Source organism: Lepus europaeus, chromosome 10 (genome assembly GCF_033115175.1).
Source record: "Lepus europaeus isolate LE1 chromosome 10, mLepTim1.pri, whole genome shotgun sequence".
NCBI classification, from domain to species: domain Eukaryota; kingdom Metazoa; phylum Chordata; class Mammalia; order Lagomorpha; family Leporidae; genus Lepus; species Lepus europaeus.
The window spans coordinates 78,092,046-78,232,587 of record NC_084836.1 but is presented as its reverse complement, the minus strand read 5'-3'; the positions used below and the strand labels follow the sequence as shown (position 1 = coordinate 78,232,587).

The following is a 140,542-nucleotide window of genomic DNA, read 5'->3' as shown; positions in this document are numbered from 1 at the left end:
CTCTGCTCTCCTCTTCTCTCCTCTCCTCTGCTCTCCTCTTCTCTCCTCTCCTCTGCTCTCCTCTCCTCTCCTCTCCTTCTCTCTCTGTGTAACTCTGACTTTCAAATAAATAAATAAATCTTTTAAAAAATAAAAAGCAGACTCAGCAGCCAGTGATGCAACCACAGAGACTCCAGGGTCAGATGCCCAGGCCCCAATCCAGCCCTGACACTTAGTGGCCATTGAGCTGTGTCCCAGTCGCGTCCTCCCCTAAGCCTCACTATCCTTCATCCCCACTGGTACTGCCCCCAGCGAGTGGCAAGTGTGTTAAGTGCTCAGGGCCCTGGGACCCTCATGCTTTAACACGTGGGAGTTGTGCTGGGCTGCATCCACAGGTCTGCGTCGGCCAGGAAAACAAGACCCACTCGGGAAGATGAGCTTGACCGTTCGGCCCTGGGAGGCTCACTCCAAACCCTGCCCCCTCTTCCCAATCGTGCACCTTTCCCAGGCACGGCCCACCCCACGATGTTGCCCGTGGTTGGTAAGACCCAGCCTGCATGGCTAAGCCTGGAAGCTTTGACACAGTGGTCACAGAAACAGACGCCTCATCACCCACAAAGCTGGACAGAGGTCAAGAGGAGACGAGCCCAGCCTCTCCTGCTTCCTCCAGCCCTGCCCTCCATCCTGGCTGAGCTCTGTGAGTGCCACTCCCAGCCAGGAGGAAGCAGTGCTGTTTCCACGGCGTGGGCTCCAGGAGACGCCTTTTGTCACCCCATGCCAAGACGAGTGGCCGGGGCCAGGGAGGGAAACAGAGACCACTCTGTGTTCTGAGAGTAACAATGTCACATGGACAGAAAACCCTGCAGCTCCTTCGATATACAGCTGGGTAGACAGCTGTGTTTCTATCCATACCAAAGATGTTGAAGGGATGGGAGAAAGCAAATTACGTGGACATGGGCTTTGCAGTATCTAAAGCTGCTTAGCACACAGCTGACTCATGAAAGGTCTTTGCAGAGCCCCATGATCTGTAAATAGTCCAGCATCTCCACACCCATCCTACAGATGGGAGACCACAGGTGCACAGAAGTGGCCTGGCTAATGCCAGAGCCCAGGCTCAGTCCAGGCTCAGTGGAGGAGCAGGGATTTCTTTAAAAAAATTTTTTTTTAATTTCTATTCATTTGGGGGCCAGCACTGTAGCATAGCTGGTAAAGCCGCCGTCTGCAGTGTTGGCATCCCATGTGGGTGCTGGTTCGAGTCCCAGTTGCTCCACTTTTGATCCAGCTATCTGCTAATGTGCCTGGGAAAGTGGTAGAAGATGGCCCAAGTCCTTGGACCCCTGCACCTATGTGAGAGACCGGAAGGAAGCTCCTGGCTCCTGGCTTCGGATTGGTGCAGCTCCGGCCATTGCGGCCATCTGAGGAGTGAGCAAGCAGATAGAAGATCTCTCTCTCTCTCTCCCTCTGCCTCTGCCTCTCTGTAACTCTGTCTTTCAAATAAATAAATAAATCTTTTTTAAAAAATTCTATTCGTTTGAGGGGGGAGATCTTCTATTCTCTGCTTCATTCTCCAAATGCCACAACAGCAGGGCAAGACCAGGCCAAATCCAGGAGCCCAGAACTCCACCCAGGTCTCCAACATGGGTGGCAAGGGCCCAAACACCTGAGCCATCTTCTGCTGCTTCCCCAGGTGCATTAGCAGGGAGCTGGATTGGAAGTGGAGCAGCCAGGACCTGAACAAGCACTCATTATGGGATGCCAGCAAAGCGACTTAACCCTCTCAGCCACAGCGCCAGCCCTGAAGACATATTCTTATCCTGCATGACTTGCTCTGAAGGGGACACAGCCACCCATCCCCAGGAGAGGGGCCCTGCCTTCATGTTCATCTCACAGGATCAGCTCACAGGTTGCCAAAGCCTTCCTCATCTATGAGCATATATTGTCAATATATATGTCAGTAGTGATGTCTGAAGACCCAAGGGTGGGGAGATACAGGGAACTTGGAGAAAAAGACCAAGACAGTCGATCTGATCCCTGCAAGCTCCCTGAAATGTCCAGAGTCTTAGTTCATTCACTGTCAAGTGGGAACCGTGACACCTGCCTGCCACCCTGGTGCAGAGACATACATGCCCCATGGAGAAAGTCCATTAACTCAACTTCTAGAATGAGCCTTCAATCCACAGCCATTCTTTTCCCATTAAAAGCCTGAAAGGCCACCACAAAACACACCAAGCACCGTAGTAAGGGAAAAGGTTTATTGTCAGTGGTGAGGGATGGGATGGAAGACCCGACAGGCTGGAGAGAGGGCAAGAGAGAAAGAGAAGTGTGTGGGAAACAGGTCTTGTTATAGCCTTGCATGGGTAGGGAAGTGGGAGCAGCAAATCCCGTTAGGGTGGGGGTGGAGTGGATGCTTGTGGTTGGACCATTTGGTCACCTGATTTCTAAGAAGCCAGGCTGGGCTTAGGACCAAAGTTTATTGTACAAGATGTAGGCTGGGCCAGAGCTTAACATGGCACCTGGGGCTTAAGATGGCACCTCAGATAAGACAGCACCATTTCACTAACAATGCCCCTAGGTCTTTCTTGAAGGGAGAAAGGACCATCAACCATGATCACGACTGAGCTCAGCCAACATTTGAGCAAACTCAACTGTTGGTGAGAAGACTCCATGCTTGATGACTGACAAATCCCAAACCCCAGTGGACAGAGAGCCAGCCTCCCATTCACAAGAGCTGCCTGCTCACTCCTGAGTCACACAGGTCAGGCAGGAGGGCCGAGACCTGGGCAAGTCCAGAAAGGGACACTGAACAATCATCAATCCTTTCTGCTGCCAGCTGCTGCCAAGGGGTGGGACACAGCTCTTTACAGCCCACGACTGAGGGTTCTTAAGGCACCTGTGAAGCCATCACAACTTGAGGTAGGTGGAAAATTCACTTGCCAGGCACAACATTTTGGGCCACTGGTGATTTGAGCCAGGAAATGACTCAGCTTCCTTCCAGCTGGGAAGGCGAAAAGACTATTTGCCAGGGTCTGGGGAGCCAGCCAAGTGCACCTTCACACAGTGGCCTCCCCTCATGGGTGAACACGGCCAAGCTGGCCTGGGAGCACCCTCACACCATGTCCTCCCCTGGTGGGTACACACGGCCTAGCTGGCCCAGAGTTGGCTGCAGAGCAGGCAGGGACTTCCAGGTGACTGAGCCTCTCAGGAGCCCAGCACACTGGGTAAAAGCAGACCTAGGACCAAATCCCTATGCATCCTACAGCAAACTGTAAGGGCCTACACCACAGACCAAGGCTGAAGCCTCTCCAGACCTCTTCACAGCCACACTGGAAGCTACAAGACATAAATCAGTTCCTTCTCGATTTCAAAAGTGGGTAATTTCCATCCTAGAATTCTATACCCAGCTGTCTTACTCTACTTGGCCTGCTTTTAAAAAAAGCAGTGGTGGGGCCAGTGTTGTGGTGTAGCAGGAAAAGGTGCCACCTGCGACACCAGTATTCCATAAAGGTGTTGGATCACATCCTGGCTGCTCCTCTTCTGATCCAGCTCCCTTTTAATGTTGCTGGGAAAGCAGCAGAAGACAGCTCATTTGCTTGGGCCCCTGCATCCATGTGGGAGACCCAGAAGAAGCTCCTGGCTCCTGGTTTGTGTTTGACTCAGCCCTGGCCATTGTGGCCTGCTGGTGAGTGAACCAGCAGATGTAAGATCCCTCTCTCTCTCTCTCTCTCTCTCTCTCTCTCTGGATGTGTGTGTGTTTAACTTTATTATTTGTTTAAAGATTTTTATTTATTTATTTGAAAGGCAGAGTTACAGAGAGGCAGAGAGAGAAAGAGAGAGAGAGAGGTTTTCCATCCACTAGTTTACTCCCCAGATGCCCACAGCGGCCGGAGCTGTGCCATTCCGAAGTCAGGAGCCAGGAGCTTCTTCCAAGTCTCCCACGCAGGTGCAGGGACCCAAAGTCTTGGGCCATCTTCCACTGTTTTCCCAGGCTACAGCAGAGCTGGATTGGAAGTGGGGCAGCCAGGACTCAAACCAGTGCCCATATGGGATGCTGGCACCACAGGCTACATCTTTACCTGCTACACCACAGCACCAGCCCCTCTCTGTGCAACTTTTTTTTTTAATCTTAGACTGGGTAACTTGCAAGCCAGACATTTATGGTTCACAGTTCAGGAGGCTGAGAATTCCAAGAGCAAGGCATGCATAGATGTGGTGTCTGGGATGAGCTCACTCTCCACACAGCCATCCCCTCACTGAGTCCTCCGATGGCAGAGGGATGAGTCAGCTGCCTTTCACAAAGACACTAATTTTATCCCCTGAGACCTGATAACTTCCCAGAGGCCCCACCTGTTAATAGCATTGCATTGAGGATCAGGTTCCAACAATGAACTTGGGGGTGGGGGGAGGGGGACAAACATTCAAGCCTTAACCTCAATGAATGAAGCAGGAGAGCAGACCAACACATTCACACGTGTAAGTTCTCAGAAATTCCTTCTCCCTTTTCTCTTTGACAAGAGCCTCCCGGAGTTTGTGTTCCACCAAATCAAGAGAAGGAATCAAAGGCCATGGTGCTCTGGAACCCAAGAGCCAGAGAACTGGACATTTGCGAGGAGAGGGAACCCCGGGTGGAGGGGCTGGGCTGGCACTGGTGATGCACCAGTGGGCCCTGACCTCAGTCTGGATGAGAAGGCCTGGGGAAGGGGCATCCAGCACAGACTTCAGAAACTGAAAGAGCCTCTGGGGCCCAGCGTTGTGGTGCAATGCGTGAAGCTGCCTCCCACAAGACCAGCATGCCGTATCAGAGCACTGGTTCAAGTCCCAGCTCCCTCACTTCTGCTCCCTGGGGTTTATTTGTTTGGTTTTGGTTTTATTTAAGATTTATTTGTTTATTTGAAAGTGAAAGTTACAGAGAAAGAGGGAGAGACAGAGAGGGGTCTTCCATCCACTGGTCCACTCTTGAAATGGTCGCAATGGCCAGAACTGGGGCACACCTCACTGATGGGCAAGGTGGGATGAAGACTGGTGCTAGGGCTGTAATGTGATTTCATTTCATTGATTCCTGCTTGGAAGGTGAGGGCTTGCTCTCTCCTTGTGACCCCTAGGGTCCCAGGCCTTGGTCTGAAAACTGTGAACAGTTTTCTACCCAGATCCCCTGGGTGTGGGAAGTGTGGCCTCATCACAGGCCACGAAGCAGCTGTGGAGGGGCTCACATTAACTCTCAGAGCAGTGGCAGCCCAACCTGCTGTGTTTGCAGGAGCAGCGTCCCTTCTGTGAAACCTACCCACTGCAGGACTGAAATGCTGGATCTCATATGGAAGCACAGGTTCGAGTCCCAGCTGCTCCACTCCCGATAGATCCAGCCCCCTGCTAACTAACACACCCGGGAAAGTAATGGAAGATGGCCCGAGTGCTTAGGCCCTTGCAGCCCAAGTAGGAGACCTGGATGGAGTCCCAGGCTCCTGGCTCCATCTGGCCCATCACCAGTTGTTGTAGCCATTTAGGGGAGTGAACCAATAGATGGAAGATTCTCTCTCTCTCTCTCTCTCTCTTACTCACACATATACATCCTCCCTCCCTCTCTGTCTGTGTCACTCTGCCTTTAAAATAAACAAATCTTTTTTAAAAAATCAGAAGAACAATCTCAGTGTTACCCTAGATTTCAGGAAGGCATCATTTTGTTTCACTGAGTTTTAATTGGTTGTTGGAAAGATGAAATTCAATTTTAAGCGAATTGAACAGTGACAATTCAGTGTTCATTCTAATTCGGTGTCTCTTACATTAATTAGTGAGTTCAAAGGGAATCTTTCAAAATTTTGACAAAATCCTCAACAATTGCTCCCAGTGCCAAGTTAGGTCTGACTCCTGGGCCAGCACCAATAATTCTTCTGTTGGTGGTGAGAATGTTCCAGCAAGATATGCTTAGAGTGGAAATACAATGCTGCTTCCCACATGATGTTCTTCAGCTTTCTGCTAAAGAAAAATAGCCCCTTTCATTTGAACTGGCCGTGAGAACCGTGGGTTAGCCAGAAAATGAGGCTGCACCCGAGAACCTTCTCGCCAGCACCAGCGGCCAGCAAGTTCACCAGCGGTCACTGGGTTCTTTCCCAAGGAAGTGAGGGTTTCAGGTCAGTTGTGGGGTTTCTTGCACTGTGCAAGAAAACGTTTAAAAGAATGTGCATGAAATTTCTCATTTTTAGAAAAATCAGGGGCTTTGGGTCTACAAGACAGCTTGTGAAAGAGATGCAGACACACACAGGTGTGTCCTCACAGGTGTGAGCTGGGCGTGATCTGAAGAAGGCATTAGGAATTGGCTGTGTGGCCGCAGAGGGAGACGAGAGCCAGAAAGATTTGGATCTCCTGAAGACGTATTCGAGATGCACAAAACTGAGCTGAGGTTTTAGCCCTGATTAAGGGGGTGGCTTTGTCCCGGGAAAAAAAAAATTGAGAATAAGAAAACTTTCGTTAGGAAGGATTTGCCCAGGACAGATGCTGAGACCAGGATTTAGGGCAAGTAGGATATTAAGGATAGGGTCCCAGGAAGCAGGGGGGGGAGGGGCAGGGAGGCAAGGACCCCAGGGAAAGCTGCTTCAGGGTGGGGTTAGCACTGTGGGGAGCGAGCTCTGAGGTGGGTGTGTTACCTTCGGCTGCCATGCAGGCCAGCCAGGATTAGCTGGTGTCTGCTGGGGACTTCCAGAGTGGCCAGGAGATAGGAACACTGGCAGCACCTGCACCAAAAAATAACTTGGTGTTTGCCTCTGACTCCTAAGCTCCCTATTCCCAGCCCTATTCCCCGTCCCACCCCCACCCCCCACCTCCGGAATTCTATGTTTTCCTGGCACAGCTTCTTAGAAACCTTGATCGTGCCCTGCAGCTGAACTGATGTCCTGGCCAGGGCATGGGTCTCTAATGGGCTGCTAGCCCCCTTCTCTTTCCCCCCACCTCGTGCCCAGGCCCTCTGTGGGAGGAGAGTCCAGGGTCTTCTGTGAAGAGACAAGCCTCTGCCCACTGCCCCCTGCTCCCCACTTCAGCCCCCACCCCTGGCCCTGACGCTCCCTCTGCCAGCCACAGGGGGTAGAATTGGCCTGTGCAGCACGCACGGGTGGCTGCTTTCAAGGTGGAGCCCACCTGCACAAGGAGGAAGACACCGGCCTCAGCCTCCATACCCCTTCACCCAGGCCTGATGGTGGCTCCAGCCTCCTCCCACCCCCAGCTGGTGGTCCAGGCTCCACAGGCAGCAGTGGGGAAGGGGAGCCAGCTCTTTCTTTGGCCTGGAGCAGGTGAACAGGCTGGGCTTGGGTGGCTGACCTGGGAGTGGGAGGTGACCAACCCATAGACCCCCATGCTGGCCTGAGACCCAAGCCTGGAGGGGGGCAGGGTGGGAGGTGGCTTCTGGAAAGTTCCTTGCCCTGCCCGGCACCTAGGCCGGCTCTTGTCCATGTGGCTAGTTAATGCATCCTTCTCCCCACACCTCCAAGGCCATCCTTGCTCTCTGGCGATTGCTTTGTGGGTGTCCCACACCCTCCGTCTCTCCTGCCCCCCCACTGGTTCCACAGGCCACCTGTCACCTGCACACCTATCGCAAAGGCATTGATCGCCAGCTCCTTGCCTTCTCCAAACTCCAGGAGGATATGCGGAGCCCTTGGGGAGAGGCCTGTCCTTGGCCTAGGGGAGGGATTATCCGTGTCTGTCCATCCATTAGGTTGAGGATTTGTTTAGGGTTCTAAGGAGGTGGCTGTTTAAAAGCAGAAAAGACTTTTATTGAAGACAGGACAGTGTGGGAGAGGGAGCACAGGAGGGGAAAGCCGCAGCCCATCCAGACAGGGAGCAGGGTGGGGGTGGTCCAAGAAGAGATCCAGCCCCCGGGCAGTGGGCAGCAGCCTCTTCATGCTGTTTGTTGGGACGGGGGCCAGGCAGGCAGGAAGAGACCCATGTCCACTACAACAAGGTGGGCTCAAACGGGCAGAAGACCCCCTGATTTACAAGCATAGAGCGTTGTTGTCAGGTGGGTATGTCCAGGGCAAGCAAATGTAAAGAGCCAGAGTCGGCAGACTCATAGCCCATAAAATTCCATCCCAATATCCTCAGGGTTGGGGTTCCATCTGCCAGGCGTGAAGTGAATGATTTCTGTCCCAGCGGCTTAGCAAGGACGCCAGCTCCCCAGCGGGGGACACCAGGCTCCCTGCCCCCACAGCATGCACTCTGCCGGAGGTGGGACTCACCAGGGATGGTGCAGGGCCTTGTCGGGCCAGGGTGAGGGGTCCAGGTGTGTCCTGGGCTCACTTCCCACTAGAATAGACAGTGGGGGCTTCAGCTGAAACTAGAGGAACAGGCCTTTTTGAATAACCCCACTGTTGTAGGTTGGATTGCATCTGCCTGACTTCTTACCTTGAAGTCCTAACCCATAGAATGGGACCTTATTCATAATGTGCAGCTGTGGCTCATTGAGATGGAATTACACAGCAGGTGGGCCCCACTCAACATGCTACTCTCCTTATAAAAAGGGGTGGGCCAGGCATTCTGGCTAAGACTGATTGGGAAGCTCACATCCCCCATGGGAGTGCTTGGATTGAAGTCACAGCTCTGACTCCTGACACCAGCCTCCTGCTAATGCAGACCGACCCTGGGAGACGCCAGTGACAGCTGAGTCCCCCTGGGAGGCACCAGTGATGGCTGAGTTCCCCTGGGAGGCGCCAGTGATGGCTGAGTTCCCGGCTCGTGGCCTCAGCCTTCTGGCCATTGTGGGTATTAAGGAATGAACTGGTAGAGATGATCCCTCTGTCTCTGTCTCTCTGTCTCTATGCTTCTCAAATAAATTTTTTTAAAAAAATTTTTTTACAGGTAGTGCTGTGGCACAGAGGGTTAAAGCCCAGGCCCATAGTGCCAGCATCCTATACGGGCACTGGTTTGAGCACTGGCTGCTCCACTTCCAATCCAGCTCTCTGCTATGGCCTGGGAAAGCAGTGGAGGATGGCTCAAGTGCTTGGGCCCCTGCACCCGTGTGGGAAATCCAGAAAAAGCTCCTGGCTCCTGGCTCTGGATCGGCTCAGCTTGTGGCCATTTGGGGAGTGAACCCGCAGAGGGAGGATCTCTTTCTCTGCCTCTGCCTCTCTAACTCCACCTTTCAAATAAATAAAATAAATCTTTAAAAAATTATTTTTTAATCTCTCACTTCATTCCAATGTATTTGCATATTTCTGGTTGAAATCAAAAACAGAAAGAAAAAGAAAGGCCAGACCTTTCGTGGAAGAGGATCCAGAGTTCCCTCTACTCCCCATCCTCCTCATCTCTAAGGATCGGTCTTTTATTAAAAAAAATAATAATAATAAGATTGGCTTATTTATTTCAAAGGCAGAAAGAAAGAGAGAGAGAAATCTTGCATCTGCTGGTTCACTCCCCAAATGGCTACAACAGCCAGGGTGGGTCCAGGCCAAATCCATGAGCCTCGAACTCCACCTTGGTCTCCCACGTGGGTGCAGGGGCCCAAGCACTTGGGCCATCTTCCACTGCTTTCCCAGGCACATCAGCAGAGAGCTGGATCAGCAGTGGAGCAGCCGGGACTTAAAACTAAGATTCCAATATGGAATGCCAGCATCACAAGCAATGGCTCAACCCACCACACCAGGTCACCTGCCCCAGGAGTAACGAAATTAATTTGGGACTAGCGCTATGGTGTAGCAGGTAAAGCTGTCACCCACAGTGCTGGCATCCCACATGGGCACAGGTTCAATGCCCAGCTGCTGCACTTCTAATCCAGCTTTGCTAATGTGCCTGGGAAAGCATCAGAGGATGGCCTAAGTCCTTGGGACTTTGCACCCGTGTGGGAAACCCAGAAGAAGCTCCTGGCTCCTAGCTTCGGATCAACCCAGCTCCAGCTGTTGCAGCCATTTAGGTAGTGAACCAACAGATGGACGACCTCACTCCCTCCCTGCTTCTGCCTCTGCCTCTGCCTCTCTGAAACTCTGCCTTTCAAATAAATAAATTTTACCCCCAAAAAAGAAATGAACTTAATTCACTAGCTGTTAAATAATAACAGCTAACCTTTGACCACATTAACCTTTAACCTTTCTCCACAACTGTCTTTGTTGTCTCCAGATTTCTCTCTGAAACAGAACTTTCCTTGGTCTGTAGGAAAGAGCCCTTAGAAATCTGTCATGCTTTATGGCTATTTGACAAATTTTATCCTTTTATACAAGGTATAATTAAGTGGAAATTGGGTCTTTGTTGGATACAAATGACACATGCTCATTACAGACGTCAGGGGCAAATGTATTGGCTTTTCCAATGGCAAGTCCATTGGTGGGCTGAGGGGTCACCAGGTGCCTCAGTCCAACCAATGGACGCCCTCAGAGGGCACGCACACTCACACCACATCCAAACACAGCACCATGGCGTGTCCCCACACAGAGGGCCACAGAAAACCCAATCTGGGTTCTCAACTGTTGAAAGAGCAAAAGAGGCTCCTACCTTCCCACCCAACCCCCAAAGAATCAACCTGAACCCCTCAGTTCTGCTGAGCAGACGGCACGACCTTGTGACATGGTCCAACTCCCACCCCATTCAGAAAAGCCCAGCTGTACACGCAGCTCCTTGCAGGCAGCACCCAAGAGTGACTCAGTGCTCCGGAACGGACCTGTGGCCTTTATGCGAGGACGACACAGCTGATGAATCTGCCCGTCACAGTGGACTTTAAACAAGCTGCACAAATGGATCACCTCACACAAGATGAGGGCAGAGAGTGTTGCCATCCCTCTGTAGCCGGGGAAGCCTTGGAGGCTTCATGAGTACCAAGAAAGGCTAGACATTCATCTGATCTCAGAAAATGCCACAGGAGAACGCTGGCTAACAAGGGTCAGGATGCTACATAAAGAGAAAGGAATTGATCGGCCCTCATTAAGTGGATGCTGCAGTGACATTTAGACCACATCAAAGAGAAGGCATTTGTGGAGGGAGCCTCCCACCCACAGCATGCCCGCCAGCCCCCTGGCCAATTCTGGCCCACAAAGAGGCTCCTGACCCTCTCCATCCCCTCTAGCCAAGGACAGGGTCACGTCCAGAGAAGGCTGACCATCTGTGCAGCCTGGACCACGCAGTAATAAGTGCTCCCCCCACCCACCCACTCCCAGCCCTGGCTCTTGCTGGGAAAGCCTTGGATCTCGTGGCTTCCATGAGATGCACCCTCCTGCTCCTGCCTCGAGCCTCTGCCTGCCCATGACCTCTTCTCAGATTTGGAGAGAAGCTGACAAGGAGCCCACTGGAGCTTCCTGAATTGTCTTCCTGTCAGCCTGAAAGCCCCTCTGTGGCTTCCTCCCACCACCACCTCCTGTCATTCTGCAGGCCCTTCCCACTTAGTTCTACAGGCATCAGAGCCACATCTCGGATAGCACCGCTGCCTTTCCCACAAGAGGCCCCTAGACAGCACCAGGTGCATCACAGCCTGGATGCCAGCTCAGAGGCCTCCTTGCCTGGCCTGGGGCCTGAGAAAGGCCACCAACCTTTCCCCACTGTGCCAGGACAGCCTGCCACGTGGGCCTCCCACACGGACCTGACCTCTCCTGCAGGTCCTGCAGCACCTCTGGCCACCTGACCCTGCTGGCACCAGCCTCTTGTTGCACTGTGTGGCTGTTTTTGATCCCCCTGTCCAGGTAGGCAGAGACCAGGCCTCACAAACCTACCTCTCACAGAAGATGAGGCTGCTACACACACACACACAATGCACACACATGCATATATACACATATACATACAGGCAGACACATGCACCCATGCATATATACATGCACACACATGTGTACGCATACACACATGCATATCCATGCACGTACAAACACATGTGCACACATGCATATACAAGTGTGCATACAAACACACACATATGCACCACACATGCAGACACATGCAGCCATGCATATATACATGCACACATATACATACAAACATACACACATGCATATCCGCGCACACACAAATACACACAAGCATATGTGCACAGATGCATACAAATACATACATGCACAAATACATACATGCACATACACACATGCAGACACATGCAGCCATGTATATGTACATACACACGTGTATATGTGCTCATACACATATGCATGTATGTGCACATACAAATACACACAAACATGTGTGCACATGTGCATACATATACAGATGCACACACAAATACACACATGCACACGTGTGCATGCATGCACCCATATATACACACATACATACACATACACACATGCATATCCATGCACAAATACAAGCATATGTGCACACATGCATATATATATATATATACAAATGCACACACACATATATATACACACAAATGCACATGAGCGCACACAATGCCAGCACACCACACCCTCCAAGTCCTTCACGTGAAAAAATCCATGGAATTTTCAAAGAGGGAAAACACAACGCTAACTGGAAAGCGGCTCGTTCAGAAAGGATGTCCCTACCATTATTTGTGAAATGCGCTTTTGTGCCGTCCTGTGTTCCACGGAACGTCTCTGAAATGCAACGCGCTGGCCATGTGAAATGTGCATCCCATTTGCAAGAGTCATGAAGAAGAATGTAAAACACTTCATTTTTACTATTGAGTAAAATTATTTAGTATTATTATCAGCCTATTGAGGTGACATTTTAGATGTCTTGTGTTTAAGAGAATGTATTACTAAAATTGATTTCACCTCTTTTCTTGCTTTGCTCCCCTGTGACGCCAGCATCCCACAAAGACAGGACACCGGTTTACGTCCTGGCTGCCCTGCTTCTGATCCAGCTCCCTGCTAAGGTGCCTGGGAAGGCGGCAGAGGATGGCTCAATTACTTCAGTCCCCACCACCTGAGGGACCCCGTGCGGGTGAGCCAGGGGTGCGCTCCTGTGGCATGTGGTACATCCTCACCCACACACAACCGGGCAGGCAGTGACCAATTCAATCCTAGTCAAACAGAAAATCGTCTCTTGTCACTCAGAGGTATATGTCCTCGATCACTCGGTTACCAAATGCAGTAACAATCGGTTACCAGACTGTCATTTGCAATAATAAGATCTTGGGTGGGCTCCAGTTATAACCATGGGAGGCTTTTAGTTTGTTTTCCACATTTTGGTCACAAAAAGGAAAACTGACATTCAGTGGCTGGGCCCTGACCCCAGGTCAAGGGTCAGGAGGGGAGTGGCATTGGAATGGACATGCACTCTTTTACTCCATCGAACTCTCATCCTCGCGGGCTGTGGGTCCATCCTGGGTTGACTAGAAAGGAGCCTGTCTCTGTTGGGAGTCCATTAGGGCTTCAGTGAAAAATCTAGAACAAGCTGTGTAGACACAGAGGAAAACATCCAGGAGATTCTCCCAGGCGTCTGCTCAGTCAAGGGCCCCTGGGAGCAGCTGCCACGGAGCTCGTGCCAGAAGACGGGGGAGCCTCACCTTCCAGAAGGTTCTTCATCTCTGGCTTCACGGGCTGAGGACATGTAGGCTGCTGCTGACCCCCCTGGCTCCCCCTGAGGACAGACAGCAAGAAGGGAGGAGGACCTGATCTGTGTCTGGCCCGGTCTAAAGGGGACGGGATTTGGGCTGGGAAGGGAGGGCCAGTGACACATGACCTTGAGTGAACAAGAGGTCTCCCAGTTCCAGAAAGTCTTTGGCAAGAGTCAGAGCAGCTCGCTGAGCCCTGCCGAGGGGCCATTGTCTAGCGGAGGAAAACATCTGTCGCTAACCCATCCCACAGCCCAGCCCTCACTACAAACACCCTCCGGGTCTGACACAACTCTCCACCTGCTGTGTTCTGAATTATGGCTGGGAAATGCTCGATGAGAGCTATGATTGCTTCTGCAGCACATTTCTCCTCATGCACCGTGTTCCCAGTTCGCTGTCATCAACCAATAAAACTGGACTGTCGTTTGGCCAGCGTCCAGGCTGTGTGGGTGGGGAGCAGTGGACGAGTGTCCCAGGAGAGAGGCCGCCTGGGGCGGTGCACCAAAGCCATCTCGGACGCCTGATGCTGCGATTGAGAACAATCCTTCAAGCTCCCTCCTGCTCAGCTTGCCAGCCTCCGGCTCTTCCTCCTCCTCCTCCTGTCCTGCACCTGACCTCCACTGGGGATGGTGCAGGGCACCTCGTGGCACCAGCGTTCCTCCCTTAGTTCACATCTGCTTCAGTGCCAGGACGAGAGCTACAGCCGGGGGCCTCCGTGCTGAGCACAGTGCAAAGCAGGGGTCGTTCCTGAACCTCAAAGCAACCACCTGAGTTTTGCAGTGGAGGAACCCGAACACTGAGAGAAGCGGCCCCTGTGCCATGAAAATGCCACTCCTTGCCCCAGGACATGGTCGCTGTGGGAAACCAGGGTCAGGGACACTGTTCTGTGTCCTGGCTGGAATGTTCACCATCCCCTAGCAAACCCCCTCTTCAAGAGGACCACACAGGGCAGTCGCAAATCAGGGCCAGAACACATAGTGTGCGCGGATTCAGGCTCTAACCTCCGCAGTGCCCGCCAGCCTCACCCCTGCCCTGCCACTGCTCCCTCTCACCCAGGAGCCCCAGGGTCAGTCCATGGGCCTTTCTGCTGTCCACTGCCCACTTCCAGAGAGCTCCTCCAGCCTCCTGGCCTCAGGGACCACCCCCATGCCGACTATCCAGACTCCGCGTTTTGTCTCCCCTGGACTCTGCACCTGCGTGTGCACCTGCAGCTCGCAGACCTCACCTGGGTATCAGTGAGCAGTACTAGCTCACCACAGCAAAAAGGACTCCTGGCTCCTCCCCATCCCACCAGCCTGCTCTCCCTACGTGTCTAGCCAGTCGCTAGTCATGGTTCACCTACAGTCCGTGGCAACTCCATCATCACCAAAGCTTGGAGCCACCTGGAATCTCTCTGATGTCCCACATCTGGCACCTTCAAGCAACCCCCACCACATCCACTGTGACCCTTGCCTCTTCCTCATCCTCACCCACCTCGGTCCACACTGTACCTCCTGCCTGATCCCTTGCCTGCGAGTCCACTCCCTTCCCAGCAGCCTGGGTGATTCTCTTAAACCTGAGTCACAGGGCTGACATCCAACCTAGTACTTAAGATGCTCATGTCCCACAATGGAGGATCAGCTCCAGCTCCCAAATCCAGCTTCCTGGGCAACAGTGGTGATGGCTCAAGTGACCGAACCCCTGCCACCCACATGGGAGACCTGGATTGAGTTCCAGACTCAAGTTTTGCAACCAGCCAAGCCCCAACTATTTCCCCAGCATTTGGGAAAATGAATCAGTGGATAGAAGATCTCTCTCTCTCTCTTTCCCCTCTGTGGGAGGCTGGGCCCTCTCCCACAGCCCTCTGGACAGTGTACGTACCGGTTGACCTGACCTTGTGCAGTTCTGGACGGTGTCAGGGAGTCTGGCAGCAATGATAAGAACTTGTACAATAACAGGCAGCGAAGAACATACCAAGGACATGATGAGAAAATACCAAGCAATGCCTGCGACATGGAGAAGCAGCGTGGACAGGAGGATGATTGGACGGTGCCCACGTGATCTAAGAACTGATTGGAATGGCCGGCGCCGTGGCTCAACTGGCTAATCCTCCGCCTCGCGGCGCCGGCACACCAGGTTCTAGTCCCGGTCGGGGCACCGATCCTGTCCCGGTTGCCCCTCTTCCAGGCCAGCTCTCTGCTGTGGCCAGGGAGTGCAGAGGAGGATGGCCCAAGTGCTTGGGCCCTGCACCCCATGGGAGACCAGGAGAAGCACCTGGCTCCTGGCTTCGGATCAGCGTGGTGCGCCGGCCGCAGCGCACTACCGCAGCGGCCATTGGAGGGTGAACCAACGGCAAAAGGAAGATCTTTCTCTCTGTCTCTCTCTCACTGTCCACTCTGCCTGTCAAAAAAAAAAAAAAAAAAAAAGAACTGATTGGTTGAGCAGAATATATATGCCAAGCAAAGGACTGGCTGGGACTTCATTTTCTTTTCTTTTCTCTTTTACTTTTCTATATGCTGTTCTTATTCTTTGTAATAAAGCCCTACTGAAGGGGAATCAACAGCGTTCCTGGTCGTTCTTCTGCAGGCGGGGGAGCGACACCCCTCCTCTCCCATCACTCTGCCTTTCATGTAGACAATCAATAAATATACATTCAGGAAAGAATGCTAAGTTGGGTGCAGACCAACTGTCCCTGTGTGTCTTTAAGCAAAGCCCCAGCAACGTGACAATTTCCTGGAAGTGTGGTTGCCAGCAGCCCCCCCACCCCCCCGCCACTGCACACACAGAGATGGACTTAAGTAAGACTTTTGGGCAGGTGCTGGGATTTACGTGTGTCCCCATGAATTCACGAGTCAGCCCCGTGTGGCAGTGTGGGCAGGTGCAGCCTCGCGGGAGGTGTTTGTGCATGGTGGGCTCTGCCCTAATGAATGGATTCAAGGCCTCCTGGCAAGAGTGAACAAGTTTTCAGTCTCCCAACCTGGAGCAGTGACTACAAGAGCAGGTGCTTGGGAACCAAGTCTGCCTCCTGCATTTTGCCTCTTCCATCATGAGCTGAAACAGACAAGGCCCTCACTAAAAACAGAGCAGATGCAAACAGCATGCTCTTGGACTGCCCAGACCCCAAAACCAAAGACCAAAATAGACTTCTGTTCATTACAGATTGTCCAGTCTCGGGAATCCTGTGATGCGAGCAGAAAGTGGACTGAGACACAGGTAACCACTGAGTGCTGGGAATAGTGGACAAAGGCGCCATCCCTTGACCTCCCAAGGTCAAGGAAAGCCCCCAGCTGCAATGAAGCCAGCATCCCAGCACCGCCATCATTACAGCAGTGGGCAGCCTATGCTATGCTATGCCCCCCGGGATGAGGAGGTCGAATCCATCTTTATTGAATGCCTTTATCTGGACCATGAGCCTGTGGTAACTGGTCTTTCCCAGGACAGTGCAAAACAGAGTGGGGAAAAAAAATCTACCCAGGTAGAAATAACTCCTTCAGCCAGCATCAAACAAAAATGGCTGGGGCAGGAATGAACTGTGGAAGACCAGGGTCAGGGGAGATAAAATGCACCCCACCCCCACACACTTGGAGCAGGAACCAAGCCCGCCCACCAAGCCACCGAAGTGCTGGTTCCAGCGGGAAGGCGCCTCCCAGCCCCGCACGCCGGCTTTCATCTCAGCCGCCATTTGTGTTTTCACTTCTGTTTGACTTTGGCTGGGAGTTAATGAACTGTCTGCTAATCCAGCAACAGAGAACCTCGGAGGAAAACTTTTTCAAAGGGAAGATAAATGGGATTCTAAGAGAAACAGACATATACAAGGGGAGCAGACCCTGCGGAGTCATCCTGGCTGCTTGGCGAATGTCTTCGACTGCTGTGGACAAATATTGATGGCTGAAGGTTTAACGGGGAGATCATGAGCTGACATCCTCGTAAATACTCAGGTGACCATGCACTGACAGCCTAAGCAGAAGTGGGGCTGTCGCCACATGCACACACACGCTAGAATGAAAAGTATTACATACTAGAAGAAAACACAGGAGAAAATTGGGGATTTCTCAGAACACAAAAAGCAATTATCATTTTTTAAAGGTGCCATAATTTAAAAGGTCTGCTCTTCAGAGGATACTGATAGGGGATGGGCATTTGCTGCAGTGATTGACATGCTGCTTGGGACACTACACAGCACATCAGAGCGCCTGCACTGCAGTCCCCACTCTGCTTCTGATCTGGCTTCCTGTTGATGTGCATGGGGGGGGGGGGGGCAGCAGACAATAGCTGAAGCACCTGAGTCCCTGGCACTCATGTGGGAGACCCAGGTGGAGTTCCAAGCTCCTTCCTTCTGCCTAGCCAACCCCAACTGTTGTGGGCATTTGAGGAAAGAACCAGCAGGTAAAAGATTCTCTCTCTCTCTCCTTCTCCCTCTTCCTCTCCCTCTCTCTCTCTCTCTCTCTCTCTCTCTCTCTCTCTCTCTCGTTCTTCTCTTTCTCTCACTGCCTTTCAAATAAAAATAAAGAAAGCTTTTATAAAGACACAGTTAAAAAATTCAAAGACAAACCACAATAGGGAGAAAACATTTGCCAAACACATATCTGATGGAGGACGGCTGGCCAGGCTACGGAACCCGTTCTGAGACTCAACAGTAATGCACAATCCTATTTGAAATCAGCCAAAGGTCTGAATGGGCACTTCCCAAAGAAGTAAACATAGATGCTCGATGTCACTAGTTGTTAGGGAAATGGAAGTTAAAACCACGTATCTCTACATGCCTATTCCAATGGCTCAAAGATTACAGCACATCAACGCTGGAAATGCAAAATGATACAGCTGCTTCGGAAAACAGCTTGGCAGTTTCATATCAAGTCAACCACACCTGTGGCACAGGTGTCTGATCTTTGTCCTTGAGAAATGAAAACATATGTCCACTGCAAACCCGTAGTGAAGCTTTATCCCGGTTTTATCCATGTCTGCCAGAAACTGGAAAAAATCCAATGTCTGTCAGTGAACACAGAAGTGAGCTGGGCTACCTCACACTTCAATATCCCCCTGGGGATTACGCACCAATAAAACCAATGAACTTTATCTGCTTGTGCAATAACAATAAATCTCAAATGCTCTGTGCATTTGAAAGATGTGAGGTGAACACGGCTGCACACTGAGTTCCCATACATGGAATTCTGCAAGAGGAAATCCATAGGGGCGGGAAACACATGGGGCTGCCAGGAGCCAGGAGGCAAGAAGGGATTGGCTAGAAAGAAAAGGAAAAGGAAGCGGGCCAGGGGAAGAGGCACCCTTGGAGGGGACACAGGGTGTGAAGTGTCCCAAGATCGTGGTCACAGAAAACCCTGAGGTGCACCTGCTACCCACCATCCAGGCAGGCGAGCCATATCCAGACCTTAGCCCCAGCTGATTGTTGAATAGCAGTCCCCCCCACCCCTTATCCACAGGGACACACTCTAAGAGCTCCCAGTGGATGATGAAATCATTGGTATCCTGTGATTTTTCCTCTAGACCCTGCAGCATTACCATGTAGAGACAGCCTTAGGGGCCTGCACTGTGGGCATCCCATATGAGCACTGGTTCAAGTCCCAGCTGCCCCACTTCCGATCTGATCCAGCTCTCTGCTATGAGCTGGGAAAGCAGTAGAAGATGGCTCCTTGGGCCCCTTGCACCCACGTGGGAGACCCAGAAGAAGCTCCTGGCTCCGGATTGGCTCCTGGCTTCGGATTGGCATGGCTCCTGGCTTTGGATTGGCGCAGCTCGCCATTGCGGCCATCTGGGGAGTGAACTAACCGATAGAAGACCTCTCTCTCTCTGTCTCTCCCTCTCTGTCTGTAACTCTGCCTCTTAGATAGATACACAGTCTTTCTTTCTTTTTTTTTTTTTTTTTTTTTTGACAGGCAGGCAGAGTGGACAGAGAGAGAGTGGACAGAGAGAGAGAGACCATTGGTTCACCCTCCAATGGCCGCCGTGGCCGGCGCACTGCGCTGATCCGAAGCCAGGAGCCAGGTGCTTCTCCTGGTCTCCCATGGGGTGCAAGACCCAAGCACTTGGGCCATCCTACACTGCCTTCCTGGGCCACAGCTCTGGAAGAGGGGCAAGCGGGACAGAATCCAGCGCCCCGACCGGGGCTAGAACCCAGTGTGCCAGAGCCGCAAGGCAGAGGATTAGCCTACTGAGGCGCGGTGCCGGCTGACACAGTCTTAATGCGTCCTCCCCCTTTTATGTCCTAGTGCCTCCTTGTCAGCACAACCCTTGCAGCTTGTGGCCGTTATTAAATAGAACAGGGTCCCTTGAACACGTGCCCAGTGACCCTTGATCTGACAGCCACCGGGAAGGCCACTAAGTGACCCACAGGCGAGTGGCGAGTACCCCGGGGATACGCGGGACCGTGCAGACAGTATGAGCCTCTCTCTCTCTCCCCAGATCAGCACGCAACTTAAAAAACTTAGCAAGTGCTTCTTTCTGGAATTCTCTATGCACTCTGGTGGTTAACTGCAGGTGGCTGAAACTGCATAAGTGAAACCCCCAGGCAGGAGGGGACTGGTGTACCACCCACCCTTTGTCCATCCCCCCACTGATGGGCAGCTGGGCCGTTTCCAGGTCGGGCCTCACTCTGAGCACTCGGGGACCCAAGATGGACGTAAAGCAGCTTAGCCGCAGGCTCAACATCTTAACAAACCGCTAGGGACGGCGCTGCCCTGCTTTCCCACCAGGGGCCCCGTCCCCCGACACCTGCTGGGCCGGGTCCTCTCTGCGTTAGCCACGCAGCGGGCACGGGCTGAGTTCGGGGTTGCTTTAATGCGGTCCTTCCTGGTGCCCAAGGGTGCTCAGAGCACTTTCAAAGGCCCCTGAGAAGTTGGGGGGGTCCCCCCCGGCGGCGCGTGGAGACCACGGCGGTCCTCCAGCACCTGCTTGGCACCTCCTCCCCCTCCCAGGACCCCGCAAATGGAGGGCTCTCCCGGAGGGGCTCTGGTTTCCGCCGTGAGCCAATGGCTTTGGCCCCTGTTAGAGGTCAGCTCCCAGCGTGCTGCCGGCATGGGTCCTGCGGGAAACCCCGATACAGACGTGGTGGGTATTCGATGTACATCAGCTCCCCGCACGCTGCAGGTATTTACGTCAGCTCCCAGCATGCACGTGGTGGGTACTTCCTGTACGTCAGCTCCCAGCATGCACGTGGTGGGTACTTCCTTTACGACAGCTCCCAGCATGCACGTGGTGGGTACTTCCTGTACGTCAGCTCCCAGCATGCACGTGGTGGGTGCGTGCTGTACGTTAGCTCCTGGCAGGCAGCTGGTATGCGGTGTGTCCTGCACTTCGGCCCCCAGCGTGCATGCGGTGGGTATGTGCTGTACCTCAGCTGCCGTCGTGCAGCCTGTACGTGTGGTACTCATCTCGCACGCGGCCGGTACGCCCGCAACGTTTGCTCCCGCACCCTTGCCAGCTCCCACTTGGACTCCACCCGGAGGGAGATGCAGGTGGGCAGATTCCGAGGGGTTGGGGCGGGTCCGCTGTCCCTGGACAGACCAGAGCCGAGCTGGGTCCCTGGCGAGACCTCGGGGATTGTCCCCTTCAGTGCAAAGCATCGCAGGGCCTGTCCCCTCCAAGCCCCCGCCGTGCCACGAGAGGCGTTTTATCAGAAACCCGGACACGCGCAGGAAGCAGGCTCAGCCCCAGTCGCAGGGGGGCCTGCAGAGCGCCCCCTCCCCAGGGCATGGGCCTCGGAACCAGGAGACCCATGCCCAGGATAAAAACCAGGCGCCTCCTCTCCCGGGCCCCGCCCCTGAGGCTGACAGCCCTGCACCCGTGTGGGCAGGGTGTGCCTGGGACGGTTCACACACCCCCATCTTGGCCTGACTGTCCCCGCACCGTGTGGCCTGGAGCCCACGGCGCTGGTCCCTACATAAAGTCTCAGCGTTCGGGGGTGGCGGGGGGCCGATGCTCGGGGCAGGTGCTGGGAGTGGTGGCACCAACGGGAAGGGCGCCAGGCCTCTGGGGATGTGAGAGCTCGAGCCAGGGCAGGCGGGCCACACCCGGACCTTAAGCCTCAGCTGCACCGGGGCTGTGGGCGGGGCGGGGCGGGGCGGGTTGACTTCCTGAATCAGCCGAGGAAGGGCTGGACCCCGCTCTGCAGGGAAAAGGGAGGGGAGCCAGATGTCACCGCGGTGACAGCAGCCAGAGGCCAGGATGGGGCTGGGGCGCCGGGCGGGAAATTTCTTCCTTCGTGAGCGAGCAGCTCCCGGAGGCACACGCTGCAGGCAGAAATGATGTTAGTCTGCCATGAGGCCCACTTGGTGAGCCCCTGAGAAATGGGATGTGTTTAAGTGCGGTACAGGAGGACTCCAGGGAGTGGGTGTTTAGCCTAGTGGTTAAAACACCCGTGTCAGGGCCAGCGCTGTGGTGTAGCGGGTAAAGCCACCCCTGTAGTGCTGGCATCCCTTGTGGGCACTGGTTCGATGCTCAGCTCTCTGCTGTGGCCTGGGAAAGCAGTAGACGATGGCCCAACTTCTTGGGCCCCTGCACCTTCGTGGGAGACCTGGAAGAAGCTCCTGGCTCCTGGCTTCCTATTGGCACAGCTCTGGCCATTGCACCCATTTGGGGAGTAAACCAGCGGATGGAAGACCTCACTCTCTCTTAACTCTGCCTTTCAAATAAATAAATCTTTAAAAAAGCAAACAAACAAAAAAACCCGCTTGTGTCCCACATCAGAGCACCTGGATTCAGCTCCTGACCCTGGCCTCCTGCTAATGCAGACCCTAGGAGGCCGTACAGATGGTTCAAGTGTTGGTTCCCCTGCCATTGGCCTGGAAGACCTGCATTGGGTTCCAATCTCCTGGCCTTGACCACTGTGGGCAGTTTGGGAGTGAATCAATGGATGAAGCTCTCCCTCTCCCTCCCTCTCTGTCTTTCTCCCTCCCTCCCTGTCTCTCTCTCTCAAATTGAAAAAAAAAAAAAATTGAAAGCAAGAACAGCAGAGATATGGGAAGGGCACGAGGCAGGCCAGCAGTAGCACCTCCACAGACAACACATCCCAGGCCCTAGAAACTACAGCACTACGGGCAGGTGCTCTGTGAGCAGGTGAGCACTCCACGAGAGCTTCGCAGAGAGATCGTCTGACTGGACTTTTGTGAAAAGACGCTGCCTGTGCCAACCGTGCTGGGGACACGCTGCAGGGTGCAGAAAGGGCAGGACCTGTCATGTGGTGTTTTCACGGTGGTGCACGCTGTGTTAATTCTATTTCTCTAAGTCCAAAGCATAGGCCTGATGACTGCTCCCAACGTCTGTCACTCACAGACAGGTATCCATAGCAACAGCCCTCTCTTGGGTGCCCACCGCCTCTCCTTTAGCTGTCATGAAGTGTATAAAGTATACCTCAATTCTACGTGACGCTGAGATTGTAGTTAAGTACACAGCCTACTGAGTTGTAGCCACCCGTGTTAGGCAGAACTTGCAGCCACGAGACGCACACAGCAGCCTCGGGTGCAGGTGCTTCCCCCAGCCACCTTCCCGGCTGGGCCTGGGATGCCACTATCAAGGAGATAGTTCTGGAAATAATCTGATGGGAGAACTTTAGACCCCCTGGCCAGGAGCCCTAGACGTCGGTGCCATGTGAAGGTGCTTGTAATTCCTGTTTCAGGAACGAAAAGAAGAAAGCAAGAACACCATTCCCTGGGTGTTCAGAAGGCCCTGACTCAGCTGAGGCTCTGTCATCACCACCTTGAAATCCTTGAATAGAGGAGAAAGGAGGCACCACTGTTAATACCGCTCACTTGGATGGGCACACGCGCACCTGTTATAGTATTCCCTGGGCTTTTTTGTCTGTCTCTTTGTCTCTTTCTCCACACACAGTCAGAAACACATACTTTTTTTTTTTTTTTTTTTGACAGGCAGAGTGGACAGAGAGAGAGAGAGAGAGACAGAGAGAAAGGTCTTCCTTTTACCATTGGTTCACCCTCCAATGGCTGCCGCGGCCGGCGCACTGCGGCGGGCGCACCGCGCTGATCCGAAGCCAGGAGCCAGGTGCTTCTCCTGGTCTCCCATGGTGTGCAGGGCCCAAGCACTTGGGCCATCCTCCACTGCACTCCCGGGCCATAGCAGAGAGCTGGCCTGGAAGAGGGGCAACCGGGACAGAATCCGGCGCCCCGACCGGGACTAGAACCCGGTGTGCCGGCGCCGCTAGGTGGAGGATTAGCCTGTTGAGCCACAGCGCCGGCCCAGAAACACATACTTACAAGCAGATGTATCAGTATTTGAGAGGGGCTTCAAAAACTTTATGGAAATGGAATTCAAATATAAGTTTATTTTGTCACAAAAATTTTGGCATCCATGCAGATTGTTCATAATGCATATTTTGATGGTGTTTTAGGAGTCCCCCCTCATGCATGTACACACAAAAACACACACACACAAGCATATACAGGGTCTGGGAGTGTGGTTCCAGGACTCCCACCGGTGCCAGCTCTGTGGATGCTCAAGTCACTTAGATAAAATGGTTGCATATAACCTAGACACATGTCCCTGTGTCCTGTAAATCACCTTTGGATTCATTATAATGCCTAATATTTTTAAAATACTGTGTAAACAGCTGCTACACCAAAATGATCCTTGAGGGGGGGAAAAAAGAAAGGATACAGGCTTATCCATATTCAATCTTTTTTTTTAAAAAAAAAGATTTATTTATTTAATTATTTATTTGAAAGGCAGAGTTAGAGGCGAGAGAAAGGTCTTCCATCCACTGGTTCACTCCCCAAATAGCTGTAATGGCTGGAATGGGGCCAATCCAAAGCCAGGAGCCCAGAAGCTTCATCCGGGTCTCACATGCAGGTGCAGAGGCCCAAGGACTTGGGCCATCATCCACTGCTTTCCCAGGGCATAGCAAAGACATGGGTTGGAAGTGGAGCAGCCTGGACTCAAACCAGTGCCCATACAGGATGCCGGCACTGCAGGCGACTGCTTTAACTGCCACGCCACAGCACCACCACCACCCCACCATCTTCAATCTTTCATGATAAACATGGACTATCTCCGACAAAGATTCCCTGTTTTGTTTGTTCCAAAAGCACAGCATGGGTGCTCATCTGGGATCAAGTGCTAAGCTCAGAGCCCAAGGACAGGAACCATCAAGACACCTGCTCTCGGAGAATTTTCTGGCACGTAGAGGCATTAGTCAGCTTCCTGTCACCCTAACAAAATACCCGAGAGAAGCTATTACGAGGGAAGGAAGCTGATTTCGTCTCACGGTTTTGGGAACTCACAGTCCAGAATCAAGTAGACCCCTTTGGTTTGTCCATCTGGTGAGGCTGGAGGATGGCAGTGTCAGAGCAGGTGCGGAGAGAGAATCACGTGGCCAGTCAGGAGAGGCGAGGCAGAGAGAGAGAGGTCTTCCATCCACTGGTTCACTCCCCAGTTGGCTGCAACAGCCGGAGCTGCGTCGATCCAAAGCCAGGAGCCAGGAGCTTCTTCCAGGTTTCCCATGAGGGCACAGGTGCCCAAGGACTTGAGCCATCTTCTACTGTTTTCCCAGGCCATAGCAGAGAGCTGGATGAGAAGTGGAGCAGCTGGGACTTGAACCAGCACCGATATGGGATGCTGACATTGCAGGCGGCAGTTTTAGCCACTACACCACAGCGCCAGCCCCCAGGTGTCTGGATTTCTAAGATCCAGTCCATAGGGCTGAGTCCAGATATCGTGTGCTTTTCTCTCAGGTCCACAAAACCCAGAGTCAGATTCCTCCTAACCACTGGCTTAGGCCAAGTCAGTTACTTCATCTGCAGAGTGGGCCCAGGGCAAAATGAAAAATTACAAAGAATCAGACCAGCTGTCTGTCATGTGCTCATTGGCAGTTAACCAGCTCTGTGAATTTATTTTCCCTTGAATAAATTCACTTTGGCTGTGGGGAAAAAAAAAAAAAAACATGAAAAACTTTAAGATGATCACAACAGAGCATTAAGCTGACCGTGGGGCCTTTCTGTGCCCTCTGAGACTGCACAGGTCACACCCCCAGGAGGCTGGTCCTGGCCCCAGGCATCTGTCTGGGAACCCACAGGTGGAAACCCAGGTGGGGTGGCCAAATCATGGTATTTATGCAGCTTGCCCACGGCTTGCTTCTGCTTGCCCCCTCCCTCTCAAGTGAACAAAACTGTGCTGTCTATACTTGGTCTATACTATTCAGTTGTCTATACTGAATAGAATCCTGCCATTTGTGACCACATGCGTGAACCTGGAAGACAATGAAGTGAATTGAGCCAGACACAGAAAGACAAACGCCACGTAGCCTCACTTCCATGTAGAATCTGAAAAAGTTGGCAATTTAAGAGTAGTAGTTGGGGCCAGCGCCGTGGCTCACTTGGGTAATCCTCTGTCTGCGATGCCAGGTTCTAGTCCCGGTTGCCCCTCTTTAGGCCAGCTCTCTGCTGTGGCCCGGGAGGGCAGTGGAGGATGGCCCAAGTGCTTGGGCCTGTGCACCCGCATGGGAGACCAGGAGGAAGCCCCTGGCTTCTGGCTTCAGATTGGTGCAGCACCAGCCAAAGTGGCCATTTGGGGAGTGAACCAACGGAGGGAAGACCTTTCTCTCTCTCTCTCTCTCTCTCTCTGTCTATAACTCTACCTGTCCAAAAAAAAAAAAAAAAAAAAAAGAGTAGTAGTTATCAGAGGCTGGAGAGCGAGAGATTGGCCACCAGGCACCAAGTTATACACAGACAGGAGATTTGAAGTCCAGTGCTCTGCATGACAGGGTGACTGAAGTTTAAAAAAAAATGCATTGTGAGCCGGCGCCGTGGCTTAACAGGCTAATCCTCCACCTTGCGGCGCCGGCACACCGGGTTCTAGTCCCGGTCGGGGCACCGATCCTGTCCCGGTTGCCCCTCTTCCAGGCCAGCTCTCTGCTGTGGCCAGGGAGTGCAGTGGAGGATGGCCCAAGTGCTTGGGCCCTGCACCCCATGGGAAACCAGGAGAAGCACCTGGCTCCTGCCATCGGTACAGCGCGGTGCGCCGGCCGCAGCGCGCCTACCGCGGCGGCCATTGGAGGGTGAACCAACGGCAAAAAGGAAGACCTTTCTTTCTGTCTCCCTCTACTGTCCACTCTGCCTGTCAAAAAATAAAAATAAAATTAAAAAAATTTAAAAAAAAAATGCATTGTGTATTTCAAAATACCCAGAAGAGAGGACTTTGGAATGTTGCCCCACAAATCATGAAGGCTGTCTTGACTCTTCCCAAGGCCCTGCCACAGGAGTCGTTGGCTTGAGGAAGAGGCATCGTCTGGAGTTGGTAGCCAGGGAGCTCACGGCCCACCCTCTCCACGGCGCTCCTCTGAGTATGAGGCAAACATCCTCTCAGGGGTGCGCGCCGTGTGTGCTTATCTCCAGATGTGCAAATCCCTTAGAACATCTGCGAACAGTGCTCCATTCTCTCAGCTTGGAGATTCCCCGCTCAAAACTGAGCCCACCCCCAGCACCTGTGCAGAGGACCTGAAAGCCGAGGCCCTCCTTTGTTCCCTGCTGCATCCACAAAAGGCATTTGGAGCAGGGCTGGGGTGACTTCCCTGCTGCGTTCCCGCTGTGTATGACAGGACTGCAGCCTCAGCCCAAGCAGAAGCCAAGAAGCATTTACTGGGAGCCTTGTTTAGCAAACCGCTTCGATGTGCGTGAACTCTATCCCAGTCTTCTTGTTTCAGTCTGCTCTGTTCCTCTAAATGAACAACAATTAAGCTAATGACTGAGGGAGGACAGAACCAACGGCAGCTTCCCCACCTTCTCCTGCAGTTGGATCTTGCAGGCATGGCGCCTGTGCGGCTGCTGGGTTTATTCATCTGCACCCTTGCCAACTGCACACGTGCTCCCCTGGGGGCAGAAGGGGGCGCCATGAATGGGCCCAGGGGCCAGTCACTGCTTGGTCCTCCTGGGAGGACCGGCCAGAGAGGCATTCAGAGGACAGGCGGAGCCGGCGTGGACAGAGTCTGGTCTTTAGCAGATTTCGACAAACTCCACCATAGGGACATACTCTCTTCTGCGAATTGCAGACATTCTGATTTTTTTTTTTTTTTTGTACAATGCCAGGGGGGTGCATCACACATCTACAAGGCACTGGAAGAAGGCAGGAGGGGGATGCAACTGTCTGACATAAAAATCCAATAGCTGACTTCCTCCAGGGGTGTATGAAGGTGAAATTATGCCCAATCAGATACTAGTAGGAACCTGGAGAACTATGGTGCACCTGTGACGCAGGCATCCCACACAGAAGCACTGGGGTGCATCCTGGCTGCTCCGCTTCCGACCCAGCTCCCTGCTAATGTCAGCCAGCAGTACCTCCATGCACCAGGTGCTTCCCTCTCAGCCAGGTGATATTTGACCTCCTCAGCAACCACAGCTGGACGGCTTTAAAACGTGCTCACGCTGGGACGCCAACTAGGAGATTTGAGTTTAAGGGACCCAGGGCAAGCCCAGACCAGGCTGCACGTCCTGCCCTCCAGCTGCAGCCAGCTCTCTCATCACAGATGCAGCACGAGGCCACTTTGCCAGCTAGACTGCTCCGGGCTCTTCGTCATTCTGACCATGCGCCGGTGAAGACATGGAAGAATTCTTTTTTTTTTTTTTTTTTTTTTTTTTTTTTTTTTTGACAGGCAGAGTGGACAGTGAGAGACAGAGAGAAAGGTCTTCCTTTTTTGCCGTTGATTCACCCTCCAATGGCCGCCGCGGTAGCGCGCTGCGGCCGGCGCACCGCGCTGTTCCGATGGCAGGAGCCAGGTGCTTCTCCTGGTCTCCCATGGGGTGCAGAGCCCAAGCACTTGGGCCATCCTCCACTGCACTCCCTGGCCACAGCAGAGAGCTGGCCTGGAAGAGGGGCAACCAGGACAGGATCGGTGCCCCGACCGGGACTAGAACCCGGTGTGCCAGCGCCGCAAGGCGGAGGATTAGCCTGTTGAGCCACGGCGCCGGCAACATGGAAGAATTCTCACACCTGCTTGGAGGACAGAACGTGGGGCTGCCACTTGGACAAGCAGCTTGGATGTTGCTTATCAAGTGCCATGTACCCTTCACCCCCAGGATGGCAATTCTGCTCCCATATGAAAAGCCAGTTGCACAGAAAAGACTTCAGACAAATGTGCTCCAGAAACCTGAGGTGTCACAGTCCAGAGAGGGCGGGCCAGCCACCCAGTGGGACACGACTCCCCGTGAGTGTCCCCAGCCACATGGCCAGAGCTAGGAGTCAGGCTGAGCAGAAGCAGCCAGATTCCAAGGACCACTTGCCAAGTGCGATTCCTTCTACTTAGGGGAAGTTATCCAAAAGGAAAACCTGCCGCAGATCAGCATTGCTTGAGGGTCGGGGATGGAAGGGACCTGAGAACTTTCAGGGGTGAAACAAATTCTCTTCCTAAATGGGGGTTGAGGTCAAGGCCAAGTGTTAATCAGGGCTGCACTGTCCACAGCTGCTCCTCACTGCTCCTCCTCGCTTCTCTACCCCCTACCCAGTGCACCTCCCAGTCATCGCCTCGCCTCTCCCTGCTCCAGCCCTGCTCAGCCTCCTAAGCCCACCTGTCCCCCACCAGCAGGGCGGAAGCCACCTCTGGTATGGGCCAAGGGCCTACCCTACAAAAGTGCTGTGCCACGCCCAACTTGGGCAGTGCTGGTATCCCACATGTCAGCTGGCACCGTTGGGCTGATCAGGGGTGTTCGTCCATGTGAGATCTGGAACCTGGGGAGGCTCTGGTCTCCTGCCCAGCTCCCATACTGGCCGGGCTAGGCTGGGACCACAGTCATTCCTCATTCTGCAGATGTGGGGCAGGATCTGTATTTCCTGCAAGATCCCATGGTGTGGGCACTGCTGGGCCAGGCACGCCCTGTTACCAGGCTGTCTGCAGCAGCACGAATGCCCATCACAAGTAGAGCAGATTAATATAGATGGTGGCCTACTCACCCTGCAAGGCCCCATCCCTGGGAGAGCAGGCATCTACAACCACATGCAGACCCAGCATGAAACCGTGATGCTGAGGGAAAGGCGGCAGACGCAGGGTGTGCCCTGGTGCTCTTTTTTTTTTTTTATGTATGTATTTTTTTCTTAATGATTTTATTTATTTATTGGAGAGGTAAAATTAGAGAGGGAAAGACAGAGAGAGCTTCCATCCACTGGTTCACTCCCTAAATTGTCACAACAGCCAGAGCTGAGCTGATCAAAGCCAGGAGCCAGGAACTTCTGTTTCTCCATGCAGGTGCAGGGGCCTAAGCACTTGGGCCCTCTTCCACTGCTTTCCCAGGCCATTAGCAGGGAGCTGGATCAGAAGAGGAGCATCCGTATGGAATGCCGGCACCACAGGTGGAGGCTTAGCCTATGACACCACAGCACTAGCCCCTGTTTTTATTTTGAAAAGCAGAGTTGCTGGATGGGGAGCAGAGAGATCTTCCATCCACTGGTTCACTCCCCCAGGTGGCCCCAAAGGCCAGTTCTGGACCAGACTGAAGCCAGGAGCCAGGAGCTTCCTCCGGGTCTCCCATGTGGGTGGCACATGGGTCACCTTCCACTGCTTTTCCCAGGTGCATTAGCAGGGAGCTGGATCAGAAGTGGAGCAGACAGGATATGAACCAGCGCCCATACAGGATGCCAGCATTGCAGATAGTGGCTTTACTCACTACGCCACAACACCAGCCTTGAGGGTGAGTCATTTTATATCAGGTTCAACAACCAAAACACCATCTTTGCTGCTAGAACCCAGATAGGGGTCACACTTGTGGGGTTGTCTGGGTGGAGGCTCAAGGGGGCCATCGTGGGGCTGGTCACAATCTCCTCCATGTGGGTGCAGGTCTCACTGTGTGAAAAGTGCCTTGAGCTGGACGTATATAGTCCAGAAACATTCGGGGTGTTTCCTTGTCCATCTTGTCTTGATACAACAGCTGAGAGGGGTCCAGCTCTGAGGCCTCACCTGGGCTCGGCCAGGTCTGGGACTGATTTCTCTCTCTGCCTGAACGCGCTCTGCCACCAGGAGGCAGCTACTGGTTATCGTTATTATTCCCATTTCACAGATGAGGAGACTGACGACGGTAGGGGTTCCATTCCCTGCCCGAGCATCTCCCAGTCTGGCCTCCGGGTTTGGTTCTCTGGGGTGAACTGAGGGAGGCTGCGTCTCCCCCTCCTCCTCACACCCGTGCACCCATGCCTGCTTTCCTGTCACTGCCGGTCTGTGGTCAGGACACTGATTTGCCGGCCGTGCCCACCACATTGTACTCCATCCCAGCCTGTGCAGGAGGAGGCAGGTGCCAAGGCAGCAGGTAGTGATGCCACCAGGTCAGGCTCCGAAGGGAAAGAAGGCGCAGTGTAGACGCTGCTCTTTCCCAGGGCTGTGATCTGACAGCCAGGGGACTTCCTCTCCAGCAGCCCAGAGCCCTGCCTCTCTCCCTGCTCCCTGCTGGACCTCCTGCTGCCCAGAGTCCTCTCGGGGCCACACCCCCAGGGAGAGGACCAGCCAGCGACGGGCAGAGGGACATGTGGAGAATTTGGAGCAGCGCGTGCTGCTGCTGGCCAGCAGGGTGGGTGGGGAGGACAGGCTGTGTGCACAGAGGGGGCCACAGGCACCTCGAGGGTGCTGCAGGGGCTCCTGGGGCCAACTCTAACCTGCAGCTGTGTAGGAAAGGGGGCTTGGGGTGCACACACAGTCCAGCACAGCAGCCCCTCCCAAGTCACACTGCCATGAGGGGAATGCCACGGTCCCTCCCACAGCACCTGACCTCCGTGTCCTCAGCTCCCTGGAGAAAGTCACCAAACCCACCCCTGGGACCATGCAGAAACTTCTGGAAAGGACAGAGTCAGCCGTACACAGACAGAAACAATAGTCATCAGGTTTTTTTTTTTATTTTTATTTTTTCATTTGAGAGGTAGAGTTACAGACAGAAGGGACAGAGACAAAGAGAGAGGTCTTTCATATGCTGGTTCACTCCCCAGATGGCCACAATGGCCAGAGCTGTGCCAATCCGAAGCCAGGAGCCAGGAGCTGCTTCTGAGTCTCCCATGCAGGTGCAGGGGCCCAAGGACTTGGTCCATCCTCCAGGCCACAGCAGAGAGCTGGATAGGAAGAAAAGCAGCCAGGACTAGAACCAGTGCCCATATGGGATGCTGCCGCTGCAGGTAGAGGTTTAGCCCAATACACCACAGTGCTGGCCCCTGTCGGCACTTTTTAAGACCATAATAGGGGCCAGTGCTGTGGCAAAGCCCTTGGCCTTAAGCCCCTACCCTTAAGTGCCTGTCTTTCAAATAAATAAAATAAATCAACCATAATAGGGGCCAGTACTTTGGCATAGCCAGTGGAGCCGCAGCATCACATATGGGCGCTGGTTTGGGCCCTGGCTGCTCCACTTCTGATCCAGCTTTCTGCTATGGCCTGGGAAAGCAGTACAAGATGGCCCAGGTCTTTGGCCCTCTGCACCCATGTGGGAGACCTGGAAGAATTTCCTGGCTCCTGGCTTCGGATCGACCCAGCTCCAGCCATTGTGGTCATCTGGGGAGTGAACCAGCAGATAAAGGATCTCTCTCTCTCTCTCTCTCTCTCTCTCTCTCATCTGGGGAGTGAACCAGCAGATAAAGGATCTCTCTCTCTCTCTCTCTCTTTCTCTTTCTCTGCCTCTCCTCCTCTCTCTCTGTAACTCATTCAAATGAATAAATAAATCTTTAAAAAATTCAACTACAAGAAAATAAAGCAATTTAAAAAAAAAAGACCATAATAGCAGCCTTTTACTCAGAATCTTGAACAAAGGCATTGGGTTTGGAGCAAAACAAAAAATTGCCACGTGGGAGCAGCTGCGGTCAGCACATCATGACAAGTTTGCCACTATTCTCACCCCAGTTTTTTTTTTTTTTTTTTTTTTTTTTTTACAGGTAGAGTGGACAGTGAGAGAGAGAGACAGAGAGAAAGGTCTTCCTTTTTGCCGTTGGTTCACCCTCCAATGGCCGCCGTGGATGGCGTGCTGCAGCCGGCGCACTGCGCTGATCCGATGGCAGGAGCCAGGTGCTTCTCCTGGTCTCCCATGGGGTGCAGGGCCCAAGTACTTGGGCCATCCTCCACTGCACTCCCTGGCCACAGCAGAGAGCTGGCCTGGAAGAGGGGCAACCGGGACAGGATTGGTGCCCCGACCGGGACTAGAACCCGGTGTGCCGGCACCGCAAGGCGGAGGATTAGCCTATTGAGCCGCGGCGCCGGCTTCACCCCAGTTCTTTAAAACAAAGTATCCTCTGATCTGAGTTCCAAATTACGGAGTTCATTCCCAAGCAGCAAGCACAGCTCCAAGAAAGAGTGGCGGGAACAGAGACTCCCCGCTTGTATTCAGTGGCGACTGTGCTGTAAGGAGGGGAGGTTACCCATCTTCTGCCCCTCTGTCTCCTCTGTCCCCTTGGCCCTGGAAGAAAGTAACCGTCTTCTTAGGGGAGGCAGGAGACCCAAGGGAGTCCCCAGCCCTGGCCAACCATTGGCTTAATGTCTGAGCACCCTCCAAGAATGTCACGTATATCCCCAATCCCTTAAATCCATGAGCCCCTTGGGGCTGCCCCACCCTGGCCCCACATGATCCTGCACTTCCCAGCCATTGCCCCTGCCCCACACCCCTGAGGTTCAAGCCCCACCTTCCTGTACAGCACCAGGTGGCTCCCTCCGTAGAGGGTCGGACACAAAGTGCTGTCTCCCACAATTGCAGTGGCTGAGGATCCGCTCAACAAGCAATCCGCAAGGCAGAGGTGTGGCTCAGAGACTAAGAGCTGCAGAGTGGGTTCCAGTGGGTTCCAGCACATTCCAGTGGATTCCAGTGCAGTGTGAAGGTGTGAGAACCTGGAATGCCAAGGGCACTTCTGCCTTGCCCACCTCTTTGCTCTTTGCAGGTCCTCCATGATTGGACGATGCACACCACATGGGGGAGGACATGTGCTTTGCAAAGACCTCTAGTTCAAATGCCAGCCTCCCTTGTGGGGCTGGCGCTGTGGCGCAGAGGGTTAAGCCATGCCTACAACACCAACGCCAGCATCCCATATGAGCACTGGTTCAAGTGATAGACCTCTCCTTGGATAATACATAATATAGGTGATACATCTCTTCCTAAATCTACAAGGGTACTTGCAATCTTATGATTATTTTGTTTGGATGGGGAAAAAATATTGAAAGCCACACATATGAAAGGTTTTTCTAAAATCCATGAAAAATGCAAGTTATAAAAAAAATGCATTCATTTCAAAATCTTCACAGCAAAATAAATTTATCTTCTAGCTTCCAAGGAACTTAAGATTTATTTTTTTATTATTTGGAAGGCAGTGTTACAGAGAGAGGGAGAGACAGAGAAAGAGGTCTTCCATCAGCTCGTTCACTCCCTAAAAATGGCTGCAATGACTAGGGCTGGGCCAGGCTGAAGCTAGGAGCCAGGAGCTTCTTCCAGGTCTCCCACATGGGTACAGGAGTCCAAGCACTTGGGCCATCTTCCAATTCTTCCCCAGGTGCATTAGCAGGGAGCTGGATCAGAAGTGGAACAGCCTGGACTCTAACTGGCGTCCATGTGGGATGCCAGTGCTGCAGGCTGGGTCTTTAACCTGCTGTGCCACAGCACCGGACCCTCCAAGAAATTTTTGGAATTTCTTTTTGAAGTCTTCTGTCATATATAGGGGTGTGTGTGTCCAACATACTATTGGCTCTGCCTCCCTGGGGACCCTGATACACCAAGTGTGATAAAAATTCACAGCAGCCCACACTGTCACAGCTTCTGGGTAGTTTGTGTCCCACAAAAATGAAAAGAGAATGAGACAGGTGCAGGACTCTACGGAAAGGGAGAAAGAATTTGTAAATAAAGGTTGTCCTACTGCATGCCGTGTTTGGGCCTGTATTTGGAAATCTTCTCTAAGTAAAAGGCAAGAACCTGGAAAATTAGCTTAGACCCAAACCCAGCCCATAACAGTGGTACTAACGCGCGTGTCCGTAGGTTGCCTGTCTTCAGTCACTTGGTCTAGGGCTGGAGCACTCAGGCCCTTGGCCAGAGAGGCTGCCTACTCAGATCCTGTCTGTGATGCCAACAGAGCTGCTCTCTCTTGCAAAGGCGAGAGCTCCCTCGTGTGGCGCTCTCTTGGAACAGCAACTCCGTTGTTTCTCTTGCTCACAAATCTGCAGCCTGGGCTGGGTCCGGCAGGGTAGCCTCCAGTCTGCCAGCTGGGGCTGGAGGGTCCGTTTCCACGGTGGTTCACTCACTCCACGTGGGCACTGGGCACAGGCCGACCCGGGCATGGCTCAGCTGGGGGTAAGGGCTGGGGGCCTCCATTCCACCCACGCATGTCCAGGCCTGTGCAGGGGTCTACTCTCAGCACGGTGCTCAGTTTCAGGGACACACAGAGCAACAGGGCAGCACAGGCTGCCTCCCCTTTCAGGGCCCGACCCCAGCTGGGACGCCAGCACCTGGGCCTCTGAACTCTGTGTGCAGTCACCTAGGCCTGCCTGCTCCAAGGGGAGGGGCCTCAACACCCCCTTCTGATGGGGGGAGGGAGTAGAAAGGCAAGCTTTAGCAAAATAGTTTTTTTAAAAAGATTTATTTATTTATTTGAAAGTCAGAGTTACACAGAGAGAGGAGAGGTAGAGAGAGAGAGGGGTCTTCCATCCGATGGTTCACTCCCAAGATGGCCCCAATGGCCAGAGCTGCGCCAATCCAAAGCCAGGAGCTTCTTCCGGGTCTCCCACATGGTGCCAGGCCCCAAGGACTTGGGCCATCTTCTACTGCTTTCCCAGGCCACAACAGAGAGCTGGATCGGAAGTGGAGCAGCCGAGTCTCAAACCAGCGCCCATATGGGATGCTGGAGCTTCAGGCTAGGGTGTTAACCCACTACGCCACAGTGCCAGTCCCTCAGCATGTGCATTTGTGTGTGCACGCATAAGCATGTGCCTGAGTGCATGTATGTATGTGTAAGCATGTGTGTGCTTGAATGCATGTGTGCATGCGTATGTCATTGTGAGCATGTGTGTGCATGAGTGCGTGTGTGTGCATTTGTGTATATGTGTGTATGTGTATGAGTGTATACACTCGGGTATACACATGTTGATGTGCATATGTGTATGAGTATGCACATGACTGTATGATATACATCTGAGTGTGCACGTGTGTGTGTGTGCACATGTCTTACTCCAGCTGTCTCCTCCCAGCTGCGGCCCGTGGTGACATGGGCCCAGCCCTACCCTGCTTCATGCTGTTCTGTCTGTGTTCATGGCCACACCTCAGCTCCTAAGCTCATGGGCCTCGACTCCTCCCACCTTCCCAGAATCCATCCCCCCTTCCTCTGGGGAGAGCCCTCATCCCATTCCTTTGGGAAACATGGTCTCAGTAGAACTGTCTAGCAGGCTTCTCCAGTAGGTGCATGGCTCCAACTGGTTGGGCCAATCCCACTCTCTCTCCTGGGACTCTGCCTTCTGCAGAAAATCCCAGGGCTGCAAACCCTGTCCACCACAGCCCCAGAAGCACCTGCTGCCAAGTTCTTATTCCTAGGCCCCAGGAGCCACCTTTCCCGCACCTGCTGGCAACTCTTTAAGTGCCCATAAAACCCCTTTCAGACCCAATAGAATGACTTTCTCCATGGCTTCCAGGGCATCCCCAAAATGCAGGCCTCTGACCGATGCCCCTCCCCGAAACAGCCTCAGCTCGCCCCGATGCAGCCGCAGGAGCACAGATGAGCCTGCCAAGGCAGAGACAGGACAAGACAGGTTCTTGGTGGCAGCGCATCGGAGGCAGGGCTGCTCAGCTGCTACTGCACATCAATGGCTCCAAGTCACACACACAGCCTCGCACAGCAACCAAACGCTGCCATCAGCCTGCCCCAGAGAGCAACACTGACAGTGGCGGGGGCGGGGGCTGGAGGGAAGAGCCATGCTGTGTTTACAGACTTAACGGTTCTTAAGTCAGGTCTGTGTGCAGCGCTGCCAGGGACTCTGTACACACGACAGATGTGCCTTTTCCTCCCTGGACGGGTTCCATGGGGCACAGGGGACCGCAGGCTCCCTGGTTGTGTAAGCCAGGCTCATCTTCAGAACGTCGCCCATGTAGGCTGGTGACAAATCCTACCAATTTGTCAATGTGCCTATCGCAGGTTGTAAGCCCATCATGAGGGTTGGGGGGGTGGGGGTTGCTGGCAAACACGGAAGCTGCTATTGATGCCAAATGTCACCCCACCATTCTGCTCTGTGCTGGGCCTCGTGCAAAGCTCTTGGCACCACTTCCCCTCCCTCCTCACATCAGCCTGAGCCCGTGGATATTAGGATGGCCCCATTCTACAGAGAGGCTAACGCACTGGCCACAGTCATCTAAGCCACATTAGTTAATTTGCAAGTAACTTTGTTTGTGCCCAACTTTTATTTTTTTATTATAAGATTTATTTGAAAGTCAAAGTTACAGAGAGAGAGATTTTCCATCCTCTGGTTCACTCCCCAGATGGCTGCAACAGCCAGGCTGAGTCCCCGGAGCCAGGAGCTTCTTCCAGGCCTGCCACCGTGGGATGGACCGTTTATGCTGCTTTATCGCCTATGGGGGGTGGGGGGTGGTGTGAGCCAGCGCTGCAGTCGGCAGCTTAACCCCTGAGCCACAACACCATCCCCTAAAAACTCATTTTAAAAGGACCACTACTCCGAGGAGACTCACTCACCCTCTCTACTCTGCCTCCAACTTATTTTCAATAACCCACATTTTCACCCACTGTATGAAGCGAGAGGTGGCCGCAAGAAATAGCCCAGAAGCGATGGGCCTTTAGCCTAGCAGTTAACTGCCTGGGTCCACGCCCTGGCTCCAGCCTCCAGCCTCCTGCTAACCCTGCAAGGCAGAAGCGATGGCCGAAGTTATTGGGCCCCTGGCACCGACGTGGGAGACCTGGGTGGAGTCCCGGGCTCCTCTGGGGACATCCCTCACCCCATTTCCTGCAGCCGTGCATCTGCTGGAGAGCCTGCTCCAGATGTTGTGGGCATCTGGGGAGTGAACCAGAGGATGGGCGCACACGCTCTCCTCTCTCTCTCTCAAAATGAGAACAAGTCCTGAAATGTGACAGCAAGGGTTGTCTCGGGAACACAAGCAAAGAGCAGATTAAACTCCACGCGCCGCAGCCAAGCCACGGGTTAAGGGCTCTGCCCGGCTTTGCAAGGAAAGAGCCTCTCAGAACGGGAGGAGGCAGCTGTGGGCTTTTCTATTCGCATGTTCCAGTTTCCCAGGTCCCCGGGTTAGCCGGGCCGTGGTTCCCACGCCGCAGAACTGAGCTGCCGCACCCACGAAGCTCGCGGCGGCCGGAGCTGGGGGCAGCGGCTTCCCCAGGGCCCCTCGGTTCGCTGACACAGGAGGCCGCCGTGCCACCGCGTGGCTTGGGCGCACCTGCCACCTTCCCGCCCCAGCCACACCTCCGTCCCCACCCTCGATTCGTCTCCGTTTGGCGGAAGCCGGTCTCCCTCTGCGTGTGCGTTAGGGTGTCAGCTCTGGCGGGATAGATCCGCTCAGGTGTTGCACCAGGTAGACTTCCACCGGCGTCCCCACGGACACGCTGCGTCTGATCGACAGCATCGGCTACATCGGCGGCTGCTGCTTCCCGAGAGCGCATCCAGTCGTGACATTTCCCGAGTCTTTTACAGGTGAAAGTGGAAGGAACGCATCTTGCCACCGCCCACCGCCCTTCCCCTATCTTTCCCGACACGCCTCTCGCCGCAACCAATGGAGAGCAACTCGGGAGGCGGGATCTTGGAGGTTTAACCCAATCAGAGGTCGCATCTCACCAGCGGGGGCCAGAGTCTGGGACTTGGTTAGGCCAATGAAAATTCGAGCGCGAATTTGCCGTGGTCTTCTGGGAAGGCGCCTTTCCCGGAAACCGCCGCTCTTTTGAGCCACACCTGGGCGGAGCCAGCCTTCAGGCTCGCCGTCTTACAGATGGATCTAGCTGCCTGTCAAGGGGAGGCGGGAGTGGGAGGGACCGAGGCGCTCACGCCTGCGCGGAACACCGCAGACCTCGAGCGGGAACCGGCGGACGGCGCCCTAACGTCCATGGGCTCTGGGGCTCCGGCGACGCGGGCGGAGCCTCTCAGAAGAAAAAGGAAGGGAGAAAGGACGGCTCTTCCCGAAGTGTGCAGCGTACGCAGCGCGGCCTTCCGGGGCTGGTTCCCTTCGCGAGGCCGCGACCGCGCGGGGGACTCCCGGACCGGACTCGCCGCGGCCGGCGCTGCCCTCACAGGTGAGTGCCTGCCCTGCGTGGTAGTCCGAGGGCCCTACAGCCTGCGCGGGGGACCCCGAGACCCCTGCCCACGTGCGTGCCCTCGCCGCCTCCCCCCGCCCCCCCCCCCGCCGTGGTCAAGAGTAAGACGCGGGGTTGGAAATTTGCGCACGTGGTTTCGATGCGGTTCAGCTGCGGGCCGTGGCCTGTGCGGGACGCGCGACGGCGAACCCGATGTCCGGGGAGGGGAGCGGCAGGTCCCAGGCCAGGGGCCGGCAGGTCTGAGTGGGCAGTGCGCTCGCGCTCCCTCGCGCTCGCTCTCGGACTTGGTAGCTGCGCGGGGGAGGGCGTTAGCTTGCGCCTGAGATGGCTTGGAACAGAAGTGGGGGCGTGACAGACAGGCTGAGCCGGGCGCGCCGGGCGGGGAGGGTTGCAGGGCGCGCCGGGCGGCAGGTGCAGCCCGGCGGCCGCCAGGAAGGCCCGCGCCAGCGGTGCCGGAGTTGTCCGAGTGCGGGCTTGGCGGGGCTTAACCCTGAAGTCCATGGAGGGAGTGGAGACACCCAGGGAGGGCAGTGGCTGGCTCCAGGCTCAGGCAGCCGGCAGGGGCCTCCCGGGGGCCAGACCACCGCGTTTGTCAGCCCCCAACCCTGGATGGAATCTTCCATCCATGTCAGAAGCCGAGAATTTTTTCAAGGGGGGTTAGGCCGGCACTGTGGTACCTCGGATTAAACCGCAGCTTGGGACGCCCGCAGCCCATGTTGGAGTCCCTGGGGTTGAGTCCACGGGCCCCTGCCACCCACGTGGGGGAGCCGGGTGGAGCTCTTGACTCCTCCTGGCTTTGGCCTGGCCCAGCCCTGGCTGTGTTGGTGACATTTGGGGGAAGATCTCTTCCTCCACCTCTTGCGTCACTCTGCCTGTCAAGCGAGTAAATACATAGACTTTTTAAAAAGCCAAATTTTGTTTTTGTTTTTGTTTCTAAGGCAAGGTCTTTGAGATGGGGGGGAGGGGCGATCGAGGGGCCCAGCACCTGGGACCCTGACAGCCCTTAGGACAGCCTGCTTGAGACCCAGCTGCTGCGGTTCCGGTCCAGCTCTCTGCTATGGCCTGGGAAAGCAGCGGAAGACAGCACTGGGCCCCTGCACCCACGTGGAAGAATCTGGTGAAACTCCAGGCTCCTGGCTTTGGCCTAGCCCTAACAGCTGCGGCCATCTGGGGAGTGAACCAGTGGTTGGAAGACCTCTCTCTCTCTCTAACTCTGCCTTTCAAATACATAAATATATATGTAAAAAAAAAAAAAAGAAATCCACTATTTTAATAATATTGTCCTCTGTTGGGTTTTAAGTGAAACTTTTTTAATCATATGAAAAAATATAACAATTGTGATTGTTCCCTGGAAATAGCAAATGTTATTTATGCCTTTGGATTTTTCTTTTAAGGAGATGTAGCTTTGCAGAGCCCATCTGTTGTGGCCTTGCAGCCCCATGGGTTTCCCCTGGTGGGTGTCAGCCCTGCGCAAGTTGGCTCTGTGCCCCTTAAGCTCCCCTCGTCCTGGGGGATTGTGGCTGCCATTTGGGTCTTGTCCTCTGGACATTTGTTATCTTAACCTATTGAGAATCTGGCATTGCTTCTCGGCCTTTTGGCTAAGATCAAGTGTGAGAATCTGGCTTCTGCTTCCTGGGGGGTGGGGTGCGGGGCACTTTACAAGGCCTTTCAGACTCAGCGGCTGCAAGTGCACCCTGCCTGTGTGCTTGGCCTTGGTTGAGCCCGAAGTGCCCTGGCGTGTGCACCTGCAGCTGCTGGCCACGCCCAGGAAGGGTGCTGCCACTCTCTGTAGGGGCACTCACACCTGTGTCCCGGCACTTCCCTCATCAGACACGCTGCGCCCTGTAAAATGGGATTTGTCGACTGAGCCCTGATTTACCCGGCTGACCTGATGCCACAGCGGTGACGGTCCTGTCCCGCCGTGGACACACTGAGGCTGTGGCTGCCTCTGCTCCGCTTCTCGGGTTTGCCCCTGGGATGTCAGCAGGACGCACTCGGGCACTCACACGTGTTCTCTTCACCCTCCCTGCCCCGCAGCCCTGGGCTTCTCCGGTCCGAGACGACGCCCCGGCGGGACCCCACACCCACAGCAGCGGGGATGGCGTCTGTGGACTTCAAGACCTACGTGGACCAGGCGTGCCGGGCGGCCGAGGAGTTCGTCAACGTTTACTACACCACCATGGACAAGCGGCGGCGACTGCTCTCGCGCCTGTACATGGGCACCGCCACCCTGGTGTGGAATGGAAACGCCGTCTCGGGACACGAGTCCCTGAGTGAGTTTTTTGAGATGCTGCCTTCCAGTGAGTTCCAGATCAGTGTGGTGGACTGCCAGCCTGTGCACGACGAAGCCACGCCGAGCCAGACCACAGTGCTCGTGGTCATCTGTGGGACAGTGAAGTTCGAAGGCAACAAACAGCGGGACTTCAACCAGAACTTCATCCTCACCGCGCAGGCCTCGCCCAGCAACACCGTGTGGAAGATCGCCAGTGACTGCTTCCGCTTCCAGGACTGGGCCAACTAGGGGCGCCCTGGCTGTGGGGAGAGACGCCAGGCACAGATCTCGGGAGGCAGGGACCCCAGGTTCTCCTCTGTGGCTGCAGAGACTCCACAGAGCGCCCTGCGCTGAGGCAGAACCGCGCGCGAGTCCCAGGAGCCGCTCTCCTGACAGGGACTCACTTGTCCTTGTCGCCTTTTCAACCTAGCAGACTTTTCTATTTTTCTACCTGCTCAGTAGAGAACCCAGCTCTGGAAGTTCTGACAGCGTAATATAAACGTCGCTGCTTTTCCTTTTACCTGATGTGTTTGAGTTTCGAGGGGAGGGGGATGAGGGGAGGGTTAGATGTGGGCAGAGGCCTGAGCTCCTGGCCCCGGCACGGCGGGTGCACACAGTGACCCCAGGCTGCAGCTCACGCAGCATCGCCCAGCCCTGCCACGCGCCAGGCCCACTGCAGCCAGGTCTTTGAGGGCAGAGCCAAGCAACGGCGCTTGTCAAAGGCCCTCCTTGTGCTAGTGCACGGCACAGGGCCCCGGGATCCTGGACAGGTGCCTGGGCCTGCGGAGCACCTTACTGCGGGGTGAGTGGGTCCAGCAGGGGAAAGACTAAAGGCTCAGCCGCTCGCTTCAGGGGAGTGGCGATTGGATGGCGCGCAGAGGAGGTGACTGAGCATGTGTGTTAAGAGGAAGATCCCTGAGTATGGGGGACTACAGGATCAGAGGCCACGTGACTGGCCCTGAAGCCAGCCCTGATTGTTTCTCCCGTGTAGAGGAAGAGAAAGCCCTGAACAAGTGCACTTCAGAAAGCTCCTGGAAAATGGGAGTCGTGAGAAACCATGGTGTGGTGTGCATAGGCTTCAGAGTATTTTTACACTGAGAAAAACTTAGCTTCTGATTCCATTTTCCTGTTAATGTTCTGAAGTCCCCTTGTAGCAGGCCCCGGCTTTCTCTGACAGTGGACGAGAGCTTGTGATGTGCAGCTCTCCCAGTTCCGTTTTCCTTGGGAAGAGAGTGAGGTTTGGCATGGGGGTGGGAGTTGGGATATTGCAATGGGAAAGTGTGGGAAGGAACGGCGTGGTGATAGAGCGGTGTCCCAGATGGCGGTCTCCTCCTGTGGCCCCCTGCCCCGGGGCGTGTTGACTCCCCAGATCGGTTTGCAGCCAGGTTTATGAGTCAGCCCCATCTTGTGCCATCATCAGCCCGGGGTAGGTGTAAAGAATCCCGAGGACAAGGGTGTGCAGCGTGGGCAGACGGTGGGCTTATAATACCCGGGGCTCCACTGCGGCACACTGGGAAACAGTAGGCTCAGGTGTGTCCCTGGCACTTCAGGGTCTCCTAATTCCACCAGGAGACAAGGCTGAGATGGCGAGGTGAGTACAGTCAGGCCCCACGTGACTACGGGTCAACATCACAACATACACAGTGGCCCCATAATATGGTCTCACCTGGGCAGGTTAAAGCTATGACCTGAGCAACAGGTTCCCATATGAGTGCAGGCTTGACACCTGGCTGCCCCACTTCTGAGCCAGCTCCCTGTTAATGCACCTGGGAAAGCAGTGGAAGATGGCCCGAGTCCTTGGGCCCCTGCACTCATGTAGGAGACCCAGAAGAAGCTCCTGGCTCCTGGCTTCACACTGCTCTGATCCAGCTGTTGCAACCACTTGGGGGAGGGAACCAGCAGATGGAAGATCTCCCTCTCCTTCTCTCTAATTTTGCCTTTAGTAAATAAATCCTAAAAAGTCTCCCCCAGTGGTAGTGGAGCCTTCTCATGTGTGTGAGGGTGCTGTGGGATGCTCACACGGTGACAGTTACCTGCCGAGGCACCTGTCAGGACAATGTCATTATCCTGCCCGTGACAACGTGCTTTCAGAGCCATGGCAAAACAGTAGCCAGGCAGGTCCGACTCCTGCCCGACCAGCTGGGCCAGGCAGCTCCACAGAGACGCTAGCACAAAGCAGAGCACTTCCAAAACTGGGAAATGGAATTCAAAGCTGCTTTGAGCATAAAAATCGCGCATGGCCGTACATGTGAGTTTCCACAGTGAGGATCCTCGGACACACTGTCTACAGAAAGACGCAGGGGCAGTGGGTGGGCACGGGCTGCTGCCGGGCTCCACACCCCAGCCCAGGGACGCCACCTCCCTCACCTGCCACCTGGAGGGTGGTAGGGAGCCTGACAGGAACTCCTGGGGGTCTTAGAACCACATTGGCCAGAGAAGCTGTGGACAGGGGCCCTCCTGAACCTCCTCCAACCCCCGGCGTGCACATCTGCCGGAGCAGGTGTGCACAGGCTGAGCTTGGAGCTGACCGCCTGCCTGCAGTTCCGGGAATGTCAGGGTCGTGGTGACGTTGACAACGGCCCCTCTGCATTGCTCACTGTTCATCTATCTCTGCTGTGAGACTCCACGTCACTCCACCTCCTCCCCATGCGGGCCCCAGCCGCTGCCTCTCCCAGACGCCCCCTCAGCACACTCCACCAAACCCAAACCCAGCAGTACCCTGGGTGGAGCACGGTGCTCAGAGACCTCGGGGAGGAACATGAAAACTGAAACAGGAAGGCGGATGCTCTCGCTTTATTTGAGAGGCAGAGAGAGAGAGCTTTTCATCCCTTGGCTCGGCTCGTTCACCCAAGTACCTGCAACAGCCAGGGCTGGGACCAGGGCAGAGCTAGGAGCCCAGGACTCCACGTGTTCCACGTGGGTGGCAGGGACTCCAGTGCTTGGGCGTCACCTGCTGCCTCCCAGCCTGCACGTTAGCAAGAGGCCGGAATCCTGGAACCAGGCACTCAGATATGGACGGGAGCGCCCAGGGCGGGCCCGCAAGGCTGGGCACTGGGTCCCAGCAGAACCCGGGGCTGGGGGGGGGGGGGGGTCTGTGGCAGCCGCGTGGTCCCTGGTGCCGGCCGGGACCGGGTGTAGGCAACGAGGCCCCGCCGCGCCGCAGAGGGCGCACAGCCCCACTGCAGATGAGGACCGGTGTGGAAGGCGCTCCCGCAGGGGACGCATCCCGGGTAGTGGTAGGCGGGTGGGGGGCGGCTCGGCCCCCTCCTGCAGTTCCGGGACGCTCCTGCGCTGTCCAGGGAGTCCAGTGGGAGTCGGGGAGGGAGGGGGTTCTCCTGAGTATTCGGGCCATCTCCCACTGCTTTCCCAGGCACATTAGCAGCGGAGCAATTAGGACTGGAACCGGCTCTCCTATGAGATGCTGGCATTGCAGGAGGTGGCTTTAACCTCTTGTAGCGTCTACAGGTAGACACGGCCACATTATTTTACATATTTTCACTGTTTTCATGAAATCGTCCCTGAGTCTGCATTTCTCCCACAGAGTTCTGCAGCATCAAACCTCAGGTGTAACATTTTGTCAGTGCGGCGTGTACATGTGGTTTATTGTCGCGCCAGAATTCCACCGCTGGTGTCACCTCCCACAGTGAACTGACTGTTGGCATCCTTTGCTGATTTTGTATTGCGCATGCGATGTTTTCATCCTCACTGATTTCCCAGAGGTTCTTTGAACAAGCCTGAAGGAATTACCACCTTGGAACCTGGCCTGGTGTGCCAATCCCTGAAGTATGTTTTTTAAAACATTTATTTATTTTAAAGTCAGAGTTACACAGAGAGAGAGAGAGAGAGAGGTCTTTCATCCGCTGGTTCACTCCCCAATTGGCCACAACGGCCGGAGCTGCGCCAATCCGAAGCCAGGAGCTTCTTCAGGTCTCCCACGCAGGTGCAGGAGCCCAAGGACCTGGACCATCTTCTACTGCTTTCCCAGGCCTTAGCAGAGAGCTGGACTGGAAGTGGAGCAGCCAGGGCTCAAACCGGGGCCCATATGGGATGCCAGCACTGCAGGCGTTGTCTTTACCCGCTATGCCACAGCACCGGCCCCCCGAAGCATTTTTAAATGAAACGGAATATAGAACTTGGGAGAATCACATTCCACATCTTCTGTTGGCGAGGCGTTAGAGCTGTGAGGACGCCAGCGACGCAAGTCCGCATGTGCACACGGGTGCGACACTGACCCCAACTTGCCCTGTCCTAGTGTCTCGCCTTCGTGTCTCCTCAGGCTTCCAACAGCTTCTAACTACGGCACGTGCATTTTCAGACACTCAGATGTGATCCTTGACAGTGATCGAGCAGGGACCACAGCATTGGGGCAACACGTTTTTTATTTGAAACTCTTCTATAAAAAATGATTCACTGATTCTGACAGCATGCATGGATGTGAAAGCATTTGTGGCCCGGTTAAATCCATCCTGGGGGCCAGCGCTGTGACATAGCAGGTAAAGCTGCTGCCTGCAGTGCCGGCATCCCATATGGGCACTGGTTCAAGTCCCGGTGCTCCACTTCTAATCCAGCTCTCTGCTGTGGCCTGGGAAAGCAGTAGAAGATGGCCCAAGTCCTTGGGCCGCTGCCCCCCACCTGGGAGACCTGGAAGAAGCTCCTGGTTCCTGGCTTCGGATTGGCACAGCTTGGGCTGTTGCAGCCATCTGGGGAGTGAGCCAGCAGATGGAAGAAGATATCTCTCTCTCTCTCTCTCTCTCTCTCTCTCTCTCTCTCTCTCCCTTTCCCTCTGCCTCTCTAACTCTGCCTTTCAAATGAAATAAATTCTAAAAACTAAAAGAAAAAAACACAAGAGTTTTGATAAATACAATAGCATGCTAAACACCCCGTGTGTCCGTGTGTGCGTGTGTGTATATGTGTGAGAGAGAGAGAATCTCTTGCTCTACCGTGTTTCAGTCCCCTTGGAGGATGTGGAGCAATGGGAACTGTTCTGCAACACCAATGAGAAGGTACAATGGAACATCTGCTTTGGAAGGCGATTTGGTGGGTCCTCAAACAGTTAAACGTAAATCAGCACACAATCCAGCAGTTCCACGTCCAGGAACCTACCCAGAATTCAGAGCAGGAACTGTGTTACTTGTACACCAGTAGTCAAAGCAGCATGATCCACAGTAACCAAAACATGGAAATTGCAGTCAAGAGATGAATAGATAAACTAAGGGGCCACTGGAGCCATACAATGTAATATTACTTGGCCTTAAAGGGGACTGAAATTCTCAGCCACGCTGTGACAGGGATGACTCGAGATCATTACGCTAAGAAAATATTCAGACAGAAAGGGCTACGTGCGTATAAAACCATTCCTATGCAGTGCCTAAAGTAGGCTAATTCAGAGACACAAAGTAAGACAGGGGTTACTCCTGACCCGGGGAGTTACTGCTGCACTCCCCAAATGCCTGCAATGCCCACGAGTGGCAGGGGAGAGCCTAGAACGACTTCCCTGGGGTGGGCAGGAATGTAGCTACATAGGTTTCCCTATTCCCTGCTGCCCTCCAGGGCCTGCATTGGCAGGAAGCTGGAGCCAGGAGCCAGAGCCAGAGCCAGGTGTCCAACCCAGGCAGTGCAACATGGGAAGCGGGCGTCTTAAGACAGACGCACCCCTTCCCCTACCTCTCGGGCTTCGCCGACACCAGCAGCGTCGCACTCGACAGCTGCCTTTAATCTGCTTCTCCAGTCATCAGAGAAATGAAATCAAAGTGCATAATAGGAGCGTTGCTTACTCATGTTCAGAGCACGGGGCCTGGATTGGGCCAGGGCGAGCCAGGGACACCCACTTGCATTCGTGTAGTTATCTCCAGCCTGGCTTTGTGTAGGAGTTCCCACAGTCTGGTCCATCACAGAGAGGCAAGGCTGCGAGTCAGCTCAGCCATAGGGCGGGGGAGGGAGGGGCCTTCTTGCAGATGAAAAAGGCTGGGCTTGCACGGTACTTACTGTGAAGCTTCCAGAGAACTGACTACACCAGACATAGCCAGCAGCCAGCGGCCGGGGGGGCCTTGGGCAGCAGTCAAATGGCCATTCTTTGATTTGTTCACTCATTCATTTGTTTAACAAGTATGTGTACGGGTTTCCTCTTGTCAGGGAGTTGAGCTTGGCTTTGCTGGGGTCTGGGGGAAGAACCGGAAGTGCAAATGCCCTGTGCTGAGGGGCATATGACCACCACAAGACCTGGGCCAAGCACAACGGCCAGGGAAATGCTAGGGCTGTTGCCACACTTCCAGGAGGAAGCCAGCACTCTCGCCCAGCAGACTTCCAAGCCACGTTCCTCCTTGGTGACCTCTGCTGGAGGCTCACAAAGCAACGTGGAGTCTGGAAATGTTACCCAGTCCTCCTCCCTTTAGTTCCCTTTGTTTTTTTTTGTTTTTTTTTTTTTTTTTTTTGCCAGATCTGACAAGAGGCAGCTCCTTAGTTGGGGAAGTGGCCTGCTTAGGCAGAGCTGGCTCTGGAGGGGCAGTACTGGCTCTGGGCTTGCTCTCTGTGGGATCATGGCTAAATTCGCTCCAGCTCCTTGGGCCTCCATTTTCCCCTGTGTAGAATGGGGATAATAATGCCAGCTTAGAGGCTGGCGCCATGGCTTAACAGGCTAATCCTCCGCCTTGTGGCGCTGGCACACCGGGTTCTAGTCCCGGTTGGGGCACTGGATTCTATCCCGGTTGCCCCTCTTCCAGGCCAGCTCTCTGCTATGGCCTGGGAAGGCAGTGGAGGATGGCCCAAGTGCTTGGGCCCTGCACCCGCATCGGAGACCAGGAGAAGCACCTGGCTCCTAGCTTCGGATCAGCGAGATGCGCCGGCCGCAGCGGCCATTGGAGGGTGAACCAACAGCAAAAAGGAAGACCTTTCTCTCTCTCTCTCTCTCTCACACTATCCACTCTGCCTGTCAATAATAATAATAATAATAATAATAATAATAATAATAATAATGCCAGCTTAGAGTTCTGCGGGAAGAAATGAGCTACACCAGTGATGATCTCAGAGCCTCACCCGCGGTAGGCATCACTTTCTGGTTCTTATTTTCATCGTCATTAACTCACAACGGGGGAACAGGAGGTCGGGGTACAGCCAATACCTCTAGGAAGGTGGCAGAAGATGGCCTAGGTACTTGGGCTCTGCCACCCAGGTCGAAGACCTGGATGTAGTTCCTGGTTTCTATATTGGAATGCAGTATATTGGGCCCAGACTTGGAGATTTGATGTGTGTTTCAAAATATATTGGTTTGGGAGTTGGGGACATGGACTTGGGAGGATTTCTGTCCAGAGAGCACATTTTAGTGCCAAGAATTTTCGGGTAGAATTCAAAGTAGCCATGGAACAGAGGGGCGGGGCTAAGGGAACAGCTCAAGGTCGGAGTGGTTAGAGCCTGTGGGATGTGGGGGTGTGCTCCGGGGTGCGACCAGAGCTGAGAACCACCGAGGGGAAGAGCATTGCAGGTATATGAAGGGCTTCTGCTGTGCAGCTCATCCCTCATTATTTTATAGAGAGGCCAGCTCCTTGCTCCCCAGCATTCCTGCTGCTGGATTTATGCCTGCATTCTTTACCTGTCGACTCTCCTCCCAAGTCTTCTATACAGAGCACAGTATCTCCTTCTGCACTCCTTAGACAGCTCTAACCATCGGGTCTCTGTGGTCTGACTCGGATAATTTAAGGTCTCCTGGGTTCTGACATTCTGCAGTTTCATTACATTGCATCACACGTGATTTTATTATCTATCCTTCCCAAACCCTGAGAACTTCTTTCTTCAATTCTGGAAAATGATCCACCATTATCTATTTGAAAATTATTTCTCAAAGCCTTTTTTTTCTGCTTCTTGAACCCCTATTGGTATTTAGACTTTCTTAGCCTCTCCTGCATCTTAACTTTTTGTTCAGAATTTCCATCCTGTGTTACATTGTTAGCCATTTCCTCTGTCTTCCAATTCAGTAGCTCTCACTTCAGCTGTGCCTAAACTATTTAACTCACCAGGGGAGCTGGTGAGTTATTTTCAGTGAATATATTTTAACTTTTAGGAGTTTTATTTAGTCCTTTTTCTTTTTTTTTAAAGTTTATTTATTTATTTTTTGACAGGCAGAGTGGACAGTGAGAGAGACAGAGAGAAAGGTCTTCCTTTTTCCGTTGGTTCACCCCCCAAGTGGCCATTGCAGCTGATGCACTGTGCTGATCCAAAGCCAGGAGCCAGGTGCTTCTCCTGGTCTCCCAAGTGGGTGCAGGGCCCAAGCACTTGGGCCATCCTCCACTGCCTTCCCGGGCCACAGCAGAGAGCTGGACTGGAAGAGGAGCAGGCCAGGTTTATTTATTTATCTGAGAGGCAGAGTTAGAGAGAGAGAGATCGAGAGATCGAGAGAGAATACGTCCATCCACTGGTTCACTCCCCAGATGGCTGCAATAGCTAGGGCTGGGCCAGGTGGTGCCAGGAGCTTCATCCAAGCCTCCTACTTTGGTGCAGAGGCCCAAGCACCTGAACCATTTTCTGCTGCTTTCCCAGGCGCATCAACAGGAAACTGGATCGGAAGTAGAATAGCCAAATAGCCTGGATTCGAACTAGCTTTACCTGCTGATCCACAATGCCGCCCTTTATTCTATAGTCTTCCTGGGGCCATACTCTTGTATCTGAAGCCCCTAGGGGTCTAACCTGCTGTGTGTGACATGGCTGGCTCCTACTCATTCAGGGAAATTTGTTCTTTTTGTCTTCTGTGTTTCTGGCTTGTGAGTTCATGAACAGAAAGATGAGCCCTCTGAGACCTGAGCAGGGGCATCCCCCTTTCCTCTTGAGCTGTTTTACATTCATTTCTACAAATTTCCCTGGGATATTTCTGGTCTGGTCAGGGACCAGTTTTGTTGGTCAGTGGCCACCACGATAAAACAAACTGAAAAAAAAAATTTTATGTAGGAAGCTGACTCCTGTTGAGGAAATATAATTAAAAACAATCTCCTAACCCAGAGATCTTCTCTTCAAAGGTAGCAGAGAAAGGAAACAGTTTTTTAAAAAATTGGAGGTCAGCATTGTGATGTAGGCGGTTACCACCACCTGTAATGCTGGCATCTGAAAGGGCATTGGTTTGAGTCCAGCACTAACAGCTGCTCCACTTCTGATCCAGCTCCTTGCTAATGGCCTGGGAAAAGCAGGAGAAGATGGCCCAAGTGCTTGGGCCCCTGCACCCCACGTGGGAGACCTGGTAGAGTTCTGGGCTCTTGGCTTTGGACTGGCAGAGCCTTAGCTGTTTTGGCCATTGGGGGAGTGAACCAGGGAATGGAAGATCTGTTACTTTGACTTTAAATAAATCTTCAAAAAAAATTTGTGGGGCTGGTGCTGTGGCACAGCGGGTAAAGTGGCCTCCCACAGTACTAGCATCCCAGTGAATCAACAGGTGGAAGACCTCCCGTTCTCTAACTCTGCTTTTCAGATAAACAAACCTTTTAAAAAAATGTTTTTGAATAGGCATTCAACTGGCATGCGACGCAAGTTCCAGTTAACCCTCTGAGAGGCTGTGCAGACAGGAAGGAATCTCACCCTGGTGCGGAGCGAAGCAGGAGCGACGCCGCACCCACCCGCGTCCAAGACAGCCAAGTCCCCAAGGAGGCGGCCTGGCTACACCGCTCAGCGCCGCCCTCCGTCCTGACTCTCCCTGACGCCCGCGCACGGCCGGCTTCGTGGGGAGCAGATCAAACGTCTCACACTTGCAGGAGCCCGGCCAGGCTTCAGAGCCCCCATGCACCTGTCCAGGTCGGGACAGGTGCTTGACCCCGGGGCTCTGAGTAACACGCGCCCAGAGGGAGCGGAGGGAAACCTCCCGCTTTCCACCACCAACGCGACTGGGCGGCGAGACAAAGCCGAGTCCCCGGACGGCGGCGCGGGGACCCCGCACCCACACAAGCGGAGTCCGGGGAGGTCACGGGAGCCCTAGGAGGCAGATCTCGGGGCATCCTCTGCGGCGCGCGGACCTGTCGGGGGCCTGGCAGCGGCGGGGTGGGGCACTTGGTGCTCCCCTCAGCCGGGGACCCAACCCCGTGCCACGCGCATCTTGCACGCTCCGGCGCCCCAAAGCTGCCGGCTACTGGGGAGACACCCATGTGACCATTCGCGGTGGCTCCGCCCCCCCTGCCGCCGCCGCAGCGACCCGCCTCGCCAGCGGCGCTGTTTTGTGCGCAGGCGCAGCCGCGTCTCGCGGTGGGTGACGCAATCCGGCGCGGCCAGTGGGTGGTGGCGCGCGGCATACGTCAGATTACGTAACTCTGTCCGAACGGTCGCCGCAGCGCGACGTGCGCGCGCAGCCCCTGTCCCGGCCTGTGTGGAGGAGGGACGTGGTGGGCGGTGTCTGCGGGGCGGGGCGGGGCCCGCGGTGGCCAATCGGCGGCCCCCGCGCCTGGCGCCGCGCCCCGCCCAGCCAGGCCGGTAGTTCCTGCGGGCCTGGTCCGGCGAACAGCGTCTGCGGCGGGGCCGCTGGCTCGGAGGTGAGTGCGCGGTCCGCAGGGGCCCCGGCGAGCCTCGCTGCCGCTGCCCGGCTGTCCGCAGGTCCCAGCGGCGCTGAAGAGCGGTGGACCTCGGGATGCTGGAGCGGGGCCGTGTGCGGCCGAGCTCCGGAGTGCGGGCCGGGTCCACGCGGCCCCGGATGCCTGCGTCGGCGAGGAGGGGCTTGGCCCTGGCCGCAGCATTTTGTGGTGCGGGTCGCCTTTGAGGGCCCGGAGGTTCACGGCGCGGGGTCAGCCAGGGGACCGGAAGTCCGACCGTAGACCCACGCCCCCTGCGCCGAGCTGGCGAGCCGCGTCTGGGGGCCCGGGGCTCGGGCCGCAGGCGTCCGTGCGGGGGCCGGGCGGCCGCGGCGCGGAGTTGAAGTGGGCGCAGGGCGCCAGGCCGCAGGCACCGGGAGAAGTCGCCCCGGGGCGCCCGCGGGCACTCACGTCCGCCCGAGGCCAGCAGGCTGGGGGTGGGGGGCTGGCCGGGGGACAGGGGCGCCGGGCCCCGGGTTCCTGATGAGACCTGGGCAGGGTGTTCAGCGCCGTTCACTGTGGAGTCCGCTTCGGATGACGTTGCTCGGGCCTGCTGGGGGCGTTTGCAGGTGGACTCCGTGTCCGGGCCGGGGGGGGGTGGTGGGACTGGGGCTTCAGGGAGCGTGTGGGGCCCAGCGGACAGCTGAGGCATGGCCGGAAGCGGTCTGAGGAAGGTGGGCGCAGGGTCCAGGGCATAAGTCTGGGGGAGGGGCAGCGAGGGCAGGATGCGGGATCCCCGGGGGGAAGCGGTTACCTCTGCGCGCCCACTGCACTGGACGGACTTCTGGGGCCCAAGACGGCGTTCAGGGGGTGCGGAGACCAGCTTCGCTTTGAGGCCGGAGCCCAGCTGGGCAGGCCCAAGCTCAAGTCCAGGCCAGCCCCTCACTACCACCTTGTTAGGGCTTCTGTGTTTCTGCGTGGGGAGCTAGCAACAAGGAGCCCTCCACCGGCCACCTGCAGAGGGGAAACCCACGGTTCAGCCGCAGCCTTGGAGCTTGCACTGTTTCGGGACAGGAACAGTCCTGCAGGTTATAAAGCGTTTTGGGGTGGTGATGGGATTCTGAGCTGCTTTCCCCAGTTTTCCTCATGGAAAGACGGTATTCACAGGTTTGTTTCCACAGGCAGAGATGATTTCTCTAGCGAGGATGGCGTTGTGACACAGGGGGTTAAAGTGCCAAGTGCCCTGTTGGCATCCCATATCTGACAGCTGGTTCCAGGACCAGCTGCCGGCTAATGAGCCCCTGCATGGAAGACCCGGATGGAGTTCTGGGCTCCTGGCTTCAGCCTGGCCCAGCTCCTGGCCTAGCCCTTGCTAGCCAGGGGGAGTGAACCAGTGGATGGAAGGTCTATTTCTCTAGATTTTTTTAATAAAAATGATTCTTTGAGGTTTGCTCCCAGAGAGTGGCTAGCATGTTTCCTTTTAATTATCTGGTTTCCTGGCCAAAGAATCAGACGTTGTTGCCATAAATTCTGTCACAGTTTTAGGGCATGTCTGTAAACAGATTAGAAAATAACCTTGGGGGCCAGCATGGTGGCCTGTGACACCAGCATCCGTATGGCTGCTCTGCTTCCGATCCAGCTCCCTGCTAATGCACTTGGGAAAACAACAGCCGATGGCCCAAGTGCTTGGGCCCCTGCCACCCACATGGGAGACCCGGATGGAGTTCCAGGCTCTTGGCTTCTGCCTAGTGCAGCCCTGGCCATTGCAACCATCTGGGGAGTGAACCAGCAGATGGAAGATCTCTCTCTTCCATAACTCTGTCAAGTAAATCTTTAAAAAAGAAAAAAAAAAAAAGGATGACCTTGATAAGCGAGTTATTGTTTTGTTTTGTTTTTAGATTTATTTTATGTATTTGAAAGACAGAGTTACAGAGAGAGGTAGACACAGAGAGAGAGGTCTTCCATCGGCTGGTTCACTCCCCAGTTGACTGCAATTGCCAGAGCTGCGCCAATCGGAAGCCAGGAGCCAGGAGCTTCTTCCGGGTCTCCCACATGGGTGCAGGGGCCCAAGGACTTAGGCCATCTTCTGATTTCCCAGGCCACAGCAGAGAGCTGGATCAGAAGAGGAGCAGCCAGGTCTTGAACCTGCGCCCATATGGGATGTCGGTGCTTCAGGCCAGGGCTTTAACCTGCTGCACCACAGTGCCGGCCCCCAAGTTATTGTTTTAATGTATTCCACTAATGATAGTTTTGGTTGTATTTGTTTATCACTGGAGGAAACCTTAGGAAAATATTCTCTTATTTCATGAAATATCATCTTTGGAAAGGGCACTGTGGGCTCCAGGACACTGCTGGCAGCATGTGCCCATGGGAAGAGCCAGGCTGTTAATGGCGCTGGTGCCTCCGGCGAACACAGATGCCTCTCGTGATTTGCAGCTCTTCTGCTTGAAGGGTTGTTGAAACTGCTGTTTCTGTCTTCACAGCTGGTTTTGGAAAGGAAGATGGAAAGTGGCGCGGTGCTGCTGGAATCCAAGTCCTCGCCGCTGAACCTGCTGCACGAGATGCACGAGCTGCGCCGCCTGGGCCACCTGTGCGACGTCACGGTCAGCGTGGAATACCAGGGCGTCCGCAAAGACTTCATGGCCCACAAGGCTGTGCTGGCGGCCACCAGTAAGTTCTTCAAAGAAATGTTCCTTAACGAGAAGAGCGTCGACGGGGCCCGGACTAATGTGCACTTGAACGAGGTGCAGGTCGTGGACTTCGCTTCGTTCCTCGAGTTTGTCTACACTGCCAAGGTGCAGGTGGAAGAAGACCGGGTGCAGCGGATGCTGGAGACGGCCGAGAAGCTGAAATGTCTGGACTTGTCGGAAACATGTTTTCAGCTCAAGAAGCAGATGCTGGAGTCGGTGCTTTTGGAGCTGCAGAATTTCTCAGAGTCTCAGGAGGCGGAGGCCAGTGGCGGCCCCCAAGTCGGAGTTGGCCCCGACCCCCGGGCAGGTGCGCTGGGCATGGACGGGGCTCACCCCAACGGCCTGGTGGATCGCTCAGACTACCCAGGGGAGCAGATGAGCAATGGCGTGTCGCCAGGCTCGCCGCCGAGGAAGTCCAAGGAGAAAGCGGACAAGAAGAAGGATGTGGCTAAGCCTCCCTACCCCAAAATCAGAAGAGCCAGCGGGAGACTGGCCGGAAGAAAGGTCTTCGTGGAGATCCCTAAAAAAAAATACACGAGGAGGCTGCGAGAGCAAGAGACAGGTGCCGAGGGCAGCTCGGGAGACCCCGGGGCCGCCCAGGCCCAAGGCCCAGAGAGCGCAGGGACAGAGACCGGGCCCCTTACAAAAGTTGAGGGGGGTGGGGCTGGCATGCAGGTGGCGGACCCCCTGCCGAAGGCAGCCGGGGAGGAGGAGGAGGAGGAGGAAGAAGAGGAAGAGGAGGAGGGGGGTGCGGTGGAGAAGAGGAGGAGCAACTTGAAGTGCAGCGTCTGTGAGAAGGCCTTCTTGTACGAGAAGAGCTTCCTGAAGCACGTGCGGCGGCACCACGGCGTGGCCAGCGAGGTGGTGTACCGCTGTGACACCTGCGGCCAGACCTTCGCCAACCGCTGCAACCTGCGCAGCCACCAGCGCCACGTGCACAGCAGCGAGCGGCGCTTCCCCTGTGAGCTGTGCGGCAAGAAGTTCAAGCGCAAGAAGGACGTGAAGCGGCACGTAGTACAGGTGCACGAGGGCGGCGGCGAGCGGCACCGCTGCGGCCAGTGTGGCAAGGGCCTGAGCTCCAAGACGGCGCTGCGGCTGCATGAGCGCACGCACACTGGCGACAGGCCCTATGGCTGCACCGAGTGCGGGGCCAAGTTCTCACAGCCGTCTGCGCTCAAGACCCACATGAGGTGCGCGGTGCACGATGGGCGGGCGGGGAGAAGCCTGGATCACCTGAGCCTTCACTTGGAGCTTGGGTGGTTAGAGATGTGTGTGGGCCAAGGTCAAGGCTGACCTAGGAGACTTCCCCGCGGTCTCCGTCAGCTCCAGCATGGGGACAGCTCCATTTGGTAGTCAGTTTGTAGTGTACCTGTCGGTGGGCGGTGCTCAATGGGTCAGTGCTCAGTACTTAGGTCTAAGACCCACACAAGCAGGTAAAGGGCCCTACTCTTAGTTCTAGGCTGGATTTGTGGGTGGTACTGTGGTGCCCCTCATTTTTTTGCTCGCTTTGGAGTCAACACAGTTGGCTCAGGCAGTGCTCAGTGAAGCAGGGTTGAGAGCCACTTCCCACGAGCCGGGAGCACCAGACGCTGGGGCCACATCTCAGAATCCAGGTTCCACAGCGCCATGACCTCCAGACTGGCCATGTCACATCCCGTGGTGGAAATGTTCTCCATCATGTGCTGCTGCCCTAACAGTACTCGCCCGGGCTGCATGTGGCTGGTCCTAACAAGGAAGCTTTCAAAACCTGAAGCAGCGCTCCTCACTTAGCGTGTTAAACAACTCACACAGGCTTGGCCTGTCCCTGCACGTGCTTTCCAGCATACTTGGTGGGTCTCCCAAGCAGGAGAGAGGTGTGTGCAGGCACCCCGTGCATTCTGGGATGGAGAGCGTGGCCCTGTCTGCTCCTCGGGCCTTTGCAGGAAATGGTGTGTGCACGGTCGAGTGGACACCGTGTTGTGAAGTGGGCTTTGACTCGCACCCTGAGTTACCATGTGAATGTTGTGCTTTCAGAATCCACACCGGGGAAAAACCTTTCGTCTGTGATGAGTGTGGCGCAAGATTCACCCAGAACCACATGCTGATTTATCACAAAAGGTGCCACACAGGTAAGTGCTCATGCTAAGCACTTAGGCCATCGAGATTCCGGGGCTCAGCTAGCTGTAGAAGGGAAGCCAGATGATTGACAAGTGGGCACCTCCTGCCGGAGCAGTGCAGGCTGAAGCCAGGACATAGCTCTTCCATCTGTGAGCAGACGAGTGACAGGGTGACCGTGACCGTGGCCTGCACAGCACACACCAGGCACAAGGGCCCGGGCGTGGATCTTCGGAGTTGAGAGATATGAAATAGTCCTTACTGTTCTGCCCAGAAATTCCACTGACAGGAATCTGTCCTCCAGAAATTGTCCAGAATGTAGGGAAAGGTACCTTGTGTTATCCCTCTTCTTGCCGTTTTTACTAACGAAGAGTTGGAAACAACCTGCATGTCCCACCGCAAGGAAGCAATTCAGAGCAGGCTGAGAAAAGCAAGAAAGAAATGTGCGTGCCCGGATGTGGAACTTAAACATGCACAACACAGCATACCTTGAATCCCAGCTGTCTTGCAAACCAGCACGTAAAAAAACAGGAAAAAAAAAAACAAAAACATTGCTGTGTGATGTGTCAGGGTGCTGGGATCATCTGATTCCTGCCTCCCCGAAGCTCTGGGGTACGGCTTTCTCTTGAGGGGGAGCATCTCAGCTGGCCTCAGTCTGGTCCAGCCCACTAACCCCAAGGTTCCAAAGCCCACAAACACAGTTCCTTTTCCACGGGGTCTTTACCCCTGAGCACTATTATATGAGCCGCAGGTTCAGATACAGGCAAGGCAGAGATGAGGCATCTGATGAGGGGAGTGCAGTTGTTAATGGAGGTGAGTGGCCGGGGGACAGTGTCGGGCCACACCACGGGCTTGGCAGACTTGGTCATCCGAGGTGGTGGTCAGGTTTTAGCAAAGCCAGTATCTATGTTGACATGGATGAAATCGGGGGTGCCCTTGATGGGTGACCTTCCAGGGGATGACAGAAGCAAAGGTTGGAATTCAAAGGATTTTCCTGTCCCACCTTCATGCTGACAGCAGTTAGTCCCCGGGAGGGTTACACACACACACAGCCGTGGTAAACTTCCTCTCCCGTCCAGAAGGAATTTCATTCTTAGAGAGCCGCCTGGAATGGAATGGCTGACTTGCCAGCATGCCAGCTGGCTGACCGGTGCCCCTGGTTCTAGTCCAGCAGCATTTTTGCCGGCCGATCCACGGCCTTTCCCACCAGCGGCCTCTGGTGGTGTCTACCTAGTCCACATGGGTCCTGTGAGGGCAGAGCCACTCTCCCCACACTGCTCTGACCTTCACTGCCTCTTGTCCATGCAGGTGAGAGGCCTTTCATGTGTGAGACATGCGGCAAGAGTTTTGCTTCGAAGGAGTACTTGAAGCATCACAACAGAATCCACACTGGCTCGAAACCCTTTAAATGTGAAGTGTGCTTCCGGACTTTTGCTCAGCGGAACTCCCTGTACCAGCACATCAAAGTCCACACAGGTACAACTGCTGGGTGGCCGGCGGGGGCGCTCAGGCCTTCGACAGACAACCCCAGGTTATAGACGGACTAGGAGACTACCTGAGTGAAGTTGTGGGAAAGCATGTGTGTCATGTAGCAACATTTTTTTTTTAAAGATTTTTTTAAAAATTTATTTGAAAGAGTTAGAGAGGCAGAGGCAGAGAGAGAGAGAGGTCTTCTATCTGCTGGCTTACTCCCCAACTGGCTGCAACGGCCAGAACTGGGCTGATCTGAAGCCAGGAGCTTCTTCCAGGTCTCCCATGTGGGTGCCAGGGCCCAAGGACTTGGGCCATCTTCTGCTGCTTTCCCAGGCCATAGCAGAGAGCTGGATCAGAAGTGGAGCAACCAGGGCTCCAACCGGCACCCATATGGGATGCTGGCACTGCAGGTGGTGGCTGTGCCGCAGGGCTGGCCCCCATAACAGCATTTTTTAAATGCTGGGTTTCTAGTTTTTGCTCTGAGGAGTACTTAACATATGTACATGAGACAACCAGAACCCTTTTCTTCTTCTTTTTTTTTTTAAGATTTATTACATTTATTTGAAAGGCAGAATTACAAAGAGGGAAAGACAGAGAGCACAAGCTTACATTCAGTGGTTCACTCCCCAGCACCAGGCTGGGGCTGGGCTAAGCCAAAGCCAGGAGCTTCCTTTTGTGTCTCCCACATGCGTGCAGGGGCCCAAGCACTTGTGCCATCTTCCACTGCTTTCCCAGGCCATTAGCAGGGAGCTGGATTGGAAGTGGAACAGCCGGGACTCGAACCAGCAGCCACATGGGATGCTGGCACTGCAGGCCGTGGTTTTTCCTGCTACGCCACAGCACTGCCTGGCCTGAGTCCCTTTCCTTTTTACGGAAAGGGACGGCCAGCGTACTGATTACGCGCATGGCTGTGTGAAGAGACTACATGTGGATAACCGTATACACACGCAGGTGTGGTGACTAGGGGACTTACGGTGCTACACACCATCACTGTGGCACAGAGTTGTCATTTCTACACACAGTGCTGCTGCAGACATGGCCCTGTGTCTCTGGTCGGCTGGCCCTTGAGCCGCTGCCAGCACAGCCTGCCTTAAGGCGGGCGTGGAGGCTTTTCTGGGGTTTGCAGACTGCGTTGCTCCAGAGTCTGCTCGGGATTACGGGCGGCAGGCCGGGGAGACCCACCAGCAGTGTTCCTCTGTCCCGTCTCAGGGGAGCGCCCCTACTGTTGTGACCAGTGTGGGAAGCAGTTCACCCAGCTCAATGCCCTGCAGCGCCACCATCGGATCCACACGGGCGAGAAGCCATTCATGTGCAACGCTTGTGGGCGCACGTTCACGGACAAGTCCACTCTGCGGCGGCACACCTCTGTAAGCAGCGGGCCGCACCCCCACCCCGGGCTGGCTCGGCAGTGGGCGCGGGCGGGGGGCGTTTGCAGAGCGAGGCCAAGCGGAAGCCAGAGTGCCTGCTGGCTGCGGAGATGGCCTCGTCAGTGGGTGCCGCGGGAGACGGAGAGACACACTCAGTGACGTGTTCTGTGTTTGATTTGTAGATACACGATAAGAATACTCCATGGAAGTCTTTCCTTGTCATTGTAGATGGCTCCCCCAAGAACGACGAGGGGCACAAGACGGAACAGCCGGATGAAGAGTACGCGCCACCCAAGCTTTCAGACAAACTGCTGTCTTTCGCAGAAAGCAGCCACTTTCACAGCCTGGCCGCGGTGCCCGGCAGTGTCGCCCCCGCCCATGACGGCAGTGCCGCGGACACCGCCTGCAAGGCCGACGCCGCCGTGGTGTCCCAGGACGCCTTGCTGGCCACCACCCTCAGTGAGCTCAGCGAGCTGAGCCCGCAGGCGGACGCGATGCCCGCCCAGCTGCACCCCTTGACCAGCATGGAGTGAGCGCGAGTGCGCGAGGCCTGGTGCCAGGCAGGACCCTCCATGGGGCCCCATGTGGTGGCGGCTGCAGCCCAGCGGGGCCTGGGGCCAAGAGACAGTCGTCCCTGTGCGAGGTGTGGGCAGGGACAGCCTCCATCCATCTCCCTCGGCCTCCGTCACCTTGCACGTTGTCATCGCTGCGTTGTGAAAGCTTTCCCTTGAAAATCCTGACCTGCATGATCTCATGACGTGGTCACCAAGCAAGGCCGCCCACGTGACCACCTGTAACCCCTGCGTGGGCTGTGTGTGAATCCTCGGAGTGCTGGTGCTTCACCCTGCCTTAGCTTCCTCGTGTGTTTACTTCTCGGGTAGTCTGAAGGTATTTTTCTACCAAGCTGATATCAAGTGGGACCACGTATTGTTAGCCATGCAAATCACATTTGCCACAGGGACCTTCAGGCGGAACTGAAGAAATGGATTGGTGCATTTGTTCCTCCTGGTTCCCTCTCCACTCCCAGGCACTCATGGGAAACTGCTGAGCACAGACACAGCCGGGAACCTGTCAGAAGATCAGCTTTGGAAGCAGGTGTGGCTGTTCCGTTTCATTCCTGAAGACCAGATTAGGTGAACCCCGTCCTACCAAAGAGCCCAGACAGACAGTGTGCTGTTTGCAGCGAGGTGTGAGAAATTAAGCAAGAGGCTGTGAACACCCGTGTCATTTCATTCACAAGCAGCAACGCGAGGTGAGCGTGGTAGATGTCAGAACAGTGTTGCTGCTGGGTCTTCCTGCCTTGATCTGTGGAATTCTCCACACACAGATTTCCTCATTTCCACACTCAGCATGGAAGCAGCTAGTGATTGCTACGCCTGTGTGTCCTTGGGAGCGCGTGAGAAGATGGGAGAGGGGACCAAAAGCCTGGACACTGTCATCCCTGATTATGCCTTAAAGAGTGGACCGTGGGGGCGGGCGCCGCGCCGTTCCCTGGCTTGTGCTGGGCTTCGCCACGCTCCGAAACACGCACAGTGGAAGAACAACCCTGCTGTTCGCTAAACCTGATGTCTCGTCCCACGGCCTGGGCCTGGTCCTGTGTACCTAGGATGTGCTGAGTCGCGTGGAACCCTTCAAGGCCTTAAAGGAGAAAATTCCTTTTCTCACCGGTTGCTTCCCCCCTTACATCTTATTTATTAAACGTGCTATGAACACTGATTTCCTAAGAAGAAGATACTTTATCTGTGAGGTCTGAGATGCAGATACAGCTGTGCTGGGGGAGGGCTTTCTTCCCAGCTGCTTGCTTTGTTGTGACTTCGGTCACGGTGAACAGCGAAGCCTCTGCGAGGTGTCTCAGGCGCTGGTAACCTGTATCACGCTGGCCCTAAAAAGGTCACAGGGCCGAATTCAGCTAGGACGGTGTCACTGTATCCAAGTCATGTTTACAGAGCGGGGGAAAAAAGACACACTCGTTTTCATCTCGGTTGGAAGAGACAGAACCTGCCAGCTGATGCACTGTTTTATGGAGCAGTCATCCTGATGAGAAGGAATTTAAGTGATAGATTATTTTGTTACCTCCTGGAATAATTTTTGTCTTGAATTTGTTTCTTTAGAAGTTCTACAAAAACACTGTTTAACATGTTAATAAATGTCTTTGTAAAAACAGCTTTGCATTTCAGCTTATTTATGTGATTGTGATCGAGGCTCTGCAGAAGCCTTTTTTTTTTTTTTTTTTTAAAGATTTACTTATTTGAAAGAGACTGAGAGACAGAGTCAGTTTCCATCTGTTCATTTACTCCCCAAATGGCTACAACAGCCAGGGCTAGGCCAGAACAAAGCCAGCAGCCGTGGGCTTCATCTGGGTCTCCTATGTGGGTGGCAGGGGCCCAACCACTTGGGCCATCTTACGCTGCTTTCCGACTGGAAGTGGAGCAGCTGGGACACAAACTGTCGCCCACATGGGATGCTGGTGTTGCAGGCAGCTGCTTTCCCTGCCACACCACGCCAGCCCCTGAAATAGGATCCTTACTTTTTGTTGATTGTGTGAGGAATGAGGTTTAAGATCAGAGTCTGTCAGCATTTTACTATGCAGTCTGGGGATTGAACGTCGGTTTCACGGTATTCTCTGGAGGTGACGCCCCCCTGCTCGCTCACAAACAGCAGCGGATGTGCCGTGCCTGCTTCTACATAAGGTCACAGTGGGCATCGGGATGGCACAGTCCCCTGCCCAGGAGGATGAGCTGTCCCTGAGAGCAGAGGTGCCCACAGCCCTGCAGGGGTTCTACAGGGCACTTTGCGGGCCATCTCGGATTCTCCTCCAAGTGCAGCCCCGGGAAAGAGAGCAAGCCCACCTGCAGCCTAGGTGGCTCTCCAGTGTGACCTGAGGCAAGGAAAGCCCCTCAGCGCCAGCACAGGGCTGCTCCCGGCCTCAACCAAGGTGACTCTCGGTGCCTTCCAACCACTGTGTGAGAAACACCCTGGTCCACATTCCAACGGGCTCTGCAGCCTTTGGTCTTGCTTAGTTTCCTGTTGTACAACATTTGGAAAAAACAGGCCAGGGACTGAGGAAAACCTTTAGTAAAGGTGATTTTATTTTATTTTTTTTGACAGGCAGAGTGGATAGTGAGAGAGAGAGACAGAGAGAAAGGTCTTCCTTTTTGCTGTTGGTTCACCCTCCAATGGCCACTGTGGCTGGCGCATCTCGCTGATCTGAAGTCAGGAGCCAGGTGCTTCTCCTGGTCTCCCATGCGGGTGCAGGGCCCAAGGACTTGGACCATCCTCCACTGCCTTCCCGGGCCATAGCAGAGAGCTGGCCTGGAAGAGGGGCAACCAGGATAGAATCCAGCGCCCCAACTGGGACTAGAACCCGGTGTGCCGGCGCCACAAGGCGGAGTATTAGCCTGTTAAGCCACGGCGCCGGCCAGTAAAGGTGATTTTAAACAGAACTGTAGTTAAGGCTTAATACCCGTAAATTGTAACTTAAGGCTAACCTATTGAATGTTGCATCTCGTCACACCCACCAAGGAGTTTGGCATCTGTTGGAAGCCAGGTGGGTGCTTGTAACTGCACTCAATGGTGTTCACGTGCCTGAACGATATGAAGGTACTTCCAAAAAGTGCAGGGTGAATGGAATTAAAGACATATTTTAGTGCAAAAATACTTGCAATCCATTAAAAAGGAAAAAAAGGCTGTCGTGGCACGACAGGTTAGGCTGTTGCTTGCAATGACAGCATCCAACATTGGGGCATGGATTCCAGTGCTGGCTGCTCCATTTCCAATCCAGCTCCTTGCTAATGCACCTGGGAAAGCAGAAGATGGCCCAAGTGCTTGGGTTGCTGCACCCACGTGGGAGACGCAGATGGGAGTTCCTGGTTCCTGCCTTCAGACTGGCCCAGCCCAACTCCTTGCAGCCACTTGGGGAAAGAATCAGCAGATGATCTCTGTCCCCCCTTCTTTGTCACTCTGCCTTTCAAATACATATAATCTTAAATTATTTAGGATCCAAGCTTAGTTTTTTCTTTTAATTTTTTTTTTCAGATTTATTTGTAATTAAAAGGCAGAGACAGAAAAGGGGAGACAGACAGAAAATCTACCATCTGCTGGTTCAAACAGACACTATAGCAGTCCAAAGCCAGGAGCCAGAAGCTTCTTCCGGGTCTCCTGCATGGGTGCAGGGCCCAAGCACTTGGGGGCCATCTGCTGCTGCTTTCCCAGGTGCACTAACAGGAAGCCAGATCAGCAGTGGAGCAGTCAGGACTCAAACTGGCACCCATATGGGATGCCGGCACTGCAGGTGCAGGCTTAACCTTCTACACCACAGCGCCAGTCCCTTAGTTTTTTCCTGTGTATTTTCCATGAACTCTGTGAAGAACTCCATGTATTACTGTAGCTGGGAGGAGGACACTCATGCAAACTCTGTGTACCTGTGAGTAGGCCTATGTGGCTGAGGTGGCCACACAGGTCAGGGCCATCCAGCAGGCTGCCCTAACCAAGTCTCAATTTTTAAGATTTACTTCAGAGGGAGTGTTGGAGACAGAGAGGTATCTTCTATCCATTAGATCACTCCCCAAATGGCTGCAATGGCTGGAGCTGAGCCAATCAGGAGCTGCTTCTGGGTCTCCCACGCAGGTACAGGGGCCCAAGCACTTATGCCATCTTTTACTGCTTTCCCAGGCCATCAGCAAGGAGCCGGAACCAAAACTGGACTCAAACTGGTGCCCACATGAGATGCCAGCACTGCACGCACATGTACGCCACAGCGCCAACCCATTTACCCTTGGCAGCCTGCACTGAACTCTTTACCATGGGTGAGAAAACCAGGCTTTTATGTCAGGAAACAGACTGGGTGAGTCTTGCAAGTGACCTGACCTGGAATGAGCAAGCACTCCCAGGTCCTGCCTTTGCCTGGCTGTGCTGCCATTCCTGCTTGGGTTTATTTCCTGTGACTTTCAGTTGTCCTTGGACGACACGTGAGGACAAGACCAGTGCTCTAGGCCAGACCGGCCTACACTTCTCTCCTCCCCAGAGCATCAGTGGCCTTCACCCCTTCCCAAAGGCACCGCTGTCTTCGTAGACGCTGGCCACATGGCTGAGCAGCACTTCCCGGGAGAGGGGCGAGTATCAGGCTTCAGGCTTTGAGGTGCCTCACTCCCCACCACAGGAGTCTCCTGGCAGCCACTCCTCTGCAAGTGACCCTACAGCCCAATGGACACAAGGGCCGGGAGTGGGCTGGGCAGGTGGTCACCATGCACACATAGCGGAGCACCTGCCCCAATGCCCAGCAAACGACTGGGGGTTCATAGAGCCCAGAGGATGCCAAGGTGCGCTGCGTCAGACGGAACAGACCACCCGATGTAGAGGCAGCCACCGTCGCCGTGGCACGCCCGGCAGAGACCAGTGCAAATGGTATACATCTTTTCCACTTTATTGACTGTACAGGTTCACAGAAAACAATCTTTCTGCTAAGGTAGACGTATTGTTACATGGTCAGCGTTTGTAAGACAATTCCCTGCCCAGGCAGGACGCCTGTCCCTGGCCACGGCGCCCACGGCACAGGCAGGTCGTGGGGGCACGCAGCACCGCCAGGCCCTCGGAGGGAAGTCACGGAGGTGTGGGTCTGCACGCTGTAGATGCGCAATGCCACAGGGAACAGGGAGTGCACACGGCCGCTGCACAGGCGTTGGTTATGGCGACACCACCACACAGAGCCACAAGTGTGCAAAAACACTGTTTTCAAACCATTAAATTAAAAAGGGAACTCACACAAGCTATGAAAGTGTTGCCACGAAAAGCAAAGCTTTCCTGTAAGAACAGAGCCCAGGTCTGCTGGCTCGCGGGACTGTAACGCGAGTGCCTGTTTTGTTTCGCTCACCAACCACATGGGAGACTCCCAGGCATCTGGAATCCTGGTGCTGCCCGCATCCACGAGACACGAGAGGAACGGAGCATGTGCACAGTTACGGGGCTTTCTCCTCATTCTCATTCTACCTTCCGGCAGGTCTCCCTTACCCAGCATCATTACTGTGTTCTTTCCGTGGGCCGCAGGGTTCCCAGTGAGGCCGCAGTCTCCTGAGCAGGCCTGGCGAGGCGCACCTTCCTGAATGGCTGCAGCTGCCCTAAGCAGGTTGCTGGGTTCCTACCAGGTACTGATTTAAGGAAATCAGTCTTCCTTCAAGGGCCTCATCTTCCTTCAAGGGTGCAGAGAGCAACATGAGCTTGGGCGCCCACCACGAGCATGTCCCGTGATACTCACCTCCCCTGCTTGTGCCTGCTTGTTATTCTACGACCGTGAGTCCAGCTCTGCTTTCCTGATGCTTATGTTTCTATTCTAGTTCAACCCTGGCCAGCTGGAGCCCTCCAGGGGCGCCCTTCCCAGCTCATCATCTTCAAACTCCACACAGTGCAACGCTGAAAACAAAGACCTTGGCCAAGGTCCTGGTCCCAGCAGTTACTGCACTGCCCGCAGGTGACGTGCTGACTGACACAGCGAAATGGTGCAAGGGATTTTACAAGACCATGTGCCCTCTTCCCACAGGAAGCAGTTGGGCAATCACGATGAAAGGGAACCAGAAGTGCCCTACAGGAAAACTGTGTGGAGTGGTCACTGGGGCTGAAACGAGTGCAGCGGCTGGCAGGGTCAGTGCTCTCCGGATGGAGGGGCCTCATCACTGTCACAGAGTGCATCTGGCTGGCCGCGCGGCACATGAGGGTCAGCAACAGGAACCCGTTTCTCTTGATCGCGTTTTCACAAGAGTATTCTAACAGGCAGGGGTTGAAGAAGAACCAACCAGGCCCCGTTCCAAATTCTACCCCCTGCGACCGCCACTTCTTCCTGAACAACTCCAGCGTGCTGGAGAAGAATGGACCCCTCAGCAGGCCCCAGGGCCCACTCCTCTACTGAACACTCGGCTTCCTGCTCCCAGGACCCCCACAAAGGTAGAACCCGCGCAGCGGGGCCTCCAAGGGGTCCTTCCAGCTCCGTCCCTGCCACCTTCTCTCACCCTACACTGAGCCACTCACCCACCCTCCAGCCCTCGCCCAGCCCTCCACCTGTGCGCACTCACTCTGCTTCTGCCCAGGAAAGCCTGACCAACAGCAGCCGAGCTCCCACGTGGCTCAGTCCTGGACAGCTTGGGAGGCTTCGACAGCAGCCTGACTGAGAAGGAACCGCGGGCTGTGTCCGTGCATGCCACACACAATCTACCTGAGCATACCGATGCAGAGTGACTTCAGGAAACAAGACTATACCTGCAGTACCACACTGGCATGTAAAATAGTAACACCAAGTCTGTCCATCGAGAGAGCACACCTCTATCAGGTAAATCAAAATGATCAGCATGGAGTTCAAACGTGTGAGCTAAAGGCATTCCATCAGCTAAGAGAAAACTCAAGTCCCCTGAGAGCCAAGCTGGGGTGCCTGCCCACCCAGGCAAACCCACACCAGGCTTACCCCCATGACTTGTCGCGTTCTATGACAGTAACCCAGCACTTCAATGCTTCATTCTGACTGTGCTGCCCTGGCCAGCCTTGGCCAGGATGTCCACAATGCTGACTCAGCACGAGAGAGTGCTTAAGCCAGGGACAGGGTGTGCTGACCAAAACACTTTCAGCGCAGTTTAATAAATGGATTTCCACCCCAACGAAGGTGGCAACTACTGCCATAGAAAGGAAAAACTGCATTTCCCTATATCACCTATGTTTGTGTGACACCACAGATCAATCAAGCCTGCCCCATACCCACCTGCACACCAGGAGAGCACTGCCAGGAAGCGCCTCCTTCCACCCAAGATGCCAACAGATCCCAGCTGTTCTAACTTTTCACCACCCACACATCAGCCCACAAAATAACACAAAAGCAAAGAGACCTGTCACCAGATCCATCAAAATCATCACAGTATAAAAAAATATGCAGGGCTTCTAGCGAGGTTGCTAACGCATTCCTAGTAACTGTCCTAAACTAAACATTCACATTGATACAATACAGCCAGATGCCAATGTTTAAACAATCTGCCAAGTGTGTGTTGGAACTGGTGTGCGTGCTCGAGTCCCAGAGGAGGACATGGACGTAGCAACACTGCAGATGGAACGGGAGTCAGTCTGAAGCCTTTGCAGAGAGCTCTGGGTGGGCTGCTACGCACGGCGCAGTGAGTCGTACGCACAAGCCCACCAGGAGCCTCCCCTTCATCCACTTCACAGCAACAGACAGGCGAGCTCCGACAGACACGGATCGTGGGGCTCACAGGCAACAAGATGAAGCCATTAAATGGGCGTCCCATAAAGATCACTTGGCCCTAAGACAAAACTAAAAAGGATTTAGCTGCATGCCACAAAGGTACAGACATTTCACTTTAGGTCGCCATCTCCTTCTCCATCGCCTTGGATGGACTTTTTGATCCGAAGCAGCATGGTGGTCAGCCACTGATCCAAGCGAGATATGGAGTCAAACTCCTTGACCTAGTTTAAGGGGAGAGGAACAGGAATTAGGCTGTGGAAATACACTCGAACCCACACTGCAGCACCCCAGGCCGGGCTAGGATTCAGTCACTCCTCCCACTCTACAGTTTCTTCATCGCACATGGTTTTTCCTAGGCTGTGACTGTCGGGATGGTACCTATGTCAAGCTCCTCTGCTTTCTATATTGCTCTGTGTGCAAACATGTACGCAAAAATTCCCACTGTGATTGGAAGAGTGCATTTAATGTCACAAGAAACTGGATGCTGGGTAAGAATTAGCAAGGAATGCGGGGGACCAGCACTGTGGGATAGCAGGTAAGGCCGCCACCTGCAGTGCCGGCATCCCATATGGGAACCAGTTCAAATCCCGGCTGCTACACTTCTGATCCAGCTCTCTGCTTTGGCCTGGGAAAGCAGTAGAAGACAGGCCCCTGCACCCACAGGGGAGACCTGGAAGAAGCTCCTGACTCCTGGTTTCAGATCAGCTCAGCTCTGGCCACTGTGGACATTTCGGGCATGAACTAGTGGATAGAAGGCCTCTCTGTAACTCTGACTTTTAAGTAGATAAATAAGATTTAAAAAAAAAAAAAAAGGTATGCAGAAAACCAATAATCACTCAGCAGGAAAAAAGTAACTACAGAATTACGATGCATTTTGCTGCATTACCAAAGAATAAAATGACAACAGAATGAAAAGGGCATGAGTTAAAGCTAAATAGGAAAACTTCCCACTGTCACTTCAGGGACATGAGCAACATATGAACAAAAGCCACAGAGAGATCAGCTCGATTCTCAACCTGAGATGGCAAAAGATAAAAACAGAAAAAAAGTGTAAAGAAAACAATCTTCCACTTATTTTATGCCATAAACGTTAAACTCTCACTAATTGCCTTTTACACTTTAAATAGTATTTCAACTAATTTTGCTTTACACTTATTTATGGACTAGACTTTAAAGATTTATTTATTTACTTGAAAGAGTTAGAGAGAGAGAGAGAGAGCAAGGTCTTCTATGCACTGGTACACTCCTCAGTTGGCTACAATGGCTGGAGCTGCAATCCGAACCCAGGAGCCAAGAGCTTCTTCCAGGTCTCCCACGTGGGTGCAGGGGCCCAAGGACTTGGGCCATCTTCTGCTGCTTTCCCAGGCCATAGCAGAGAACTGGATCAGAAGTGGAGCAGCCAGGACTCGAACAACACCCATATGGGATGCTGGCACTGCAGGCAGCAGCTTTACCCGCTATGCCACCATGCTGGCCCCCCAGATTTAAAATTAAATTAGCAAGTTCTAACAGCATGTGAGTGCAGAAGTAGCTGTGCAGCTGAATTAGTTCCGAGTCTAACTCAAGAGACAGCACTGTGTGTCACCATGGCTACTGGAGCTGATTTTGGGGAATATAACAAAGACTACTTAAGCATGCTGAAATAATGTTCAAGTAAATGAAAAGGTAAAAGAACTTTCTGTAACTTAATCCCAAAGGTGTAACTCACCGCTTCAGTGTAGGCCTCACTGTTCTGTTCTTCATGAGCTTCTAGAAGTTTCTGGCAGCATAAAAATATTTAAAAAAAAAAAACAAACAAAAAAAACAGTTTGGTGAGATGACGCTGTCTCACAACTGAATGGATACTTTAAACATTAGTACCACACTGGCTGATGTCACTAAATCACTCACACACATGGGAAATATTCCAAGATAAGTCAAGAACTACTCTAAGTCAGGATCTAGCTTTGTACTAATATTTCCAAATTGCCCGTTTCAGAACACAACACCTACAGGCCCAACACGACGGCATTTTACACCTATAACACAAACGCAACAGAGTACCAGCGCCCTGCATCTGCTTCCTTTTCTGCCAATCCCACTTAGGAGTTGTCCCACAATGGCAAAAGCCTTTTTCTTTAAAGTTCCAATGTTACTTACTTTCAATAATTTACACTCTCTTGAATCAGTAAATGCTGGAAACATTTCCTCATACTTCTCAAGAGCAAGCTGCGAGAGAAGAATGCCTCGTCAATGTCAGACTTAGAACTAGGAAACAAAGCACTCACCAGTCTGTTAACATCAGTAAGACTTATCTGAACTTTTTAGTGTCTAAACAGTACGCTGTGAACAACAAAATCAACACAGGAACTCTTTAATTTTTAATTTTCAAGTTCAAGTAAAAATAAGTTTCTAAACCAGTATTCCTAACTGCTAGAGAGAAGACACTGAACAAAATCTCACTGTTAAAAGCTCACAGACCAGGAGCCTGTGTTCATCCACGCAATGGAGATGCTCAGAATACTTCCAAAAGTTCATGGAAAATCAAACTACAAGGTAAGTTTATCTTGGTGCAAAAAATCCGAAATTCATGCACTCACCAACTCTTCAACAAGTTCATGGAAATGTGTATTATGAAAAAACTACCCCTGGATTTCAAGATTTCTTTCGGTCAGAGAGAGCAAGCTTGACACTCTGCTGTGCTCCTCAAATGCCTGCCACAGCCAGGTGCAGGCCAGGCAGAAGCCAGCAGCCTGGAACTTCACCCCGGTTTCCCAAGGAGGTGGCAGGGGCCCAAGCAAGCCTCCCAGGATGCATTAGCAGGAAGCTGGATCAGAAGTGGTGTTGTGGCTGGCACCACGGCTCAATAGGCTAAACCTCCGCCTACAGCGCCGGCACCCCAGGTTCTAGTCCTGGTTGGGGCACCAGATTCTATCCCAGTTGCTCCTCTTCCTGTCCAGCTCTCTGCTATGGCCTGGGAGTGCAGTAGAGGATGGCCCAAGTGCTTGGGCCCTGCACCCGCATGGGAGACCAGGAGAAGCACCTGGCTCCTGGCTTCGGATCAGTGCAGTGCGCTGGCTGCAGCGGCCATTCAAGGGTGAACCAACGGAAAAAGGAAGACCTTTCTCTCTGTCTCTCACTGTCCACTCTGCCTGTCAAAAAAAAAAAAAAAAGAAGAAGTGGTGTTGTGCCTAGGACAGCAGTGGAAGGTGGCTCAAGTATCTGGGCGCCTGCCACCCACATGGGAGACCTGGATGGAGTTCCAGGCTCCCGGCTTCCACCCGGCCCAGCCCTGGCCATTGCAGTCAATTGGGAAGTAACCGAGAGGACAGGTCTCTCCATCCTTCTCCCTCTGTAACTCTGCCATTCAAATAAATAAAAATAAATTGAGACAACAAAAAAAGAAAACAAACAAGTGGAAGAGCCGGGATTCAAACCAGTACTCCGTTCTGGCATGTGGGGGCCCCAGGCAGTGACTTAACCCACTGTGCCACGACACCCACACTCTTTATTTTCAGGATTTTCTACACCAAGATGAACTCCCCTTTTAGCTCATTTTCCACAGCCTTGTTGAAGCACGTTTGTAGACCACATTCAGATCACGGGTGAGCTGAGGCAGGAGCATCTTCTCTCAGGGGCTCTAATTCTGCTGATGCACGCACGGACGGCACGGAGGCTGTGCCGCGCTCCCCAGCTCCGTTCCCGAGTTCTATCAGAGAGGACACGACTCCACTTTGCTTGTGTCCCCCTTGACTCCCTAATTTCCTTACAGCAAAGCCACGGAAGGACAGGTGGCTACCAGGGAACTTCCCAGGCACAGCTTCTGCAGCTGGGACACGTATCACAGAATTATGATTTCTGCTGTCCTCAGTTTAGTCTTCCTACTACCACAGAAACGAAGCGCCATGAAGAATGACAGAATCCAGCAGAGCATGGGCACTGGCGTCCGCCTTACCTTGGCATTCAGCTCGTCTACTATGAAGTGACAGAGGGCTGCTTTGAAGAAGTAATCCTTTGCACTGTACTTCAGCAAAGGGTTATCCATGGTGTTCGCCCCAACCTAGCCAGAGAGCAGAGCTACATTTAAAAGGTTCAAAACTATCCCCAGCCTATAAACCTTACGTTAGTTTAGCAATGAAAGACATTCTTTTAACCCAACTATCATACTCATAGAGAAGTTTACTAGACAAGAAATATCAGATACATGAGTAGCTGAGAGGAGCAGGTGGCTTTTTTGTTTTTAAGATTTATTTATTTGAAAGGCAGAGTTACAAACAGAGAAGGAAAGACAGAGGGAGGTCTCACATATGCTGATTCACTCCCCAAATGGCTCCGACAATGGCCAGGACTTGGCCAGGCCAAAGCTATGAATCTCAAACAGCATTTGGGTCTCCCATGAGGATAGCAACCTCAAAACACTTGGACCATTTTCTACTGCTTTCCCAGGCACATCAGCAGCGAGTTGGATTGGAAGTGGAGCAGCCAGGACTGGAACCAGAGCTCATATGGTATGCCAGTGTCACAGGTGGCAGTTTACCTCACAGGACCACAACACTGGTGGGACGAGAGTTTGGTACAAGTTTAAGAAGCCACTAGGGATGCCCACATCCTACACTGAGGTTTGTGTGTTCCAGTTCCCACATTTCCCATTCCAGCTTCCTACCAGCACGCACCCCAGTAGGCAGCAGGTAATGGCTGAAGTAGCAGGGTCCTTGTTATCTATGTGCAAGACACAGATTGATTTTTTTTTTTTTTTTTTTTTTTTTTGGACAGGCAGAGTGGACAGTGAGAGAGAGACAAAGAGAAAGGTCTTCCTTTTCTGTTGGTTCACCCCACCAATGGCCGCTGCGGCCGGCGCACCATGCTGATCCGAAGCCAGGAGCCAGGTGCTTCTCCTGGTCTCCCATGTGGGAGAGTCTCCATGGGGGAGTCTCCCCATGCAGGGCCCAAGGACCTAGGCCATCCTCCACTGCACTCTCAGGCCAAAGCAGAGAGCTGGACAGGAAAAGGAGCAACCAGGACAGAATCCGGTGCCCTGACCGGGACTAGAACCTGGTGTCCCGGCGCCGCAGGTGGAGGATTAGCCTAGTGAGCTGCAGCGCCGACCAGATTGATTCTTTAGTTCTATCTTTGGCCTGGCTCAACCTCAGCTGTTGTGGGCATTTGAGGAGTCAATCAGTGGATGTTTGTGTGACTTTCAAATAAATAAATAAATGGAAATTTAAAAAAGAAAAAAGAAAGGAAGAGGAAGTAGACATACAAAGATACTGCAAAAAGTTCATGGAAAATGCGTATTATGACAAAACTGCATGCATTTCCAACTTTTTCTGCACTCTAATAAATAAACTTCTTTTACTTCTATTTTGCAAGTCCCCTCGTATTTTCTCCCGTTCCTTCTGCTAAGTGCAGCTCAAAGCCCGTTATTTTACATCAACATCTGTGAAAAGGCAGGTAACAGTAAGGAGGGAACCAGCTGGGGGCTCCTAGGGGCAGGGTCCGGGGGAGTTCTCAGAATGTTCCTCTCCCACAACTGTCTGCAGACGGTGCGAACTTCCGGCCTGCTCCTGCCAGCATCCGTGACGAAACTACGCAAAGATTACTGCCAGCTGAGAGCGTGCAACTGAACCTGGTGTCATGAACTTACCCGGCTGTGGCTGAGCATTCTCACAGCTGACATTCTCCACCTGCCCATGGTTCTCAAGCCCCCAGGGAAACAAAGGCATTCTTCCAGGTGGAGTTTGCCAAGGGTTTCGGGATTCCCTCCCAGGGCCAGATCTCTGCTTGAGCAAGACGAACACTGTACTGCTCAGCCATGGGCTCTGATCCTTTCTTTATGTTGCCAGAATTGCTTTGGTGACATTCTGTTGAGGATTGAGCTTCCCTATTGCTAAGGGCCACTGGTCTTTAGATACCCTTCTGATTTTGGTGACAACGTAAGTCCGGCCTCAGATTAAGTTATTCCCTTCACTGCTTTTTTTTTGGGGGGGGTGTGGGGAGCTTGTAAGGGACTGTTGTAATTATTCTCTAGATGCTTGGTTTTAAATTCCATGATTTTTCTGTTCTCATTTCCACTGATTTCTATTTTCTCTACTATTTCCTGCCTTCTGCTTTCTTTTCCATTTATTTTGCTCTTTTGGGTACGTGAGGTTGCAGCGTAACTCAGTGATTTCCTCTTTCTTGTGTGTGCACCTTTAGAGCAATTAACCTTTTAGTGCCACTTTGTGTCTCAAGATTATCCTGTTGTGTTTTTTTTAATTCACTTCACTGTGCTTATTGATAGTCCTTGAGACTTCATGATAGTGGGTTGTTTAGATTTTCACTGATCTCCAAGTGTTGGGAGACTGTCCTATAATCTTCCTGTTGTTGAGTTCTACTTTGATTCCACCATCAATTTTTTGAGGCTTGTTTCATGCCCAGAACATGATCTCTCGTGACATGTGCCATGTGTTCTGTCAATGTGGCTGTGCTGTGGCTGCAAATCAATGATCTGATGAGAGATTCATATCTAAAGTATATATAAAGAACTCCTAAAACTCAACACTAAAAAATACAACTAAAAACTGCCAAAATGACTAGGACAGACAATTCTCCAAAAGGAGACACACAGATGGCCAGTATACACATGAGGAGACACTCCACCTCACTGACCGCTAGGGCAATGACACACTCACTGGAGTGGCCGTCACTTAACAAAATGTGTGCTGGTGGGAATGAGGAGAAACGGGAGCCCTTAAGCATTAATGGGGGGGGGGGGGGTAAAGTGGTGCAGCCACTGCGGAAACCAGTATGGAAGCTTCTAGAAGAATCAAGCACAGGTGGATCCCACGGATGGCAATTCCATCCCCAGGCATATGCCCACACGTACTGAAGGTTCAGGGACAGGCACATGTATAGTAGATAGGGGAATGGCGGGGGGGGGGGGGGGGGTTGGGTTTCTCATGGGGGTGATGAAAATCTTCTAGTATTAGGTAGTGGTGATGTTTGCATATTCTTCTGAGTATACTAAAAAATCACTGAATTATATTCATTAAAACGATGAAATACATGACTTGTGAATTATGTCCCAATTCAAAAAATGCTTCCAAAAATCACTCGTAGCCGCTTCTGTTTGAGGCAGTGACAGCACCCTCACCTGCTCGTAAATCTCGATGGCCTTCTGGTACTGCTCCAGCTGCGCTGCGTACGCCGCCACCTTCAGCAGACACTTGTTAGCTGAGCTGAAACCAAGAACCAGAGCAGAGTCAATGACAGCCCAGGGAACAGCGAGGGCCCAGGACACACACCCGCACTGACACCGACACCAACACCAACTCGGGGCACAATGACATGAAGAAAAATAACACTTGCCTATTGGACTCTTCTCCTTTGTAATAGTCAGCAGACTGCTCATAATGTGCGATAGCCTGAAAACACATACATGTGATTCATGAACAATTCAGTGTTGCATTTAAAAGCTACTTTTGCATAAGCATTTCTCTTATACAAATAAACCCTCAACAACAAGAAACCCTTCACGATGCAGCCCATTGTTACTCAGGAAAACAAGAATGCATGCAGCTCCAGAAGACTCCTGGTGACAGACACCTGCTGTTCATCAAAACCTGTTCTTCCTCCTCCCCCCAGGGATGGAAACAGACAAGCTGGGACCACTTCCAGACCTGGATTTTCCAGCCTTCCCCACTTCCCATAAGCCAGAACGGCAATGACAGGTCCTGACGGATGACATGGGAAGAGACAAACTGAGGATGGCAGAACTCTGTTGGCCACATTTCCTAAATAACCACAAAGGGCAGCCGGCACCCAAAACCCAGGGTCCCCACTACTGCCAAACCCACAACAGCTACACAGGTTTGTTCTATAGAGAGATGAAGCCTTCTGACATCTCAGGTCTAGAGCTCACTACAGCAGCACAGACGGCCCTCACTCATGCCTGAAGTGTCAGCTAGGACGAGGGTGCTCCCTTTAATCCAACATGAATGCCACCCCATTAACAGTCAAGTGGAGAGGAGACACAGGCTACAGTCTGGAGCCCCAGAAGCCCGTCATGCCAAGCAGACTTAGGGAAGCCAAGAACCTGACCATTCGGAAGGCAGAACACAGGTGACCGGTGCCAGAAATCATTGGGGAGGGGCCAGGTGCCACTCTGGAAGCAGAAAGGGACCAGGCAAAGTCCAGGGATAAGGGCCTCACAAGACTGCAGACACCTGTGACTTCTGTAGCCCAGAGGGCAAGAGGCAGGTCTGAACAATGCTCAAACCAGGGGTGCAGAGAACTTTCTCTAAGCTTAGGTCACAAACACTTCAGGTTTTGAGAAACAATTTCTGCTGAAACTACTTAGCTGGGGCCAGTGCTGCAGCGTAGTGGGTAAAGCCGACGCCTGCAGTGCCGGCATCCCATATAGGCACCGGTTTGAGTTTGAGCTGCTTCTCTTCCAATCCAGCTCTCTGCTTTGGCCTGGGAAAGCAGTAGAAGATGGCCTAAGTCCTTGGGCCCCTGCACCCACATGGGAGACCCAGAAGAAGATCCTGGCTCCCGGCTTCGGATCAGCACAGCTCTGGCCATTGTGGCCTCTGGGGAGTGAACCAGCAGATGGAAGACCTCTCTTTCTCTCTGCCTCTGCTCTCTGTAACCCTGCCTTTCAAACAAATAAATAAATCTTGAAAAAAAAAAAAATTACTATTTAGCTCTCTTGGAGGTAGCATCAAGACAGCCAGTCAATAAACAAGTGTGGCTGTATCCCAATACAACTCTACTTAGGCACAATTAAGTCTCAATTTCACATAACTTGTACGTGCCAAAAAATGCTTTCTGCTCCAAGGATTAAAAACTGTGACTTCATTCTTGGCTTGCAGGCATGCAGAAACAGGTGGTGTGAGTTTGCATTATAGAGCTTTATCGGTAAGACCAAAATGGGCAGCAGGAACTGCCTTCCTACCCAAGCCTAGTCCTGATTTCAGTGGCTTGAAGGTAGCCCTCAGTGAGCTAGACAGGCAGACAGGTGGAGGAGCAAGAAAACAACAAATGTAATAAAACAGCACAGGGAGCAGACTGGCCCTGCCTGGGTGGGCAGTAGGATGACTAACAGCTGAGCCAGCACTGAAGCCACAGGATATAGGAGACAGAACCAATACTACCCTGTGCTCCAAACAGCATGCCTAGAACATTCACCTTGAATAACTGTGTTAAAAAAAACACTTGGGGACGCCACTGTGGCGTAGTGGGTAAAGCTGCCGCCTACAGTGCCAGCATCCCATATGGGCACTGGTTCAAGTCCCAGCTGCTCCACTTCCGATCCAGCTCCCTGCTGATGTTCCTGGGAAATCAGTGGAGGATGGCCCAAGTGCTTGAGCCCCTGCACCCACATAGGAGACCTGGAAGAAGCTCCTGGCTTCGGATTGGTCCAGCTCTGGCCGTTGCGGCCATTTGGGGAGTGAACAGTGGGATGGAAGACTCCCCCACTCGGCCTCTGCCTCTCTGTAACTCTGCCTTTCAAAATAAATAAATAAAATAAATCTTTAAAAAAGAAACAGACACTTGTGCTGTGTTTGAACAATCGTGTTTTGGATCCACTGTGTTGGCCACTTGGCCCATGCCAAAAGGCTCCCTAAACAAACATCCTCTCAGTATTACTTAAAATAGGAGAAAAAGTGGCTGGATAAAATGAGCTACTGTGCTATGCTTCAAGGTAAGGGACAGAAAGCATGAAAATAAGAAGTTTTTCAAGAAACACTAGAAACACACGCAGAGCAGGCAATAAGCCCAACAGCTAAGATGCCTACGGTCCCCCGTTCAGTCCTGGCTCCAGCTCCTGACTTCAGCTTGTGGCCAGCACAGCCCGAGAGGCAGCAGCATCGGCTCAAGTAGCTGGACTCCTGCCACCCATGTGAGAGACCTGGCATGAGATCTCAGCTCCGGGCTTAGGCCCAGCCCAGTTGCAGCCACTGCAGGCATTAGGGGCAGGAAAGAGTGAATGGGAACAATCTCTCCCTGTACCTCAAATAAATGCATTTTTAAAAAATGAAAAAATGTATTTGTTTACTTGCAAAGCAGAGTAACAAGGAGAGAAGGCGAGACAGAAGATCTTCTATTTGCTGGTTAGTTCCTGAAATGCCCATGACAGCCAGGGCTGGGCCAGACAGAAACCGAGAGCCGGGACCTCCAGGTTTCCCACGTGGGTGGCGGGAACCCAATACTTGGGCTGTCGTCTGCTGTCTCCCAGGTGCGGAAAATGCATACTGTGAAAAAACTATACATGGACTTGAAATTTTTTTTTTTTTGCACCAAAATAAACACTCTTCTTTTTCAAAGACTTATTTATTTGAAAGGCAGAGTGAGTGAGAGAGAGAGAGAGAGAGAGAGAGAGGGAGAGGGAGAGTGAGATAGAGGGAGAGATAGTCCATTGGCTGGTTTGCTCACCAAATGGCTGCAACAGCCAGGGGCTGGGCCAGGTCAAAGCCAGGAACCTAGAACTTCATTCAGGTCTCCCATGTGGGTGCAGGGGCCCAAGCACTTGGGCCATCTTCTGCTGCTTTCCCAGGCCATAGCAGAGAGCTGGATCAGAAGAAGAGCAGCTGGGACTATAAGGAGCACTCCAATATGGGATGCCAGTGCCACAAGGCTGGCTCCCAGTATCTGTTTTAATTCTACTATTTCCCATGAACCTTTCGAGGTGGCCATGTCTTCCCCAGGGCAGCTACTTATCTTCCTAGGTCTTATCAGAACTCAGGGTTGCGTATAACTGCTATTTTGAACATTAAAAAAAAAAAAGGCTAAGCACTGCCAATTCAATTTTAACTACGTATTTAAACAATGGGCCTGGCTCATCAAGATGTCAGATGCCATTACATTTACCTTAGTAGAAGGAAAAATTTAATCTGGTTTTTAATAATGCTAATTAAACCAATCACCAACAAATCCACGGTCTTCACACATGCTGGCAGACTGCCCTGAGAAGGGACACAGAGCCTGCTGGTGAAGCAGGCACACTGCAGGCAGGGAGCAGAGTGTGGCTCGGGCTGGCTCTCGGTGTCACTCAGTGTGGGCTCTGCAGGGCCCACAGGATGCTCGGGCACTGGAGGTCGGCCTGTGCGCCTGTCAATTTCCAGGACAATAACAAATGCCAGAAGCAGGACACGATTGCCAATTACAAGAGCACACTTAGCAGACCCACACACCGGGCCTGGCTCAGTCCCCTGTTTCTTGAGCAAAGTGCACTGGGGGCCCCCGTGATGAGCATCTGGGTGTCAGGTTCACTGGGGTTCCAAATGGGGAACGAGGCCCCTGCAACACATCACCAACAGCACCTGAAGCGAACAAATCTGCCAAGGTCAAGTGTCAGTCACCGTGGAAGTCTTCAGTAGCCTCAAGACAGGTTCCACTGCCAACAAATACCCGAGACATCATGTGACACAGACATGTCACATCCACTACCTTACGAATAAATGAGTTAAAGCAGGTGTTCCAGGGCTGAAAACAGAAGTGAGTCCAGTTCCTCTGGATCACTTAAAGGACCATCAAAGAGGACCCACTTGTTATGTGGATCAATGTTTTATCTCATGAAGTAAAAGAAGCGGTGGAACAGGTCAAGCCACTGCTTGCAAGGTCGGCATCACAAATCAGAGCGCCAGCTACAGTCCCGGCTGTTCCACTTCCTACCCAGCTCCCTGCTAATGCACCTGAGAAGGCAGTGGAAGCCAGCCCAAGAGCTTGGAAAAGGTCACATCAATGAAAGTGGTGCCACCTACTGGCCAAGCCACAGAATGGCAGGAACACAAAGAGGTATCTGGCAGGTTTCAGAAACTGTTAGGGCAAAACATCTACTTTTTTAAAAAAGAAGGGGGGGGGGGGCGGGGCTGTGGCATAGAGGGTAAAGCTGCCCATCCTATACAGGCACCAGTTCGAGTCCTGGCTGTTGCACTTCTGATGCAGCTCTCTGCTTATGGCCTGGGAAAACAGTAGAAGATGGCCCAAGTCCTTGGGCCCCTGCACCCGCATTGGGGGGACCCTGCACCCACATAGGAGACCCAGAAGAAACTCCTGGCTCCTGGCTTCCCATAGGCCCAGCTCCAGCCTATTTGGGAAGTGAACCAGCCATTTGGGGAGTGAACCAGCGGATGGAAGACCTCTCTCTCTGCTTCTGCCTCCATGTAACTCTACCTTTCAAATAAATAAAAAATAAATATTTTTTAAAAAGAAGAGGAAAAGGGTGTCACAGATGACTTTATCCACTTTCACTTTTATGAAGACCAAGTGGTGACCGGCTGCCCAAGATCACGGCCTGGGACTGACTACACGCCAGGGGAAGCTGACACAGGAGCCGCTGTGGGCAAAGACGCTCTGAGCACAGCGCCGGTCTCTGCAGGATTCCCTGGTCCTCAGGAAAGGTGCTGCATCCATACCAGATCTCGGTCCTGCCTCATCCCACCCAGAAACAAAGGAGGGTTCAGGCCCGGCCCCACACACAGCCTGCCAGAGAGAAGGCTCATACGTGTGCGCCAACACACAGGGTGGCCCTTCAGACAAGCACAGGGAAGACGAAAACCAAACCACAGGAGGCCAGATGGGAAATGTCAGCAGCGCAGGTCCAACCTCGCTGCTGCCTGAGAGCCGCTCTTCTCCACAGACCCCATCTGCAGCAGTGTCACGGCATCCTGGGCTCCTGGGGCTGGCAGGGCAGCCACTCCAGTTACAAGCAAGAGAGTGAGAATCGGGAATGCGGAGCAAGCGCGTCACAGTGCACGGCATGCGGCAGCAAGAGACAAAGCAGAGTGACAGTGCGCGCCTGCATGGGATCTGAATGTGGACTCCTCAGGGGCCACGGCTGCGACGTTAACCAAGTGGCCTTGATGAGTGTCATGTGACAAGTGATAAATGAGCCAAATTAAAGGACACGGGGCAGGCAGACATGGGTGAAAAGGGTGTGAGGAGCCAGCCAGGTGGACACCTGGGAAAGAGCTCTGCAGGGCAAAAGTAGCCAGGAGCTGGCACTGTGGTGTAGCAGGTAAAGCTGTTGCTTGCAGTGCTGGCATCCCGTATGGGCGCCGGTTCGAGTCCTGACTGCTCCACTTCCGATCCAGCTCTCTGCTATGGCCTGGGAAACCAATGGATGATGGCCCAGGTCCTTGGGGCCCTACACCCGCGTGGGAGACATGGAAGAAGCTCCTGGCTCCCGGTTTTGGATCGACCCAGCTCCAGCCTTGGGCCCCTGCACCTACATGGGAGACCTGGAAGAAGCTCCTGGCTCCTGGCTTTGGATCGGCGCAGCTCTGGCTGTTGTAGCCATCTGGAGAGTGAACCAACAGATGGAAGACCTCTCTCTTTCTCTCTCTCTCTCTCTCCCCTCTCTCTGTGTAACTCTGCTTTTCAAATAAATAAAATAAATCTTTAAAAAAAAAAAAAAAGGAGGAGGAGATGAAGGGGGTGGGGGAGGAAAAGAATAAATAGACAGTGCAAAGGTCCTGAGGCAGGAACCCATCCAGCATGTGTGAGGATGAGCAAGGAGACAAGGGTGGCTGGAGCAGGACTCGCAGGGGAGGAGAGCCACAGAAGAGAGGTCCCAGAGACGCATGGGGAGCAGTGTCGTGGGGCCATGAGGGCCACCCTGCTTGGAAGGCTCTGGCTGTTGCTCTAAGTGATGCAGGTGCCAACACAAACTTGTGGCTGGGAGAAACAGAATCCCAAGTACTGTTTACAGGGACAGCTCTGGCTGCGTGGGGATGCCAGAGGCAACAAGGACTAGGAGCACAGGATGAGCTGGGAGGCTCCTGCACTGATCAAGGGGATGGCATCCACAGGAAGCCCATGGTCTGCAGGGAAACAAGGGGGCCTGTGGGACCCTGAGATCAGAACGCACTGCCTGACATGCCAGGCGAAGGGCCTGCAGGACAGACTCTGCCACTCAGAGGTCTGGGTTGCCAGTCAGCGTGTGCACACGCGACCCTCACAGCGGTGATGCTGAGGGGCTGTGCAGAGCTCTCCCCCTAAACACTGCCTCTCCAGGGCCCGAGTCCTTGGCCACGTGGCTGATGTGTCGGGAGTGCTATAGTCTGACACAATCAGAGACAGCGGGGACAACCATGAGCCCGCTCTCACATCTCGAGACACTCACTGCAGGAAAATGGCCATCTGCTCAGCCAGCCACTGCCAAGAAGGCCCGTGAAGCCCCTGGGGTCACTGCTCCACTCCGGCCGGCTGGGAGAGGAGCAGGTTCCTCAGGGCCCCCTTCGCTGCTCACCTTCTCGATGTCCACTAGCTCCGTCTCGTAGATCTCCGCAATGGTGATGTGGTGCTTGGCTGCGATGGTGAACCTTCCCTGGGGGAAAGGACAAAAGCCAGTCACACACCCCCTCCCCGCTGGAACGCCAGTCCAGGGACGGGGACGGAAAACAACAACACAACAGAAGGCCACTGCTGGCCACGGCCGGCCGAGCGAGCAGTGCGGGTCTTACCATGTCTGTGTAAATGTCGATGGCTGCATTTAAGCAGTTGATAGCCTCTGAAGCGCAGGCATTTGAGAAAAACAACGAGAAATCCATTCAGTCACAGAGAGTTCAGGTGAGCCTGCCTTCCCGGCTCTCGTTAGAACGTTAACGAGGGAGAGTTGGGGGCAGAGGGTGGGCAGGTGAGCGAGGAGCAAACACAGATCATGCACCAGTCCAGAGTCAGGGGCACAGCTCCGAGCCCTGCAGCTGCACAGCACCATTCAGGGGGCAACACTGGCTCAGGTACGCTGAACCTCAAGGTGAGGACTGCTTCCACGGGAGAGACTGGGTCACAGAGGGCTGACAACCGTGGGGACTGTCGCCCACACTGGCAGATTCTAGCTGCCCGAGCGCAAATGTCCATGTGCTAAAACCACCCATAAGTTCGGGAAGATAGCATCCCTACAAGAGAACAACCCCTCGGGCAGATTCTAGCCCTCGTGCGGCCAGAAGGCCAGAGCACTGGAACAAGTGCAGCAGAGCCAGTGTCCCACGTTCCGGGTGCTGCCTGTCCTGTCCCAACACATCTACAGAGGAAGGGGAGAACCCCAGCAAGTGCCAACGCCACTTCCTAAAGCGGGGAGCCAGCACACAGCCCTGACCCAAAACGCTGGCATGTATAACGCTGCACGTGGCTGACAGCTCCAGGGCGACTGCTTTTGGTTTGAAAGAGGCAGCGATGTGAAAAGGCCTGAGCGAAGAATCACGAAGATAAACAGATCAGCAAAGATGAAAAGCGATCTCCTCCCAAACTGTATTTTAAAGAATGGAACTTGCCGCTGCACTTTACAAACAGACAATGACCAGAATGGCAGCCTGTCCCCACTTGCACAGAAGCCTGCCATCGGAGCAGACGCACCTTTCCTCCCAGAGTGTGCCGCGTGTTTTCTGCAATCAAGGTCACACAACCCTTGGTTTCACGCGGTGTATCATGACCACGCGAATGCTGACCGGGTCCTGGGAAGAGTCTCTGACACCAGGCGTTATGACGCCTGTATTGTATGCTAACAGGCGGACACACTGTGAGTCCCTCCGGCTACTCCCACTGCTCACACGGTCTGTGTCCAGTTTGTCATTGGGGAAATAAACTGTGATTTATCTGTGTATAAAAAAAGCCCTCGAAGATCTCATTTCTATATGACATAGTCATAAAAGTTGGGGTTTCTGTGTCAAACAGAAAGTACCACTAAAAGAAAAAAACAGACGTGGTGCTATCCATGCAGTGTGCAGGAGGGAAGAAATCAATGCTGTTAATTGCTAACGCATACTTCCAACTAAAAAAGAAACTTGCAAAATGCTAAATATCCAATTCCATTATTTCCTCAAAACCAATACATGGAAAAAACATTTTAAAAAATGACTACAGTATGAACAAAAGGCGTTTTGAACCACAGGTATCACAATCTCACAGACTGGCTCCTAAAATCTACCAGGCACATGGAAGGGGGCCCTTAGTTGCCTTTTGTGATCAGTAACATAGTTCATAAAGTCAAGATGGAAGAAGGCTTAGATAAATTTCCAAAATGCAACATCAACTGAGTTAGAGGAAAAACGGTGCTGACAACTAAACCACCAGGATACGGGATGCACCAGGACACATTTCAACCGTTTTCTGTTCACAGAAGCCTCCGAAGTCTCCACCAGGAAAAATCGCTAATCTTACCCAAGGGTCACTATCATTTCAACACACAAAAATTCCTCTACTAGGACTGGAAGGGACCCCACGCAGGCCTGGAGGCGGGAGGCACGGCGGCCCAGTCAGTGCCCCCGACAGCTGGCTGTGTGCCCGTGCCCGGCGGCCTCACCTTGCGGGTCTGCCTTTTTGTAAGCGTTCCCGGCGTCCACGAAGCTGGTGGCAGAGTCGTGCTTGCTCTGCAGCTGCATGTGCAGCTTGGCCGCCTGACAGAAAGCATTTCCTGCAGCTGAACAAGAGGAGACCACAATCAATCAATCAGAAGCAGCAGCGACAACAATGAATTCATTGGTAATTAATGAATTCCTGTAGAGCAGCCCCCCGCCTGAGGTGCTGGACCTCAATGAAAAGCAGCATTCCCACCTGAGATCCATGGTCAAGTGCACCCAGGTGCACACAACAGCAGCCTGACCTTCCCGTCCCAGCCCTGGGTACCCAGTCTCCCCAACAGCCAGGTTCTGGGCTGTTCAATTCTACTCCGAAAACACGTAAAGGACGCTCCCTTGGGCCTTCCAGCTGCAAGTGACCAAGCAAAGGCAACATACCCAGGGCGAGGGTGCTGGCGGCTCCTTTTCTATTTTGCCACTATGCTTAGCTGTCATTGCTGAAGTTGCTATGACAGGCTCTAAGGAGAGAGTTTCTTAAAGACTGAAAATGAGGCCTATAATTTTGAATCTTAAAATAAAAAAGCCTGGCTGGCGCCGCGGCTCAATAGGCTAATCCTCCGCCTTGCGGCGCCGGCACACTGGGTTCTAGTCCCGGTCGGGGCACCGACTCTGTCCTGGTTGCCCCTCTTCCAAGCCAGCTCTCTGCTGTGGCCAGGAAGTGCAGTGGAGGATGGCCCAAGTGCTTGGGCCCTGCACCCCATGGGAGACCAGGATAAGCACCTAGCTCCTGCCATCGGATCAGCGCGGTGCGCCGGCCGCAGCACGCCTACCGCGGCGGCCATTGGAGGGTGAACCAACGGCAAAGGAAGACCTTTCTCTCTGTCTCTTTCTCTCTCACTGTCCACTCTGCCTGTCAAAAAATAAAAATAAAAAATAAAAAAGCCTAAAAATTCAGTTTTTCCTCTAGTTTATAGCAAAACCTGATGGAAACTTATGCACAGGTGTGGCCTGCTCTGTACCAGGCAGGGTTAGAAGTTGTGCTCTTCCCTGGAGCACCCTGATAGGCGTGGCTATAAATAATACCCAGATCCCTGCTGGGACACAGCCTGTGACAAATGTACACTGAGTCTGTTCAGAGCAAACTCTGCCTCAGGGGCACAGATTCTGTGGCCGAAGAGGGAGGGAAGGGACCCCTGAGAAAGGCATCATGGGAACACGGTGACAGGCCTGTCTTGCCTGCAGGAGGCCAGTGGGACAGCAGCTGAAGCTGCACCCGGCCTTTCAGGGAGGGCCTCCCCACCTTGGGCAGCAAGTCCCCTGCGGTAGGGGCACCCGAAGTGCCTCCAGCTCAGGACAGCCTGGAACAGGCAGCCCCCGACGGGAAAGGACAGACTCTGCACCCAATCCCACCAAAGCTCCACCTGTGACCCCTGTCCCAAGCCCTCTCCAGAGGCAGCCACTGACTCCCCTGTAGGCTTCTCAACCTTCACCCAAGGGTGAGCACACTCTAGCTACTCGGCCTGCACTCAGTTCCTGCTCCGATAAAGAGTGCCCAGGCAGCTGTGGAAACACGTGAGTGTAGCGTGACATGGGCACGGTTGCAGTCTGGAGGGGCCCTCTGGGAGGAGACTAACCTAGTACATAGGACCGAGCCCTTACACAAGCAGCTGCTGCACGGCCCTGCTCCTGCACTGCAGCCCTTCCAGACACGGCGTCTGCTGGCGCCTGGACCTTGGACCGCCCAGACCCCAGAACTGTGAGCAGCAAGTTGTCACTGTTCACTCAACGGCATTAACAAGAGACTAAGGTTGGCACTGGCTAGTCAGAGTGGACACTGGCTACGGGGCTGGAGCTGGAGACCTCGGCTGGCCTTTAAAGAGGCAGGTGGTCCCAAGGAGTGGCCGAGACTCTGCCAGGGTAATGGGCAGGCAACAGGGGTACTAGGGCAGCAGCCGACCACCAAGTGGCAGTTTAGGAACACACCAGCTGGCTGAACAGCAGCTCTGATGGGCTCTGCCTCTGCCTCTCTGTAGCTCTGCCTTTCAAATAAATAAATAAATCTTTAAAAAAGAAAACACTATTATTTATTTGTTTTGCTTAATGGTGATAAAGGTATCAGAGAAAAAGGAAAGAGAAGACTGCTCTTTTTTTTTCCTTTAAGATTAATTTATTTATTTGAGAGACAGAATTATAGAGAGAGGGAGACAAAGACAGAGGTCTTCCATCTGCTGGTTCATTCCGCAAACGGTTCAACGGCTGGAGCTGGGCTGATCAGAAGCCAGGAGCCAAGGGTTTCTTCTGGGTCTACCCACGCAGGTGCAGAGGCCCAAGCACTTGGACCAGCTTCCACTGCTTTCCTGGGCCATTAGCAGGGAGCTGGATAGGAAGTGGAGCAGCAGGGACTTGAACCAGCGCCCACCCATGTGGGATGCCGGCACTGCAGGCCAAGACTTAACCTATTATACCACAGTGCTGGCCTCAAAGATTGCTCTTGTTAAAGGGGTGGTCAGGGCAGGCCTCGCTAACACAACATTTAAAGGAGGATCTGAAGGAAGCAGGGCACCAGGCACATTCTGCACAGGGGAAGAGTGTGTAGACAGGAGCAGTGTAGTGTGTGCAAAGGCTCTGAGGCAGGAGGGGGTGCACAGAGCCTGGGCAGGAAACAAGCTCACAGACAGGAAGGGGATGGTCCCTGAAGGCCACTGTTAGGATGCCAGCTCTTTATCTGGAATGACATGAACTGAACTGATTTGTGTTATATTGCTTCATTAAAACAGACAGGGTGGGGCCATTGAGGGGCTGGTGCCGCAGCTCGCTTGGCTAATCCTCTGCCTGCGGCGACGGCACTCTGGGTTCTAGTCCCGGTTGGGGCTCCGGATTCTGATCTGGTTGCTCCTCTTCCAGTCCAGCTCTCTGCTGTGGCCCGGGAAGGCAGTGGAGGATGGCCCAAGTGCTTGGGCCCTACACCCGCATGCGAGACCAGGAGGAAGCACCTGGCTCTTGGCTTCACATTGGCGCAGTGCGCTGGCCGTAGAGGCCATTTAGGGGGTGAACCAATGGAAGGAAGACCCTTCTCTCTCTCTCACTGTCTAACTCTGCCTGTCAAAACACACACATACACACACACACACAAAGATGCCAATGAGGTACCCACATCTCATATCAGCATGCCCAGCTCATGTCCTAGCTCCACGTCCAACTCAGCTTCCTGCTAACGCATAGCCTGAGAGGCAGCGGGGTGATTGCTCAAGTACATGGGTTCCTGCCGCCTGTGTAGGAGACTCCAATGGCTTTGGCTTGGCCCAATCCTGGCTCTCATGGGATTTGGTGCATGAACCAGCAGACGAAATCTCTCTCCCCTCCACCCATCTCCCAAAGCCCTCCTCCCGGCTTATTGTTCTGCCTTTCAAATAAATAAAAAGGAATAAACAAATAAAGTGATGAGTCTGGGGGAGGATAAAAACACTTGCACTGTTGGTTATCAGTATCACCATCACTTCTCTTAGGGTGGGAAAGGTTAGAAATTCTCAACCAGTGTTTAGGTAACATGCATTTCGGTTTATGACACTGGTTTCCAATGAGTTTTTCTACAACTTGCATCCCTTAGGGCACAGCATTTCTTTGAGCACATTAAGAAGCCAAGATTACTCTTCCTGGCTCCTAGTAAGCATAAATCATTTAGTTACCACGTGCCCACTGTTATCAGGTGCTTTACAGGGACTAAAACAGGGGCCAACTATGCCGTGCCTACCCATGACCTTTAGTCAGGTCTCCAAAGCCCACGGCAAGCAGCAGCCAGCACTGGTCCTGCACCCGGGCCACAGCCTCCCCCTTCCAGGGCACAGTCCTCTCCCCCTTGCAAGCGCTTTAGGAGCACGTGCCTGGAAAGCAAGCCGACAGAAGCTGGTACATACCACTCCAGTTTTTTGCCATCTTGAACATGTTTGCAGCTCTGGTATACATTTCACAAGCCTCTTCTATTCTCGTGTTTCCTCTGGGAAAAATTGAAAACTGACGTTAAGTTTTACCAGTAACATACACCTGCCAAACAAACCTGCCCTGGCTCACATAACACAGTGAGTGGGCACTCGCACGTGCCAGACAGCGTTCCGGAACCTTCCTGGCCCCACTTTCCAGGAGGGGAAACTGAGGCATGCGACGGTGAAGTCACTAGCCCGAGTCATACAGCCAAGAGGCACGGAACTGAGACTCAGCTACAGATCTGGCTATGCCTCCCACTACAGTCCTTTCTATGGATTAAAAACCGAGTCTTCTCAGTCTCAGTAATTGGAAGTACATTTTTCCAAGGAGAATTCATTTTAAAAGCTCAACACTCTATTACCCTATTGTTTTTTTCAAGAGTTTGGCACTGTTTTTTCAGACTTGAAAACCCAAAGCAAAGCTGACGGCTGAGCACTGGGAGCACACCGGCCGCTCCACGGCAAGGCCGCCCAGCAGCCCCTCTCCCAGTGCGGGACCGCATGCCACAGCACCCTGAGTGGAGGGCGCTTCACTACTGCCTGACTACACTCAGTTCCAGAAGGTTCTTCCCCAGGAAGCTGGTCCCACTGAAGGATAGCTGTAGCAGCTTAGAAATTTCCTCTAATAATTCTCTGTAATCCCCCAGAGTTCCAATTCAATCTTACTTTTTGCTAAGCTGAGGTTGCTCTATAAAGGACACTGATCCATCGTACCTACCTACATCATAAATCTGTAATAACCCAGAGGTCAAGACCCAGGGGCATCTGCCTGCAGTTCACATGAGCAAGAACTGGACGAGGAGCATGGCCACGAGGGAGAAGTCAACACTGACCCTGGAGGCCAGCTATGACACAAACATTAATGGTACATACAAATTCAGCGGGAACTCAAGCTGCAAGTCACAGCAAACCCGTCGAAAGAGCCCTGGTGTCGAGTTAAGGCTGGGCAACCCCGCGGCCCAGGTGCGACTAGACCTCTGGCAGCAACTACTGACAACGTGACCAAGCGAGTTCTTCAGTTACAAAGCACCTCGGCTCTTGCACTTGAGGGCGGTTTCGTCTCATTCCTCGGGGTTACTCTGGTGGGGACCCAAAGAAATAATCACGCAGAGCAGCCACTCAGAGCTTGACCTGCAGTAAGCACTCAGCAAGATGCTGTTATTGGGGCCGTTGTGGCACAGTGGGTAAAGCTGCTGCCTGCAGCGCCAGCATCCCATATGGTGTTGGTTTGTGTCCTGGTTGCTCTACTTCCAATACAGCCCCGTGCTAATGGTCTGGGTAAAGCAGCGGAAGATGGCCTAAGTGCTTGGGCCCCTGCACCCATGGGTGGGACCCAGATGAAGCTCCTGGATCCTGGCTTGGGCCTGGCCCAGTGCCAGCTGTTGTGGCCATCAGGGGAGTAAACCAGCAGATGGAGGATCTCTCTCTCTCTATAACTATGAATTTCAAACAAATAAATAAATCTTTAAAAAAAAAAAGATTGCTATTACAGATTCATGTAATGAAAGCATAGAACATGGGAATATTTGTACATCATAAATCTCATAAAGAACTTGTAACTAGACTATACAAAAACTCTCACATCTCAATAATGAAAAAAGACTAATAACTAATAAAAAATGCACAAAGGATCAGAATAGATACTTCTCCAAAGAACAGAGACAAATGACCATAAGCACATGGAAAGATAAAAACATCATTAGCCATCAGGGAAATGCCACTGGGCTGCCACTAGGATGTGCAGAACCCAACGACAGACAATAACAGGTGTTATGGAGGCTGCGGAGAAACTGGACCTCCGCACAGTGCTCCTAGCAATGTAAAATGGAGCAGCCACCGTGGCAGACAGTTTGGCTGTTGCTCAAAAGGTTAAACATAGCTCTCATATGGTGTAGCAATTCTAATCCTAAATGTCCACCCCAGAGAAATGAAAACACTGCGTGCAACTTCACACGCAAATGCTTACAGCATCATTTGTCATCACAGCCGTAACATACAAACAAACCAAATGTCCGTCAACTGAGAAACAGATGGGTAAATGAGGCATACACATACGAGGGACCATCACTGAAGAAGGGAAGGAATACCCGTACCTGCTACAACATGACTGGTATTGGAAATGTTATGCTAAGTCAAAGAAACTAGTCATATTAGGGTTCCGTTTATATCAAAGCTCTAGAGCAGACAAAGCTATAGACACAGATAACTAGTTGCCTAATGCTATGGTATGAGTATTTTTTTCCCTTCCAAAACCCATTTTGAAACTTAATCCCAATGTGAGTGTTGGGAGATGGAGCCTGATGGGAGGGGTTTAGGTCTCGAGGGGCCCCAGCTCCCGAGTGGATTAATGCTGCTAAAACAGGGAATGTGGAAGTGGGTTCTCTCTCACTATCCCGCCGCCTAAGAACATGGCAAGGAGGCCCCCAGTGGATACCACCTGCTACCCCTGGACCTTAGACTATCCCACCCCCTGAACTGCAAGGGACACTGTTCTTCATAAATTACCCAGTCTCAAGGGTCCTGCTGCAGCACCCCCTAAACAGACTTAAGACACTTAGAGCTGAGAGTGTTGTGGTAAGGTGTAAGGCGTGGAAATGACACTCAAAGGGCACAGGGTTTCTTTGGGGGAGGTAATATAGATATTCTAGAATTGACAGTTGCACAGCTCTGCGAAGATGCTAGAAACTGCTGAAGTGTGCATTTAAGCAGGTGAACCGGGGCAGGTGTCCCAGCACAGCAGGTCAAGCAGCTGCTCAGGATACCACACTCCATATCACAGTGTTGGCTAGACACTAGACTCTGCTCTCAGTCCAGCTCCCAGCTAATGCACCCTGGGAGGCAGCAAGTGATGGCTCAAGGGATTGGGCCCCTGCCAACTACATGGGAGACCTGGATGGCTTTGGTCTGGTCCAGCCATGGCTGCTACAGGCATCCGGAGAGTGAACCAGAGGACAGAAGTATGCTCACTTGCACTCTCTCTCTCTCTGCCTTTGAAGAAGATAGAAAAAATAAACAATTAAATGGGTGGACTGTATGGTATATGAATTAAACCCCAGTAAAGCAATTACTCACGCCCCCAATACACAACCCCCAACACACAAAATTTAAAAAAAAAGAAAAAAAAAGAAAGCAACCTTTGAATGCCAAGATAGCAGCAAGCAAGCCACCCAAAAAATGAAGAGTCAGAATAAGTGAAGCTCTCTCTCACACTTCAATGTCCCTTTTCCTCCAGCTACATCTACACCTTCCTCAAAAACAAGCAGCTGGTAGGTTTCCCCAGCGGAAAATTCCTAATGAGTGCACTCTCAACCTTAGCCACAAGTGCCTTGCCATTTTCCTGTGTCTTGTTTTTTTCTAGAGAGTACCACGAATCTCGAACTGCAATTACTGCAGTCATTCTTATTAAAGGTTTCCAAATAAAGCCAGCTTAATCAAGATGCACTTTATCCTATTACTTTCAGAGATAGCTGCAGCTAACAGAACTCCATGATGCTCGGTTTATGGCAGACATTTCCACCTGTATCCATTTCATTACCACAGCAACTGCAATACACTACCTCCACTCTACAGAAGAGAAAGCACCATCAGGAGGTGAATTGCTCCCCACAGGGAACCGAAGGTCCATGCTGTAGCTACCACTGATTCAAGGTCAGTGGTCTTTATAAAAATACTGAATGAACTCTGAGAGACTAAGAGACTTTTGAAATGGAATCACCAGAAACATTCCCACTTAAAAAAAAAAAAAAAGTAGAAAATTTGGTAAAAATATAACTTCAAAACTTCATGAAGAGATTTAGTTTTGTAATTACCTCATGTGCATACTATTTTATATTCATGCAAGTTATTTTTACTAAGTTTTAAGAACAAATATTCAGAACTCACATTCACATAATTCTACTTGTTGTTAGAGTGCAAAGGAAAATCTCTAAAAACAGAATCAGATTCTGTGAGCGGTCTACATTAAGAAAGCTAAACTGGGACTGACGCCGTGGCTCACTTGGTTAATCCTCCGCCTGCAGTGCTGGCATCCCATATGGGTGCTGGTTCTAGTCCCAGTTGCTCCTCTTCCAGGCTAGCTCTCTGCTGTGGCCCGGGAGGGCAGTGGAGGATGGCCCAAGTGCTTGGGCCCTGCACCCGTATGGGAGACCAGGAGGAAGCATCTGGCTCCTGGCTTCGGATTGGCGTAGTTCCGGCCATAGCGGCCGTTTTGGGGGTGAACCAACGGAAGGAAGACCTTTCTCTCTCTCACTGTCTAACTCTGTAAAAAAAAAAGAAAGAAAGAAAGAAAGAAAGAAAGAAAGAAAGAAAGAAAGCAAGCAAGCAAGCAAGCAAGCTAAACTGACGGGGCCGGCGCTGTGGCGTAGCAGGTAAAGCCCTTGCCTGTGATGTTCCCATCCCACATGGGTGCCAGTTCCTGTCCTGGTTGCTCACTTCCGATCCAGCTCCCTGCTAATGGCCTGGAAACACAGCAGAAGATGGCCCAAGTATCTGGGTCCCTGCTACCCACATGGGACACCTGGATGAAGCTCATGGCTCCTAGCTTCAGTCTGGCCCAGCCATTGCGGCCATCTGGGAGTGAACCTTTCTCTGTCTCTGTAACTCTGACTTTCAAATAAAAATAATGAAAGAAATTAAGGGGGGGGGGAGAGCGAGAGAGAGGAGGAGAGAGGAGAGGAGGGGTGAGAAGAGAGAGGAGATTAGAGAGAGGAGAGAGAAGAGAAATAAGAAAGCTAAACTAAGCTAAAGTAATTATTTCAGTGCTTTCTCCACCATGAAAGAAAACACTGACTGCCCACCCAAAACCCACCCCCCACCCGCACCCCCACCCTTGTAGAATCAGCCCCAACTCCAGAGGCAAGGCAGCCCCTCTTCTTGATCATATTTATTCAGGAAATACTGCCCAAAATCAATGCACGCCAAGACACTAACAACAGAAACTGCTTGCCCACAGGAGACAGCAAAGAGCGCCCAGGTTTGGCTGAGGACACGTGGTCAAAGGCTCAGTACGTCCCACCAAGACCAGTGAACAGCAGAGCTGCGAAAAACGCTGGCTCCTCCAACAGGCTGAGTCCCGGCTTCCCACCACCCTGCACAGCAATTGTGTCAGCGGGCTGTGTGACAGCAGCGACAGCAGCACCCGCGCTATTTTAAAGCAGTGGGCAGGAGGAGGGAGATGTGGGATCTGAGGGCACACACACCCCTGCTGAGGGAGAAATAGAGCTGTCTGTAAAGTCACAAGCCACAGCAGGGGTGTCACGGTGGCGGTGTTGTGATGAAGCACATGCTCCATCATGAAGCGGGAGCGGGACTGAGGACAGGGATCAACGTCCGTACAGCCAGGGTCAGGGCTCCTCCCCAGCCACCAGACAGAGGCTCGGGCCAGGCAACCAGCACAGGGCCTGGCACACAGGCTGCAATGACAATGTTCAGTGTCTGCATCGCAGCCTGGGGCTGCTCCACTTCCCATCCAGCTCCCTGCTGGTGCGCCTGGGAGGGCAGCAGGGTATGGCCCAAGTGCCTGGGCCCCTGCACCCACATGGGAGACTTGGAAGATGTTCCTGGCTCCTGGTTTCCGCCTGGCCCAGCTCCAGCTGTTGCAGCCACTTAGGGAGTGAACCAATGGATGGAAGACCTCTTTGTCCCACCCTCTCTCTCTGTAACTCTTGCCTTTCAATTAAATAATCTTTGGCGAGGAAAAAAAAAAAAAAAAAAAAAAAGCCTGGACCCAAGGGCTGCGGCAGCACCTGGCAGTACCTTTGTATTTTTCACAAACCAGTCAGACAGAAGCCCAAGTACCAGCAGAAAGACCCCTGGTTTGGACTTTAGTCAGAGAAATTGCAAAAACACTGTCATTTAAAAGCCACCTGTTCCCAGAAACAGTCAGGCCCCTCTTCCCAGCCGTAAACAGGAAGAGAAATCCCACCTAGAATTTCAACAGGCACTCTGTCAGCAAGGGCTGTGTTCTGCATTGGATTCTTTTTCTTTTCTTTTTTTTTTTTTTTAAGGCAGAGAGAGAGAGAGAGAGAGAGATCTTCCATCCTCTGGTTCACTCCCCAGATGACCGCAACAGCCGGAGCTGCACCGATCTGAAGCCAGGAGCCAGGAGCTTCTTCCAGGTCTCCTATGTGGGTGCAGGGACCCAAGGACTTGGGCCATCTTCTGTTGCTTTCCCAGGCCATAGCAGAGAGCTGGATCAGAAGTGGAGCAGCCGGAACTCAAACGGGCACCCACATGGGCTGCCAGCACCACAGGTGGCGGCTCCACCCACTACGTCACAGTCTGGCCCTACTCGTTATGTTATTGTGGTTTTAGGGATTCATGTGATGTCTTTAGCTGTCTATCTCACCTCTACTTTTTCAGCCTCCGTAACGCTTTCCCTATAGGTGCAAAAACTCTAACTTTTACTGCTATTGGAATAAATATCCGTGCCCCATCTCTGGGTTGTTTTTTCTCTCATCCCTCAGTTCACCCATTTGCCCATCTGCCCATCCCTATTTGCCTGTCTGACTGCCTCTCCGTTTCCTAGTCACTTAATCCATCTCTTTCTTTTCTTTTTTAAAGATTTATTTATCTACCTGAAAGAGTTAAACATAGAGAGAGGCAGAGAGAGAGGTCTTCCATCTGCTGGTTCACTCCCCAGATGACTGCAACAGCCGGAGCTGCACCGATCTGAAGCCAGAAGCCAGGAGCTTCTTCTGGGTCTCCTGTGTGGGTGCAGGGCCCAAGGACTTGGGCCATCTTGTACTGCTTTCCCAGGCCGTAGCAAAGAGCTGGATCAAAAGTGGAGCAGCCAGGTCTCGAACCGGCACCCATATGAGATGCTGGCACCACAGGCGGCAGCTTTACCTGCTACACCACACCGCCGGCCCCTGCACTGGAGTCTTAGATTCCATGTTCTGAGAGCTTTCCACCTTATTTAAGAAAAACTTAGGAACCAGCGTTGTGGCACAATGGGTTAAGCTGCCACCCTTAATACCAGCATCCCAAATGGGCAACAGTTTGAGCCCCAGCTGCTTCACTTCTGATCCAGCTCCCTACTAATGCGCCTGGGAAAGCAGTGGAATGGAAGATGGCCTTGGGCCCCTGCACCCACATGGGAGACCTGGAAGAAGCCCCTAGCTCCTGCTTCAGCCTCTCCTTCCCTCTCTCGTAACACAGCCTCTCAAATTAATAAAATAAATCTTAAGGAACAAAGGAAAACTATAATCAGAGGTTTTTGGACATAGGAAACAATTGGAGACATTTAAGGGATAACAAAAGTATCTATAGTTAAGGATAACTTCTTGAAATAAAGTTTATGAAAGTAGGTATATCAAAGAAAGCTAGCTGGACTTTGACAACAGTGCCAATGCCTCCAGTGATATGGGCAGTAGTCACATTTTATACAGAGGGGAAATACATGTACATTGTATTTAATGAAAAAACAAAAACAAGATATTTAAGTACATAAGAAAGCTAAGAGCAGAAACTACTAGATGAACTCAGAAATGACTGTTAACTTGATATGCCATAAATAGTTTAAAAACATATTTACTTTCATTTTGTTTAAAAGACTGAGATTTTCCATCTGCTGGTTTACTTCCCAAATGCCTGGAACAGCCTGGGCTAGGCCAGGCCAGAGCCAGGAGCCTAGAACTCCACCTGGGTTTCCCATGTGGGCGGCGGGAACCCAAGTATTTGAGCTATCATCTGCTGCCTCCCAGGACGCACATTACTGTAAAGCTGGATTTGAAAGGGGAGTAGCCAGGACTTGAATCAGGTACTCTGATATGGGGCACACGGACTTAAGCTGCTGTGCCAAACCAGTCCCCAAGAGGAGTTTGTAAATGGAATTTCAAACTTTAAAAACTACTGACGAGACCCGTCATCCCCTAAGGCAGCTCTCTAGGTACAAATTTGTTCATACATCCGCCCCAAAGCATACACATCAATCAAGAATTAGTACAACCACTCATAATCCAAAACTACAACGTAACTAGGAGCCAGAATTCAACAGCCTCCATTTAAATGTAACTGGGGAAATAAAAAATCCAAAATTAGCAGAGCCAGCAACCCAGCTCCTGCTGGAAGCCAGGAGGAGGCAAGCATGTGGACGAGGTCTCGCCATAGGGCTGAGCATGGCAGCCAGAGAGCAAGGGCCCCACCAGGATGGGAAGCAGGCGCAGGGACACCACAGCCAGGGACTAGGGGGAGGGGGCTGGCCACCAAGGCATCTCCAGAGGACATGGCTTCTGGGAAAGGGGAGGTGGCTTTAAGGAAGCCTGGCAAGTGGTGGCAGTAAATCCACAGTCTTCCCTCAGACACAGGAGCACCACAGAACTGCAGCCAGCTCGGGACCCCACCCACCCTCCACAGCGCCATTCACCACAGACGCTGCACTGCAACTGTTCTAAGGACACTCCAGACGCTCTAACTGAACAGTCAAGGGTGGCCATGCCCATGCAAGGCTACCACATAGGCGTGAGAATGAAACTGGGACAAAGTACACCTGAAACACGGCAAGGCAGAGGAGGTCCTGATTTCACGTGACTTAAATCCTGCAAAACACTTGCAGAACTTTAAGAACTGAGAAGAGAGGTGTACAACAAGAGGGTGAACTCCTTTCAAATTCCAAAAGGAGGGGCCAGTGTTGTGGCAACAGCAGGTAAAGTTACTACCTGCAGCACCAGCATCCCATATGGGTGCTGGTTCGAGATCCAGCTGCTCCACTTCAATCCAGCTCCCTGTTATTGAGCCTAGGAAAGCAGCAGCAGATGGCCCAAATGCTTGGGCCCCTGCATCCTTATGGGAAACAAGAAGAAGCTCCTGGCTCCTGGCTTTAGTCTGGCACAGCCCCGACTGCTGCGGCCATTTGGAGAATGAATCAGCAGATAGAAGATCTCTAACTCTGCCTTTCAAATAAATAAAAAATAAATCTTTAAAAAAAACCCTAGAGGGGAAGAAAAAGACAAAACCCATCTCAGAAATGAAATCCTCACTTAATATAGCTTAAGGGAGAACAGATTCTACTAATATGGAGAAGAAAACTGAAAACAGCCACGAGAATGCAAAGGAAACAAGGGGGAAAGGAGTAGAGAAGTGACAGAAAGGGTGGGCCAAGAGCCATCCGTGAAAGTGGAGGCCCTGAAAGGGGAGGAAAATGAATCCAATAAAACGTGGTATGCACAACCAGAATCTTGGAACGTTTTCTAGAAACCAAAGGCCTGATTTTATTTTTAAACATTTACTTGTTCATTTTTATCGTTTGAAAGGCAGATTAACAGAGACACTGTCCATCTACTGGTTCATTTCTCAAATGCCCATAACAGCCAGGGCTCAGCCAAGCCAAAGCCAGGGGCCAGGAGCTCCACCTGGGTCTCCTATGTGGGTGACAGGGACCCACGGACTTGAGCCTTCATCTGCTCTTTCCCAGGATGTGCCTTAGCAAGAAACTGGATCAGAAGCAAGGGAGCCAAGACTCAAATCAGGCACTCTAATCCTGAAGTGGGTGCCCGGCGCAGCGGCTTAACTCGCAACATCTGATCCGAGACCTGGATTTCAATACTTCACAGGCTTCCCGTGTCCTGGGAAAACGGACTCAGACTCGTCTACTGCAGAATACACCCCAGGACCACTACCAGACTTCACAAAGGAAACCTCTGGGTGTCCAAGAAAAAGACAAAATTACAAACAAAACTAACACAATCCGGGAGCATGACACTCCACCAGTAGCCTACAAAGCCAAGCAGACAGGGGAATGCCATCTTTCAGGGAACTCAAAGAATAACAAAGTGTGAGTCGCGGTGCATAGCCATCCATCAAGTACCACTGAGACTGCCAGAACTCAGGGACACGACACTTGCTCCCAGGTCAGAAACAACTGAGCCGTTTTACTACAGCTCTACAGCTGGAAACCACAGCAAGGGCAGAAATACAGCCACATTTTTATGTCTGACAAACAGCTCAACATCATTAAATAGAACTGCAGCCTGGACAAGATAGGAAGTGAGACAGGCCCACTAATAGTCACATGGGTAATGGGTGTCTTTCAGAGCCAACAAATGGGTGCCTAAAAGTCAAATGGATCGAAACACAAACCTCCCCAAATTAAAAAGGAGAGCACGTGAGAAAAGCAGCAACTGAAATACTGCCTACAGTAAGTGTACAGTACCTGTCGTTTTCACATCTGCTCACCGAACAAAAGCCAACTCCAGAGTAGGAGACACACACCTAAAACAGGTTACTCTGAAAGGCCTACCGTAAACAGGTGGTCAGAAGCGTCACATGTGTGTCAAGCAGACCTTAGATTTGTCACAAAAACCACAGCACCTCTCTCATGCACAGTGCTCATTCCTTCTCCAGGTCTCCTTGCCCACTGTTCTGGAAGCTCTGGAATGGCATCTTATTTTTCTTACAGAAGAAAGAAAAGAAAAAAATCCAAACCCCACAACAACATCGCCGCCCCTCTGTGGGGACGGATGCATCCCTTGCACTCATTCCTCATCAAAGTCCGGCACGTGGCCAGGACCAGCTCAGAGAGGCGGGGGAGCCAGGCAGCGCCGGGCACGCGGCCACGGGCAGAGTACGCCCGGCTTATTACATAACATAGCCCCGAAGCAGGCAAGTGCAAACAGGGAGGCAGGGACTATAATCTGGAATCAAACCAAGTAGAATTTGGGTTCAAAGGCTTTCAATGAGATAAAGAAATTCTATTAGTTGTGAATGTCTATGTACCCAAACACAGGAGACACCTTTATAAAGCAAAAGCTGTGAGACACAAGAGAAATACCCTGAGAGGAGACATTAATCCATGGTCAGCCCAAAGACAGTTAAGTGGACAGAAATAAACAGACACCAAAGACTCAGACAATTTAATCAACAATCATCCAGCCCTCATAGATCAGCCGCCTTCTTCCAAGGTGCGCATGAACTGCTTGTAAACAACAATCACACACAGGTGGCTAACACAAATGCAGTAGATTCCTCTGACCGTAATGCAGTAAAACCAGAAATTAGTAATAATGTACACAAAAGTCCTTCCACAGGGGGAAAAAAACCTCTGAACAAACTGAAATAACATTATAAATCAAGGATCCATGGGATACAAATAGAGCAATTTTTTAAAGGAAAATTCACGGCCATGAATATTTGGATCCATACAAACACAACAGTGAAAACAGCAACCATACGAGGGACTGGAAATCCAATCAATCTATACAGCAGGCTAATTTTTAAGTTGATAACTTTGTATAGCCTGTGAATGATGTTACAAATATCCACATGGCCCTTGGCGGAAAAAAGGTTCCCCACCCCTGGCCAGGGGAAAAGAAATGATGAAGCATATAGAACCTCAATACTTCAATCTGACAGATACACAAAAGAACTGTAAATAAACCCATTCTAAATAATAGGAGCCATTACAGAATTACAATCCAAAGGGATTTATTCCAGAAATACAACGACAGCTCAGCATGAGGATGTTTAGCACTGAAGGTATACTGACTCTATCCAGACAGGAAAAGCGTCCACAACACAACGGCAATCCCTGTTGAAATGCCCTCGGCAAACAGGAACTGACATACTTTCCAACCATGAAGAGAAGCTGTGCTTTAATCCAGGAGCGTGCTGACCCATTAATTTGCTGGAGTTTAATCAATATTTACATTAAGTTCCATTTAAGTACAGAAAGGGTAAGCGTCTCCATCATGACCTGTGTCAGTCACCGCACATCCTTTGGAGGCACAAAAGCTTTCCCGATTTCACCAGTGTCGCGAGAAGGTGCCGTGAGACTAGGAGGACAGACTCCCAGGCCAGGCTCCTGCATCCTGGCTGGCTGCACCCTCTGGGCTCACATCCATTACTCACAGAGCCAGGGAAATATGTGAAAAGGTTTTAAGCTTTAAGATAATAATAGACAAATATTTAAATAAAACACAGAAGAAAGAGACAGAAAAGTCCCTTTACCTGGCATATCTATGCTTTTGGAAAATAGACAGGGATAAAAGAAAAAAAAATCAGCATTTGTTGTGTCATTACTAGCATATTCACCTTCCCTACCAATACTTACCAAGTGACTGCCCCATGCTGTGAGCTGGCTGAGGTGCAGGGCCACAGCCACAAACAGGACACCATGGTCCAGCCTGCATCTCCCAAGCAATGCTACCCGTCACAGACCCCACAGGAACATGAGAATGCATGGAGAACACTCTAACACTGCAGACAGACGGTGGCTCCCCAGGAATAGCTTATCATCTGACACCCGACTATGTCACGACCCAAAATCAGAAAACACGATTTCCATTGACAGTGACATACCTCAGCGCAGCAGACTAAGCACCTGACCCCTCATTCAACCCTCACAAATCTGAAAAGTCCACTCTGTCTCTTTGCCCACTGCAAAGTTAAAGGTACGGAAGTTCTAAGACTGATTTTGGCTATGTCACCAAGGAAGTGAGTGAGCTAGAGGCTACACTTCATCTCCGCATACGTAATTATCCAGGGTGGGCAGCTGGCTTGGCAGCTGATGTGTCCATATCTCATACTGGAGAGCCGGGGTTTGAGTCGTGGCTCCACTCCTTCTTGCTGGCATGCATTCTGGGAGGTAGCACGTGGTGACTCAAGTACTTGAGTCCCTGCCGCCCACATGGGAGACCGCGAATAAGTTCCTGGCTTATGGCTTCAGCCTGGCCAACCTCAGGTGTTGCAGGCATTTGGAGAGTAAATCTACAGGATAAGAGATCTCTCGGTCTCTCTGTGTTTCAAATAAAATGAGAATTTTAAATGTACATAACTATGTGCATCTCCTATACCTAAGTAAATATAAGATTAATGATTTTTCTTTTTTATCAGACAGAGTTAGACAGTGAGAGAGAGAGAGACAGAGAGAAAGGTCTTCCTTCTGTTGGTTCACTCCCCAAAAGGCTGCTATGGCCAGCGCACAGCACTGATCCAAAGCTAGGAGCCAGGTGCTTCCTCCTGGTCTCCTATGGGGTGCAGGGGCCCAAGCACTTGGGCCATCCTCCACTGCCTTCCTGGGCCACAGGAGAGAGCTAGACTGGAAGAGGGGCAGCCGGGACTAGAACCCGGCATCTATATGGGATGCCTGCACCGCAGGCGGAGGATTAACCAAGTGAGCATGGCACCGGCCACAAGATTAATGATTTTTTTAAAAAGTATAGTCTAGGCCGGCGCCGCGGCTCACTAGGCTAATCCTCCGCCTTGCGGCGCCGGCACACCGGGTTCTAGTCCCGGTCGGGGCACCGATCCTGTCCCGGTTGCCCCTCTTCCAGGCCAGCTCTCTGCTGTGGCCAGGGAGTGCAGTGGAGGATGGCCCAAGTCCTTGGGCCCTGCACCCCATGGGAGACCAGGAGAAGCACCTGCTCCTGCCATCAGATCAGCGCGGTGCGCCGGCCGCAGCGCGCTACCGCGGCGGCCATTGGAGGGTGAACCAACGGCAAAAGGAAGACCTTTCTCTCTGTCTCTCTCTACTGTCCACTCTGCCTGTCAAAAAAAAAAAAGTATAGTCTAGAGGCTGGCATTGTGGTGTAGTGGGTAAAGTTGCTGCCTGTGATGCAGGCATCCCTGGCTGCTCTACTACCAATGCAGTTCCTTGCTAATGGCCTGGGAAAATCAGTGGAGGATGGCCCAAGTGCTTGGGCCCCTGCACCCACATGGGAGACTCAGGAGAAGCTCCTGGCTCCTGGCTTTGGCCAGGCCCAGCCCCGGCCGTTGTGCCATCTGGGGAATGAACCAGCAGATGGAAGATTCCTCTCTGTTCTCTCCCCACCCCCAGTAAGAAAATAAATCTTTTTTTAAAAAAGTCTATATTTCAAATAGTCTATATTTGAAATCAACTGTAACTGAAGACCCCAAGTGCTTTACCAAAGCTATCACATGGCCCCACACCTGGCAAAACTTAAAACACATTCAAGTATTTGTTGAAATGAAGGCTGAGTGAAGAATATGATGACCAACACCCTACAGTGCTTAAGAATTTCGTATGGAGTGGGGTTCTGGTGCAGCAGTTGTCACTTGAGACATCCACATTCCATACCAGAGTGCCTGGATTCTGTCCTGGCTCCTCTGCTTCCGATCCACACCCTCGGAGGCACAGGTAATGGCTTAACTGCTTGGGTCTCTGCCACCATGTGGGAGACATGGATTGAGTGCCAGGCTCCTGGCTTTGGCCTGGCCCAGCCCTGGCCGTTGGATGCATTTGGGGAGTGATGGAAGACCTCTGACTCTGTATTTCTCTGCATTTCAAACAAAATGAAATTGGGGAAAAAAAAAAAAAAGGGGGAGTCAGTACTGTGGTACAGGGGGTTAAGCCACTGCTTATGAAGCCACCATCCCATATCAGAGTTCTGGGTCAAGTTCCAGCTACTCTGCTTCCAATTCAGCTTCCCGCTAATACACCTGGGAAGGCAGCAGTGCTTTGGGCCCCTACCACCCATGTGGGAGACTAGGATGGAGTTCCTGGCTCCTGAATCCTGGATATGGTCTGGCCTGGCCCGGCCTGGCTGTTGCAGGCATTTGGAGAGTGAACAAGCAGATGGAAGATTTCCCTCTCTGATGTTCTAGTTTCCAAATAAATAAATAGTTAAAAATTGGGAAAAAAAAATCTCTATTTTCACAAATAGCTAAAAATTATAGATTTATATCTGAAGATAATCCATTAGGACCTTTCATTAAATTTACATTGAAGGTTAGGCATTGTGGTGTAGTGGGTTAAGCTGCCACTTGGGATACCTACATCCCATTAGACTTGTGCCTGGGTTCAAGTCTTGCTTCCACTTCCAAATCATCTTCCTGCTAACGCACACCCTGGGAGACAGCAGAAGATGGCTCAAGTGCTTGGGTTCCTGCCATCCATAAAGGAGAACTGGTGGAATTACTGGTTCCTGGCTTCAGCCTCATCCAACCCAGTTGCTGCAGCATTTAGGGGGTCAACCAGAGGATAGAAGATTGATCTGTTCTTGTTGCTAAGCCTTTCATATAAATAAAATAATTTTTTTAAAAAAGGAAAAAAATTACGTACACACAGCCAGATTTATAGCTCTTTCCTAAGATATTTAAGAATGCTGAAATGCAAGGGAAGACAGCATTTACCATCAGAAACATCTTCCCACGGCCAGTGTTTTTGTGTTTTTTTTTTTTTTTCCACTGTTAATGAGCACCATGTGTTTTTAAAAATTTTCAAGAAGACAGAGCGCTACCATGCACTGGTTTCCTCACTGGAACGGAGGTGGCTGTGGCTGGGAGCCAGGAACTCAATCCAGGTCTCCCAGGAGGGTCACAGAGATCCAATTACTGGAGCCATTACCAAGGCTCGCCAGCGTCTACAGCAGCAAAAGCGGAAGTCAGGAGTCAAAGCCAGGCACACCCATGTGGGACAAGGGCATTTTAACCTCCACGCTCAACACCCAGCCTTCCGCCGTCAGTCTCAGGCACCACTTTCTCCGATCTACACTGTGCAGTTTATCCCCAACCTGTGGTCTCCTAGCACTAAGACTGAGAGGATATTGAGAGGCCTTCTCAATGCAAAACCACCCGACTGTCCATCTCAGGCCAGTTTTAGGATCACTGTAGCAGTTCATGAAGATTCTACATTAGAGTTTGCAATGAACTACAAAACTCCATGGCAGTGAATGAAATGACGGAACAATTCTTTTGGTAGCACTTTTACCACATTAGGCTCTTCCCAAAATGTACCACTTAACCTGGTTCCACAGCTACAAGAACACCTCGCTGTTTAACCGGGGGTCAAGCAGAAAGAGCACCAGGAACAGCAGTTCCAACCAGCCTTGCCTTCATCTTTGGTCACAGGGGGAGAATGTCATGGGGAACAGCACTGATATCTTGCCTAGGGTGCAGCCAAGGCAGGAGGCCTGTGTCCTATACATCTGCAGAATAAACAGCAGACCCTCTCTCATGGATACACACACGTCCTTTCATCTAATTTTACCAAAGCCACAAATACACAAGAGCCATGCTGAGTTTATTAGTGCCACAAAATCAGGGTGGGTAGCTCTGAGTGATGGAGACGTGAACTCCAGAGGGGCTGTGACCTGCAGTCAGGACACGGGGCAGGTATGCGATGTGCAACACCCGCAGGATGCGGAGTACCTCTGGATGGCGCCACAATCTCCATGCAGCAGCCATCTGTCCCCTTGAAAGCACTAGCTGGTCACCTGCTAAAAATGAGCACGTTCCAGGTTGGCACGTGTGTCTTGTTAATTTTGTGCTTTGTCAATTCAGGAGTCAGGAGTCTGAATACAGATGGACTACAGAGCTAAGGAAGAGACAGGCTGTGAGGAACAGCTTGCCTTCCACTCTGGAAAGGTAACAGGTGCAGGAGGTCTAGACATCCAAAGCTCATACAAAGGCCCAGTCTTCCCACCGTAATTCTCAGGGAAACTATACACAATTCTATAATATTAAAACCCACAGAACACAGAGCCTTCTTCTGTGAAGCTTCCCTGGAGCCAAGTATGGCCAAAAACGTCAGAGTCCTCATGGCAAGTAACACAGGGCACTTCAACTGGCTAGAAGCTCTGCCAGCCATTCGATCTCATTAAAAGACCAATGATCCAGCCCAAAAGGCCTTGGCCCCAAAAATCCTAGAAAAGCCACTTCATCTGTCTGGCTCCTTTGTTCCCTGGATACAAAAACCAGACTTGGCCATTTTGATCGACAGTCTGGTTCACAAACGAAATCACTGAGCCCTCACAAATTATGAGACGTTCTACTATCATATTGTTTAAAATGTCTTTTGAGAGGCCAAGAGACAGACTGATGGAACGAGTTCTCACTCACTGGTCCACTTACGAAATGCACGCAACAGCTGGGCCAGCAGTCAAAGCTGGGAGCTGGGCACAAATCCCTCAATGTGGGAGGTAGGAGCCCAGTGACCTGAGGCATCACTAATGCCGGGGAGAGTCTGCGTTAGCTGAGAGCAGGAGCCAGGAGCTACAGCGGGGACCCAAGTCCTCTGAGGTGAGGACACAGGCCTATCTAAATGCCCACTCCTGCCCCTTTACAGCAGAGGAAACTAAGGCATGGAGAACAAGGCGAGGACAATATATGTGTTTAGTACCCAGGTTAGTCCTAGGATAGCACGACTTCCGTCCAAACCACGTGTGAAAGCTGAAGACCAAAGTCGTCTTCAGCTGGCACTGTGGTTCAGTGGGTTAAGCTACTGCCTATGGCCCTGGCATCCCCTATTGGAGTGCCAGCCATCTGGGCTGTGCTTCCAATCCAGCTCCCTGCTAATGGCCTGGGAAGGCAGCAAAGATGGTCCAAGCCCTCGGGACCCTGCCACCCACACAGGAGACCTGGATGGAGTTCCTGGATTCAGCCTGGTTATCTGGGGTGTGAACCAGTAGACAGAAGATCTATTACTCTGCCTTTCAAATTATTAAGTAAATCTTAAGAGAGAGAAAGTCTTGTATGGCCTGTCAGACCTTAAAAAAGAGGTTCTTCAAAAATCCTTTTAGGATTACTGGATCAAGATTGGGCCTAGCTCCCTAAAAACAAGAAAATGCCTGGGTCCCAGAGGCAGGTGTCAGGGGCTGCCACCCTGTTTCCTCTGCTCCATGACAGTCTCCCTGGGAAACATGCAGTGGGGACATTCAGATCACTCACCCGGCACCAGGTGCAATGACAGATGTTATCACTGCCCGGAGCAGCCCTTAGGCGCATCCTGGAGATGCATCAACAGTGGTAAAACAACTTAGAGCCAAAGCAGGAGGCTGGCAACACCAGCCACGAGCTCCTGACCTGTGTTTTCTGAAATACGTGTTTTAGCTGCATGTCTACAGAAAACCACGCCCAACAACGCAAGGTTGCAGGGGCCTGCTCTTGGGGGCAGCTGCGGCTTTTCCACTTTCAAAAGGAAAAACAAAACAAAACAAAACAAAAGCGCACACCCCACCCGGCATCTCTGCCTCTCTCTCCCATCCTAAACAGCTGAATCATTCGCGTAATCAACAGCCCCAGGATTCCTCCCAGGCTGTCCGAGCGCTGGCTCTGCTTCTGAGAGATCCGAATCCAAACACCTGCCCCAGGAGAGCCTGTTAGAATGACAGGCTATTATCGGGGTTCCCAAAAGACACCGGCTTTAAATCAATCTCTGGCGAAAGAAAAATACTATGATGCATTTCCTTACCCAAAGAGTACGGGCTAAATGTCTGCTGGGCGCGCACGCCGGCCCGGGGGACGCTCCCGACCCCAGGCCCGGGCCGGGGTTCCCGGACAGGCGCGCCCCCCACCCCACACTCCCACCCCACTCCCCCTGGGAGTCCGGGGCCACGCGGGCTCGCCCTCCCGGGAGCGGTCTGGAGATTTCAGAGGGGTGTGCTGCGGGCTCTGGGGGGCGAGCGGGAGTCCAGGGGTCGTGGAGAGGGGGCTCTAGGGAGGGGGCGGGATCCAGAGTGAGGGTCTGGGGGGGCCCTACAGGCTCGCTGGAGGGCGTGCGGGCGCCGAGGGTCCAGGGGCCATCTGAGGAGTCCAGGGAGGCGCTGTGGGCCCAAGGCAGGGGGCTCTGGAGAGGGCGTCCTGGGGGATCCAGAGGAGGGGCGCTGGGGGCCCTACAGCCTCTCTGGAGGACTCCAAGCGTGTTTCGGGAGGCCCAAGAGCTCTGTGGGGGGACTCTAGGGGAACAACCAGAGACGGAGGGGGCCTGGTAAGGAGACACCCCCCCAACACACACACCCCAACTCAGGACACGCGAGGTCGGGCGCTCACCCAAACAGCCCTCGGAGGAAGGAGTGGGAGGCCTTGACTCGCTTCTCGGCCTCCGCCATCAGCTGCACCGCCTCTCGCTCCTTCCCCGCGTTGTCCATGTCTGCCGCGCCACGGCCGCCGCTACCGCCGCCGCCGCCGCCGAGCCTACGACGCACCAGGGAAGCTCCGTCTTCCCTCGCGTGGGGACGCGCAGGCGCGGCGCGCGCGGGACCTTTCGGGACTTGTAGTCCGTGGCCCGCCGAAGAGGCCGGGGAGGGGGCGATGAGCGCGACGTCAACTACAATTCCCAGAAAGCCTCAGGGCGGGCCCGGTAGGGGCAAGGCGTGAGAAACGTTGCCGCCTGGGGCTGCGGAGCAGGAGGGGTGACCCTCAGGTCGAGGGGACTAGCCGGGTGGCTTCCATTGAAGAATTACGGAAAATACGTTCAACAACGACTACCAAGGCAATGGGGTGGACGAAGGCACAGGGAATAAGGCGCTGGAGCTGTCCACCTGGCAAATTCTGCAGTGGGGAGCTTGATGTAGCCCCAGAAAGCGATCCCAGCAACACGTGGCGACCCCAACCCGCCCACCAAGGAAGGAGCAGCCGACCCAAAGAGCCGTTTCTGTCTCTAAGGGCAGGGTTTTCAGGAATGTCCTCTCTGCATACATTCAGTTATTTTTGTCTCCCCAAACTGCAAACTGCGAGCCACTTTCTTGGCCCTTTCTTCCTGGGTTATAAATGAGCTTGCAAATGCGCAGTATGTGCACAGTCTACTTTCTGGATCAGTTGTAGTCTATGAATGTCAGCCATGGGGCCAGCTTGTCCGTCCCGGCTTCTGGGACAAAATCCCGGCCGGCCAGGAGGATGTATAACCTCCGCAAAGAAGCATCCATAGACGGATGCGGTCGTGTGCCAGCGCCTTCCAGGCTTGTCCCAGAGGGAGCTGTTTTCTAATACAATGTCTAGACCGGTTATGCTTGGCAATGCTAAAGCAGGAGGTGATGAAGCAAATAGAGCGTGCCAAAGAAGAACTTGTGACAGTTGTGAGCAAAATGCAGGCTGGAATAGCAGAGCGGCGAGTGGAGCCAGCTCACAGCACCTCAGTGCATCAAGGTGTTGATTCAAACCATTCCAAGCCCCTGGCTCAATGCAGATGCTAAGGGAAAGAATTGATGACCTGTGGGCTATTGGATTTTTGGTATCAATATCTCCTGGAAACAGGGGCGAGAGCCTGCACTTCTGTAAAAGAGCTCTATTTGTTCTTTATTTCTGAAGTACATCTTTTCTGAAGCACACAACAGTTCTAGGTTCCCAGATGTGCAGACAGCTGGAATGGACCACTTCCTCTAAGCTAGAACCCGCAATGGAATGTCAGTGGTGGCATTCCTTTTTTTTTTTTAACACAATTTTTCTTTAGTCATCTTTTTTTTAAATTATTTATTTTTATTTGAAAGTTAGAGTTACACAGAGAGAGGAGAGCCAGAAAGAGAGAGAGGTCTTCTTCCATCCGATGGTTCACTCCCCAATTGACCACAACGGCCGGAGCTGTGCTGATCCAAAGCCAGGAGCCAGGAGCTTCTTCCAGGTCTCTCATGTGGGTGCAGGGGCCCAAGGACTTGGGCCATCTTCTACTGCTTTCCCAGACCATAGCAGAGAGCTGGATTGGAAGTGGAGCAGCCAGACCTTGAACCAGCGCCCATATGAGATGCCGGCACTGCAGGCCAGGGCATTAACCTGCTGCGCCACAGTGCTGGCCCCAGATGGTGACCTTCTCAGTTGCTTCTAGGTCTTTCCTTCAGTCTCTTCTTTCGTGTGGGAAACTTGTGTGTCCTCCCCCTGGTTCACCCCAAAGTGGGAGAAAAGCTTCAAATCTTAAGTGCTGTATAGGGCAGGTGTTTTCTGCTCCCCGGGGCTGGGTGAGGGGAAGGAGGACAGGTAGACCTCGCAAATGAGGACTGTGACACGAGGGACAGATACGGTATCAAAGCAGCAGGGAAATGGGCAGGGAAGCCAGCCTTGGCATGGGCCTGGGGAGGACTGGATGCACTTCCAGTACTAGCTGTCTCGGATCCACCACCTGTACTTGCGCCATCCAGGATGGGGCCACTTGCCACACGTGGCCATTTACATTTAAGTTAAATAAAATCTGAGATTCCATTTCTCAGTCGCATTAGCTACATTTCAGGTACTCCATAGCCATATGCAGCTGTCATATTAGGATGCACAGATGTGGAACATTTCCATCGTTGCCTAAGTCCTAGTGAACAAAACTGGCTCATGAGGCCAGTGCCATGGCTTAATAGGATAATCCTCCGCCTTGCGGCGCCGGCACACCGGGTTTTAGTCCTGGTTGGGGCGCCAGATTCTATCCCGGTTGCCCCTCTTCCAGGCCAGCTCTCTGCTATGGCCCGGGAAGGCAGTGGAGGATGGCCCAAGTCCTTGGGCCCTGCACCCGCATGGGAGACCAGGAGGAAGCACCTGGCTCCTGGCTTCAGATCAGCGCGGTGCGCCAACCTCAGCGGCCATTGGAGGGTGAACCAACGGCAAAAAGGAAGACCTTTCTCTCTGTCTCTCTCACTATCCACTCTGCCTGTCAAAAAAAAAATAAATAAAAAAAGGAAAAAAAAAAAAACTGGCTCATGCACACCTCACCTTTCAGCAGCTCTGTGCACTTGTAAGAAAAGCAGGAAGGGATGTGATGAAGTAGGCTAAGCCTCTGCCTGCAGTGCTGGCATCCGATATGGGTGCCGGTTCGAGTCCCGGCTGCTCCACTTCCTATCCAGCTCCCTGGCCTGGGAAAGCAGTAGAAGATGGCCCAAGTCCTTGGGCCCCTGCACCCACGTGGGAGACCCGGAAGATGCTCCTGGCTCCTGGCTTCAGATCGACCCAGCTCCAGCCGTTGTGGCCATTTGAGGAGTGAACCAGCGGGTGGAAGATCTTTCTCTCTGTCCCTCTCTCTGTCTGTAACTCTGCTTCTCAAATAAATAAATAAAATCTTAAAAAAAAAAAAAAGAGAGAGAGAGAGAGAGAAAGGCTTCAGGCAATTTTGAGATGGGGAGGAGGAGCCACACCCTAATTGAGGCAGAATCAGATGAACTGCTGGCTTCTCACGGGGATGGGATGGAGGTGCCCATATGGTCACGCCTGCTAAAGCAACACCCAGGAGACTGGACTGAGAGGGGAAGTGTCCACCCACCCAGCACTAGAGGCCATGCACACCACAGGGTCATTGAGAGCATTCAGCTCTGAGAGAGGCTGGGTCAAAAATCCACCCCTGGGGATTAAAAGGTGTGGCCACCTGCACTGGTTCCGAGAGTGGCAGGAGCACCACGCACAGTGGGTTCACCATTTATAATCCTGCCTCGAAAGTTCTAAAACCTCCCTCTTGCTTCCCTGAAGCGCCTTCTAAGCCTCACTCATCTTCAAAGGGAGGAGAATAAGATGCCAGCTCCTGGGTGGGAACAAAACATTTGTGAGTGTTGAAAATGACCGCAGTTAGTTAGAAGGACTCAATGCCCAGCCTGGCCCCTCACCGGCTTGTGAAGTTGGATACCCTAGGCCGAGGAGCAAGCCTGCAGCCCCAGGGACCTGCCTCCTCCTGGGACCTCTCAGCCTGGGTTCTGCCTCTGTCGGCATGAGTAGCTCAGAGACCCCCAGACAGGGCTGAGCCACTTTCTAGAGCAATGTGCAGGGCTTTAGATGACTGGAACAAAGGATTCCATTCCAGAAGGTTCTTCATGCAAAATCTTAACACATAGTAAAATAAATGTCCTCCACGTGTGAGTATATGGTAATGTAGCTCTTATTTTTAAAAGATTTATTTACCTATTTGAAAGGCAGAGTTACAGATAGAGAGAGGGAGAGACTGGGAGAGAGGTCTTCCATTCGCTGGTTCGCTCCCCAAATGGCCACAATAGCCGGGGCTGAGCCAGGCCAAAGCCAGGAGCCCGGAACTCCATCTAGGTCTCCCACATGGCAGGGGCCCAAGTACTCAGGCCATTTCTTCTGCGGCTTTCCCAGGTGCATTAGCGGGGAGCTGGATCAGAAGTAGAGGAGCTGGGACTCGAACCAGCGCCCATATGTGATGCTGGTGCTGCAGGCTGAGGCTTAACCCATTCTACACAACGGCTGGTTCCTAGTAATGCAACTTTAAGGACAGAATTCAAGTGTTCTATTTACAAGGGCTCTTTGCATTTTCTTCTTGAAAATCTCAGGAATATTTGTATGACAAATTTTAGAGGAATAATGAGGTAAGTATTTCTTCTTAAATTTTTAAAGACTTTGAAACCTAGTTCCCATGTGTATAGGGGGGAGCATTACACACCAAGTCAGAATTGGTACAAAGATTCTCGAATGCAGCCTTGTCGCTATTATTTAATACTCCCTTAAGACGTAATTCTAAAAAAAATCTAGACCCAGAAATAAGAGGTAAGATTATATCTATATTTATAATATTACAAATATTAAAATGTAAATATTAAATATACATAAAATTAAAAATAAATATAGCACACAGCAAATGCTTCTAAGAAAGTATATTTTATTCGTGTTTCTTATTAATGTTACCTTCCAACATGTTTTGAAATTAACTTGGTGCTTTTTTAAAGATTATTTGACAGTCAGAGTTACACAGAGAGAGGAGAGGCAGAGAGAAAGAGAGAGGTCTTCCATCTGCTGGTTCACTCCCCAGATGGCCGCAACAGAGGAACTGCACGGATCCGAAGCCAGGAGCCAGGAGCTTCCTCTGGGTCTCCCACGGGTATAGGAGCCTAAGGACTTGGGCCATCTTCTACTGCTTTCCCAGGCCACAGCAGAGAGCTGGATCAGAAGCGGAGAAGCCGAGTCTCGAACCGACGCCCATATGGGATGCCAGCACTGTAGACAGCAGCTTAACCCGCTACGCCACAGTGCCGGCCCCATAACTTGATGCTTTCAATTATGGCAAGGAGACATGAAGCCAAGGTGACCGCTTTAATTTACGGGAGATATTTTCAGCCCTTTCTCATCTATGATTAATGTAGGTCTCCTCAAAGTGACTTTTCTGAGAGCTGCTGAGAGGGAAATGTGGCGAGTGGTCTGTTTCCCGCATACCTTTTGGTTTCACATTATTGTTTAATGTTACATTAAAATAAATTTTAGAAAAAAAAAATATGCACCCAGGGCCAGCGCTGTGGCATAAGCGGGTAAAGCCGCCGCCTGCAGTGCTGGCATCCCATATGGGCGCAGGTTCGAGTCCCGGCTGCTCCACTTCCGATCCAGCTCTCTGCTATGGCCTGGGAAAGCAGTAGAAGATGGCCCAAGTCCTTCTGCCCCTGCATCCACATAGGAAACCTGGAAGAAGCTCCTGACTCCTGGCTTTAGATCAGCTCAGCTCTGGCCATTGTGGCCAATTGGGGAGTGAACCAGTGGAGGGAAGACCTCTCTCTCTTGCTCTCGGCCTCTCCTCTCTCTGTGTAATTCTGACTTTCAAATAAATAAATAAATCTTAAAAAAAGAAAAAAATGCACCTGCAGATCTCGCATCTAGTGAGACTGTTTTCATTTTAATAGGTGTGTGCTTCTCTCTAATCTTTATCCATCAAGCTCGCAAATACGTAGGTATTATTACGGTGGATGCTGCTGCGAGTATTTTTTGTTTCTTTATGCAACGTATGTTTTCTAGGCTGTTATAAGCCTCCATCATTAATTGTTGATAGCCGGTAGTTAATTAAGTGCATTGAATTTTGTGGCATAATTGAGTCGCATCAAATGTGGCTCTCCCGGACATACTCAGATATATCCTGAAAAGCCTGCGTTTTCCTGTCCCTGCCTACACTTTTGCAGGGCGTTTAGATGAGGTGCAGTGTGGGCAATAATCAGTGGTCACAGTGCATTCTGTATTGTAGGAACCGGTATTGAAAATACAGCCAACGGGGGGTAGGAAAGGAGGAGGGTTTGGCACAGCAGTTAAGGGCGCCTTCGTCCTATGTTGGAGTGCCTAGGTTCAGGTCTCAGCTCTGCCTCTTCTTTTTTTTTAAAGACTTATTTATTTGAAAGGCAGGGGTACAGAGAGAGAGAGGGACACACACACACACAGAGGGAGAGAGAGAGAGCTACCATCCACCTGTTGGTTCACTCACAGGCCAGAGCCCATATGGGATGCTGGCACTGCAGGCAGAGGCTTTACCCACTATGCCACAATACAGGCCCCCTGGTTCACTCCCCAGATGGCCACAAAGGCCTGGTGAACCTACACCCACGTGGGATGTTGGCGTCATAGGTGGTGCTTAACCAGCTGTACCACAATGCCAGCCTCAGCTCTGCTCCTGATTTCAACTTCCTGCTAATGCTCATCCTGGGAGGCAGCTAACAGTTGGGTCAGTGCCACCCAGCTGGGCACCTTGGATGGCGTTTCTGGCTCCCTCCACCGCCATTGCAGTCATTTGGGGAGTGAACCTGCAAATGGGAAACCCGCCTCTGAAATAAGTGAATGAATACAAATTTCATGAAAAAAAGATAGTCAATCTTTATCATTCATGTATTCTGCACTTATAAAAAAGATTATTTATTTGAAACGCAGTTACAGAGAGATGGGGAGAGACACGGAGAGAGAGATCTTCCATCTGTTTGTTTACTACCCAAATGGCTGCAATGGCCAGGGCTGAGCCAGGCCAAAGCCGGGAATCAGGAACTCCATGTGGGTGTCCCATATGGATGGCAGGGCCCCAGGACTTGGGCCGTCATCTGCTGCCTCCCAAGCACATTAGAGTGAAGCTCGATGGGAAGGCAAGCAGCTGGATTTGAAGGAGTGCTCCAGTGTAGGGTGCTGGTGTCACAGAGGGGGGCTTACCCCTCTGCACCACAGTGCCAGTCTGGTGATGCTGAGCAGTGGCAGTGAACACAACCCCCAGGCTACCCTGTGGTCATGAGAGGGCCCCCAGGCTCTACGGTGTGCTGTGTTACTAAGCTAAGAGGTTGGCTGGCTTGGGTGTATGGAACGCATTCTCGACATTCGATACCTTCAGCTCATGATGGGTTTATCTGGACATAACTCCCTTCTAAGTGGAGGAGCACCTGTGGCCACTGGTGCTGTTTCTCTGGGCAAGTCTGACTGATGCACCTTCTCCATGCCACTCACTCCGCCCCAGGACAGTAGCCAACAGAGATTCCGCCCCAGGGCTCCTGGGCCTTGTGGCCTCTGTGTTTGTTCAATGAGCTGCCTGGCCATGAGGTGCAGGATGGAAAGTGATGAGACCTCAGTACTTGTCCCTGGTCCCTCTGCAAGGCGGTCAGCTGATGCTCCTTCTAGATGGTTCCCCGCACCCTTCAGCTGCCCTGTGTCCATGCACCATTGACCACACCCCCTGTGCATAAACTGATTCTCCTCCTGCCATGGCACCTCCATTGGCCATGGAGACCTTGTCTGACATGCTCTGTGACTTATACGAGACCAGTGTCACCATGAAGCCCAAACCACAGGAGGTCAAGATGAGCAAGGACGATCACGGACACAAGTCCAAAAACTCCGAATTAAACATTAGCAAACGCACCCCATGGAAAAATCTAGAAGGGCTAAACTTTAAGAAGTTGAAAATACAGGAAAGTAGCCTTGTGATCTTGATTTCCTAAATAAGGCATCAAATGTGCAAAGCAGAAGAGAAAAAAAAAAATCAATGCCTTCACTCCATTAAGGTTAAGGGTTTTGTTTCACCAACAGGCTGTAAACACACTGAAGACATAAGCTTCCTGCAGCCACCCAGAGTGTGCCTGGTTTCCACTAACCGCCCTCTCCCAGTCCCGCCCCACCCTCTCTGGGGTAGCCACTCTTCCACCCTCTGTTGCTATGCAATCAGCTTGTTTAGCGGTGCTTGTCTTTCTGTGCCTAATTTCAGGTAACATAGCATTCTCTGGATTTTGGGTATTCCCAACACGAAGAAATGATAAGGTGATGGAAATGCTCATTGCTCTGTTTTAATTGTTACACATTGTGTACATGGACCCAAAGCCCATACAGCACTTCATAAATATGTACTTGCTACATATCAATTAAAATTTTTTAAAAGTTAAGGGATGAGTTTTTCTTTTCTTTTTTTTTTTTAAAGATCTATTTTATTTATTTGAAAGGCAGAGTTACACACACACACAGAGGTCTTCCATCTGCTGGTTCACTTCCCAAATGGTCGCAACATTTGGGGAGTCGGCTTGTGGATAGGAACTCTTATCTCCCTCCCTCTGCCTTTCAGATAAATAAAATAAATGCATTTTTGCGCATGAGTGCTGATGGCTATTGAAATAGAGTAGCCTGTTCCGGAGCGGCTAGCCACTATTGTGAAAAACACCTGCAGAGTGGAGACCAAAGACTGGGTGTGGAGGAGGACCTGCCGGTGGGGGGATCCTCCACTTTGGGTGACCTTCCCCATTGCATAGCCCCAGGTGGGAGGCAAGTGCAAGCAGAGGAGCGCTCCCCCTCTCTGCTCTGGAGTCTCAGTCTGGAGCGGGAGCGCGCTGCGCGCACGCCTCCTTTGGGGTGCTGCCAGCGCCAGCCATCGGTAGCACCGCCTTGTCCCTCGCAATTCGTGTGCCTGCTGCCGCCGGCCTGCTCTCCAGACCCGAGGCTGTTTCCAGCCAAGGTCAACCACGTCTTCATGCAGCAGCTCCAGGGTTCCGGGCTCAGGGCTCCGGGCTGCTGCTGCTGCTGCTGCTGCTGCTGCAAACCGGATGGCGCGTGTGGCAGGCAACTCACCCGCAGGTCCGCAGACCGCTGAGCGCCCCTCGCTGGGCTGCCTGGGAACAGTAGCTGGCGGCACGGGGCTGGGGTGGGGGTGGAGGCTGGGGGGAGTCTCTGAATAGATAACACTTCCTTCCTGGGTTACACCACATCTGGCGGCCAGTCTTGATGGGGCGGGGAAGCGCTATTTAAGGGACAAAAATTAGTTTATCTAAAAAACGCTGCATTAAAATAAATAAGGATCCCCCACGCTATGCCTAAAGGGAACAGACGATTCGGGAACCAGGGGGAGGCTGGTGAGAGGGGGTCGCCTCCGTGACCCACCTCCCTGCCCTGATGGATTTCCTGCCGGATGTAACACTGTTAGAACTGATGGCCAAGAGATAGGGAGGGGGAGGGCATCCACAGAGAGCAGCCTGGAGCCCCCCACCCCTCCTGCCAGCTCCTTTAGCTCCACCCCCTCCCACCCCTGCGGTTTCTCTCCTTAGTGAAATTAACAACAGTGGATCCCTGGGCGCTTCCTGTGGTCGATCAATTTGCACCATCCTCTCTAGAGGAAGCTGAGACTAAAAAAAAAAAAAAAAAAAAAAAAAAAAGCAGCTGGCCAGGTTCCTGTGCAAACAGGCTACTACCTCTTCCCTCCTCCGGAACCTGCTCCCAGCAAGGCTGCCCCAGGGCAGCAAAGTGAGACTGGAGCGAGGCACCTGCCCTGGATGGTGGCAGGATGGGCAGGGGATGCTCTGTGCAGTTGCCTGTTCTGGGCGCAGGCCCTGGATCCCTTGGGCTCAGGTGTCTATCAGCTAGGTGACCTCCATCGAGGGGAGTAGGGGCACTCCCGCTGCAGGCCTGACACCCCATCAGAGGCCTGATGCGATGAGCAGTGAGTTTTGGCCAGAGACCGATCAGTCTGCAGCTGTCCCAGCCCGTAGAAGCACAGCCTGGGGTGATAAGGCACACCTTCCTTTTGTCTGCATCTTGCTCACCGCCTCCCTGGGAGCAGACTGATGGAGAAACCTCAAGGCTGACTGTCTGCAGCCAACATCAGGAAGTCGGAGGGCTCACAGGGGCCCTCTTTGGACACCCATCCCATCTAGCCTTCATCTTCCTCAGGCTGCCGCAAGAGGAATCCCACTTACATGTATCCGGGCAACCCAGCGGGAACCCTGGTACCAGGTTCAGGCACCTGAGACAGATGGCCGGAGTTCCTGGGTTCTTGGGAAGGAGTCTTCTGTTTTTGAAGGAGGATTTTGTTGCTGTTATTCCATAATTTGATAAGATCTCCATTTTCTTATTTAAAAAATGCTTTAAAATTTATTTGAGAAGGAGGGGGGTAGAGAGAGAGAGGAGATGGGGGGAGGAAGAGGAGAGGGAGAGAGGAGAGAGAGAAGAGAGGTGAGAGAGGCGATGGAGAGAGAGAGGAGAGGGAGAGAGGAGAGAGAGAAGAGGGAGAGGGGAGAGGGAGAGGGAAGAGAGAGGTGCTAAGAGCCAGGAACTCAGTCCAGGTTGCTCACGTGAGTGATAGGTGTCCAAATAGCTTGAGCTATCATCTCATGCTGCCTCCCAGGACAATCTGCATCGGCAGGGAGCTGGGGTCAGGTGCTGGAGCTGGTACCCAGCCCAGGCACTCTGGGACACAGGCATCCGAACTGGGCATCTCAACCACTGAAACTACAGACTCAACCCATTCTCATTTTGTGAGCATGACCAGGAACACTGTGTCCCTCTAGTTCTGCGGATCTGGTGCGTCTCCAGTTTCCCTCTCGTTCCTAGACCTCACTGTATTCCGTGGAAACCTCATGCTTTGCCCTTATTCCATGCACGCTCTCATGTTGCAAACTTTCTCCTTCATCGTGTGCAAAGCCAGGTTCCTTACCCCCCCCCATTTCCATGGATACAGCAGGTGTTTTTCTTGCATTGCATGGACTTGACTAGGGTCCCTGTCTGCCTTGCTACAGGGACACAGCCAGTATCTCAGTTTTTCTCCTTCTCCTTGGACCTAAAAGCCTCCCATATTTTGCACATCTACACCAAATGCCTCTGATTTCCCTGTATCCATGACACAATGTGGCATCTGTTTCCCCTGTTTTTATGAACAGCACCTCGTTTCCCCCTTCTACTTGCACATAGCCAAGCCTCTTAACTTTTTTTATTTCATGGACATGGCCAGTCTCCATGTTTCTTCCCATTCTATGCAGATAGATAATCAGACCACTGTCTCTCTCTCTCTCTCTCTCTCTCTCTCTCTCTCTCTCGATTTACTTATTTTTATTTGAAAGAGTGACAGAAAGGGAGAGAGAGATTGACAAAGAGATGAGGGGAGAGAGAGAGAGAGAGGTCTCCCATCCACTGGTTCACTCCCCAAATGGCCACAATGGTCGGAGTTGGGCCCATCCAAAGCCAGGAGCCAGGAGCTTCTTCCGGGTCTCCCACGTGGGTGCAGGGGCCCAAGGACTTGGGCCATCTTCTACTGCTTTTCCAGGCCATAGCAGAGAGCTGGATCGGAAGTGGTGCAACCAGGACTCAAACCTATGCCCATATGGGATGCCGGCACTGCAGGCGGAGGCTTTACCCGCTATGCCATGGCCCCAGCCCTGCCTTCCTCATGTTCCAAAGCCACCACCAGTGTCCCCAGGTCATCTTCACTTCATCCCCCCAGAAGGCCCCTGTTTTCAGTCTGCTATGGGCCTGAAGAAGTCTCTTATCATCGCCTTATTTCTGATGCCCTAAGATGCTGCCTGCCTTATATCCCCATTATCCCATGGAGATAACTGGGCCAGCAATTTCTCATTCCCCCTCCCTTCCATGGTTTTAGCTAAGTTTCCTGTTTTCCCTTTGTGCCATGGAACTTTCTAGAATGCTGTTTTCTCTTTATTCCATGTCCATAGAAGAAGATAGGAGGGAGCCTTATTGCGTCACTCCTGGCACTCTTTGGCTGGCAATGGTAGAACTTCAAGCCTGTCCTCATGTCACACACACACACACACACACACACACCCCGCTTACAGCAGGGACTGGAGTTCCTCTGCTATGACCCAGAGGATGCTGGGAGTGGGCAGTGGCATGTTAGGCTTCTTAAAGCCTCCTTCTTAATTTTCTATCTTTCTTTTTTTTGTTTTAACATTTTGTTTATTTTATTTGACAGGTAGAGTTATAAACAGTGAGAGAGAGAGACAGAGAGAAAGGTCTTCCTTCCGTTGGTTCACCCCCTAAATGGCCGCCACGGCTGGCGCGCTGCACTGATCTGAAGCCTGGAGCCAGGTGGTTCTTCCCAGTCTCCCATGCGGATGCAGGTGCCCAAGCACTTGGGCCATCCTCCACTGCCTTCCTGGGCCACAGCTGAGAGCTGGACTGGAAGAGGAGCAACCGGGACCAGAACCTGGCACCCATATGGCATGGATCCTCTGCAGGCGGAGGATTAACCAAGTGAGCCATGGCGCTGGTCCTTTTTTTTTTTTAAGATTTATTTATTTATTTGAAAGAGTTAGGGAAGGAGAGGCAGAGAGCGAGAGCGAGAGCAAGAGAGAGAGAGAGAGAGAGAGAGAGAGAGGTCTTCCATTGCTGGTTCACTCCCCAGATGGCCGTAATGGCCGGAGCTGCGCCAATCTGCAGCTAGGAGCCAGGAGCTTCTTCCCGGTCTCCCACATGGGTGCAGGAGCTCAAGCACCCAGGCCATCTTCCATTGCTTTCCCAGGCTATAGCAGAGAGCTGGATCGAAGTGGAGCAGCTGGGACTCGAACCAGTGCCCATACGGGATGCTGGCACTGCAGGCAATGGCTTAACCTGCTATGCCACAGTGCGGGCCCCACTAATTTTCTTTTGCATACATCCTGAGGGCCATGTCTTCCTCTTACTCCATGGACATAACCCACTCCCATGTTTCTTAAGCCAGTTGTTTGCTTGTTTGTTTGTTTTTTTCCTATGCTTTCAGCCCCAAGTTCAAAGATTTGCTACAATAACACCCAAAGGTTACTGGGCCTCTCTTGGGTCCACCATCTAATGGGCACATCCCAGGCGTCCAGGACTGGCTGAGATCATCCAGTCTCGTCTGTTCCTCAGAGTCCCTCCTGGGTTCTCAAAGCCGCCACCCCCAGCTGGCCGAGTCCTACTAAGGCAGCCAGGTGCAGGCCAAGGAGGGCACTGAGATAGCTCCTCGTGCAGGGGTTGGGAGGGGTGGCCTGGGGCTCTGGGGCAGGAGGGGGCTGGGCGCATCTATCCCAGCCTGGGGGGAGGGTGCCATCCCATACTCACATTACAAATGAAGGAATGGGGGCTTGGCGGGCTGGGCTGGGGTGGGGTGGGGGGATTAACGGATTTCTGTCTCCAGCAAAGGACTGGAAACCAGGGCAGCTGGATTCTGAAGCTTTGCTTCTCCTACCACATCCTGCTGCTTCTCACAGGCCCAGGCTTTGGAAATGTACTTCTTGCCTTTATTTTGAAAGGATTTCAGACACCCAAAAGGCCGCACGAACAGCATAATGCTTTCTGATCGCACTTCCCCGAAAGCTAGCATCTCAACTCATCACAGTACAATGTCACCATCCACTCACCTGCACGTCTCAGGCACCCCTCCTCAATGATCCCACTGAGGCTCTCGTTCTGGGATGGGACCCTGTGGGATCCCACCTTACCACATCTTTATAAAATGGGGTGCTCTCATAAGCTTCAGGGGTGCTGGCAACAGCTAACCTCTGGGGATCTGCAGGATTCATTTGTGAATAGGACTGGCAGCTTTCCCTCCTCATAAAGACTGCCTACCTCACAAGGCTCCCCTGGGGTCACAGGTAGCGTAAGCTAGTGCCAGGGCTGCATGCAGGCACAATGGGATCCAGCAGTACAAATCTGTTGCAGGTCGGTGGCAGGGAATCAGGAGAGGCTGTCACTAGAGGAACCCCTGGGGACGGTCACTGGTGTGTGAGCACAGCTGAAACCCAAGGTAGGCACACAGCCCGTGTTACTCTTGTTCCCTGCAACCCCTGGCCAAGTTTTATCTCCTCCACAGCCTTCCCATCAGCAGCGCCCTCTACCTGCCACACCCAGCATAGCAGGATGGATCCCTTCTGGCAGTTTCTTCCCTGCTAGGTGGAAAGGCTGGGGGAGGGGTCTCGGTAGCACGAGGTTGAGGGGGCTTCAATCTCTGCTTCAATGCAGGAAGGGCCCCTCCCGGGAAAGCCTGTGTTGGCACGCAAGTGACCAGCTGCTTGCTGCCTGCTGGCTGCCGGCGTCGTCCTCCCTGGCAGGTGCATCTGGCCCAAGAAGCTTCTGCGGCTTCAGAGATGGAGGGAGGCCGCTGGAGGGTCCCCCTGCTGGTGCTGATCGCCCTGACCCTGGTGGCCAAGCTGGGCCACTTCCAGAGATGGGAGGGGTTCCAGGAGAGGCCGATGAGCAAGAAGAACATGAACTCGACGCTCAACTTCTTCATCCAGTCCTACAACAACAACAGCAACGACACCTACCTGTTCCGGGTTCAGAAGCTCATCCGGAGTCAGATGCAGGTTTGTGCGTGGGCTCTCTCGCCGGGGCCCTCACTCTTGGTGCCTGTGGACAAAGGATGGTGACTCAGGTCGGGGAGTAGCTTCCCTCCGACTGGGCACTTTTTTCTTTTAAAAAAAGATTTATTTATTTACTTGAAAGAGTTACACAGAGAGGGGAGGAGAGGCAGAGAGAGAGAGAGAGAAAATCTATTTGGAAACTTTTTTATTGCTCCAACCTTCCTTCAATGTCAGCTAGTAAATTATGTTAGCGTAGCGATAATACCACATGTTGGTTCAATTAGTTGGGTTTTTTGGGAAATAACTGATGAGGAGAAACCGACAAGGAGGTGGCTGGGGGTGGGGAGGAGGTGGCCCAGAAATGGGGTCTGATCATCTGGGTACACTTGTCCGGCGGGTCCCTGTTGCAAGTACACACTTGTACCACAAGGTGGCAGTGCAGCAAGTGTGTCTCCTTTTTGCTGACCGGTTTTGCTGCGGCGTGCTGATTCCCATCCTCTGGTCTCATGCCATCAGTCCCTGTGATTTAACTGTTGGCTCATGAGCCCGCTTCCGATGTCACTCAAACTGATGAGCAGACACGGCAGGCCCGCCCTGGGTAACTGGGGGATCCTAAGATCCTGCAGAGAGAATGGGAGGTGGACCTGGGTGGGCTGCCTCTCCCTGGCTCCAGCTCCCCCTGGGGTTTGGTGGCCTGCCCCTCCGATAGTGAGATCCCGGTCACTCAGGTGACGCAGTCTTCAGACCTCAGTTTACTCCTCTGCAAGATGGGTCAGAATAAGAAGCGTGTGCGCCCTTGTGAAAGCATTGCTGTTACTGTGTGGCTGTTCCTAGTCTTACTTAGCAATCAGGTCTTCGCTGGGAGTGAGGGAGACACTTTAAACACTGGAGTGTTAATGCAATGTGTTAGCAGTCACGTCCAGTGATGAATGAGAAAACCCTGGCCAGTGCCGTGGCTCACTAGGCTAATCCTCCGCCTGCGGCGCTGGCACACCGGGTTCTAGTCCCTGTCGGGGCGCCGGATTCTGTCCCGGTTGCCCCTCTTCCAGGCCAGCTCTATGCTGTGACCCGGGAGTGCAGTGGAGGATGGCCCAAGTGTTTGGGCCCTGCACCCCATGGGAGACCAGGATAATCACCTGGCTCCTGACTTCAGATCAGCGTGGTGCACCAGCCACAGCAGCCATTGGAGGGTGAACCAACGGTAAAGGAAGACCTTTCTCTCTGTCTCTCTCTCTCACTGTCCACTCTGGAAAAAAAAAAAAAGAAAACCCTTTATGCTCTGTAGTGTGGCTGTGTTTCAGTGTTTTCCTATGAGAAAGGGAGAGGTGGGGGGAACAGAAGGTGGGAGGGGGAGAGGGCAGGCTCCTCCTCCCACCTGCCCACTCCCCATGGCTAATGCAGCCACCTCGTCCCCTCCCTTCAGCTTCATACACCCAAGGAGGAAGTTGGCAGTTTTCTCCCATTTTTCTCTTATTTTTTTTGACAGGCAGAATCAGACAGTGTGAGAGAGATACAGAGAAAAGTCTTCCTTCCGTTGGTTCACGCCCCAAATGGCCGCTACAGCCGGTGTGCTGTGCCGATCTGAAGCCAGGAGCCAGGTGCTTCCTCCTGGTCTCCCTTGTGGGTGCAGGGCCCAAGCACTTGGGCCATCCTTCACTGCCTTCCCGGGCCACAGCAGAGAGCTGGACTGGAAGAGGCGCAACCAGAACAGAATCCGGAGCCCCAACCGGGACTACAACCCGGAGTACCGGTGCCACAGGTGGAGGATTAGCTTAGTGAGCTGCAGTGCCGGCCCCCATTTTCTTTTAAAGATTTATTTTAGGCCAGCGCCTTGGCTCAACAGGCTAATCCTCCGCCTTGCGGCGCCGGCACACCGCGTTCTAGTCCCTGTCGGGGCGCCGGATTCTGTCCCGGTTGCCCCTCTTCCAGGCCAGCTCTCTGCTGTGGCCTGGGAGTACAGTGGAGGATGGCCCAGGTGCTTGGGCCCTGCACCCCATGGGAGACCAGGAGAAGCACCTGGCTCCTGCCTTGGGATCAGCACGGTGCGCCGGCTGCAGCACACCGGCCGTGGCGGCCATTGGAGGGTGAACCAACGGCAAAGGAAGAATTTCTCTCTGTCTCTCTCTCTCACTGTCCACTCTACCTGTCAAAAATAATTTAAAAAAAGATTTATTTTATTTACCTGAAAGACAGAGCCAGAGAGAGAGCCAGAGAGAGAGAGAGAGAGAAAGGAACAGAAAGAGAAATCTTCCATTTTCTGGTTCACTCCCCAAATGTTTGCAATGACTAGGACTGGGCCAGGCCAAAGCCAGAAGCCAGGAGCCTCCCCAGGGCCATCTCCCATGTGGATGCAGGGCCCAAGCACTTCTGCTGCCCTTCTGGGTGCATTAGCATGGAGCTGGATCCGAAGCAGAGCAGCCGGGACTCAAACCAGCACCCATATGGGTGCCGGTGTCTCAGGCTGTGGCTATAGCTGCTATGCCACAGCAGAAGCCCAGATTCTCCCATTTTCTCCTTCTTCTTCTTCTTCTTCTTCTTCTTCTTCTTCTTCTTCTTCTTATTATTATTATTATTATTATTATTTTTGACAGGCAGAGTGGACAGTGAGAGAGAGAGACAGAGAGAAAGGTCTTCCTTTTACCGTTGGTTCACCCTCCAATGGCCGCCGCGGCTGGCGCGCTGCGGCCGGCGCACCACGCTGATCCGATGGCAGGAGCCAGGTGATTATCCTGGTCTCCCATGGGGTGCAGGGCCCAAGCACTTGGACCATCCTCCACTGCACTCCCTGGCCACAGCAGAGAGCTGGCCTAGAAGAGGGGCAACCGGGACAGAATCCAGTGCCCCGACCAGGACTAGAACGCGGTGTGCCAGCGCCGCAAGGCGGAGGATTAGCCTAGTGAGCCGTGGCGCCGGCCAGATTCTCCCATTTTCTAGAAAAATAAACTGAGGCTGAGCAAGGTGGAGGGACCCATCCAATGCATCTGGGTTCACAGGGGAGGGAACCAGACCTGACCTCAAGTGCAATTCTCCGTTCTTTTGTTCTGTTGCTCTCCGCACTCCATAGCTGCCCCAGAGGAACTTCCTGGATACTTTTGCTAAGACATCTAAAAATGTGTCATGATAAGATTTAGTAAAACCTCTCCATATCCATTAAGGGGAACACAGGCTCCCGTCAACTCCATGGGCAGGCACAACTGTTATTTGTACTCAGTAAGTAAAGAAATTGTACTGGCTGAGTCGCTTATTCAAGGTCACAGAGGGCCTAGGGGGGCGGGGAGACACATGGTCCATGTCCGTTTGGTTCTCAGACTCAAGCTTCCTTCCAGTCTCCCACATGGGTACAGGGGCCCGAGCACTCGGGCCATCCTCCACTGCTTTCCCAGATGCAATAGTAGGGAGCCGGATCGGCAGTGGAGTGGCCGGGATGCGAACCAGTGTTCATATGAGATGCCGGCGCTGCAGGTGCCACAACACAGGTTCCCAGACTTCTGCCTTAGTTGCTAAGCAGCCTCTCTCAGATTGGCAGAGATGGAGAGGAGGGAGGGAGCCCTTGGCAGGGCGGGGTCGCTGCTCCGGGGGGCTTCATTCGCAGTCCCAGAGTCTCCGGAAAAGGGTACAAAGTCACAACTGACAGTGGCATTGCTTCTCGGCAGCTGACCACGGGAGTGGAGTACAAGGTCACGGTCAAGATCGGCCGCACCAAATGCAAGAGGGATTCCAAGAAGAACTCTTCCTGTCCTCTGCAAAGCAAGAAGCTGAAGAAGGTATGTGCTGGGAGCCATCACAGGGGGATGCGCGGCCAGAGGTGGAAAACAAACATTCACGAAGGTGCTCTCCAGGCCTGGCACTGCCCACTCCTCCACAGGCACCCAGGGCAGGAAAAAAGCTCTATGACCAGGGCGTCTGGTCACCTGGCTTCCTTTGCCACCTGGACAGGGTGGGGGTGAAAGCAGTGTTGCTTTCTCCTGGGTGCCTTTGTTCTGGAATCATCTCCCACTCTCCAGGTTTCTGGGGATCGTCCCGTTTCCTCCCTGTCTTCCAAGTTCTGCCTGCCTTGGTACCAGCGGCAGGTTAGCAGAAGATGAGAGGGCATCTCTGCTTTCTTGCCTATAGGTGCGAGGGGCCAGGGGTGCAGTAGGACAAAGCCATCGTGCCTTGTTGTCACCCCAGGGTCTTGGTAGGCCACAGCTCCAGGTGCACCTGCTGCTGGGCGTCCCGAGGGGCCGAGCAGGTTCTCTGGCTCCCTGTGGGGTCAGTGAGCAGCTGCAGAGGCGGGACCTTGGGGACAGGACACGTTGGTTGTCTTGGAGCTGATTGCTTCCTTTCTCCTCTCAGAGTTTGATTTGCGAGTCTCTGATATACACGGTGCCCTGGATGAAGTATTACCAGATGTGGAACAACTCCTGCCTGGAAGACTGAGTGCTGCCAGGAAGTTCTGGGAGGCCCCAGACAGCTGTGTGGTCTCCTGTGTCATAAAATCCTAAAGGACGTCATCTCCCTTGTTGAAGTCTCGCCACACACACACACTCACACACAGGTGCAAGTGCACACAGGCCGACTGTCATGACGCCCACACACCCAGAAACACTCACATGAACATCCTCATAATACTCTCTCACATACACACTTGTACACATGCACAGCTTTCACACATGTGTGCAAGCACACACACATGCAAATATACACAGATACGTGTGTGTAAACACACACAGGCTGTCATGACCCCCACACACCCAGAAACACTGACACCCTCATAATACTCTCTCACATACACACTTGTACACACTGCTCTCACACTCACACACATACACACACTTGTACACACTCACAGCTCTCGCTCGTGCAAGCACACACACAAGTGCACGCAGATGCATGTATGTAAACACACACAGGCTGTCACAACCCCCCCACAGAAACACTAACACCCTCACACACACACGTGTGCACACTCACAGCTCACACATGTGCAAGCACCCACATGTGCAAGTGCACACAGATGCATGTGTGTAAACACACACACAGGCTGGCTGTCATGACCCCCATACACCCAGAAACACTCACACTAACACCCTCATAATACTCTCTCACATACACACTTGTACACACTCTCACAGATGCCGTGTGTATAAACACACACAGGCTGTCATGACCCACACACACCCATAAACACACTAGCACCCTCATACACTCACACACACACACACATATACATACTGACCTGAATGCTGACCGGCTCTCTGGCTTTTCTGGATTCCCGCACATCCCTGACCTCTGACCCGAGGGTGCAGGAGCCCCAGTCTCTGTGCACACATGGCACAGCGGCTCCCCCATGCCACAGAGATGTGTCTGAGATGGAGACAAAGCCAGAGTGACTGATTCTCTAGAGGACTCACAGGACAATCCTACTCAGGGCTGTGGGTTTTATTTTGTAATTTTATTTAAAAGGTAGAGTTCCAGAAAGAGAGAGAGAGAGAGAGAGAGAGAGAGAGGTTTTCCATCTGCTGGTTCACTCCTCAAGTGGTCACAATGACCAGAGCTGGGTTAATCCAAAGCCAGGAGCCAGGTGCTTCTTCCAGGTCTCCCAGGCAGGTGCAGGGACCCAAGCACTTGGACCATCTTCTGCTTTCCCAGGCTATAGTAGAGAGCTGGATCGGAAGTGGAGCAGCTGGAACTTGAACCAGCGCCAATATGGGATGCCGGCCCTGCAGCAATGGCTTTACCTGCTACGCCACCCCCAGGGCTGTGGTTTTATTACAGGACAGGAAAACTAGTGCAGAGAAGAGGCATGGGGTGGGGACAAGACCAGGGAAGCCAGGCAGGAGCATCCAGACCTTCCTGCTGTGCAGGCACACGGGGTGTGCCTGCTTGATCCTCCCTTCCCCCACAGCGAGCTGCCACAACATGTGTGAAGTGTGGTCCTCCAGGGAAGCTCCTTAGGGGCTCAGCGTCCAGGGTTTCAACATGGGGCTGGTCATGTGGGCAGCCCCTGCCATGCATGTGCCCACCCCTGGTCCAGACTCCCACTCCCAGAGGTGGGCAGGTGTCGGGACAGACAGTGTAGAGGCACCGGGATCCTTGTCGCCTGCAGAGAGAGAGTTTGCACGCAGTGCCAGCACCAACTGTCTGTCATCCGAGTCCCCGGCTCCAGCCCAGCCCAGTCTTGCCCAGATTGGCCGTGTGAACTCTTGGGAGGAGGGAATGACACCCACACTCTCCCAGAGAGGGTGCACACCAGCCTGGAAACGGAGCTCCAGCCAAGTGTGCCCTTGACCGTATGGCCTCCAGCCCAGGCCCCATATCAGGGGCCATGTGAGGGCATTGGTAGAGGGGGACAGAACACACACAAGCAGGGATCTCACATTTGCAGAGGGGCAAAGAATGACAGGTAGTGGAATTCCTGTGTCGATCTGATGTCACCAATGGCGGACCGGGTGCCGGACACCACCCTGCTGCCTCCTTATCTCATCTGACCATCTTATCTCAAATGCAGTAGAAACAGCGACTTTTGTCTCCACTTCATGGGCAAGGAGGCTCCTGAGGTAACCTATGTTCAGTTGCTAACATCCCACTCGGGCTGACCTCGTGATCAAAGCTATATACACATAGCCCTACAGTGTATTCTTTGATTTCTGGCTTCTATATTTTTTAAAACATTTTTTTATTTATTGAAAGGCAGAGTTAGAGAGAGGGGGGATCTTCCATCTGCTGGTGTACACCCCAAATGGCTGCAACAGTGGGGGCTGGGCCAGGCTGTGGGCCCTCTATGCTGCCTGCTCTGCCCTCGAGCACCCCAGACCACAGGGTCAAGGGGATCAATGGCCCCTGGGAGCCATCCTCAGCCAGAACTGACTGGAACTAACCAGGAAACGCCTTACTCCTTCCGCCATGAGGCAGGTGAATGGTGTGTGTGTTTGCATGTGTGTGTGCACGCGCGTGTGCACACGCGCTCTACAGTGCCCCCTAGTGCTGACCTGTGGGATCAAATCCCATGTTTTTGCCTGAGCCAGATTGGGATGAGATCTCCCTCTCTCTACTGGTGAGTGAGGATGGACAGGACAGGGGGGCATCATGAGGAGGGACACTCCCCAGGAGGGAGTGGAGTGGGAGACCCCGTGACTGTATTTAAAAGGCCAGGAAGAGGACGCTCCCCACTGCTGACGGGTCGCTCCTCTAATTTACTGATCATGCCTAGTGCATTGTCAATGCTAGGGCAGGAGCTGTCAGAGTACACGAACGCACCTCAACATGCTCGTGTAAAATGGAACTAGAGGTGTGCTTGGGTGCAAACCTTTTTGAAGTCCATGCATAGCTTTTTCATAATGTGCGTGTTCCTCGACACACCCTACGTTGTTAAGGAGTAATGATAAAGGGGGAAAGACTGCAGGTGCTTAGAATAGATGCAAGTGCTGTTCTGTGAAAGCATTGCATCCAAGGCTGGTTGATTCCTTGCATGCAGAAGCAGAGGGTCAGAGCGCTGACTATACTCAGAGATAGCGCCTGGCTGTTCAGTTAACTGTGAGCGTCTCTCCTCTTCCCCCTTCTCTTTCTCCTCATCTTCCCCAGCCTATTTTAAAACCTAAGGAGTTGGGGGTCGGTGCCGTGGCTCACTTGGTTAATCCCCCGCCTGCGGCGTCAGCATCCCATATGGGCTCCGGGTTCTAGTCCTGGTTGCTCCTCTTCCAGTCCAGCTCTCTGCTGTGGCCCGGGAGTGCAGTGGAGGATGGCCCAAGTGCTTGGGCCCTGCACCCGCATGGGAGACCAGGAGGAAACACCTGGCTCCTGGCTTTGGATAGGCGCAGCACTGGCTGTGGCGGCCATTTGGGGAGTTAACCAACGGAAGGAAGACCTTTCTCTCTGTCTCTCTCTCTCTCTCTCTCTCTCTCTCACTGACTGTAATTCTACCTGTCCAAAAAAAAAAAAAAAAAACCTAAGGAGTCAGGGCCGGCTCTGTGATGTAGTGGGTAAAGCTGCCACCTGCAGTGCTGGCATCCCATATGGGCACTGGTTCGAGTCCCGGCTGCTCCACTTCCGATCCAGCTATATGCTATGGCCTGGGAAAGCAATAGAAGATGGCCCAAGTCCTTGGGCCCCTGCACCCGCATGGGAGACCTGGAAGAAGCTCCTGGCTCCTGGCTTTGGATCAGCTCAGCTCTGGCTGTGTGGCCATCTGGGGACTGAACCAGCAGATGGAAGACTCTCTCTCTCTCTCTCTCTCTCTCTGTCTGCCTCTCCTTCTCTCTTTGTGTAAATCCGTCTTTCAAATAAATAAATTAAATCTTTTTAAAAAATCTAAGGGGTTCCACTTGCTATGAGCACGTGGTTGAGGTTCTACCATCATGGATGGGTGGACAGCAAGGCCAAAGATGATTCATGTCGATTCATTTGGCCCCCAAAGCTGCCCTGGCCCAGCAGACCCTTAGATTATATTATTATAAGCAGCAGAATCTGGGGAGAAAAGAGGAAATAGTGGACTCCGAAGCACTAAGACCGCTAACAGGGCAGGGTGACAAGCGTTTATTGTCTGCTTATTGCCACTCGCTGGACATACACATGGCGACGGCAGGTGCTGCTCTGACCCTTCAGACACTGCTGCAGTTTTTGTTCACAATTTTGTACTTTTCCAGCCAAGGGTCAACAACGACGACGAAGAGACACTGGATTTGCTAAAACAAAAACACAAAAACCCGAAGGCAATGTTTGAAAAAGATCAGCATGCAAGGTGAAAGTGCCCCCTAGTGCTCACCTGTGGGATCAAATCCCAGGTTTTTGCCTGAGCCAGGTGGGGATGAAATCTTCCTCTCTCTACTGGAGGTGAGTGGGGATAGACAGGATGGGGAGGGGGGGTCGTGGAAGGGGCTATTAGGCGCGAGGGTGGGGCAGACGAGGCCACCACACCCTCCCTCAGCCTCCCTGACCTGGTTTGGCATTTATTTTGATCTCAGTCACTTGGTAGTAACATTGCCAGGATCGTTCCAGAAAATGTCCTCCTGTTGTGGTCAGATTTGCAGAGGAGAATAAAGTGACCCCAGGAGCTATGGGTCATTTTTGTCCTCATTTTTCTTTTTAAAAACAGATTCAATATGGTTTGTAGATACAATTCTTTTTTAAAGATTTTTTTTAAAAAGATTTATTTATTTGAAAGTCAGAGTTACACAGAGAGAGAAGGAGAGGCAGAGAAAAGAGAGAGTCTTCCATCTGCTGGTTCAGTCCCCAGTTGGCTGCGATGGATAGAGTTGTGCTGATCCTAAGCCAGGAGCCAGGAGTTTCTTCTGGTTCTCCCATGTGGGTGCAGGGGTCCAAAGACTTGGGCCATCTTCCACTGCTTTCCCAGGCCATAGCAGAGAGCTGGATCAGAAGTGGAGCAGTCGGGACTCGAACCGGCGCTCATATGGAATGCCGGTACTGCAGGTGGTGGCTTTAACTGCTACACCACAGCACCAGCCTCCTCATTTTTCTTTTTACTTCACATCTTCATTTAGTCTCTGCTGGTTTTCTCTCTTCTTCTTCCCTCCCTCCTTCCCTTCCTGTTTTCTTTCTATTAATCTACTCACACATGTATGCATGCATCCATCCATGCATCTATCCATTTATCCATCCAACCACCCATCCATCCGTCAATACATTTGTCCATCCATCCATCCATTTTTCCACATGCACTTTCCAGCTCCATTCACCCATCCACCTGTTCCTCCTCCTGTCCATCTTTGCTACCTAACCTGTTTCATTTGTCCACATATCCACCTATTCATTGCACTCTCTCCTTTCTTTCTCCTTGTTTCCTCCCAATTTCCCTTTTCTTTGTCACTTCTTTTCCTTCTGATGAGAGATCAATACTTTAAGCATATTTTGCATATTCTTAATTATCATTTCTCTGTATGATTTTGTTTTCCTGCTCCTTATTTGAAAAACTTGGGATGTGGGAGAGAATTGGAGGTGTAAGATTTACATTTGTCTTAAAATAGAATCCAGGAATGGCTGGCACTGTGGTGTAGTAGGCTAGATCTCCACCTGCAGTGCTGGGATCCCATGTGGGCACTGGTTCGAGTCCTGGCTGCTCCTTTTCCAATACAGCTCTCTGCTATGGCCTGGGAAAGCAGCAAAAGATGGCCCAAGTGCTTGGACCCCTGCACGCATGTGGGAGACTTGGAAGAAGCTCCTGGCTCTGGCTTCTAATCGGCTCAGCTCCAGCTGTTGTGGCCATTTGGGGAGTGAACCAATGGATGGAAGACCCCCTCCCTCTCTCCCTCTCTCTGTCTGTAACGCTGCTTTTTATTTTTTTTAATATTTATTTATTTATTTGAAAGTCAGAATTACACAGAGAGAGGAGAGGCAGAGGCAGAGAGAGAGGTCTTCCATCCGATGGTTCACTCCCCAGATGGCCACAACGGCCAGAACTGTGCTGATCCGAAGCCAGGAGCCAGGAGCTTCTTCCCAGTCTCCCACACTGGTGCAGGAGCCCAAGGACTTGGGCCATCTCCTATTGCTTTCCCAGGCCATAGCAGAGAGCTGGACAGGAAGTGGAGCAGCCGGGACTCGAACCGGCGCCCATATGGGATGCTGGCGCTTCAGGCCAGGGTGTTAACCCACTGTGCCACAGCGCTGGCCCCAACGCTGCTTCTTAAAGAAATACATAAATAGATCTTTAACAAAATAGAAATCAGGATACCAACTCTACCAACACAATCTTTGTAGTAAAAAACTTCTTGGCCGGCGCCACGGCTCACTAGGCTAATCCTCCGCCTGTGGCACCGGCACCCCAGGTTCACCCCTGGTCGGGGCGCCAGATTCTGTCCCAGTTGCTCCTCTTCCAGTCCAGCTCTCTGCTGTGGCCCGGGAGGGCAGTGGAGGATGGCCCAAGTGCTTGGGCCCTGCACCCGCATGGGAGACCAGGAAGAAGCACCTGGATCCTGGCTTCAGATCGGTGCAGCACCAGTCGTAGCGGCCATTAGGGGAGTGAACCAACGGAAGGAAGACCTTTCTCTCTGTCTCTCTCTCTCACTGTCTAATTCTGCCTGGCAAAAAAATTTTTTCTTTAGTTTTACTTTTCTGTAGTCTTCCATTATTCCTTTTGCAGATTTCATGATCTTCCCCAGGGAAGAAACAATGAAGTCTACATTGCTAGGCATTGAAGAATTATCCATACAGAAGTCAGAGAGGAGCCCATGGGTGGATGCACCTCTGTGCTGAGAATACCTAGGACATTATAACTAGGGTGACCATAAAGATTATGAACCCAGAGGCTGGCACTTTGGCACAGCAGGTTAAAGACCCAGCCTGAAGTGTCAGTATCCCATATGTGTTCAAGTTCGAGTCACAGCTGCTCCTTTTCCAATACAGCTCTCTGCAATGGCCTGGGAAAGCAGTGGAAGATGGCCCAAATCCTTGGGCCCCTGCACCTATGTGGGAGATCTGGAAGAAGCTCCTGGCTCCTGGTTTCAGTTCAGCTCAGCTCTGGCTGTTGCAGTCATTTGGAAAGGGAACCAGTGGAATGGGAGACCTCTGTCTCTGGCTCTTCCTTTCTCTATATCTCTGTCTTTCAAATAAATAAAATAATTCTTTTAAAAAATTTATGACCCCAACAAGGACACATTATATGCAAAATGAGATGCTACTATGATTATGCTAAAAAGTTCAGGATAAATTAGCATTAGTTTAGGCAAGGTGGACTCTCTACAGTCATACTAGGTTCAATTCATTTGGATAATTCAAACCAGGGCTTGCAGGACTCATGACCTGTAAGACTCCCTGGCACTTGGGATCCCCTGCCGACTACAGTGGTGATGGCGTGGACCAGGGTGTGCCTAGCACTTGGGGACTGAATTGCTCTTGGGGGAGAAGGCCCCTTGGCCGATCACATAAATGTAGCTTTGTCCCCTCCGCCCACCCCTACTGCCAGTCAAATCATCTCTGGACTTGTTTTTCTCATCTGCCCCTTGTCTTTGCCAAGCACTGCTGTGGGCAAAGGAGCACAGAGCAGTAGCTTAGCCATTACACTTCCCTGTCTCCTTGGTGTTCAGATGTTCAGCTGGGACACTGGCCAGGCCCCTCCCCCTGCCCCGCCCCCCGGCTGCTATAATATTAATGATTGGCAGCAGTGGCTCCCTGAACCTGCAGCAGTCTGGCTCCTCTCTCTGAACCCCTCCAGCCTCCTCACCATCATCCTAGCAACCACGGAGTGATCTCTTGGCCATACCCACACTCACGCCCCCTCTCTGAGAAAGGAGGTGTGGCCCATGCATTTTTTCCAAGCCAGCCGTAATAAATGCCAAAGAATTCTGACATGCCCCATCCGAAACCCACAGGAAAGACCTGCCCCTGGAAAGGGAAATCCCTGTGAGTACCTTGTAGAGCTCGCCTGTCTGGAAGTCACAGTTGCTGTCATTTGCCCTTAAGCACGTGGTCCTCTGCATCTCCAAGTTCATGTGAAATTCCAAGTGATCTGTCACCTGAGGACAGCAGGGGGCAAGCAGGCAGGATGACCTCATTTTCCCTCTCTGCGGTTTCTGCTTTCAGGCGGTCATCAAGAGCAAGGACCCAGCCCTGGGCAGATCAGCAGCCTCCTCTCTCTCCTTCCTGTCTGAGCCTAGGCATCCTTTTGGCATTCAAAGAGAACTCACCGGAAGCCACTAGAAATATCTTCTTTCTCTGTGGACAAAGCTGCATTTTGGATACACAAATGAAGCTACTGATTCTGGGCAGGGGTCTGCAGAGTTTTTCTGGGAAGGGCAAGAGAGTCAACACTGCATTTATTTATATGTTGACTTAGTATTTTATTCATTTGAAAGGGAGGGAGGGAAGGAGAGAGAGAGAGAGAGAGAGAGAGAGAGAGAAAGAGAGAGAATGTCCATTCGCTATTTCATTACCCAGATGCCTGCAATGACTGGGCCCCAGGCCAGGCCAAAGTCAGGGGCCACAATTTCAACCTGGGTCTCTCATGGGGGTAGCCAGGACCCAAATACTTGGCCATCATCTGTGGCCTCCCAGGGTGCGCCTAAGCAGGAAGCTGGAATTGAGAACAGAGCCAGAACTCGAACCCAGGCCCTCGAGATAAGGGATGGCAAGTGTCCCAAGTAGCATCATCCAAGCCTCTATGCCAAACGTCCACTCGGACAGTAAATGTTTGGGGTCTTTGTGGGCCACTTAGTCCCTGCTGCAATGCCTCCATCTACCGCTGCCCCAGGAAGGCTGTGGAGACGACAGCTGCATGCAGGGATGGTGGCTCCAGGAAACTCCACTCACTCACACGGGCAGCAGGTGTGTTTGGTCCTTGGGACGTGAAGACCTTGGGTGCATTTAAGTGACTTACCGTGATCCATTGTAGTGAATCTGTGTCTCTCTTAAAATGCCCTCTTCCAAGTAAACGAGGCTGAGTTTCACAGAAGTGATCTCTCTCTCTCTCTCTCTCTCTCTCTCTCAGCAGGGTCACCTACCTATATTTCAAATGACCATATTTCTGGGGGGGGTACTGAGTGATAATTCCAACACGCGTCTTCCGTGGGAGGAGGTGATCAGACTGGGTTAGATAACATTTCCATCTCCTTAGACTGTTTAATGTTCCCTCAGTTGCCCAGAATGCTCAACTGCTGTGCACATCTGTGGGACACCGTGTGGCATTGTGTCTCATGTATGCAGTGGGCAGTGCCCACATGGAAGCCAACAGCCTCTCCCCCTCCCCTCTCTCCCTCCCTTTCCCCTCCCGGCTCCCCCTCCTCCTTCCCTCCCCCTCCCTCTCCTTGTCATCCTCCCCCTCTCCCTCCCATCATCATCACTCTGTGCTGGGAGCCTTGAGCTCCTCTCGTCCATCCATTCACAAAACACACAGTAGGTCCCTGGCCACGCTGGTCCACTCCAGGGGTGCTATCCCGAGCACCAGGGGTCCCGGGGGTGGGTGTGGTGACCGATCTGGGGCGGCACACTGACCTTTTTCAGGATCTTCAGGACCCGGAGGATCCTGAAGCTGTACTTGTCTTCGCTCTGCTTGTTGTACTCCTTGATGACGTACCGCAAAGTCCCTGCCACAGGTTCCTCCACTGCAGAGACTTCTTGGATACTCATGAGGGTTTTTCTCCGACCCTGATAGGTGACGGCCACCAGGGCCACCAGGATGGTCAGTAGGAGCCGTGGGGCCTGCCAGGGTCTGGCCATCGTCCCTCAGCTCAGCAGGAAGAGCCCCCTCCACACGCTCCAAGGGCCCAGTGGGATCACACTGACCCTACCTGCCCTGGCCGGTTTAAGAGCAGCTCGTGGTAACCACCCACAGCGCTTCTCAACTCCTCCTAGGAGCTGCTGCAGGGGGAAAAGGTGCACAGCCTGCTCAGGGGCAATCTCACTCCCACTTGCTTTCATTCTGTCTGGGTAACTTCGGTAACTTTGTATCTCCCACGCCTACTCCTGCCTGCGCCCCTCCCCCTCCCCCACACCCACCACTCCATAGCCTCCATGTTTTTGGGAGTTGCTCCCTCAGCACCAAGCTCGCTCCTAGGAACCCAGCATCACCTTGGTGGAGGTCAAGCCTCAGTGAGGGGCCACAGGAGGCCTCCGGGCAGAGGAGACGACCTGGACAGTGCTGGGTCGCAGGAAGCAGAGCCTGCAGAGGCGGCTGGCTGGCGGAGGGAGGCACCTGTGTGCAGAGGGTCCCTCTCCCCTGGCCTGGAGACAAGCTGGGCCACTGCTCTTCCCCAATGGGCAAAGAAGCAGCGGGGGCGGGCAGAAGAGCAGGAAGCCGTCACGTAGAATCTGACCGTGCCTGCGGGCACCCAGCCCGAGTGTGAACTCAACTGCACCTTCTACGCTTGGCACAAGGAGGAAGGGGTAGACAGGATGCTGAGTGGGAGGCTCTGCACTCTCAGAGGGTGTGGGGGGACCCAAAGAGCTGACAGCTCTGGAGCCCCGAGACCCCAAGGGGACTCCTAGGGTTGGCGTCACCTAGGGAGGGAAGAAGTCATAGTGGGCAGCTCCCGGGGCTCCAGCCAAGGCACTCAGAGCACAGGCGCCAGCATGGTGGTGGCATGGCTCCCAGGTACCCCTGCCAGACACGCAATGCACGGACCAGTAGGGACTGGGCGGAGGGAATGCAGGGGAGCCCCAAGAGGGGGTATCTAGAGGGCAGGATGCCTGCTTCATTTTCCCATTAAGGATCAGCCGGATTTGCCCATGTGTCTCCTAGGGGAGGCCAGGAACATGCAAGCAAGGGTGTCCTTCCCCCAGGCCACACACACAGACTGTCACAGGGCACAGAAGCAAAGGAGTCTTCCGGGGGCTGCAATATCATTGCGACCTCACTGGGAACTGCCTCCCCTCCTGGAAGGGCAAGGCGGTGAGACGGGTCTGTACTCAAACGCCCACTCCCCTTACAAGTCACTTCAGGAGGGTCCCTTCTGCCTTTGTTCCCAGGCGAGAACACCTGGGAAGCGGGAGAGAGGGGACTGGGAAGGCAGGACAGATGGGGGCCGGGAGTGGAAGTGCTTGGAGGGTCCCGGTGTCTCGGCAGCAGGTGGCAGGGTAAAGGGACCGTGTCCAGGCCTCCTGTCTGTGCTCCCTGACTGCCGTCAACTTGCCTGGGGCACACTGGAGAAAAGCAAGACGCTGCCATCCATGGGGTCTGGTGTGATGCCTGCTCAGCTGCCCCGCCCTGGCACAGCCCCTGGTGGGTTGCTCTGATCATTCAGGCAGGGCCAGCGGCACAGACTGCTCATTCCCTTCTTCCTCAGTAACTCGGCCTTGCTTGTTGTGGCATGGGACTCCCTTCCCCAGACCCCCAACACGGCCAGGGTGGCTGAGACTTAAGTGTAATTGTCACTGGAGATGTACAAGAGCTGACTTAGCTGCATGGAGGCACTGCTGCCTTCTTACCTGTGTAAGAAATGTGGACATGATGGCAGGCACTCCGGCAGTGACATTGGAACATGGAGTCTGGAGGATGGGAGTCAGTGCTGAAGCTGGGTGAGCAGAGGATGGAAGGGGACCAGTTCCTGTGCCCTCATCATTTTGGGGGCGGGGTTCACAGTGCCAGCCCTAGATGGCCACCCTGACTTCTTTCCTTGAAGACAGTGAACTCCTGTGCGGAGGGCACTCTGGGTGGTTTTGGTCTCATACCTCCGACACGCGGTGAAATGCTGAGTAAGTGGGGGACCACAGGCACGCACATTCTGAGCAGAATTCACAAAGCCTCAGGTGTGTTTATCACATTGCACTTGCAGAGTGTTGGCCTCCCTGGCTGTAGCAGACGGTAAGTAGCGGACACAAGCACCCAGTCCTTGACAATGGCTGCTGGAGCTCTGATGGTGGGGGCAGGGCTGCCCCCAGGCTGTAGCCCGCCTGCTCTCACCCCATCAGCTTGGCATTCATCTTCCCTAGTGCCTGCAGGGCAAAGGCGGGTGGGCACAGTGGGAGTGGCGGGGGCGTGCACTGGCACACTTCCTGCCGGCCACTCTCTTCCTGCTGCCCGCGAGCCTTCCTGGCCGTGCAGGAGGGGGTAAGCAGCGTGTGGAACACTGCACACCCCCACCCCTGTCTCCTGATCCTACTTTGTGGCTTCACTTCCTGTTCTCACCTCCCCTGCTGGCTGTATTCCAAGCGGTGGTCTCTTCCCTAATCTTGATAATTTTTTTAAAAAAGATTTATTTGTTTTGTTTGAGAATCAGAAATACAGTGAGGAAGAGGGAGCGAGAGATTTTCCACTTGCTGGTTCACTCCCCAGATGGCTATGGTGGCCAGAGCCGAGCCAGGCAGAAGCCAGGAGCAGGTGCCGTGAGCAAATGAAGCCTGTGAAAGCAGAGAACACGCAATTAGAGAGAAAACATCACCAGTCCGAGGATAAGGAGGCAAACTGGGAGGCCTGACAATGTGCTTGAGAACAGCAGAGCTCTTGAAGAAGCTTGGAAAGATTGGGCGACCTTTTTTTTTTTTTTTTTTTTTTTTTTAAGATTTATTTATTTGAAAGAGTTACACAGAGAGAGAAGGAGAGGCAGAGAGAGAGAGAAAGAGAGAGAAAGAAGTTTTCCATCCAATCCCCAGTTGGCAGCAATGGCCGGAGCTGCGCCCATCCGAAGCCAGGAGCCAGGAGCTTCTTCCCGGTCTCCCACACGGGTGCAGGGGCCCAAGGACTTGGGCCATCTTCTACTGCTTTCCCAGGCCATAGCAGAGAGCTGGATCGGAACTGGAGCAGTGGTGACTCCAACTGGCGTCCATATGGGATGCTGTCACTGCAGGCGGCGGCTTTACCCACTGTGCCGCAGTGCCAGCCCCAGGGATGATCTTTTAAAGTCTTTTTAACCACCAGTGGCTTATTAGCTGAGACCTCAGTGCTGGATCCATTTGGACCAACTGGCACCGCATTTCTCCGTGAGGATGGATTGCACAGCCTGGCAAAAAAAAATATTTTTTGTTGTTTTTGATGGAGCTTAAGACACCTTGAGTTGTCGAGGGTACTGTGTGCTTACAAGGTCACAGCTCTAGGTATCTTTGCTGCATTTCCTTTTCCCCAGATGTCTTCCGTGAGGACATTTGACTGTTGGATACCCCTGTCCTGGTGGCCCCATCATTCCCAGGGAAATTCCAAAGGAAAAGGGCTCTGAAGGGACTTCACTGGGGACAAATCACCGGCAATCCATTGCACACGATCCTCCTCCTTTTTAATTGCATTTGCAAGCTCTCATGGTGGCCTAACACAGCTGACCCTATTTTTTTTTTTTATAACACCGTTTTTTTGTTTTTATGTTTTGGCATCTTTGTGTATATATCACTGGCACTTAGCACCCTCTTTAGCCAGGATCTCATTATTGCTTCCTTTTTATAATAACATTTAATTTAGCTATTTTCCATGTATTGGCCCTGCTAAAATAGAAAGCAGCATCTTTCATATAGCGGGAACTAGCTTGCCTTTCACTCTCCTTTTACATGTGTTGGTAAGTAGCAGGGGACAGTGCATTTACAGATCATTTCTAGGCGAAACCTTGAAGCTAACAACCAACCTGTTTCTACCTATATGCAATCTCTTTGACCAGAAATGGGATTAATGGCCTCTTGAAGAGAAAAAAAATATCATTCTGTTAAACTAAAATACAATATATAGGAATACAATACATATATATTTATATATACATATATATTTCAATATATATGAAATACAATATATATGAATATATTGTATTTATGTGTTGTTTGTAACATAAAAAGTTCACATGGTAAACAATTGTGATTTCAAAAAGTTGCTTATTGCAAAGACACAAGAAACCACTTGAGAATAAAAATACAAATAAAGGAATATCAGGAAGCATGAATCACAACAATGCAGACATAGCTATTCTACTATCATACAAGGCAGGCCTCTGAGCAAGAGGCATTACTTGGAATAAAAAGGAACATTTCACCATGATGAAACGGTCAGTGTAGCAGTTTGGCTTGTACAAGCACCTAATAATACAGCCTCAAAATCTGTCCAAAGAGCAGATAGAAAAAAAAATCATTAGACAAGAAAAGAAAGAAGGGGCCTGTGCTGTGGCACAGCAGGTTAATGCCCTGGCCTGAAGCGCTGGCATCCTATATGGGCACCGGTTCGAGTCCCGGCTGCTCCACTTCCAATCCAGCTCTATGCTATGGCCTGGGAAAGCAGTAGAAGATGGCCCAAAAACTTGGGCCCTTGCACACATGTGGGAGACCTGGAAGAAGCTCCTGGCTTGGGATCAGTGCCGCTCCGGCTGTTGCGGCCATCTGGGGAGTGAACCAACAGATGGAAGACCTTTCTCTCTCTGTCTCTCTGCCTCTCTCTGTAATTCTTGCAAATAAATAAAATAAATCTTCAAAAAAGAAAAGGAAGAAGACATTCACAATTATCATCATAGCAAGGGTTAATTTTAACACACCTCTCACAAACTGGAAGAAAAAGAGACCAGATCCAAGCCCCAAGCCAAAATCAAATCTAACCAAACTCAATACATAAAACAAGGAGGTATAAATAAACAGAGAGTTTGAGCAAAATGGCCTCACTGAGATACACAGATTTCTAACTCTATACCTACAAAGTGTATGTAGAATTTTGGTTGTATCCCAGACAAGAAGATGATACTCATTCAAATCCAAAGACGGGAAATAATAGTTCAGATGGTCTCTGGCTAGAGTGGACTCGAGGGAGAAGGCGATAAAGATCATCCGAAAGTCGGCCGTGGTGGGAGAGAAACAATACAGCTGGAACAGCCCCAGAAAGAAGGCACAGGAAGTGAGCGGAAGTTTCGGAGCTCGAAAAAGAGAACTCATTGTTCTGTCAGACTTGGGGCTTGAAGCCAGATGTAGCTTCTGGAAGAGGGAGGTCAGAGCAGTGGGAAGGTGGCCTCTCTCCTAGGTAGCTCCCCACTGCTGGCTGCACATGCTGTACTGTCCTGGGCCCAGCTGCAGCCAAGGTCACGGGCAGGCTTGCTGATTTCTTCTGCTTCCCAGGAATGAGCTCATCAGCGTTCCCAGGAATCGTGTGACCCTGGATATCCTTCCCTGTACTGCGTTGAGGGCAAGCAAGGTGGGTGCAGGGCCCCTCGTGGCGGGGCATTGCTGGCAGAGCTCGTGGGAAGCAGCCCTGGAGATGTGCAGGCAGTAGGCACGCGGCGTGTGTGGCCCAGGACCCAGGACTCATGTGACCAAGGGTGGGAACTGTGACCTCCTGCTCTATTTCCATTTCTTGATATCGGGAGAGCCTGGGCGGGGGGAGTGGAGAGGAGGCACTGGACAGAGGTGCCTGTTACAGGGAGGTGGTCATGGGCTCAGAGCTCTGGTGGGCAGGGCTGTACAGGGCCCAGAACGGACCGCCCCTGCCCTGGGCCTGTGGTGCTGACTCCGAGGACGCCATGCTGTGGAAGACACCCCTGTTTGCGGGGCTCATTGTGCTGGGCACCCATATCTGGACCATTCAGAAGGAGTTTGTCGATGTTAGTCAGAACCTAGACTATTTTGTGGCATCCGTGGAATTTGCCGTGGCTCAGTTCAATGACGACAGCATGGAGGAGCAGGTGTACAGGCTGCTGGAGGTTGGCCGAGCCCAGCAAAAGGTGCGTGGTAGTCACTGGGTCCCTTCCCAGGGTAACCTCTTGGGTGAGGAGCCCTGCTCCCAGGAAGGAGGCAAAAAGGCTTGGTGATGTGGGCCCGGAGGCCTGCCATGCTCCTGCAACCACGGCCTGGGGACCCT

The 140,542-nt window shown here is 52.6% G+C and overlaps 6 protein-coding genes across 9 annotated transcripts in view; 4 read left to right on the top strand and 2 right to left on the bottom strand.

Moving 5' to 3' along the window:
- Positions 1–38,375: 38,375 nt before the first annotated feature.
- NXT1 (nuclear transport factor 2 like export factor 1) lies at positions 38,376–41,424 on the top strand. Its single transcript, XM_062202243.1, has 2 exons — positions 38,376–38,611; positions 40,670–41,424. The coding sequence occupies exon 2, from the start codon at positions 40,731–40,733 to the stop codon at positions 41,151–41,153; it is 423 nt and encodes a 140-aa protein (XP_062058227.1). The 5' UTR covers positions 38,376–38,611; positions 40,670–40,730; the 3' UTR covers positions 41,154–41,424.
- A 9,913-nt stretch (positions 41,425–51,337) lies between these two features.
- Positions 51,338–61,147, top strand: GZF1 (GDNF inducible zinc finger protein 1). 4 transcript variants are annotated; one of them, XM_062203788.1, is made up of 6 exons: positions 51,338–51,400; positions 53,860–55,256; positions 56,080–56,174; positions 57,469–57,636; positions 58,843–59,000; positions 59,183–61,147. In XM_062203788.1, the coding sequence occupies exons 2-6, from the start codon at positions 53,878–53,880 to the stop codon at positions 59,531–59,533; spliced, it is 2,151 nt and encodes a 716-aa protein (XP_062059772.1). In that variant the 5' UTR covers positions 51,338–51,400; positions 53,860–53,877; the 3' UTR covers positions 59,534–61,147. The 4 variants fall into 4 exon arrangements, with proteins under 4 accessions (XP_062059772.1, XP_062059773.1, XP_062059774.1 ...); XM_062203789.1 differs by lacking the exon at positions 51,338–51,400 and adding an exon at positions 52,450–52,464; XM_062203790.1 differs by lacking the exon at positions 51,338–51,400 and adding an exon at positions 52,496–52,543 and having other exon boundaries at positions 59,229–61,147.
- Positions 61,148–64,411: 3,264 nt separating this feature from the next.
- Positions 64,412–106,334, bottom strand: NAPB (NSF attachment protein beta). Its single transcript, XM_062203786.1, has 11 exons — positions 106,193–106,334; positions 87,404–87,483; positions 83,495–83,611; positions 81,657–81,703; positions 81,443–81,520; positions 74,557–74,612; positions 74,342–74,426; positions 71,165–71,269; positions 69,370–69,438; positions 68,939–68,989; positions 64,412–67,451 (listed from the first exon to the last, which is right to left on the bottom strand). The coding sequence occupies exons 1-11, from the start codon at positions 106,288–106,290 to the stop codon at positions 67,341–67,343; spliced, it is 897 nt and encodes a 298-aa protein (XP_062059770.1). The 5' UTR covers positions 106,291–106,334; the 3' UTR covers positions 64,412–67,340.
- A 13,819-nt stretch (positions 106,335–120,153) lies between these two features.
- On the top strand, positions 120,154–124,788 carry CSTL1 (cystatin like 1). Its single transcript, XM_062202511.1, has 3 exons — positions 120,154–120,372; positions 124,023–124,133; positions 124,705–124,788. Exons 1-3 carry the CDS (start codon positions 120,154–120,156, stop codon positions 124,786–124,788), a joined length of 414 nt encoding a protein of 137 aa, XP_062058495.1.
- Positions 124,789–128,948: 4,160 nt separating this feature from the next.
- Positions 128,949–134,514, bottom strand: CST11 (cystatin 11). The gene is made up of 3 exons (XM_062202510.1): positions 134,290–134,514; positions 132,711–132,815; positions 128,949–129,032 (listed from the first exon to the last, which is right to left on the bottom strand). Exons 1-3 carry the CDS (start codon positions 134,512–134,514, stop codon positions 128,949–128,951), a joined length of 414 nt encoding a protein of 137 aa, XP_062058494.1.
- A 5,690-nt stretch (positions 134,515–140,204) lies between these two features.
- Positions 140,205–140,542, top strand: part of LOC133768122 (cystatin-14-like) — a 4,393-nt gene continuing 4,055 nt past the window's right edge. The window contains exon 1 of the mRNA XM_062202509.1: positions 140,205–140,405. Within this exon, the coding sequence (XP_062058493.1) occupies positions 140,205–140,405 (201 nt within the window). The remainder of the gene's footprint in view (positions 140,406–140,542) is intronic.

Coding starts and splice junctions, on each gene's coding strand:
- NXT1 (XM_062202243.1), top strand. CDS start 40,731: ATGGCGTCTGTGGACTTCAAGACCTACGTGGACCAGGCGTGCCGGGCG.
- GZF1 (XM_062203787.1), top strand. CDS start 52,523: ATGGAAAGACGGTATTCACAG. Junction 52,544..53,859: donor TGGAAAGACGGTATTCACAG/GTTTGTTTCCAC, acceptor CTGTCTTCACAG/CTGGTTTTGGAAAGGAAGAT. Junction 56,175..57,468: donor TCACAAAAGGTGCCACACAG/GTAAGTGCTCAT, acceptor TTGTCCATGCAG/GTGAGAGGCCTTTCATGTGT.
- NAPB (XM_062203786.1), bottom strand. CDS start 106,290: ATGGACAACGCGGGGAAGGAGCGAGAGGCGGTGCAGCTGATGGCGGAG. Junction 87,484..106,192: donor TTCCTCCGAGGGCTGTTTGG/GTGAGCGCCCGA, acceptor AATTTTTCCCAG/AGGAAACACGAGAATAGAAG. Junction 71,270..74,341: donor CCATCGAGATTTACGAGCAG/GTGAGGGTGCTG, acceptor CTCTCTGGCTAG/GTTGGGGCGAACACCATGGA.
- CSTL1 (XM_062202511.1), top strand. CDS start 120,154: ATGGAGGGAGGCCGCTGGAGGGTCCCCCTGCTGGTGCTGATCGCCCTG. Junction 120,373..124,022: donor TCATCCGGAGTCAGATGCAG/GTTTGTGCGTGG, acceptor GCTTCTCGGCAG/CTGACCACGGGAGTGGAGTA. Junction 124,134..124,704: donor AAAGCAAGAAGCTGAAGAAG/GTATGTGCTGGG, acceptor TTCTCCTCTCAG/AGTTTGATTTGCGAGTCTCT.
- CST11 (XM_062202510.1), bottom strand. CDS start 134,514: ATGGCCAGACCCTGGCAGGCCCCACGGCTCCTACTGACCATCCTGGTG. Junction 132,816..134,289: donor TCCTGAAGATCCTGAAAAAG/GTCAGTGTGCCG, acceptor TGCTGTCCTCAG/GTGACAGATCACTTGGAATT. Junction 129,033..132,710: donor AGACAGGCGAGCTCTACAAG/GTACTCACAGGG, acceptor TTTTTGTTTTAG/CAAATCCAGTGTCTCTTCGT.